This window comes from Gossypium hirsutum, chromosome D04 (genome assembly GCF_007990345.1).
Source record: "Gossypium hirsutum isolate 1008001.06 chromosome D04, Gossypium_hirsutum_v2.1, whole genome shotgun sequence".
In the NCBI taxonomy this organism is placed as follows: Eukaryota; Viridiplantae; Streptophyta; class Magnoliopsida; order Malvales; family Malvaceae; genus Gossypium; species Gossypium hirsutum.
In genome coordinates, this window is record NC_053440.1 from 1,095,947 (window position 1) to 1,221,540 (window position 125,594).

General features: G+C 32.5%; 14 protein-coding genes and 1 pseudogene across 21 annotated transcripts; 10 read left to right on the forward strand and 5 right to left on the reverse strand.

The window, feature by feature from the left end:
• Positions 1-3,727: 3,727 nt before the first annotated feature.
• LOC121216431 (secreted RxLR effector protein 161-like) lies at positions 3,728-4,189 on the reverse strand. The gene is made up of 2 exons (XM_041092107.1): positions 4,088-4,189; positions 3,728-4,018 (listed from the first exon to the last, which is right to left on the reverse strand). Exons 1-2 carry the CDS (start codon positions 4,187-4,189, stop codon positions 3,728-3,730), a joined length of 393 nt encoding a protein of 130 aa, XP_040948041.1.
• Positions 4,190-7,785: 3,596 nt separating this feature from the next.
• LOC121216432 (DNA-directed RNA polymerases I and III subunit RPAC2) lies at positions 7,786-10,083 on the forward strand. The gene is made up of 5 exons (XM_041092108.1): positions 7,786-7,806; positions 7,928-8,034; positions 8,137-8,213; positions 8,294-8,909; positions 9,844-10,083. The coding sequence occupies exons 1-4, from the start codon at positions 7,786-7,788 to the stop codon at positions 8,467-8,469; spliced, it is 381 nt and encodes a 126-aa protein (XP_040948042.1). The 3' UTR covers positions 8,470-8,909; positions 9,844-10,083.
• A 2,983-nt stretch (positions 10,084-13,066) lies between these two features.
• LOC121216211 (UMP-CMP kinase 3) lies at positions 13,067-15,104 on the forward strand. 3 transcript variants are annotated; one of them, XM_041091586.1, is made up of 8 exons: positions 13,067-13,191; positions 13,565-13,637; positions 13,733-13,784; positions 13,869-13,986; positions 14,101-14,257; positions 14,377-14,457; positions 14,559-14,666; positions 14,759-15,104. In XM_041091586.1, exons 2-8 carry the CDS (start codon positions 13,611-13,613, stop codon positions 14,879-14,881), a joined length of 666 nt encoding a protein of 221 aa, XP_040947520.1. In that variant the 5' UTR covers positions 13,067-13,191; positions 13,565-13,610; the 3' UTR covers positions 14,882-15,104. The 3 variants fall into 3 exon arrangements, with proteins under 3 accessions (XP_040947520.1, XP_040947518.1, XP_040947519.1); XM_041091585.1 differs by having other exon boundaries at positions 13,103-13,191; positions 13,588-13,637; XM_041091584.1 differs by lacking the exon at positions 13,565-13,637 and having other exon boundaries at positions 13,097-13,191.
• An 11,624-nt stretch (positions 15,105-26,728) lies between these two features.
• Positions 26,729-28,129, forward strand: LOC121216212 (zinc finger protein ZAT5). Its single transcript, XM_041091587.1, has one exon. It carries the CDS (start codon positions 27,011-27,013, stop codon positions 27,842-27,844), a length of 834 nt encoding a protein of 277 aa, XP_040947521.1. The 5' UTR covers positions 26,729-27,010; the 3' UTR covers positions 27,845-28,129.
• Positions 28,130-33,236: 5,107 nt separating this feature from the next.
• On the forward strand, positions 33,237-37,463 carry LOC121216213 (NAC domain containing protein 52). Its single transcript, XM_041091588.1, has 4 exons — positions 33,237-33,658; positions 34,242-34,519; positions 35,052-35,249; positions 36,617-37,463. Exons 1-4 carry the CDS (start codon positions 33,442-33,444, stop codon positions 37,253-37,255), a joined length of 1,332 nt encoding a protein of 443 aa, XP_040947522.1. The 5' UTR covers positions 33,237-33,441; the 3' UTR covers positions 37,256-37,463.
• Positions 37,464-37,679: 216 nt separating this feature from the next.
• On the reverse strand, positions 37,680-40,731 carry LOC107904292 (bZIP transcription factor 60). Its single transcript, XM_016830614.2, has 3 exons — positions 39,171-40,731; positions 38,813-39,036; positions 37,680-38,096 (listed from the first exon to the last, which is right to left on the reverse strand). The coding sequence occupies exons 1-3, from the start codon at positions 39,524-39,526 to the stop codon at positions 37,801-37,803; spliced, it is 876 nt and encodes a 291-aa protein (XP_016686103.2). The 5' UTR covers positions 39,527-40,731; the 3' UTR covers positions 37,680-37,800.
• A 4,347-nt stretch (positions 40,732-45,078) lies between these two features.
• Positions 45,079-50,214, reverse strand: LOC107943658 (malate dehydrogenase [NADP], chloroplastic). The gene is made up of 14 exons (XM_041091589.1): positions 49,823-50,214; positions 49,651-49,744; positions 48,962-49,048; positions 48,280-48,364; positions 47,811-47,992; positions 47,641-47,711; positions 47,036-47,126; positions 46,855-46,929; positions 46,671-46,772; positions 46,433-46,555; positions 45,906-45,974; positions 45,741-45,809; positions 45,452-45,505; positions 45,079-45,356 (listed from the first exon to the last, which is right to left on the reverse strand). The coding sequence occupies exons 1-14, from the start codon at positions 49,981-49,983 to the stop codon at positions 45,303-45,305; spliced, it is 1,317 nt and encodes a 438-aa protein (XP_040947523.1). The 5' UTR covers positions 49,984-50,214; the 3' UTR covers positions 45,079-45,302.
• Positions 50,215-55,827: 5,613 nt separating this feature from the next.
• Positions 55,828-58,031, forward strand: LOC107943659 (4-coumarate--CoA ligase-like 7). The gene is made up of 4 exons (XM_016877446.2): positions 55,828-57,333; positions 57,411-57,478; positions 57,561-57,663; positions 57,741-58,031. The coding sequence occupies exons 1-4, from the start codon at positions 55,924-55,926 to the stop codon at positions 57,864-57,866; spliced, it is 1,707 nt and encodes a 568-aa protein (XP_016732935.1). The 5' UTR covers positions 55,828-55,923; the 3' UTR covers positions 57,867-58,031.
• Positions 58,032-59,559: 1,528 nt separating this feature from the next.
• LOC107943661 (serine/threonine-protein kinase TIO) lies at positions 59,560-70,706 on the forward strand. The gene is made up of 23 exons (XM_041091590.1): positions 59,560-59,702; positions 59,991-60,125; positions 60,213-60,287; positions 60,401-60,493; positions 60,574-60,648; positions 60,758-60,850; positions 61,071-61,134; positions 61,259-61,343; positions 61,479-61,551; positions 61,710-61,778; positions 61,873-61,953; positions 62,156-62,237; positions 62,331-62,483; positions 64,065-64,203; positions 65,044-65,215; positions 65,595-65,696; positions 65,776-66,324; positions 66,449-67,594; positions 68,014-68,244; positions 68,769-68,912; positions 69,125-69,205; positions 69,314-69,502; positions 70,170-70,706. Exons 2-23 carry the CDS (start codon positions 60,036-60,038, stop codon positions 70,416-70,418), a joined length of 4,035 nt encoding a protein of 1,344 aa, XP_040947524.1. The 5' UTR covers positions 59,560-59,702; positions 59,991-60,035; the 3' UTR covers positions 70,419-70,706.
• A 2,012-nt stretch (positions 70,707-72,718) lies between these two features.
• LOC121216214 (oligosaccharyltransferase complex subunit OSTC) lies at positions 72,719-73,637 on the reverse strand. The gene has a single exon (XM_041091591.1). It carries the CDS (start codon positions 73,441-73,443, stop codon positions 72,916-72,918), a length of 528 nt encoding a protein of 175 aa, XP_040947525.1. The 5' UTR covers positions 73,444-73,637; the 3' UTR covers positions 72,719-72,915.
• Positions 73,638-75,139: 1,502 nt separating this feature from the next.
• On the forward strand, positions 75,140-78,248 carry LOC107943662 (pentatricopeptide repeat-containing protein At1g79540). The gene has a single exon (XM_016877449.2). It carries the CDS (start codon positions 75,364-75,366, stop codon positions 77,764-77,766), a length of 2,403 nt encoding a protein of 800 aa, XP_016732938.1. The 5' UTR covers positions 75,140-75,363; the 3' UTR covers positions 77,767-78,248.
• Positions 78,249-78,278: 30 nt separating this feature from the next.
• Positions 78,279-79,773, reverse strand: LOC107943660 (serine/threonine-protein kinase TIO-like; annotated as a pseudogene).
• A 4,786-nt stretch (positions 79,774-84,559) lies between these two features.
• Positions 84,560-85,353, forward strand: LOC107943657 (oligosaccharyltransferase complex subunit OSTC). The gene has a single exon (XM_041091592.1). It carries the CDS (start codon positions 84,629-84,631, stop codon positions 85,154-85,156), a length of 528 nt encoding a protein of 175 aa, XP_040947526.1. The 5' UTR covers positions 84,560-84,628; the 3' UTR covers positions 85,157-85,353.
• Positions 85,354-94,596: 9,243 nt separating this feature from the next.
• On the forward strand, positions 94,597-97,436 carry LOC107904301 (plant intracellular Ras-group-related LRR protein 6). Its single transcript, XM_016830623.2, has 2 exons — positions 94,597-94,986; positions 96,193-97,436. The coding sequence occupies exons 1-2, from the start codon at positions 94,792-94,794 to the stop codon at positions 97,039-97,041; spliced, it is 1,044 nt and encodes a 347-aa protein (XP_016686112.2). The 5' UTR covers positions 94,597-94,791; the 3' UTR covers positions 97,042-97,436.
• Positions 97,437-104,627: 7,191 nt separating this feature from the next.
• Positions 104,628-110,172, forward strand: LOC107931614 (choline monooxygenase, chloroplastic). Of its 6 annotated transcripts, none has more exons than XM_041091593.1 (10): positions 104,628-105,052; positions 105,143-105,188; positions 105,373-105,508; positions 105,983-106,057; positions 106,185-106,397; positions 106,687-106,782; positions 106,950-107,065; positions 107,151-107,244; positions 109,528-109,578; positions 109,664-110,172. In XM_041091593.1, exons 1-10 carry the CDS (start codon positions 104,794-104,796, stop codon positions 109,811-109,813), a joined length of 1,236 nt encoding a protein of 411 aa, XP_040947527.1. In that variant the 5' UTR covers positions 104,628-104,793; the 3' UTR covers positions 109,814-110,172. The 6 variants fall into 6 exon arrangements, with proteins under 6 accessions (XP_040947527.1, XP_016719040.2, XP_040947528.1 ...); XM_016863551.2 differs by having other exon boundaries at positions 104,695-105,052; positions 109,676-110,172; XM_041091594.1 differs by having other exon boundaries at positions 104,697-105,052; positions 105,373-105,436.
• Positions 110,173-125,594: the final 15,422 nt, after the last annotated feature.

A 125,594-nucleotide genomic window follows, 5' to 3' on the forward strand; every position in this document is an offset into this window, starting at 1 on the left:
TTCTAATAGATAATGCTATGAAGACATTGGATAAAAGAATTCCAATTATTTCGCTCATTGGACCATTGTCTAAGGTGAAATTTTGTAACACATTAAATATAATTGAGTGATTATAATTATGATTCTTTAAAACAACTTGTTTAATTCTACCTCTGTATTTTGCATAAGTTGTGGATTTAGTATCTATATTTTATTTTGGTTATTTTCAATACTGTGCTTTAAGAATTTGAAAATTTTAGTCCGGTAATTATAAAATTCATTAAGTTTTGTTATTTTCAAAATTTGATACGTCGAACATATTATCGCATGTATAATATTATCTCAGCTTGTTATTTTCATATATTACTCACTAAAAAAATCAATTAATGGATTTATGACTGTCATTTACATTAAGACTAAAATTTTGAAATTCAAAAAAATATATAGTAACTACAAATGATCCAATTGGAGAATATAGACAAACTATATAACTTTACGATTTATACAGGACTAATAGTATAATTTAACCAAACAAATTTAACTACTAACATTTGATCAGGACTAAAATTGATCAAGTTAAAGTACAAATACTAAATTCATAACGTCAATAAAGTACATGGACTGATAACAAAATTTAACCATTGTTTTTTGGAAGAATAATTTTATATGTTGATATGTCAGGTTTAGAATATAAATGCAAGATCTGCAGACGAGAAAAATGAATGCTCTTATTATAGGCCCTAGTTGTTGAAATTGACCTCTATCGTTAGTAATTCTGCTTACCTACTTCCAACTTAGACGATGCAGACTTAACACAAGCTTATTTAATTTTCTGCAATTTTCTCCAAATTAAAGCTTACTTAAAAAAGGAAAATTTTAATGCTCATAGCCTACACTTTGGACCTTTTTCTTTCGATTATTAATATTTGTGCCGTATATACGGGTGTGTCTTTGGAGTTCTTTTGGCCGGTTATTTGTGTATCTTTTACTTGATATTTTTACACTTTAATGTTAAGTTTTTTATTGGAGAGTTGTTCTTATTTGTAAGTGAGGTTTTTGGGTGAATGATCTGTACTGTAACAATTGGGTTCGTTGTTGGAGCTATAATTACTCTTGAATAAGAATCATTCACTTATCGAGGCTTTGCAGAGTAGGATTTGTTTCCAAACTACGTTAACAAATCCCGTGTGTTTATTTTTCTCATTACTTTGCTTCTTGCCTTGTTTACATTGTTCTGTCCACACCTCTATTCAAACATCTACCTGAACATTGAACTAGAGAGAGAGCAAACCGGAAATCTATAAGTTGATATCAAAGTTTGACTACAAATATACTATCGCATGTCCACCTTCGGTGATTAAAGCGTTAAATTCAAACAATGACAATGGTGTTCCTTTCAACAACCTAAAGGATGCGTTCAATCATATGTTGAAGAACATAGAAGGCGTTGTGTGAATTGAACGAGTCCTTGAGGGAATAAGTTATCATTCTCGAAGGAGGCAAAGAAATGCTTGAAATTGTGGTTAAAGAGAAAGTTGATGGGATTGTGGATCTCAAAAAGGCTAACAAGATGCTTAGTGAAACTATTAAAGAAAAGGCAAAGCTGTTTTGAAAGAAAATGAGCAAGAGTTAAATGATGCCAAAGCTATACTAAAAAAATTATGAAAGGAAAAGCGGTGATATCTTAGCTGTTGGGAGATTCGAACATGGTCGTAGTGAACTTGGTAAGAAACTTATGTCTCTTACAAATTTTGTAAAATCTAATGAGATGGTTGCTACTTCTTCCTTTAAGACAGATAAAAAGAATAAAAAAAACATTTGTTATAATTGTGGAAAGGTCGAACATATTAGATTTCGTTGTTACAAGCTAATGAAAGATCAAAGGTTGAGAAAGATAAGGCCAATTCAATCTAATGCTGTAACATTGAACAGAACATCACCTAGGGCAGCAACAAAGAAGGAAGGTAAACTTGTATGCTTTTATTATAGGAAAGAAGGGCACATCATACCTACTTCTTTAAGATGATGCGAGATTGAAAGAAGTTTATATCAATTGCAAAGCTTGTTCGGATGATGAATGGAACAAGAAAACCACAACAAAAGAAGATTTGGGTGAGAAAAGATTAGTCACAGTTGAGTTATAAAGATCAACAAGTTATTGATGCTCGTGTGAAGCATGAGGTGGCAACTCATGTTAATTATCTTGAAGATATTTCGAAGATCAAACAAACTCCATTTCATGAAAATGTATTTGTTCCACGAGTTACAACCCTTATTGTTGAAAATGTAGCACCTTATTCCCTTGAATAAATTTGAGGCAAACAAGTAAGGGGGCATAGAGTAAAGGGGAGTAAGTAATCAATATATGACCGACATGTGATGTAATAGATGATATGATATTTTTTTGTATTTTATATGTTCAATTACTTTTAGTTTTAATTAATTAATTAATTATTTTATTAATTAAAAATAATGAAATTCTTTTAATTTGGGTTTTTAAAATATTTTTTATTTTAATATTAATTCATTAAGCATAGCTCAATTCTTTTTTTTTTAACATGAATTTCCTCTAATACTAACAATATTTTTGTAGCATAACAAAAAAAACACTGTTATTGTTTTATGTAATTTATATAACATTTAATAAATTTAGGTGCCAAATTAAACCTAAAAAAAAGTTTAGGAACCAAATTGGACCCAAAAAAGTTTAGGTACCAAATTAGAAAAAAGTGTCAAATTCAAGTATCAAATTGGACCAAAAAAATATTTAAGTACCAAATTAAAAAAAAATTACCAAATTCAGGTATCAAATGTTATAAAGTATACATTTTATAATTAAATTTAAATATATGCTACATAAATATTAATATAAATGTGAATTTGGGTGAAAAATATTAAAAAAATATGTTTCATTTTTATGAGTAAAGATTACACCCTAACTACAAATTATGTATGTTAACATTATGTGAATATTTATTGAGATACATTCATTATTTAAAACCAAAAGACGATGATATATCATTTGAACTTTTCAAGCAAAAGCGAAAGTTTATCATTTAAAATATTATATTAAAGTATAACTAGAAATTTTATTACACTCGTATGTGTGGAAATAATATATTTTTTGTTTTGTCATCAATTTTAAATTGGTGTCGAGTTAATTTGTAATATAATCTCAATCAACGATGTTATTAATATATACGATTTATGGACGTAAGAAAGTGTGCATGATAAAATAAAAATGTATAAAAATATTAAAATAAAATTTTGGTTAACTGCTAAATTTAAAGCTATATTTTTATTGTTTTTGTATTCAGCATAATCAGTTGTGTGAACTCAAGAGCCTTTATATACAAACTCATGCAACGACTTATACCAGCCATGCAATAGCATGCACACGTAACAAACTTAACAACCGTAACCATCTAACTGCTCAATGGATTAACCTTCTAACTACTCAATACCAGAATTGAGACTCTCTTGAATACATTGGAACAACAAACACCCGAAGACCATTTCTGAGAGTATCAAACTGCTTTGGCGTAACTGGTTTGGTAAACACGTCTGCAAGCTGTCCAGTGGATGGCACAAAATTTACTTACAGCAGTCTAGCAAGCACCTTTTCTCTATCAATCTCGACGTTTTTTATTCGTGCGTGATGCGTAGGGTTAGCTGCCATGGTGACAGTAGAAGTGTTGTCACACCACAGAATTGCAACTTGAGACAGAGACAATCCAAGTTTAAGTAACTACTCGGAGACACAATTAGCCAAGCTTCTGTATTCTGCCTCGGAGGAAGATGAACGGGACACTACACTCTGCTTTTTAGGACACCATGCCATAGGATTGGGACCAAGGAACACACAATAGCCAGAGATTGAGCGACGATCCTCAATAGTAGAGGCCCAATCAGCATCGGAATAACAAACCAATGCAGGCTGGCCAGTGGTAAAATATAACCCATGACTCAGAGTACCATTAAGATTTCTCAGCACCCTCTTAACAGCCTTCCAATGGGAGTCTAATGGTGCATTCATGTACTGATTCAATTTGTTCACACAATAAGTACGATCAGGCCGAGTGATGCAAATATATTAAAGAGAACCCACCATACTACGGTAGAGATGACTATCTTCAAAGGGACTGCCATCCAAAGAAGATAACTTGGTTGAGCCAACCATTGGTGTAGGTGTAGCTGTTGCTCCTTGCATGCTAGTCTATTTGAGCAACTCAGTCACATATGTTTTGTTTGTGTGAGATATAATCCCTGTGACATACGACGAACTTCCATCCTAACAAAATAATGTAGAACACCAAGATCCTTTAATGAAGAAGTATTATGAAGTTGCTTGACCACTTCATCAATCTCAACCATGGAACTACTCGTTAGAACAATATCATCAACATTGGCCATAAGAAAAAGATGAGACTAACTCGAGGCTCGAATAAACAAAGAGGGGTCTGCTTTTGAGGGTGTGAACTGTAGCTTATCAACCAAAAAAGCACGAAGAGTATGAAACCACGCTCAAGGGGCTTGTCGAAGCCCATACAACACTTTGTTGAGTCGACACACAATCTGTTTCCATCAGAACCAGCTACTTCAAACCCAGGCGGTTGTGTCATATAGATCTCCCGTTCAACTTCTCATTCAAAAATGCATTATTTACATCAACCTGCTGCAGGGACCAACCTTTCATAGTAGCAAGAGCAAACACGGTCCTGATAGTGGTGGCGCGGACCACGGGGTTGAACGTTTCCACAAAGTCAAAACCAGCAGGTTGAGAAAAACCCTTCGCAACCAACCGTGCTTTATATCTGTCAACTGACTCATCAGGCTGCCATCGAGAGCATAACTCTTATATCGAGACAGGAAGAACAAAATACGACTATTGGAGTATACTGTCTCAAGACAAACAAGTATGTCTCCAGATAATTACACGATTGTCTTGAGACAGGGCTCCATTAAAGCAAATCTTAGTTTTGATGTTTTGTTGAGACAAATCTTTTGTCTCAAGGCAGAGTTTACTGTAGTATACCTTTAGCTTCGATGTTGGTTTGTCTCGAGATAAATAAATTTATATTTCGCGATAATACTTAAATTGTCTCGAGACAGTGTTTTTCCCGAACAATTTTACATTAGAAGTTCATGTGTCTCGAGACATATGGCCTTGTGTCTCGAGACAGTGTTGGAAAAACTTGAAAATAAGGCTCAAAATCATTTTAAAGAACTTGGAGTTACTCAAAAACTTTTGTAAAAAATTAAAGTCATTTAGAAACTTTATTTTTTTTTGAGTTTGTCACATTAGAAAATATATTTAAATGTGATCAAAATAATTAGTGCAAATTTGACTAAGGAAATTTAGAATTAAGTTTATTATATCAAAACACTTGAATCAAAGCTAACATTTATAATTATAAATAATTTGTTTAGAACTTTCTGATAAGCTGTAAAAGCAACATGTTTTAATATTATTTTTAATCCGTTTTTATATGATTAATTATGTAAATTAGTGAATTTGATGCTCCTAATCCTTTAAATTCTTGTTTCTATACTTAGGAGAGCATTTTGGAGCAAAAGGAGCGAAAAACGAGCTAAAATCGGATAAATAGAGCTGTTTCCAAGATCCACACAGCCTAAGCATTTCCACACGGGCTGGCCACACGCCCATGTGTCAGCTCGTGTCGATAGTGCACCCTGCTTCACAGATACGCGAAAAAAAATCTAATTTTTAGGCTTTCTGAGCATTCTAAAGTCTATAAATACCAATTAGAAGAATATCTTATGGGGCACTCAGAGAAGATTGAAGAAATCACTCGAAGAACACCATCGAAGCCAACTCAGAAGCGGATCTCCTTCAAGATTGAAGATCTCATTTTAACTTCTTTCGAAGTTTTATTGAATTTCTTTATGTCTTGTGGTTTTTCTGACTTTGAGATGTTTTTATTTCACATTATTAACTAAAATCCCTAGATACCTAGGGAAGATGAAACTTATGATAAATCTTATTATTTGATTTCTGATTTACATAATAAATACTTGATTCTTGTTCTCAATTACGTATGTTTATTTCGTGCTTTAATATTCTAGGGATATTAATTCATATTTAATGTGTTTATTTCAGTAGAGCAAAAGTCCTGTTTAAGAGTAGATCTAGCATAATTGAGTGTAGTTGCATGTAATCCTAGAAATAGAACAACATAAATCTACCGGATTAGAGTCAAATCTAACAGGGGAATCCATAGATCGAGTTAATACGACAATAGGGGTTTTAATTAGAAAGAGATTCCAATTAATCAACCTAGAGTCAGTTGTTTTTACTCTCGAAAGAGATATTAACATAATTTAGGGATTTTTACGGATCAAGACACAAGTGAATAAATAGTTTAATTCAGATTCAGAATAATAGGTGAAGTGTAGGTGGATTCTTTCATGGGTATTGTCTTTCTCTTTGGTTATCTTCGATTATTTCCTATTTCATTTTTTGTTGCGTTCTTAGTTAAATTAGATTAGTTAATTTAGATTAAAAACAATCATCCCAATTTATCGGCTAAGTAATAGAAAAACGGTACTTACGAGTACTTTTAGTCCTTGTGAATACGATATCCCTACTCACCATAGTTATACTATTGTTCGATAGGTGTGTTTGCCTTTGTCGTAAATATTAGTTAGTTTAGCGACCATCACTTTCGTATCATTATGTTTGTTATCATTATAAAGTCCATATTATTATGTTAAATAGGTGTGAGCAAAACTCGATTCGATTCGAAAAAATCAAATTTTGAGTTAATCAAATCGAGTTATTCGAGTTAATTAGAATAAGTAATTCGAGTTCAAGTCGAATTGAATTTTATAATTCGAATAATTCGAATAACAGATTGATATAAATACTACTTTGGTCCCAATCAATTTTGAAAATAAGCACATATTGTTCTCTCTCTCAACAAAAATTACAAAAAATAATTTTCAAAAATTCCAAATAATTTTAAATTCAAATTGTTTATAAAAATTCCAAAATTTATATTTTTTAAAAAAATTATAAAAGTTTAAAAGAATATAAAGAATATATAAAGAAAGTTAAAATTTTTAAAATTTCAAATCGAGTTAGGATGATAAAATAGGACTCGTCAACTCGATTAACTTGAAAATTTTTTCACTCGATTTGATCGAACACTCTCCCTTAATGTTAAATCTATAGTATTGAAAATGTTTTATTTTTTTAGATATAATTTGAATGGTTTAAGGTTTGTAAATGTTTTACAGTGTTTTTGTAATGAATTATTGTTTAGTAACTTGTAAAACTTGTGGGAGATAAGAAGGGTATCAACAACTTATAGATAGCACCAACATGACATTCACATGTAAGTCAAGTTTAATGTGTTACTAACAACATGTTTGGTTGGGTGTATTGGCATAGCCATTACACCCCTAATCGTGGGCCCCACTCAATACATTGTTTGGTTGGGTGTATTAGCCTAATACGGGTCTATTCCATTACTGATCTAATCCCCAAATTCCACCGATTTCCAATCCCTTCCTTGTGCTCAGTTTAGGTCTGGATTGAGTTTTGGTCCCTGTTTTACCCTCCTGATTCACGCTTCTGTCTTACCCAAAATCCACCGTATTCTGTTTCTTCCTTCTACCTTTCTTCTCCACTCTCCTCACCTTTCTGTCTTACCTTTCTATCTCCACCGATTCACGCTTTTACCTTTCTGTTTTACCTCTCTTTGGCGTTACAACTGGACTTTGAACACCAATCAGAAAGCAGCCTCCTTCTCACGTTTTCTGTTCCTCTCTATCGGTGAAACTATGTTCTGTCCATTGGAACCGGTAAGGAAGATACAACCTTATTTTTTATTTAAAAATATGTTTTCCCAATGATTATTGGATTAAATTTCATCCTTTTAATAGTTTTGTTTCTTGGTTTGGAAATCTAGAAATTGGATTAAAGGAAACAATAGAACACGGGTCTTTCACTGATAATAGTCCTGCCACTTTTTCTTTAACTGATGAAGATCATACCATAGCTAACGTTGTTAGATTCACTTTGAATCAAGAGTCAGTTCACTCACCTCTGTTTTTGGCTTTGATTCATGATGGGTTTTCTTTGTTTTAAGTGATTGTATTGAAAGTGGAAGCTATCATTTTTATGTTGTGCAGCCCAAGGGTTACATTCTGTGGCTACAGTATTCCTCATCCTTTAGAGGCTCGAGTTAATATTATAGTTCAAACCACTGGTAAACTCAATATAACACTCTTTTTCAAGTACTTTGGTTGGGTTCAAGTTCCTTTAGTTGTTCTATGTGAAAATTTGTAGGTGATCCAGCAAGAGAGGTATTGAAAGATGCATGTCAAAATCTAATGTTGATGTGTAGGCATGTGAGGTGCACTTTTGACAAGGCTGTTGAAGATTTTAAAGCAAGCAATGTTGTGAAGGCTATGAAAATTGATTCACAAGACAGTAGTGGTGATGATTCAGAAGAGAGTGAATGAAAATGATTTCCTACCATCTATCTTTCACATCTTAAGACTATCATGTGGTCATTAGCTCAATCTGAATTACTTCTTTTTGTTATCATATCAAAAGCTTTTCGTTTGATATCTCACTTATCATCAACTATTTTCATTGGATTTGCAAACTAGAGTTGCCTATGCAAGCTATTCGGTTTACCTTGCTTGCACAAACCTATTTATATTTAAGGAATGAGTTAGGGAGAATACAATAGCATGTTGTTAGCATCCACTATTTCAGGCTGTGGGGATTTTCTGTTTGGTTTCATCAAGTTCGAAGTTGTTTCTCCTGGCTTCGACAAATGTGGTATGGATCTCCAACAGCGCTTTTGAACTCTGATTATCTTCTTGGGAGCGTCCTCAGCCTGCTTGCTAGCCTGCATTAAGCATCGATAAACATCAACTCAACCATTTTGTAACAGGTAAATGCAGAAATCATATCTATTCCTTGAGTTATCAATTACAAATTCTGGGATTACTGTGCATATGCTCCACAATCAAATACAACAACAATACACAATATTCTTATGCACATTTCCGCACAAACTATAATATTTCATGTCTTCTACATTAAGATTGCCTCACGGTGGTTTGAACACTTCTAAAACCAAAACAGAATCACACAATCAACTAACCGAATGATTGAGTTTCGCTTTGCATTTGTTTTCCAGAACCTATAAAATCTTTCACTGCTTGCTAGAAACCTCTGAAGTTATTTGAAATGGTGTTTAACTTCATTGGGCTCATTGCTTCGGTTGTCTCTTCCGGTACCAAATCATTATACATTTGTTTCTTCCATTGACAGAGCTCCTAACTCAACAAAAAACCAGTAGTTTTCCAACCAGTATGGCACTGTCTACCAATATAAATATTTCCTCCTTAGTGATTATAGTGAGGGGCATATTTGTTGTCAATGTCCAGCTTTGATGCAACATGCTAATGTGGAAAATAAATAAAACAAAGAGGACATATGATAGGGCACTATGTGAAGATTGTTTTAAAAAGTATGATCTAGATGTAAGATATGTTTTTTTTAATAGCTGCCATATCTTCCTTTACTAACTCAACTTTGTTGTTTAAATCAGTTTATTGCCCAATTGTTCAATTAAGAAAAATAATGTGCTATGTTAGTGCTGAGGCAATGGGATGTCGTCCATATACTTTGGGTGGAATTGCAATAATAATTTTATTGCTGCTATAGTAGTTTGTATTGATGATCTTTTTCCAGTTTCATGTTGTCGCTGAATTGTTCTCAAGTCATAGTACCATTACTTGTGTAATAGTTACATAAGTCATATATTATTATCCTGACCACTGTTGTTCCAGTAAATTGATGTTCTATGTGGAATTTTGTAGGTATTGGACTGTTAGCTACCGATTTGCTCTAGACATAAATCGTTGGCAAGCTGAAGCTGTAGTTGCAATTCAAGAGGTTTGGTAACTTATCAAACCTTCTAAACTAAAGAAAATTGTAAGACATATATATGTTCTGTTTTTTTTTTTTTTGTTTACTCCATAGTAATGTTTGGAGAGTTATATTTTGCAAGTGGTGATGTAGTAAGTTGATTTTTATTGGTATATTTAATTTGAATTTGGGATCGAATTTCTTAAGTTGATGTAGTTCGAAAATTTTAATCGAATTTTTTAAAATTGGAACATTAGATATAATCAAGTAAAGAACTTGATTAAAAAACAAATATTCAATATATTAAAATTGGATCAGTAGATATAATACAATGAATAAATTGTAAGGTGATTAAAATTGAATGAATAAATTAGAAAAATTTTATTAAAAATAAAACTAATTAAATGTGTATATTTATATACACCGCATTAATTAAAAATATTTTTAATTAATTAAAATAAAAATATTATTTTAATAACATTACATATATATCGACTTTTGAACTATTGGCAACTACTTCAGTACAAAATAAAAAAGGTAATTAATAAGTATGCTCATTCATAATTTTTTCCCCACAGAATGAATGATGTTATTTGTAAACAAAAGCAGTCCTCAAAAATCTTCTCCCAAATTTTTTGTGCCATTAATATAAATATAAACCGGTTAATGTGGTATATTAATATATAAAAGGAAATGAGTATATAAATTCATATAAGAATATTGTCAACAAAATAGATATACTTAATACACTAAACCAAATCCTCATTCTTTATTTTATTTATTTTAAACTTAGGTTACCTTAATTAAACTAATTTTATATGTAATAATTAAATTATATGTAATAATTATTATTTTAAATTATACAAATTCATAAAATATAATTTATTAGTTATAATTATTTTAAATTTTATTAAATCATATATTTTAATTAAAATATATTTAATATTAATTATTTCAAATTTTCTTTTATAGTATCATATATTATGATTTGAGTAAATTCATATAAGACTATTAATTATTAAGAATTTTATTAAATTATATATTTTAATTATAATATATTTAATAATTATTATTTTAATTTATATTTTACAGTATCATATATTATGATTTGAGTAAATTCATATAAGAATATTAATTATTAAGAATTTTATTAAATTATATATTTTAATTAAAATATATTTAATAATAATTATGTTTAAATATGATTAAATTATTTATTATTGATATTAATAATCTTATTAAAATTTAAATAAAATAATTTACCAAAACAAATTTCTGCTAATTATTAAGAATTTTATTAAATTATATATTTTAATTAAAATATATTAAATAATAATTATGTTTAAATATGATTAAATTATTTATTTTTGATAATAAATAATCTTATTAAAATTTAAATAACAATAACAATAATCATTTACCAAAACAAATTTATGCTAAGGGTATTCTGGTCATTTTAGTTTTCTCCATTATGCTATTACACCTCTATTACATTCAACCAAACACAGTTTTACTATTACGCCTCTATTCCATTACATTCAACCAAACAGTTGATTTGCTATTACACATCTATTCCATTACACCTCTAATCCAATACAGCGAACCAAACGTGCCCTAAATGATGTAAATTTCTCACCCATAGATGTCGAGGTCATGCTCCATCAATTTAAATCTGTGTCTACAACAACAAAGTAAAATATTCTTAAAAAGAATCCCGAGAAGTAATAGTGGTGTCATTTTATTATTGTATATGATTGGACAACAACTTCTGCATACTAAGATAACTTGTCCCTCTAAAAATTCTAATTTTTAAAAATAAATTTTAAGCAGAATTATTTTAATACATAATAATTTTTTTAGGGTTAATATATAATTTGTCCCTTAAAGTACCTAAACTTATATTACATCACTGTATCTCTACACTAACGTACCCATTAGTAATCCAATGATGGTACGTAATAGCCTCTTGATATGACACATGGCGGACATAAATTAAAAAAATAGTATAATTTTTTACATCAAGAATGAACATGGTCATATGGTTGTTCAAATAAATTTGAATCTGGACTTCATTCTAGATGTATTTTTAGTAAGTTTAAATATTTTTATTTAAAAAATAATTTTTAGGTTATTTTTATTTTTATAAAATATAAAAATATATAAAAAGCTTATAATTTTTTTTTTGAAAAATATATAAATATTTAAAATATATAATATATAACTAAAAATTAAAATTTTATAAATTTATAAAAATATATAAAAATATAAAAGAACTAAAATGGTATCTACAATGAATCTGGACAAATGGCTGTCCAAGTGCATTTGAATTTGGACAACTTTCTATCTAAGTTTATTCTTGATGTAAAAACTTTTTTATATATATATTTTTATCAATTTATATATTTTAAAATTTTATATATTTTTTAATTTCAAAATAATAATAACCCCTGATATTTTATAAAAATATATATTAAAAAATACATTTAGAATGAATCTGGAGAACTAATTATCTAGGTTTATTATTGATGTGAAAAAATATATTTTTTTATTAATTTATATAAATTTAATAGTTTTTAAAAAATTTTAATTTATGTCTGTAATGTGTCATACTAAGAGATTGCTACGTGTCATTATAAAATTGGACAACAGTGCCACGTCAACATAAACTAATTGTGTTAGTACCTAGCTGATAAAATATAAGTTCAAGTATCAACTAAATACTTTTGGACGAGTTCAGAGGCAAAATACATATTAACTATTTTTTTACTATATTCAAATAAAAAAATGTAAAAGGACTTCTAATGTCTCTCTCTTTTAGTTATTAAGCCAATTGGTTGCCCTATTAATTTAACCATAACATTTACGTGTTTAGTTAATTTTACATAAATTTGATTGATATAATAACAAATTTAGTTATATATTGGAGTTTTTTATACAATTTTTTCAGATGATATTTTTTAGAATTAAGACCAAATTGACGAAATATATAAATATTGAAGGTTTAATTTATTATATAAATAAAAATTATGTATAATTGACGGAAAATATTAATTTTTGTGATTAATTTTTTTAACGGTTTCCTTTCAAAATTGACAGAAATTAAATTATTCTGATTTTTCTCGACCAACTAATTTGCTTAATATCAAAATTAAGAGCTACTGGAGAGGTGTTTTTACCATTAAAACCACCACTTTCCAACGGGACAAAATTCAAAAAAAAAAAACGGTCTGTTTAATATCATGTTCTCGTTCGATCAAATCATCCATTTCGCTTTGTTGTATTCTCCCCTTTTCTTTCAGGTAACCCTCTCTCTCCCTCTCTCGTTTCTTCGTGGTGATTTTAATGGCTTACAGACGTGGCTTCTGGCAATCTTACAATTCGAATTATTTAGTATTTTTTTTCTGGCTATTTAATCAAGATCGAGTTTCCTCTAGAATTCGCTATTTTAACTCTTTTTTTTTTTACGGTTTTAGTGCATCCTTCTCTGTTTTGAGCTTGTGTGGGGAAGCTTGAACAGACTATTACTTTTTGTAGTTTATTAGTAATGTTTTTTATGTGAATTCGTGGACCTTTTCATTTTCTTATGCTGTATTACCAACTAAATTATGTATTTGTATTTGCTTTTTTTTTTAAGACTTCAAAAGAGTGATTTGTTTGAGTATTATTATTTAGATTCATACTGTTTAAATGCGTAGGCTTTCAACTTAGTGTTTCACTAATGGGAACAGCCAATGATTCAAGCAAGGTAATTCGGGTTATGGAATTTAATTTGTTGGCCTATTTGTTTATAGAATCATTTTCTTTGATGACATTGAGTTGTAAGTAATTATCTAAATGCAGGACATCTCAGTTCGTTTGGCTGAGAAAAAACCAAAGGTGGTTTTTGTTTTAGGTAATAATTATTTTTTTCACTTTTTACCATTATTGTTTTTGAATTTACTTTTATCAGCCAATTAAATTTTTTTTTTCCAATAAGGTGGTCCGGGTAGTGGCAAAGGTACCCAATGTGAGAAAATTGTTCAAGATTTTGGTTACACTCATCTTAGTGCAGGAGATCTTCTCCGAGCTGAAAAAAACTCTGGTTCTGAAAATGGGTATGACAGACATATATATAAGATTATATTTTTATGAAATCTATGAATACATGCGTATCTACTAATTCATTGGCTTTGTGCTAATTGAACGCATTGTTGTCTTATGGTCTGCAGAATCATGATTCAGAACATGATGAATGAAGGAAAGATTGTTCCTTCCGAGGTAACAATTAAGCTTCTTCAAAAAGCAATGTTGGAAAGTGGTAATGACAAGTTCCTTATTGATGGGTTTCCTCGTAATGAAGAAAACCGAGCTGCATTTGAAGCTGTTGTAAGGCTTTGTTTATCTCATTTCTTTTATGCAGTCTTCTCAGCTTCATTCATTTAGATATTCCAACAAAAGCAGTGAGTTTAAACTTTAAAATGACTTCACTTACATGCTGAATGCAGACTAAAATTGAGCCAGAATTTGTCCTGTATTTTAATTGTTCTGAAAAAGAAATGGAGAGGCGAATTCTTAATAGAAACCAGGTTAGCTAATGTTCCCTCTAAAAGATATATATAGGTTTGAATCAGATGATTTCCTACCATTTTTTGTTCTTTAAACCATTTTTCGTTTTCTGGATAACAAGGGAAGAGAAGATGATAACATTGAAACAATAAGGAAGCGATTTAAGGTGTTTCTAGAGTCTAGTCTTCCTGTAATTGAGTACTATAAAGGAAAGGGCAAGGTTCGAGAGGTAAAATTCTGCTTCACTGAAATGGTTTTTTTTTGTTTTCTTAATAGTTTCCATGTTTACATACTACTCAAATGTTGTTGCTTTACCTTCAGATTGATGCTGCAAAGCCGGTTGAAGAGGTATTTGAAGAGGTTAAAGGTATTTTCAACCCCCCAGAAGTCCGAAAAGTTGTGGGGGGACGCGGGTGGGGACGCGGGTGTTGTGCTATTCTGTAGGTGCCCCTTTAGCTGGAAAACGAAACTAGTATTGAGATTTCAGTGCATTTATAGATATAATAATGTAAACTATTAGGTGTATGTATAATTATCTTGAGTAACTGTATTGACCGATTTGTGCTCTGCAATGAATTGCCACTGTATATTATGAAGTGTTGTACTCTTCTTTCATAAGAAACTTTTGCATAAGAATTATAATTATGATGGAAGCTTTTAGAAGTTATCTGACCCTTCTTTAATTATCCATTCCAGTCATAAGTACATTTATTAAGTAAATGCACTTATCATATGAAAAAAATGGATTATTATTTGACTGAAAATATGAATAGCATGGTAATTTCAAAAGTCATAAAAAGAGAAGCTCTGTTCATAGGCTCTCATTGCATGGCATCCCAAGTTTAAGTTGAAACTTCTGCTGAGATATCCAGTGCCACAAGAACTAATGAATTATCTGCTCTTTTGTGTAATTTAACCCACAACAGTCCACACTAAACTTTGAGGTTCATAAAAAAATTGTTAAAACCTGTAGGAATATTTTTTGTTTAATCAGATTAACTGTGCATGACTTGATAGCTTCCTTATAGGTGCTAAACTAGTAGTATGTTATATTTAAAGGGATTCCCAGTACCAAAAACTGCTTTTGCTTGTAGAATATAACCATCTGAGTTTGCTGTTAATTGATATATATATATGTGTGTGTGTGTGTGTGTGTATGTGGATTTTGCAGCTTACTGCCTAGATATTGCAACTCTGCCAGAGACAAAAGAGCAAATCATACTTAATTTTCTGGGGTTAGGATCCAATCCACTACTTTTGCCTCCATTAATATCTAATACATTAGTCATCACCATTCAAATGTGTATGCCTCATCCATTATATATGAATGTCAATTTGTGAACAGTGATTAGATATATACTAATGGACAAAAAAGTAATGGAGGGAAGCCAAACCCTCTTTTTTGGTTCTTATTCTTCATACATTAAGTTCCCATTCTAAACTGAGATTCTTATTCTTTGAGCTTCAACGTGCCACAGGGAATACTTTAGATGTAAGATTCTTTTGAGCTTCAACGTGCCATAGTGAGTACTTCAAAGCTCAGATTCTTATTCTTTTCTCATTAATCGTTATAAGCCGTGTAACCCCCTTACAAGGCATAAACAACGGCATCTACTTCTTGTCATAGCCCCACTATCTACTGCTTAATTATATTGTCTTGATGTGGGGCTAACCTTTGTTTTGATAATATATTCACAGTCTGTTACTTGAATTTGAGTGTGAATGTAGGACATCGCAATGTATCTATCATGGATATGTTGATAAATTTAAAATTTTCAATATATTTGTCATATCTCTATATCGATGTTCGTAACAACCAAGTTTTAAATGTTTGGAGCTAAATGGTAGGCATTAGCACCTCTCTTAGTATCCTGAATCGATTTACAACCTTTGGACATGCATGCGCTTATTCCGCCCATCTTGTGTTGTTAACATACATTTCCTTGGTAGGAATGAATTTCTGTAATGGAGCTAGTCGATGCGTTCATTGCAACTCCACCAGTCTTGGTGATTGCTGCTGTAGGTCGCAACAGAACATGTTGATCTTTTATTGGGGCAAATGCCTCGGGAGATATGTAAAAATTCACTAACTTGGACTCAGTCCCACTTGATGTCCCTATTGGTGCCTCTCCAATCATTTCTCGCCACATGGATTTTATTATTTTAAATATTTAACTGAGATTGACAACTTAAAACAAAATTGAGAACAAGATTATTTCTTTTCTCTTCACAAAAAAAAATCACTGCCTTAAAAACTTAGTCGGATGATTTTTTTGGGTTTCGTTGATTGGGTTAACTCAGTATTGACAGATTAGGAAATCATCTTCTCCTCCATCTGTTTGGAATTTTTCTTTCTTAATTTTCTAAGCTTTTGATTTTCTTTTGTAATCAAGCAGGTTGCATACCCAAATAATATGAGATTTTCCCTTAAAAATATATTTTTTAATTTAATTATTTAGGAGGATTTTAAACATGGTTGTTTGAACTAGATTGGACTGGCCGACTTGATTGGGATTCGATTGGGGTACCAGTCCAGAGAAAAGTTGAATTTATGAGTTTTGAACAAGTTTTAGTATAAGTGGTTTGCTTATATAGGTTGGCTTCTATGTTAGTAGGTTTCTGAGTGTATTTGAGGCTTGTTTGAGTGACTAGGGTATCGCTACTTCTGATGAAGTATCGATACACTAATACCATGTATTGGCATATGGCCTTGAGTATCAATAATCTCTTGATGTATCGATACCTTCCCTTCATTGTATTGGAACATTGAGTACTGGAGTTTACTGTTTTGAAATTTTAGTACTTGTATCGGTACATAGGTCTCAAATATTGATACACGACTCCTTGTTTGTATATTTTGGGCCTCATTTGTTGTTTGAAGACCCACTTGAGTTTGTTTTTTATTCAATGATGATCTATTAACTCTTATATTCACCGGTTTTATTGTTTAGCATGATTAAAACTAGAATTTTATGGACGCCAAGTTATATATTCGATTTGTTGTGTTGTTTCGACAATAAATGTAACATCTTATATCTGGTGTTCATTCGGGTTGGGTGTAAGGTGTTACAATTAGTTGGGGATGTTATTAGAAGTTATAATTTAATAGACATCACTAAATTCGATATAATTCACGTGTTTTTTAACTATTTATTGATAATGTCTTAGTCATGGGATCTTTAATCCTTAAGTCTGTACTTGTGGGTTGAATATCAACTTCTTGTTTATATAAATTGTAACACCTCATACTCGACCTGATCGTTGGGTCTGAACTACAGAATGTTACATTTGTTGTCGGAGCAATTACGACAAATTACAATACCATTTAACCATTTATGTATACTGTTAAGTGTGTTATACATTCACAATATGTTATATATTCATTTTCGTGTCTTATACGAGTTACAAAAGTTCTTTTGCTAACCAAACGTTGTATAAGGATCAAATTGTAAAGTTTGTAAACTATCTGGTTGACGCCACGACTTTGGGGGTTTCAGATCATAATGTAACTCACCGACTTTATCTCATCGTGACATTGAGAGTACATCATCGCTGTAATACATCGAAAATCTTTATAGTAAGATATTATCTTTGATATAATAAAATAAGAAAATAAAGCGTCAAAAAGGGGAAATTTTGGAGTTATGTCAACATTGGGTCGTAATTATGACATATTAGTTCAAGAAAGGATTAAATCGTAAAAGTGAGAAAAGTTTTGTTGCCCAAGAGTAAATACTCAAAAATTAAGGGGTTAAAGTGTAAATATGAAAAGTTGAAGGTCCAATGGTGTAAATATTTTAAGGGTGGAATGATCTAGAAACTAAGAAAAATGGATGGATTAGGACCAAATTGAAAAAGGTGAATAAGTTTGAGGGACTAAATCACAATTTTACCAAATTAAGTGATGACTCAAGATGGAATTTTAAAAGATCATGAAGGGCAAAATGGTCAATTAGAAGAGAGAGAAATCTAGAAGATAATGATGATGTTGGAGATATTTTAGATTAATTACATAAATAAATATTAGTTTATTAATATTTTGATTTGATTTTTAAATGATATGTTATTATTTTATTATTTTAATATTTAGTATATATATATATGTGGAAAGAAAGATGAGAAAAAAAAAACCCCACCATCTTTTCCATGCAATTCACGTTAGAAGAGAAGAGAAGAAAGAAAGTTTTACTTTCTTTACAATTTAGTCCTTCCACCAAAAATTCATCATTTTTATCTAGAAATCAAAAGAATTTCCATATCCGTCAAGAGAGAAAGATAACAAGGAGACTATGGGGAGCTAGAATATCAAGTTAGATTTAAGAAATAGAAGCTGGAGGAGAGAGAAAATCAAGTTAAAGATTGAAATCAATATGACAAGGTAAGTACATCAAGATTTTAATATATTTTTAAGTTTGATATTATTGAAAAAGCATGGAAATGATGTTAATGTAAAGTTTTTGTATATATGGTCCTATGTTCTTGATATGTTAGTGAAGAGAAAATAAGAGAAAGTGATGAGAAATAGTGTAGAGAAAGAAAATAAGGGTGTTATAAACATGGTAATAAACATCTTGCACAAAAATGGTTTTGGACAGTAACAGTGGGCTCACTTTGAAAAATCACCATAAATTATGAAAATCGAATTAGAGTATGAATAAAATATGGAATTAAAGCTTATTGAGTCTAGTTTCTCATAAAAGAAATGATGTAAGTAATGGAATTGTAAATTATGAGATATAATAAATTTTGTGAGACAAGGTTAGAATGAATTCCGGTTCCCCTGTTCTGACTTGGAAAAATCATTAAAAATTGTACAAAAATAGTTATGGGTTACAATTTATATTTTTAAAATACTTAATGAGTATATTTTCAATAGAAACAAATGGGGACATCATCCGAATTCTGAACAAAGAGATAATTATTTTTTTGTGAAGAAGGGTCGGAATTGTCAGACAGCAGAACAAAGGTGACTTTAAAGAATAAAATGTACTTATTGGCTGAACCAAAAATTCTGAAAATTTTATGGTAAGAAGGTATGTGAGTCTAGTTTCAGGTAAAATTAGCGGATCCTAATTTGGAGTTCTGTAGCTCAAGATAAAAATAATTTAGTGGATATGACTCAAATGGACAGCTTTGAATAAATTTACAAGTAAATTGTGAAATCATAGATAATGTTACTTATAAGCATGTATTATAAATTAAGGATGTGGAATGGAGAGGAGGAGGAGGAGGAAAATATATATATGAATATTCAGTTAGCATGGATAACTTGCACGTTTTAGACTCAGGGACTAAATTGAATAAAAGTAAAACTTTAAAGGTAAATTTGTAAAAATGTCAAAAAGTGACCAAATTGCATGAAATGAATTGTTTTATTATTTAAATTAGTAAATGGAATGAAATATTAATTTAGATCAAGATTGGGTGAAAATTTGAGAAAAATAGAAAACTTCCAAAATATCCCTGAATTTTGGTATTTCTGCAATTTAGTCTGGTAAGCTCGAATGAGTTATATTCTGTAATAATTTTAATTGAAGTGAATGCTATTTGGTAATGAAAATTATATATATGTGTGTATTATTATTGGAATTAAACTATTATTGGTAATATGTATAATTATTTGATACATTTAGCTGATTATCGGAAGCTAAATTGAGTTGGAAGCTTGTTGGAGATATATCACAGTATCCATTGGTTCTATCGGTAATTTTGGATGATTTGATTCTGGTTATAATGGCATGTATAAGTTAAATTGGTTAACGTTAGTTCATTAATGTATTGATTTTGATTGGTTATAAATATGAATGCTAGATAAAAATGAAATGTCTGAAAATTAATTAGTAAACTCCGATAATGCCTCGTACCCTATTTTGGTGTCGAATACGGGTAAGGGGTGTTACAATCGCGACATGACTCACTGCTTGTTCTCGTCACGACATTGAGAGTATGTCGTTGCGACGTGACTGACTGTTTCCAAAAAAACCATATGGTACTGTTGGATTTGGTGCCCTAAGTGTAGTATTTTTGTCTAAGTACACTTGTAATTTTTTCAAATAGATTGATTAATAAAATTATTCGTTAGATTAATACTTTGTATAATTGTCCTCATGTGGTTTTTGCACGCAAAGCAAAATGGAAGCAAATGTTGCTCACTGGTTGTCTAATGTTTAAACTAATATTAAGTGATATTACATGGTCGAATCATAATATGAAAATATAACTTATATTAGTAGACGAATCTAAGCATGTCCTTAGTCTAATAATAAATGAGCAAATCGATTGAAGAACTAATATGTCATCTATTAAGTCTAATTGGGAAGATGTTTTGGGTATCGAAGTGGATGACTCTCAAAAGATAGAGACATTAATGTGACTGACTGGATTAACAGTACATCGGACTGGACCTAAGGATAATTGATCCTAAATTTGTTTATTGATTTATTCACTTGTGACGTTCATAATGTGACATACATAAATCCTAAGTGGATGACGAACTATTTATGTAACACCCCCATACCCGACTCAATCGCCGAGTCAAGGCACTAGGATGTCACATTCGTTGCCGAAGCAACTACTAAAAATTTCAGATCAATTTATCATATTATTTAATTAATGTAGATCATTAACTCATTTTAGTAATAACTAAATTTACGACAAAACTAATTATGAGTTAAAAGAACTCATTAAAACATCCACAATTGATCAAGGACCAAATTGTAAAGTTTATATAAAAAAAATTAAACTCTCGTCGCGACGTTGGGGGTTCCACATCATGACATGGAGAACTTGTCGCCGTGTCGTCGTCTCCATTTTCATACAAGCTCCACGCTTTATTTTTATTTATTTTTAATTTATTTCATTACCTAAACCGTATTCAGATGTCATATCGCTACTTCATTTTACATATCATCCACTTACATCTATTTCTAATCTCAAGTCCTCATAAAACATTATATTCAATCAAAGTTTATAAAATTAACACAAATATTAAAGTTTTACAAATAAGATCATTAGAGGACTTGCACTTTCAAAAGTAGTTTACCCACTTTATGTATATTTTATATTTATTTTTAGATTATGCTAATCAATTTAATTATTCATAAAATTTAAACAAAGATTTAAGTATCACATCAATTCATAATTATTCACTTATTATTTTATCAATTCGTTTAAACATACTCACATGTATTAATCATTCCATCACTTACAACCATTTCGAAACATTTCAAATTCATCTAATATATATATTTCCTGCTTCTCCTCTCCATTCCACATCATTTATGTATATATTTATTAGAATCTTTAGCTTTTAGTATATAACATGCTTATATGTAACATTATCTATAATTTCACTATTTACTTATATGTTCATATCAAAGCTGTCCACTTGAGTCATAGTCACTAATTATTTATATCTTGAGTTACAAAATTCAAAATTAAGATCCGATTGATGTTTTTGAAACTAGACCCAAATATCGTTTTACCATAAAAATTTCAGAATTTATAATTTGGCCAATAATTACAGTAAATTCTTCAAATTTACTAAAAATTTATTATCTCTTAGCACAAGGTTCAGATGATGTTTTCGTTTGTTTCTCTTGAAAATAGACTCATTAAGAATTTAAAAATATAAATTTAAACCACTAATCATTTTTTTTACAATTTTTGATGATTTTCCAAAAATTAGGACAAGGGAACCCGAATCCACTCCGACCTTGTTTCACGAAAACTAATATATCTCAAAATATAAAACTTTGTTTCTTTCACTGTTTCTTCCATACGAGACTAGGCTCATTAAGATTTAATTCCATTTTAATTCAATCTCTAACTAAGTTTCTATAATTTTTTTGTGAATTTTCAAAGTTAAGTAATTGTTGTTGTCTAAACTGTTTTAATGAAATGATTTTCCTTTCCGTGGTTCTTTGCCCCATCTTTCATTCAATCACACATATTTGTCGTACTTTTGATTACTATACAATTTAATCACTTATGTTTATGTATAGATTACATATTCATTTCTTAATCTTAGTATCTTTCACCATACAAATCACATTCTCTCTTACCAATTTAGTGTTTTAAGTCTCTAATCTTCATCAAATACTTTCTATTTCTAATATTAAGATTACATACATGTTTCATACATCTCACTCAAAACATCTTTAACTCGATCTATTGGAATACAAGTAGGTTTAGTATAAAACTTACCTCATTTGTCAAGAATTTCTTCCTTTCTTCTTCATTTCCATGCATTTCTCATCTTCACCACTTTCCTTCCTTTTTCCTCTCATTTTCTCCACTTTCATCTACTATTTTCTTGCTTCTAAATTGATGAACATATTCTCTATAATCTTTACTTCATCTTCTCTCTTTAATATCTAAGGAAAATTTCAAAAATTTTGGGTAAAAAGATAGGTTTTCATGGCAAAGGACTAAATTATATAAAGAAAAGAAAACTCCCTTTCTCACCCTTTCACTCATGTTGGAAGAATGATAAATTTCCTTCATCCTTCCTTTCTTTTCATACTATCATTTTCTAAATAAAATAATAATAAATATCTAAGTAAAATATTAATAAAATAATATTTAACTAATTAATTAATTAAAAATATCACCAAAATATCATCAACATATCATTACATTCTAGAAATCTTCCTCTTGCTAATTGACCATTTTGCCATTTATGGTCTTTCAAAATTACATCATTGAATCATCACTTAATTTGGTAAAATTGTGATTTAGTCCCTTACAATTCTTCATCTATTCAATTTGTTCCTACATGTCAATTCCATATCATAATAAATTGGGTTATTTTCACTTTTGGTCCTTCAACTTTCTTATTTTTACACTTCGATCTCCTAAATTTTGAATATTTACACTTGAGCCAAAAAGTTTTCACATATTTATGATTTAGTCCTTACTTTAAATCAATATACTAAAACCTACTTCTTAATTATTATTTTTTTAATAAAGTAAAAAATTTAGGCTTGTTTTTTAGGCTCAACCCGAACCAAAAAATGAGCATAAAATTTTGCCCAATCTCGGTCTGGATAAAAATGCTAAAACCCGAGCTCAACCCGGTTTGCCCGTATTAAATTTTTTATATAAAGAAATTTAAAAATATAATACATCAAATACACTAAAAATATTAAAATAAATGTTCCCTGACAAATGGTAAAAAATTAAAGAAAATATATACTTAAATAACACTAAGATAAGTGCAACTTAGCAAACAAATACATCTAAAATAGTAGCAAAATTAATAATAAAACAAGAATTATACAATATCCAAAAAATAACAACAAAATAGCAGCAATATAAGAGCGAAATTATAGCAAAACAACCAAAAAAATAGTGGCAAAACAGTAAAAAAATAGTAACTTTTTTTTTTTGCAAATTTGAATTGGGCCCGGGCAAAAAAAAAGCTTACTCGAGACCTGACCCGTATTTAGGCCCGTCCTTTTAAAAAATTATAAAACGTAATACAATAAAATAAAATAAAATCATATACTAGTAATTTCATTAAAATAATACATTTTATGATTTAAGCGAATAATATATTTTTCTAGCAAATTTTTTTAAAGAAATTATTTTTCATTCAATCTACTCATATGTTATGAACTACAAAAACATAAAAAATTATAAAAAAAAAGTGGGTTCTACGAGCATTCTGTGATGCAAAATCTTTAATAATAACATCAACATCAATATTTTCTAAAAAAATTCTTCTCAATTGATAAAATTGCTAGGCCATTCAATCGTTCTTGTGACATTGGTGACCTCAATATTCATTTCTCTTATAGGCCCATTTTCAACTAAAATGTCTCCTGTTTTGTTATCAAGATTAACCCAATTTCGAGGGTCATAAATATCCAAAGAAAGAATTGTTTGTTCTTCATCAATGCCAAAATCAGGAGTAATTGTTTGTTCTTCATAAAGACCAAGATTTTCAACATTGGATACATTTGGCACATAATTAGGCTCATTTGGATCATTAATTTCATCATTCTCATTGACATCAAAAATGAAATTAAGAATGAAAATATTACAAGAAATGAGGGAGAATTATACCGAAAACAATGGTAGATCCGGCAGACTACAGATGGGAGGCTCCCAATCTCTCAAATATAAAGTAAAAATTAATAACTTCAATCAATCGATGCTAATGATTGATGAATAATGCATTACTCAAATCAAATTTGGCCCTATTTAATTTGTAGAAAGTTTCTCTCGTTGCCATGGTTATGGGAAAATAAAGAAGATTGAATACTAGTAGCAGTTGATTTTTTTGGGGAAAATTGAAATTATTTTTTAACTTTAACGGTAGGAGTTGAAATTTGGGAATTAGAGAAGATTTGTAGAAGCTAAGGAGTTGAAGATGAAGTATTTACGGCTAAGAATTGAAAACTCTAGACATTTAATTAGTTTACTTTAATTTAAAGATTTTTTTCCCATATTAAAAGTTGAATAAATAATTTTTGGGTCTCTTTTAGCCTTAGGCCCTAGGCCCTAGGCGGCTGTACTTCAAAACAACCTCTAGGATTGGCTTTCCCCGTATTGAAAACGGACATTATTTTTTATCCAAGTTCATTTTTTAGGCCTATATTTTTACCCAAACTCTCTTAATTTTCGGGTGGACCTGACCCGACTCATGGGCGGAGCATACTTATATTATGGAACGGAGCATTGGATGGGGAAAAAATATGCTTAAATAACACTAAGATAAGTGCAACTTAGCAAACAGATATTTGTAAAATAGTAGCAAAATTAATAATAAAACAAGAATTATGCAATATCCAAACAATAACAACAAATTAGTAGCAATATAATAGCGAAATTATAGCAAAACAACAAAAAAACAGTGGCAAAACAGTAAAAAAAATAATAGATTTTTTTTTGCAAATTTGAATTGGGCCCGGGCAAAAAAAGCTTATTCGAGACCTGACCTGAATGACATTTTTGGACCCTAGGCGAAACAATAAATCGGGTCCTTTTAAAAAATTATAAAACGTAATACAATAAAATAAAATAAAATCATATACTAGTAATTTCATAAAAATAATATATTTTATGATATTAAGTGAATAATATATTTTTCTAACAATTTTTAAAAAAAATATATGTTTCATTCAATCTACTCTTATGTCATCAACTAATAAAAAAAAGTGGGTTCTACGAGCATTTTGAGATGCAAAATCATTAATGATAACATCAACATCAATATTTTCCAAACAAAATTTCTCGATTGATAAAATTTCCAGACCATTCAATCGTTCTTGTGACATTGACGACCTCAAGATTCATTTCTCTTATTGGCCCCTTTTCAACTAAAATGTCTCTTATTCTGTTATCAAGATTAGCCCAATTTCTAGGATCATAAATATCCAAAGAAAGAATTGTTTGATCTTCATCAATGCCAAAATCAAGAGTAATTGTTTGTTCTTCATTAAGACCAAGGTTTTCAATATTTGATACATTTGGCGCATCATTAGGCTCATTTGGATCATTAATTTCATTATTCTCATTGACATCAAAAAATGAAATTAAGAATGAAAAGATTACAAGAAAGGAGGGAGAATTATACCTAAAACAATGGTAGATTCGGCAAACCGCGGATGGGAGGCTCCCAATTCAAATATAAAGTAAAAATTAATGACTTCAATTGATTGATGCTAATGACCAATGAATAATGTATTACTCAAATCAAATTTGGCCCTATTTAATTTGTAGAAAGTTTCTCCCGTTGCCATGGTTATGGGAAAATAAAGAAGGTTGAATGCTAGTAACGATTGATTTTTTTGGGGAAAATTGAAATTATTTTTTATCTTTAACGATAGGAGTTGAAATTTGAGAATTAGAGAAGGTTTGTAGAAGACAAGGAATTGAAGATGAAGTATTTACGGCTAAGAATTGAAAACTCTAGACATTTAATTAGTTTACTTTAATTTAAAGATTTTTTTCCCATATTAAAAGCTAAATAAATAAGTTTTTTGGGCCTCTTTTAGCCTTGGACCCTAGGCGGCTACACTTCAAAAACAACTCCTAGGACCGACTTTGCCCGTATTGAAAACGGGCCTTATTTTTTAGGCCTATATTTTTATCTGAACTCTCTTAATTTGAGGGTGGACCTAACCCGGCTCATGGACGGAGCATGCTTATGTCGTGGAACGGAGCATTGGATGGGGGAAATAATTGTCGTAGTTGTTGTTTGCCTTGCCCTACTCCAATATTTTTATATATTTATTGTTGTTGTTGATTTGCATTTCGTGAAGTGCGTTGGCAAAGTGTGAGAAAGAGAGTGTGAAACGGACTTTACGTTAACAACCTTCCCAACTGTTTTACTCTCCATCTCTTCTAATTTTGCCTCTTTTCAGTTACGATTTTGGTCTGTTTTTGGACTTCTTTTTCTCTTCTTTTTCTTCCCTATAAATATTATTTTATACAAAAGAAATCTTGTAAGCTTGAGGAACATCTTGCCCTTACTATTTTACTCTTTACTGTTCCATTGCCTCCTCTCTTTTCTTTCTTTTTTATCATTGCATTCACTTATATATCTTTCTCAAGTCTTTGGCTCCAATGGATGTTGTTGCGATGGGGTCTAGACATAATACCAATGTTGTAAAAGGGAAGCGAACGAAGCGGTCGAGGCCTCAATCACCCATCCCTTTTGCCATTCTATGCAACAATGGAGGTGAAGTACTTGATGGGATTGGGAATAGTTCTTCTTCCTCTTCTTTCGAATATCAAGATAGCACCACCGAGGAAGAAGAAGATATGGCCAACTGTTTGATCCTCTTGGCGCAAGGCAAATCCAGAGAATCCCCGAAAGACATGCTGGTTTACAAGAAATTCGCTAGTAGAAAGTTCTTGGAAACGCCTTCTAATGGGACAGGCAAGGTCGGGTACTATGTTTACGAGTGCAAAACATGTAATAGAACATTCCCTTCATTCCAAGCCCTTGGTGGTCATAGGGCTAGCCATAAGAAACCCAAGGCTACACTGTCTGAGGTTGCCATGGTTGAAGCAGCATATGAAGAACAAGGTCCTAATTATAACAATAATAATAACAGTAAGGTTAAGGTTAAGGTTCATGAATGCTCCATTTGTGGGGCTGAGTTCACCTCTGGACAAGCCTTGGGAGGGCATATGAGAAGGCATAGAGGGTCAATAGGTAATCAAGTTAATGTTCTTACAACCAACACAACATTGTCTTTGACAGTTCCAATGGCATTGGAATCTGAGAAACCTAAGAAACCACCAAATGTCTTGTCTTTAAGCTTGGATCTCAATCTTCCTGCCCCGGAAGACGATCACCGGGAATCCGAATTCACCTTTGCTTCCAACCAGCAGCAGCAACAACAACCCCCTCTTGTCTTCTCAGCCTCCACTTTGGTGGATTGCCATTACTAAACAAGGTTAAACCTTTTTTTTTCCCTTTTATTTTCTCATATTTATTCAACATTTATAAGATTCTTTTCATTCTTTTCTTTTTCCTTACATCGATCAAATGTTAATCATATGGAACTTGAAATCTTTGATGAAAAGCAATGAATATTAATACGCGTTATATTAAAAGGTATATCTGAATTGTTCATGTCAAGTTTCATGATAGCCATCTTTTTCTTCTCTTTGGGTAGAAGATGTGAGTTTGAGTACGTTGAAATACATCATTCTCCTATTTATGAGTTAAAAAGAGATTATGAGTAATTTTAGATGTCACTTAACCCACAAATCTTACAATACACCTCTAAATTTTGGGTTGTTGGATTCAATCTTTTTGCAGTTACCATATCAGCTCATTGATCCTTAATTAATCTTAGCGAGTTGTTTAGTTTCAGAATTTATTAAGTCAGTTACTAAAGATGCAATCAATTTGTCTAACTTATTTCTTCAAAAAAAAAAATCTAACTTACAAGTGGACATAGCCCATGACGGGTTGGGTTTGGGTTGGGTCGGTGCAATATTTCATGTCCATTTTTAGGCTCGAGCCTGACCTAAAAAATAGCCTTAAAATTCTACTCAAGCTCGGTTCAGATTAAAAAGGTTAAATTCGAGCTCGACTCAGCCACCCGATTTTTTTTAGATTATTTTTATATATAATTTTTTTAAATATAATACATCAAATACACTAAAATTAATTAAATGTTTCTCAATAAATTGAAAGTACATTAAAATATTCTTTATACTTAACTAACATTAAGATAGTTGCAACTTAACAAACAAATACCTCTAAAATAGTAGCAAAATTAACAATAAAACAAGAGTAATATTCAAATAATAGTAACAAAATAGTATCAATATAATGATAAAATGATAGTAAAACAACTTATTTGGGCAAAAAGAAATCTTACTCGAAGCTTGGCCCATTTGAAAAATGAACTTTATTTTTTGTTAAAACTCATTTTTCAGGCCTATATTTTTGTCCAAACCCTCTCATATTTTGGGCGAACATTCAGGTTTGGACGGTAACCTAACTCATTATATTAATTTAAGCTATAAATAATAAATATCCTTCTTATATTAATTTAAGCTTTGTTTAACATTGCTGTAAAAAAAAAGTTCACCTTTAAATTGGTTTTTAAGTCCAATTAAAAAAACAGGATTGAAATAGTTTTCACTTTTGGAAAAGTAGTTTTGAGGATATACAATTCACTTTGAATTGAAAAAAATTAAATTTATATATTTTGTAATATTTATATTGTGTATATAATTATTTTTTTTTCAAAGTTTATATCAAATATAATAATGTATTATGTATTTGAATTTGTAAGGGTTATGTTTGTATGTGATTTTAATATTTAAAATATAATTTACTTATTCAAATTAAATTTTCGGATTAAATCACATTTTTTTTATTTTGAACTTGATAATTGTTTTCGAATTGGGGCTTGAACTTTTTTTTGTCCAACTTAGGCCCTGAACTGAGTAATTGTTCCTACATTGGGGCTTAAACATTTTTTTTGTCCAAGTTAATCCTTGAAAATTTAAAATTTTGGCCCCAATGTGTGAACAATTGCCAAGTTTAAGAAGTAACTTGGACAAAAAAAAAGTTCAAGCCCCAATGTGGGAACAGTTGCCTAGTCCAAGTCCTAATGTGTGAACAATTGCCAATTTTAGGACTTAACTTGGACCAAACAAAGTTCAGACCATGATGTGGAAAAAGTTGTCAAGTTCAAGTCTTAAATAATGATTTAGCCCTAAATTTACAAACAATTTTGTTATAACCCACACTTGGTTCCTATGCCACCCATACATGAGCATTCCACGCCATTATGGAAAGAACATCATTGCAACATCACTAAGGAATCATGACATCGGATCCAATCTCATTAATGCTTCCACAGTTGAAGGCTCACCAACCTCGAAGATGGTCACATCAAACCCATACCCTAACTTGGGTCTGAATTGGACTTTACCGAAGAGGCAATCATACATTAAAGGACCCATTCTAAGTCTCCTTCGCCTATAGATACCCCATATTCTAGGAGACAAGGGGCACACAAGATAAGAGACATAGTAAACACTCTGCTAAAACACCTCTCTAACAAAAACAAACTATCGTCCTCTAATGGCTCTCCACACCATCTATGGTATGAAACCACCATTGTAGTTTCCTCTAAAACATTATATAACTTTATTGTTATAACTATTGGCTCCATATATGGGGAATTGGACGAGAAGCTATGGCTCAACTGGTTCAGAATATCCTAGAAGTACAAGTTAACAAGGTCAACTATGAGTAGGGTGATCACTACTATCAAAACCAATATGAGTAAGGAGATAATTCATATGGTTAAGGAGGTTACTACCAATATATATGGTTATGATCAAAGCCAATATTATTAGCAATAGCCAGAATCAAAACATCAATGTTATGTTGGTTATAACCAATATGGCCAATCAGGTCGCCAAGGAAATTATAACCAACTACCTCAGTCAGATCATGTAGAAGGAAACCATCAACCGCAATATGAAGAGATCGTACGATAAAATGCTTGAATCATTTGTAAGTTCATGGTGGAAAGAGACTGTTTAGAAATGGTGAATGTAGCACCGGGACACGAGGATTTGACTTCATCAGTAGCCAAGTGAAGGGACCACTTCATAAAAGTAAGAGGGAGAGATATGGGGATAGTCCACAAAGAATACGCATAGCACCAACGGGCTCCCCTCTCCTGCAACAAATGAGGTGTTAAGGAGAGAAATGGACCTATTGAAGGTATCGACGAAGCTAGAAGAAGTTTTGTCAATCCAATATGCAAATAAGTTGCTAACTAGCTCATCTTTCTTTCAAACCGCTGAAGGAGACATACAATGGGACAGAAGATCCAAGGGATCATTTGCATTAATATAACAGTTACATGAGGATTACGGAAGCCTTTGACACCTCAAATGCAAGTTGTTTTCCCTAACGTGCCAAAAGCACACCAGAAGTTGGTACTTAGCGTTCTCAACGAAGTTTATAAGAACTTCTAACGAAACTTGTAGAGGCACACATTTTTTTTTCTTTTAATTTTCCAATTCTAATAAAAAAATTTTAAATAATCTCACCAAAGAAACTTACATCATTCCAATGCAACCAACAAACAAAAATAAAATAGCAATTGAAATCAAAGAAAATTACATCTCTCTTTTAAAAAATTGGAGGACAAATAAAATTTTTGTTTAACTATTTGAAAACTGAAATGTATACAAAATTGTAAATTCCAAAAATAAAGAAGAAAAAAAACTTTTTCATTGAAAGTGAATATAAAAGAGGCATTTGTTTTTAAATTTCAAAACTTTAATTTTCAAAATTTTAAAAACAATTACAGAAAAAACCATAAATGTACACAGAATGCTAATAAACAAATCCTATTAACAATATGGTAAAATATTCAAAACTTGAAAATAATTTTTAATTGGTATTTTAAATAATTTTTTAAATAAAAAAATTAAGTTATCGCTAAAAATCAATTTATCAAAAAGTTGGTCATGACTCTATTGTAGATCTGATCATGGGTTAGGTCATCTGTCCATGCTCGAATGCCCGCCAGAAAAGTGAGAGAGTTTAGGTAAAAATATAGGCCCGAAAAATAGGCTTGGACAAAAAATAATGCTTGTTTTCTGAACGGGTCAAGCCTCGGGTGAATTTTTTGGCCCAGGTTCGACCCAGCCCGAATCGCATGCCTATATTTTTTTTGTATTCTCAATTTGTTGGGAAACATTTATTTTAATATTTTTAGTGTATTTGATGTATGATATTTTTAAATTTGTTTTTATATAAAAATAATAATTTTAAAAAAATTATTACGGTCAAGTCGAGTCAGACTCGAGTTTAACACTTTTAATGAGTCGGGTTTGGATAAATTTTAAACCTATTTTTCGAGTTGGACCAAACCCAAATCTAAAAAGTAGACCTAAAATTCTACAACGACCCGATCCATAATCAAGTCTATGTTGAACAAAAAAAATTAGTGTCAACCATGGAATAATAAATTAAAATATAAATGATATAATTAAAATTAGTGTGGTAATTCAACGGGATAAATTAAGGAAAAATTAGTCCCAATCACCGAAAAATACCCTAAAAATGAATAAATTATAATTTTACCCCGAATAATACCCAATCACTTTTTTTTTATGACCTTTCACCTTTTTATGCCACATTATAACATATTTTATATGAATTAGCACACACAATGTAGGTTAATTTAGGGTGACTTTGGATGGACAGTACATTTACCTTCAATAAAGTTAAAAATAACGGTAGCGATGAAATTAATTATTGTAATTATGAGGTAAAGATTCCATCGCATTAGAACCACCGCCCATTCGAAGGGGCTTTAGAAATCAAAAAGCATTAACTCCTTTAAGAACCATTAACTAAACTACTAAGTTGTCTTTTCCTTTGTTTGTACCTTCTCTTGATCACCCTTGTGGCTTCATAAAGATAAATTTAAGGTAGGTATCCAATTGAGTCGAGTAAAATGACCGATTCCAAACGGAAGTACATAAATTTGAGATCATATATAATTAAAAATTTGTTCAAAGCAAAATAAGATTTTTGTATAATAAACTTAATCTGTAAATTTACTATTTAAAACAACATATTTACCATTTACAGAAAATTTTGAAAAAAAATTAATAAATAATTTTATTTTTAAAAATTATTATGATTTTTTTTATAAATTTTTAAGTGGGACACAAATTGTTATTTAAATTATTTAATTTTTTAAGATCAACTCAACTGAACTAAAAAAAAAGTTAATTTATTTATTCAAATTAATTTAACAAAAAATTTAATAATTCAATTCAATTAACTCAAAATTTAAAATATAATTTTTTAATCGAATCAAGTTTTAATCATCCCTCGTACATACATGCAAGCTTTTTCAAAATAAAATGAATTTTTCAGTGGGAGAATTTTGGTATTAGCCCTGTGTTATGCGTAAATTACTTAAAAAGTTCACCTATTCAAATTTATTCAATTTTAGTCCTTATGTTTTTTAAAATTTTGTTATTAGTCTTGAATTATGCAGAAATTATGAATTTAGTCCTTACATTTTTTGAAATTTAAAATTTCGATTCTAATCAAATAGCGGTCGTTAAATTCATTAACTAAAATGGTTGTAATTTTTTTAAGTATTATGTAAAATCAGCAACCTAATATGATATTACACATTTGATAATATTTTTGCTGCATAAAATTTCAAATTTAAAAAAAATAGAGGACCGAAGAGAAAATTTCACCTTTTTAAAGTCTGTTTCAGTTTTTACCGCAAAACGATAAATAATAAATAGAGCAGTAAATAATAATAAAAAATAATAACAAATTTATCATTTTACTCGTCTCTGCTAAACCCCAAAATGTTGTTTTGAAATTTCTTGCCATCGAAGGTACCTTCTTTCTTCACCATCAATTAAAACCTTTTTTTTTCTTCTTTTTCGATTAATTTATCCATCAACTCTCCCATTTCCTCCCACGAAAATCCTCTATTTTGCATTTTCCCCAAAAAATTATCGGCATGCGTGGTGAAAACTCTTTAGCTATAGTGACAGCACCATCTGCGGCGGCGGAGACGGGAGGTTCAGCGACGGCCTTAGCACCTGGGTTTCGATTCCACCCAACAGATGAAGAGTTGGTTAGCTATTACTTGAAAAGAAAAGTTACAAACAAGCCTGTCAGATTTAACGCTATTGCAGAAGTTGATATTTACAAGCACGAGCCTTGGGACCTTTCAGGTTTTTTTTGGGGGTTTATTTCTTTATTTATTATTTTGTTTGTTTGTTTGTTTAAATAGATTGCAGAAATTTTCTGGAATTTTTGAGGTTTTTTTTGAAGTTTTATTTTTGGTAAAGCTGGGTTTTAAAAGGGTTTCGTTTTTTGGAAGATTTCTTAGTTGAAAATTTTAGAATATAGTGAAACGATTGGGTTTTATTTGCATGTTTGAACATATATATCCATTGGGTAATTCCAGTATCGTTCAAAATTGATTTTAAAAAAATGATTTTGAAAGATTATCTGTTTCAAAATTTAAGAATCTACAACAATAGTGAATTTTCTTGCAGTATCTTTTGAAAGATTAAGTGTAGTAGTTACATGCAGTATCTTTTGCTCTCGCATCACCATCTTCTAAGAAATGAGATTCATGGATATTAAGTTTTCTTGTTCCTCTATGCTATGTAGTCTTTGTGGATTTCTGTTTCTTTTTACTGTTCTTTTTCTCCTCTCATTTCTAATATCTCTCTTATACTGTTTTGCTGGTGGATTTTAGTTCATTTTAAGCTAAGGTACTAAAGTTTCTGTTTGGTGATTTATTTTTAGACAAGTCAAGATTGAAAACCAGAGACCAGGAGTGGTATTTTTTTAGTTTATTGGACAAGAAGTATGGGAATGGAGGAAGAATGAATAGGGCCACAAACCAAGGGTATTGGAAGGCCACGGGGAAGGACCGAGAGGTCCGCCACAATGATCAGCTTATGGGGATGAAAAAGACACTAGTATTCCATAATGGGAGAGCTCCAGATGGGTTGCGAACCAATTGGGTTATGCACGAGTATCGACTTGTTGAAGAAGAATTAGAAAGAATTGGGACATTGCAGGTCTGAGACCATTTAATTTGATCTTGATCTGGATGGTGATCTGTTATCTATGGTTGCGACTTTTGATGCGTTGGTTTATATTAAAATTTTGGATGACATGAAAATATAGAATTTTAGCGTGAAGTGCTTTAAGTATTTTATGCCTAACGAAGAACTACATACTTGAAACACATTTTTCCGTATGGAAAACATATGACATTTGAGGTAGGATGAGATGAATGGTTTGTATATCGGCTGCTTTGGTTTCATCACAATCTGGTTGCTGAGAAAATTTAGGAAATGAATAGTAAATGTGATTCTGGTTGTCATGTATTATGATTTTTATTTGATACAGTAAATAATGTATGTGCACCTTGCTTGAGGTAGGTAGAATTCAAACCTATTCTTTAGATGTGTTAGTATTTTGAAACCTTTAGAAGTCTCACAATTTTCTCTTAATCAAGCTTTACTATTGTATAATTATTGAAACTAATCTTATAAGAATTGTTTCTTTTCCTTTCTATTCTTTTTTCCTCTCCTCTTGGTGTTGAAGGGGTATGTGCTATGTAGAGTATTTCATAAGAATAACATTGGACCACCCAATGGAAACCGATATGCCCCTTTCATTGAGGCAGAATGGGATGATGGTTCAGCAGCTTTAGTTCCAGGAATAGATATTGGGGATGATGGTGTAGCTTCTGAGAAGGCACTGGTTGAAAGCAATGGTGTTCAAAGAAGTGGTTTTGAGCAGGTTAGTCTTTATTTTTTCTTGCTACTACTTTTTCATAATATTGAACTTCAATGCAGGCGCTCATAATTTTCACTGCGATTAACTTCTCTGTAGTTTCTTGCTTGGATGTTCAAGTTGAACTTTAAATTATCAATATAACAGTTTCACTAACATATTCCGTGTGTTCACTGAATTGGATGATATTATGCTTGACTATTCCGTTAGATAAAAGATTCCATGCCTAAGAATTGTCCCATTTATCCTTTTGTCTTGAAAAATTCTTCTACGGTGCTGAATAATATTGTGAGATAGCCTGCTAAGGTCTCACCTACAAGGATACTTTTGTAAAAGCAACTTTAATAATAAACCACAAATTAACATCACTTAACATCTTCAAATTATAGGTTTTATTAGCTTTACTGACAAGCTCATGGAGCGTAAAGTTGTCAAAATTTTGCATCCTTTGCTAGCTAATACAATTTTCTTGTGTTTCAAGAGTAGTAAGTTTTTGGGATTGGCTGTGCTTAAATACTTTTGGTGGATTTTGCTCTCTCATGTTGTTAGAATTGATACCAAATTGATATCATGAGCATTTAGCTCTCAAACTTACGAGGGAATTGGAGTCCACTTAGACCAACTCTGTAAAACTATTTAAGTCAAGGATGTCTATGCTGTTTTACTTTATTATCAAGGTAATGGAATTTTGATTATTTTGAGTAAATTTACAACCAGACTATAGTCTAAAGCTATTCAAGTAGTTTGGTCCCAAATAGCTGGTAAATTTTAACTGTCATGTGCGGTAATCTTGGCATGTTTTTTCACTTTAGAAAGAATCATGTGCGTGCCGTGATGCTGCTGCCTTTTTTCCTGTGCAGAGTGGTGGACACGTAGATAAGACATACTGAACTTCCTAGAGTAATAGAATGATGCTGTGAAGCATCTTGGGAATGAACTATATGATTGGGGTTGTTTAAACCAAACTGATTTTATTCCACATCCCTTCATGTGTCTTGTAGCAGTTTTTCTTTTGTCATTTTCCTTATGTTTGAATAAATAGATAAATGTTGTTTGCTTGTGAATATAGTTTTATTTTCATGGAAGGAGCACACTTCATATTTCAGTTTTGGAAATGGACATAAAATCATCTTTACATCTTATATGCATTAAGATGAAGTTTCATTTGCAATGAAATGTAAAGTTCAAACGCTAGTGGTTCAATTGTCACAGATAGACACTGTATTTGTTTTGTTGCTGTCTCTACCTAAGGCTCCTTCCATCTATATGTTGGATTATAGTAATACAGTTTTATTAATCGATTGTCATGTGCCCTGTCTAATTCTCGAGCCTTGATTGAAGAATTGCTTCTGAAATTTCTTTTACTCTGGCAGGAGATTCAAAATGCAGATGAGGAAGCTCCAGCTAATGATAAAGTTCGGAGGGAGTTACTGAATGAGAGAACATATGACTGTCCTCCATTACCTCCGGGCAAGATTGAGAGACTAGATAATGGCCCTCCTCTATGCTTGGTTAATAGAGAAGCACCCTTGCCTCTAATCCATTACAAGAGAAGACGCCAGAATGATTCAGGACCTAGCCATGCAAATATTTCCGAGAACTCAACAAGAACAACTCAGGATCATTGTTCATCTACAACAACAGCAGGGACAACCACAGCATCACCATCATCGGATACAACAACAGCAGTTTCTGCACTGTTGGAATTTTCTTTAATGGAATCTATAGAACCCAAAAAGAAGAAGCCTCATGTTCCTCCACCAATATATGAAACTGCTAACCTAGATTCAATGGTGCCTCCTGGCTGCATGAAACTTATCACTGACTTGCAGAATGAAATCCGCAAGATTTCTGCAGAGAGGGAGACGTTGAAGCTTGAAATGATGAGTGCTCAAGCTATGATTAACATTCTCCAGTCAAAAGTAGATTTTCTTAGCAAGGAAAATGAGGATCTAAAGAGAAACAACCGTGAACTCAGGGGTGGTTCAGTTGGCTCATGCAGCCATCCTTAGGAGGCCAACCCCAAAGAGGAACTTAAGTACTGGTACTTTTATCTGTTTTTCTTACTGTTCTCCAATGACATTGTATTAGCATTTGGTTTGTTGTTGAACAGTGTTGTAGCTTTGCTGCTTATTTATGCCTTGTTCATCTAGTTGATGTTATAATTCGAAATGTAGGAAATTTTCCTTCTCAACTAATAGAGATGGATGATTCCCTTGATTTTTAGTGATTTCATCTATTTTTGCTAATTAGATTCTATAAAAGTTGGTATATTACATTAAGAATTTTTGAGATGTTCACAAAACAGTGTTCAAACATAAGAATGAATATAATGCCACAAATATGTTAAAGACAGCATACATTCTAGCTTCTTAATCATAAGCAGGTTGAGACTTCAGGGTCCAGCCTAACATTCCATTAGAGACAATGAACAAGTAGGAAACTGCAACAATTAATAACTTAAAATTTGCAAACAAACCAACATAATACAAGTGTTTAACGCAAAAACAAAGAAATTATGAGTGCTTATCTTCTGAGGAGACTACAGCCTACGGGGTCAAGAAACAAAATGTGAACCACCACCACTAGTCATTTTGTATGATAATGAAACCCGTTCATCATCCCCTAACCTAAAATGGAATTGGAATTCCAGAAACATAAAATCTTTCATCTTTGTCTTTGATGCCTTGCATCTCCTAGTCTTCGCAAAAGACTGTCCCACCAAGTTACTATGAGCCACTCTTTCGGGACCTCTTTTTTCCTCGTTTTCCAGAAGAGACTTGGGCAACCTTGGCAGGGTGAACAGGCACATGATGCCCAGGAACCAAAGCAGGGAACCCAACAGCAGGGATTCTGCATAGCAACAAAAGATAAAACCATCATTATAACCAACCATTACAATAACCAAAAAGATAAAAAAAGCATTGAGCTTCTTCGAGGCCAGCAAGCAAATTAAGCCGGGCAAGATAACTAAAGCCATCCTGCTGAAATCTCCACTTATCCATTAACTTTGTTGTGGAAAGGGTAAAGATTCTTAAAGCTAACAACAAAACAAATTGTGTACATTTCTCATTCACTATGCTAGTACTCCTTTTCATTTCGTTCATTGGTTTGTAACAAACACAATTGTATTGAACCACATCTACACTTAGACAAAGAAACAAGATGAACCCTTATCAAGCAGCGGCTGACACAAGCAAGGATCAACATTTCCAAACACCATTATGATTCGAACTAGAACTAAAAGTCGAAAAAGATACATGGAGAAGCCGTAAACCAGCACTTATTCGGCAAAAGAGAATACTGTTTTTCGTTAATTTCACCTTGTTGATTTGTAATACAGACATTATGTGTACTGAAACAAATCTATACTAAAGAAAAACCCTAATCAAGCTTCAGCTGATGCAGGCACGGATGAAACATTTCGAAACCTGATTATGAGTTCAAACTAGAAGAACTAAAAGTCGATCGCAATCAGAAAGATAGTAACAAAACACTAATTTCTTCTGATTGTAGTATAAAATATAAGACAATGCAATGAATTAAGAGTTTATGGAATCGTATCGTACCCAACAAGAGCACAGCAGACTCCTGCTTGGCCGAGGAAGCATCAAATGCACAACGCTGGTTCAAAGTAAAACGAAGAGCTTGATTCTCCGCAATGGACCATTGAAGCAAACAGTTCAGTCTCCTACATTCCCCTTCTAAATACCTACTCTTCATCTCCAGATCCTTAACATACATCTTCTTCCTCTCCCTTGATCTCACAGCTGCATCTCTATTTCTCAATTTCCTAAAAAATTATCAGATCAATCAGTTGCCCTAAAACCGCAATAGTATCTTAGGAAATGCCAGAAACCATATCAAGATATTCAGAATAGAAAAGGGGAAAAAGAAAAAGAGACACTGGGAATTGCCCATTTATACCTTCTCTGTTTCTTATCAATGGGATCATCATTATCAACGTTGAAAAGGGTCTGGTTTTGTTTGTCAAAAGCAGTATCATCGATGACCTCATCGCCGCAGCCACTAGGAGATGAATCAACCAATAAATCCGCCAAAAACTCATTGGGGATAGGTTGAGTCTCAACCTTGTCATCAAAACGATCGTCCTCCATTAAAAGCTTCTCGATCTCACCAATGGAGGATGTCCAAATCGGTTTTTCATCGGGAGAGTGGGTGGAGATTGGTGGAGTTACCGATTCTGATTCATTTTGTAAGATATTTCCAAGATTGGGACAGTCAAACTCAAACAACAGGCTTTCCCAATTGGTTTCCTCCATGATTACCCAAAGAATAAGGCAAACAAAGTTGCAATTTTATCAAATATTTACAAGCAGAGGAAGAAGAAAAGAGAAATCATGTACAATTTACAAAGGTGCTTGAATTTTATTCGAATTGAATGAATTAAAAGAGAAAACTCAGGCAGGCAGGCAGGCAGGCTTCCAAGAAATTCTGTTTCCTTGGATACTAAGGGACGTCTAATTACATCCACTTTTTAACTTATTTATTGATTTATTATGGGGGTTTTTTACAAAAATAATATAAAAAATAAAAAATTATCAAAATGTTATAACTTTTTTTATTTACCAAAATATGTTTTTTTTATTTACCAAAATATATAAAAAAACAAAAAAAAATAGAAAAAAAAATCTGGACTGATTTGATTACTCCCTGGTGGAGGGAACACTGTTGGCGGCACCAAACAAGGGAACCCTGTTGGCGACACCAAACAAGGGTTCCCTGTTGGCTGCACCCCGTTTTTAGTATTTTTTTATTTTGGTAAATAAAAAAATATATATAATATTTTGGTATTTTTTTAATATTTTATTATTTTTGTAATGCTTTATTATGGGTTTTATAAAAAAATAATATAAAAAAATAAAAAATTACCAAAATATTATAACTTTTTTTATTTATCAAAATATATATAAATTTTTTTATTTACCAAAATATATCAAAAAAATAAAAAACAAAAAAAGAGAAAAAAACACACTAAATTTATAAATTAATTTTACATTAAATACACTAAATAATACGAGTAAATGGCAGGGATAATGATTTTTTTACACTAAATTAATTTTAAAAACACACTAAATTAATAAATTTAAAACATTATGTAAAATTATAAAATTAGAAATGAAGATATTTTTAAAGTAATAAAATGCGGAGAAAAAAATACGAACAAATGGCCGAAGTAAGAGTTTTTTACTAACTTTTTTTTCAACTTGCAGGCATCGCAATGGCTTCATTGATTAGCAGCAAAAGCCACATATTTGATCGGTTAATAACGCGGTATGAGTTATTATTTATTAATCACGGGTTCTATTTATTTAAAAAGGATAGACGTACAAAGAAATAATGTTATCGTAAAATTTTTTCTGTAATTTAACACTATCAGGACTCGTACCGAGTTTTAAGGGGCCGTGTGAGTGTTTTGAAGAATACTCCGCATTTTATTACTTTAAAAATATCTTCATTTCTAATTTTATAATTTTACATAATGTTTTAAATTTATTAATTTAGTGTGTTTTTAAAATTAATTTAGTGTAAAAAACTATTATCCCTGCCATTTACTCGTATTATTTAGTGTATTTAGTGTAAAATTAATTTATAATTTTAGTGTGTGTTTTTTCGGTTTTTTTTTTGATATATTTTGGTAAATAAATTTTTTTATATATTTTGGTAAATAAAAAAAAGTTATAATATTTTGGTAATTTTTTATTTTTTATTGAGTTTTATAAAAAATAAAAAAATACCAAAATATTATATATATTTTTTATTTACCAAAATAAAAAAAATACTAAAAACGGGTGGTGCCGCCAACAGGGAACCCTTGTTTGGTGCCGCCAACAGTGTTCCCTCCACCAGGGAGTAGTCAAATCAGTCCAGTTTTTTTTCTGGTTTTTTTTTGTTTTTTGTTTTTTTATATATTTTGGTAAATAAAAAAATTATATATATTTTGGTAAATAAAAAAAAGTTATAACATTTTGGTAATTTTTTATTTTTTATATTATTTTTGTAAAAAACCCTTTATTATGCATTTTATAGAATAAAGTTTATATTTGAGGATATTTGTGTCTTTTTATAAAATCCGTGCTTACAATATATGATTAAGCAAACCTGATCATGGGTGAGGTTATTCTTCCAGGCCCACCCGAAAATTAGAAGTGTTTGAATAAAAATATAAGCTAAAAAAATGAGTTTGGACAAAAAATAAAACTTGTTTTCTAAATGAATTCGGTAGGATTTTTTTTGTCTAAGCGCAGCCCGAATCAGCTGTTTATGTGTTATTTTGCTACCATTTTGTTATTATGGTAGTATAGGTGAAATTATTGTTTATAATACTTTAATCTTTATTTGATGAAATTATTGAAATAAAACATTATTACCAAGAAATTTTAAATAAACAAATTTTTTAAGTTTTTTATTTGCAAATATTAACGTTGTGGAAATTTATAAATATTAATAATGTATCAGTATAATTGTATAATTGTAAATTATATTCTTAGAGGTAATTATGTCATGTTCTTAGTATGTAAATTAGTTATAATTATATCACACTCTGAATAAATTTTTCAAGTAGTATATTTCAATTAATATAAAGTTGCATAAGAAATCATTTTACACAAGTAAATTAAAAATAAATTAAGACTACATAAATATTCAAGGATGAATGGGCTCGATTGAAAATTTCTTGCGTTAACGTTAATTTTTGTAAATTCACGATGGAGTTTTTTTTTTTTTTTGAGACTTACTTTGGACTTAGGAGGTGAAAGTGAAAATGGGAGAATAGAGGTTACTGATATATTGGCACCCCTATTAAGTTTGAGAGCATGTGGCAAAAGAAGTAATTTTTTAGCAAACCAGGTTAGATATGTTATTCCACGTATGTTATTCCCAATTAGCTGTTAAAAAAAATTGTTCATCCCAACATTTTTTGTTTTGGAGGTTTTAGTCTAACAAGCTATTGCAAATCTCCATTTATCAAACACTACGATTAGAGGATTTGACAACCTAACCTTTCATTTGTGCCCAAATCAACTAAAAATACCTAAAACTCTGTTTACCAAACACCCCCTTTAATATTCATCAAAATATTAATGTTTTTCTTTTTTTTTTTTAATATTACTTTGACAGGTATGGGTGTCGAGGTTTGTAAGATTATTATCTTTCATAAAATCCATGCTTACAATATATGAATAAGTAATCTTGATCATGAATTAGGCTACTCGTCCAGGCTTATTCAAAAATTGAGAGTATTAGGGCAAAAATATAGGTATAAAAAATGGGCTTAGACAAAAAAAATAATGCCCATTTTATAAATGGATCGAGCTTTTAGCAGGATTTTTTGGCCTGAGCTGGGCCCAGCCTGAATCAACTGTTTCAGTGTTGTTTTGCTACCATTTCATTATTATATTACTTTTATTTTATTATCATTGTTTGGATATTGTATAACTATTATTTTATTGTTAATTTAGCTACTATTTTAGAGGCATTTGCTTACTAAGTTGTAACTATTTTAGTATTATTTAAGTATAAAGACTTTTTTAATGTATTTTCGATTTGACGGGAAATATTTATTTTAATGTTTGTAGTGTATTTGATGTATTAATTTTTTAAAATTTGTTTATATATAAAAAAATTTAATATGGGTGGGTTGGGTCGAGCTCAGGTTTACCATTTTTTTTTAATATGAGTCAAACTCAAGTAAAAATTTAGACCTATTTTTCAGGCTGGGTTGAGCGTAAACCTGAAAAACTGACCTACTTTTTTTAATCGACCCAACCCATGATCAAACCTATTCGTAAGCTTTTAACCTTTCATAAAATCCGTGCTTACAATATAAGAATAAGTATCAAAGTACGATTAAAAATGGGTTAGGCTCCCAACCATTCAAATCAATGTCTTTGACATAAGTAAAAGTTTTCCTTTCGTTTAGTAAAATGGGGATGGAAAGCGTGAGCATTAGGGGTGACTAATGGGTTAGAGATAAGGCTTTACAACTACCATTGTCTAATAGAGGGGTTTTGTCTCATGATGCTAGTGCGAGTAGTGTTTATGTTGGAAGGAGGAAGAGGAGGAAAAAATTTTAAAGACAGATTTTTGTGAATGAAGAAAGAAAAATTTTAGAGAGAGGAATTTTGAAACTCATTTTTACAATGGATTTCTTACTCTTCTTCTTTTTTGCTTGGAATTTAGCTACAACATACTCTATTTAAATAGTGCTCCAGTCTTATCTAGAAATCTTATCTAGATCTACGACTCTATCCTTATCCATATATATATATAAGATAAACTACATACACACCAAATAAGGATAGAGTTGTAGATGTAGATAAGATTTCTAGATAAGGCTTGAGCAATATTTTATGTTGTAACTAAATTCCAAGTAAAAAATTTTCATAGTAAAAAAGAATTTCAAAATTCCTCGTAATATTTAGAGTTGAACCCTTCTTCACTTTGTTGACACTTTGGAGAGAACTTTGTAAAATCTCTTGAGCTTCTTTTGTCGTGGTAGCATTAGTTGCTTTTACAAACATAGATTCATCCAAACATTGACGGATAAGGGTGAGAACTTGTTGATTTTTCTTCCTTCTCATGTTGTGACAATGATGCCTAATTTTGGGAGCTTCATAACCATTTTGAATGATCTTCCAAACATCTTGTGAGCCAAGTAGAGCAAACATACTCCACCTATTTATACTGCTCAAGTCTTATTTAAATCTACAACTCTATCATTATTCATATCTATAAGATAAGATAAGATTACACCAACCCATAACACGTGAACACATGTAACATAATCATTATCCATATTTATAAGATAAGATAAGATCATACTAACCAATAACATGTGAACACATGTAACAGTTTGATGAGGTAAACACAAAAACAGTGTTGTGAACCACGTTATTACCTAGTGAGTTGCCAGATGCATCGATTTGAGGGTATGCATCAACATGGATTCAGTCAACCAAGAATGTTTACTCTTGGCTTTTACTGAGGTATGTTGCCTATGGATCACACAATTTTCTTTGGTGCACTATTTGAAAGATGTGTTTGGACTATGAGATATTGCCTACTACTGCTAGAATTGCAATGACCCTTTTGTACAATGGTCCGAATTGTAAGAGGTGTGGTGCAACATGAGAAACAATTCTCCACGCAATTAAGGATTTTCCTTTGTCCCGAGTATTGCTGCGTTTGGGGGTTCTCAATAGGGTACTACTAGTGGGTGACAACGACCATTACACTTACATGATATATTCGAATAATCATTATAATTAGTTGATCTTATTAAATTGAATATAATTGAAATATTGACAAAGAGTTCGTGTTTAATGTTAGACGAGAAATAACCTAATAAATATGAAGTACTAGAGTAATTATTGTGGAATACTTTCTTAGACTAACATATCATATAAAATATTTTTATTTTAATTTCTGTTACTTGTTTAGAGAATTATTTTCTCGAGTATTATTGATAATTTTTTATAATAATTAATATATTTTAAAATTTTAGCCGATTGAGTCTTAGCTTAGTTGGCATTGATATTATTGTTAGTATAAAAGGACGTGAGTTTTAGTACGCTGAAGCATATTATTCTCCTATTTAAGGGTTGGAGAGAGGTTATAAACATATATGCTACATTAACAAAATTAATAGATGTTAATTTTTTCCTCTATTTTAGATGATTTAACAAACAACCCCTATGTATATATATATATATGGGTTAATAAAGAGCCGGGAGGATATAGAACAAAGATGATGAAAGACAAAAGGAACCAAGATACTGGGCAATCAAGCAAATAGAAGATCAAAGGTACATCATACAGAATAGTACTTTCATTTACTTAATTTTCAGTCCAAAATCTCAACCAAATGGGAAAACATTGGATGTTATTTGTTATTATCTTAATTTACCACCTGCAATCCCTACTCATACACTCAAACAATTTAGTATACATATATGGTCATTTTCATTTTTATTCTTTTTTTTGCCCAAAGGCTGATTTTGAGGGACAAATAATTGGAAGAAAAAGCTGAACCTCATTTTACATTTCTCCAGGAAGCATTGTATCCTCAGGTAGATCACAGAAACCAATACCCTGTAAACACCAACCACCCGATTTTAAATCATTGATATGCTAACCATTTCATCAATCAAAATGAACTATGTCGACTGATGTTATCAGAAATTTACCTCCCCTGTAAGGTGAGCCACACATCTCTTCTCCGCTAGCAATTCCGCTTCCGACTGCAAATCAGTTGGTGTAAGAATGTCAGAAAATCAGCCGAGGGTGTAGACAAGTAGTGTCCTTATTTCATAATGTCAAACAAGAGTTTTTGGTTTGCACTTTTAGGTCCACAAAATTTGTAATCAAAACAAAAGGCATATTGAGCCCAAAGCTTAGCTTGGGCAGACCCTGGAACCCTTCCCTTATCTCCGAGCTACAGTCTCCTTTGTACCAAAAGGACACAGGCATATATACCTTTTTAATTCGCTTGAGCAGATAGTCATCGAAGATCACGTCCTTTACAAGTTCATAATCACCATCTCCCTACAAGATGACATTTAAAAGACTGCCTTAAATCCGATAACAGTGAACAAAAAGGATTTCAGGAAAGATTAAAAAAACAATTCTTTGATTTCATACTTTTGATCGGCATGGCATGCTGAAGACAATATCCTCCACTATACCATATGGATTGCCATTGGTATAAACCTACATTTGGATTGTAAAAAGTGAGATCGCAAATGCAAATGGAACATCTAAAACTCAAGGTGAAATAATGTTCAAAGTTAGCTAACTGCTATGGTATTTTTATGCTAGCCATGGTATGCTTTTTGATAAGGAAAATCATATAGAGAAGCTCAATCAAACACCTCGAAAGAAACTAATGGCTCAGATCAAAATTTTCTCACTGCATGTGTGTACATGTGTTAGGAATTATATGTAAATGTGCATTTCAATGTGTTTTGCAGTATTTTCTCCTTCACGTTGGGTATTAGACTCAATATGGTAAGGGTTAAAGGAAACGGATCTCGAATATACAACTAGTTTCAAAAGATTATCTCTTCATGGGAAGTTGGACAATAAATTACTTCTCTGTAAAGGTAAAGATGGTTTCATAAAGGCAAAAATATACATGTGATAAACGCATTTTATGCATATGAACTTACTCCAGAAGAAAACCAATCACCCTTGGGTGTCGGAGTTATTAGAGACCTGATGGCATCAACGATAGACACAGCAGTAGATGCGGCTGAAGATCTTCCCCATTTCTTAATTAAAACACCGCCTCTCTGCAAATCAATTTTTCACATGATAACCAATCAAATTAAGGTGCAAATAGTTCATTAAATACTTGTTCAACATGCTATTTCGGGAATTTAGTAATAATTTTTCCCCATATTTTACCTTTTGGACCTTTTCAGTAAACTCCTCTTCTAACCATTTGTGATCCTTGATGACCTCTTTGACAGGTAGGCCCTTGATTCTAGCATTTAGGAAGTCTGGAACCTAGTCAAGATCAAATGCGGACTATCTTATGTCAACATCTTCAAAACCTAGTTCATGCATTTTCCAAAACAACGTTTACTACCTGAGTTGTTGAGTGATTTCCCCAGATGGTCATGTTTGACACTTGATCGTAGAAGACACCTGCTTTTAGGGCAAGCTGCAGAAGCAACTGCTTTTAGTAAAACTGAACATTTTATTATTATATTTGCAGGTGAAAATTACTAACTACTACAGAAAAAGGTATTAATCGAGCAAGCATATACCTGGCATTTCGCTCTATTTTCATCCAACATAGTCAATGCATGGAAATTCTTTGCAGGTATATTTGGAGCATTTTTCATACAAATTAAGGCACTGCATCAGAAAGAAAATAATGAATTAGTTGTATTAAAGGAGCCTAAACTAGTTAGGAAACAAGCATGATAAATTTATATTACTTAGACTCAAGTGTATGAGTGCTGAACACTTGTATGTTCAAAATTTTCAAGATTTCCATGTAGATGAAAAGCTCCGGGAGGATCATGTCACCATAAATATGTCCAGATATGCCACAGACATGAGTGTCAGACTTAGTTTCTTCAAGAAAAATAAAAAGTCGGATCAACATAGCAATTAACAACAAAAAGATGATGTGTATAATTTTAATAATGACAACAGCAACTACAACTATGTTGATCCAACTCTTCATTTTGCTTGAAGTACTCGTGTCCAATACATAATTCGACATGGGCGTGGAATATGACCTTTCAAGGATCCTCCAAATACATGGAAAAACTCAAAAAAATAAACATGTGCTGCACACATACTAGTATCCGACACTTGCACCAAAATCTAAGTAGCATAGAGCTACGATGGCAAGGATCCTTACTTGGTATTGCAGGGATTGCCCACTACTATCACCTTGACATTAGGAGACGCAGAAGCATTGAGAGCTTTTCCCTACAATGTTAGAACCAAGATCATGATAGCAGCTTGATTTTAACATGTCATAAGTCAAACACACAGAAATACATATAAGGGACTAAAAAATGAAAACACCTGCTCAGCAAATATCTGCCCATTGATGTCCAACAAATCAGCTCGTTCCATTCCAGGCCCTCGTGGCTTTGCCCCAATCAGAAGAGCCCATTCAGCATCTTGGAACACTTCATATGGATTTATTCCAATACTAACCTCTCTTAATAAAGGAAACAAGGAATCTTCAAGTTCCATGGCCACTCCTACATGCATTTGGACATTAATTTGAAAAGAGTTGCAGCATAATCCAAAAAATAGCATATATATCTTCCTTAAAAAGAGTTTTGACACTTTTCTCCAAATTAGGAGGTTACTTCAAGTCTTCAGTTTTCAACAATCTATGTTCCAACAATATCTTGGATGCGTATAGAGTTTATTGTCCTAGATACACATGCTTCTCTTTCTCAAGAAAAAGGAAACAATTTTCTTTTTCTGGAAATTACATCTAATTAGCTCAATATTTGTCATAAGAATAACTGAAGAACCATACCTTCGAGAGCCTGTATTGACCTTTCCGATCCCAATAGTTTCAGAGCGACAGGCTGATTTGGTCCAAAGACTTCACCAGATGCAATCTGGAAAAAGCAAAACAACTCAGCAACTAAGTTACAACCGAAAAAAATGTCCCTGAAACATGAATGCAGTACTGTAGTTTAACTCCTGTAAAGAAAAGATAGTTTCACTATAAAAGACACATTTTAAGCAACATGCTATCAGCCTATTGGGCATCAAAATCAATAATTATTATCAAAGCATCTTTCTGACACAGTGGAAAGCAATGAGAAAGGTGGAAATTGACGGAACAGAAAATTATCACTATAATTACAATTGAATAACGCACTAAAAACGGTAACTATAATGTCATTCGCTGTTAAGATTCCATTATCTGCACTTCCTATTAAAGGAAAATACAATCCACCCATACAGCCAGATTGAACCAAGCCTGCATATGGTAAGTTCATATTACCTCATATGCTACTCAACTTCACTGATGCATACAGTCTTTCATTCGTAAGAACCTTTTATTTAGTATAGTCAGATAGAAGGGCATTTAGCTTATTAACGGGTTAAGCAACCATGTATGATGATAAAGTCAGAGAAAAGACACAAATATACAATTAAGAGATTCACTGAACATAGATGGGATTTAAACTTGTATCAAAGTTACTTACTTTGAAAAGAAGATGGTTAGATATCATCCCAGCAGCACCAGAAACAGCTATATTAATTAGTTTCTTCCATGATTTTGTCTCCTCTTCCTGTCAACAATTAAAACAATGATAGACTGATACCACTATGATTTAAATAGTTAAAAAAATGTGCAACCATAAAAGATGACAAATTGTGAATAGTAGAAAAAATAAGGTGACTGAACATTGGACTGCAAAACTAAAGAGCAAGTAACCTTACTGATATGATTGATTCAACCACTAATCTTTTTCATTACAACCGGTTATTAGAACCTAGTTCCAAAATTATTGAGGTTATTAAGTATAGAAGCAGTGAAGATGATATATATATATGAAACTGTTTACTAAGTCTTTGTTCAAGTTTTACCTTTTCCCAACTTACTTTCATTTGTTTGCCTCAAATATTGGTATAAAGAAAAATTATAATTAATAAACATATGATTAAAATTCTACATGCAAGGAAAAATTATGCAATATCTTGATTTTATTTTTCCACATTTTTTTCCTTTTTTCCTTCTAATATACACTTTTTTTCTTAATAAAGCAGCAAAAAGCAAACACCAAAACTACTTAATACTATTGAACTGACATAATTTTCAGTGGTGATAGCACCAAGTTTGGATATAAAACATATTATTATAATAATAATAAAATAAAAGACAAAAACATACAGCTTGGAGATCATAAGTGAGGCAGAAGACACCATAGCATTCACTCTTCCCCTTGAGATCCTGAGCTTGTACAGGTATTGGCGTTTGAACTTGACTGAGAAGCAAAAACAAGCAAAACCCATCAAATTTATAAAGCAAGAAAAGGCATAAAAAGAGTTGAAATAAAGCTTACTCTGATGCAACAGAGCATGAGATGGTAGGATTCCTGGTTGTGGGTAGGGGTCGAAAGGAACGACGAAAATGATGAGAGAAACGAGAAGAAGATGAAGATGAGAGCGAGAGCTGTGAAGAGTGATTTTTGGTACAGGAAGTCGATAACTCTGCCACCGCCATTTACAGCAGAGACTTTCTTTGGTTCAGTATAATTCAAGAGAAACGTTGGCAAAGAGAAAAAGGCAGAGAGAGCCAGTGGCATAGGAGGGAGAGAAGGGGAATAGAGGGGGGTGAATGGATGGATTTGAAATGTTAGTATGAGGCCATGCCATTGACACTTGTCATCAAAAGTCATCTAGAAATCTCAACTCCTAATCTATCTTTTCTGTTGGATTTTTGGTATTCCCTGTTAGGGTCAGCCATTCAAGTCAAATTGAATAAAAGTCGAGTTGATAGAATTTTATTTTATTATTTTAATTTAATTTAATTATTTTTAATAAAATAAAATAAAATTTAAATCGAATTAAATAGAATTAAATTAAACTTATGAAATTAATATTTTGTAATTAATTTTATATTAGAGTAAATAAATTTGAAAATATATATATTTAAAAACTTTTTCAAACCAAAATAAGAAAAAAAAATATATACTGTGATAAACTCGAATCATTAATTAATTTATTTAGCTCTCAAAATTATTATTTAGAATATTTTTAAAATTTTAAATTTCTTTATATATTTTTTAGAATATATTTTTTTAATTTTTTAATAAATTTTTAAAAAATATAAATTTGTAATTTTTATAAATATTTTGAAATTTTTTTATAATTTTTGCTGAGAGAGAGATTAATTTGCTTATTCACGAAATTGAAAGGGAGTAAAGAGGTATTTACACTAATTTGTTATTCGAATTATTCGAGTTATTCAAATTGTAAAATTCAACTAAATTCAAGTTGACTCGAAAAATCGAATAACTCGATTCGATTAACTCGAAATTTGATTTTTTATTTTATTTTTTTGAATCGAACCGAGTTTTACTTACCTCTAAGCTAGACATTCTATACTTGCAAACCGGGACCATGCCTCTCTTTCTTTTTATATCCAATAGATGTGTGAAAATTTTTATTTAATAAATATACTTATAGAAAATCATATAAAAAAGTTATATTTTAATTGAAATGATAAAATTAGATGTGTTAAATACACCATTGTAAAATACTTGTTACTTTATATATAAAAGGTTAAACTATACAAATGATCACTCAACTATAAAAAATTTAAAATTTTAATATAAAGAAAAAACAATAAATTTAGAATTTCAGTAACAGGATAAACAAGTACAATTTGTCAATTTTTGTGTATTATTTTAGTCTGTATTATTTTTTCACTTTAATCTTTAATTTTTTTTACCCCAAACAATATTTTAAAAAAATATTTTTTGAGTGATGAAAATGAAAGCAACTAAAAGCTGACTAACCAAAATGAAAGTGTAACCAAAATTAGGTGACCAAATTGCAAAATTTTGTCTTGCTCACTATAGGATCTGATCATATCTACTCTTTTTAAGACAATACTTAGACAACACACTCAAACCCACGTCCTCTTGCATTGACAACAATGACAGTACCAATCGAACTAAGACGCAATCGACTGCTATTATATTATTAACAATTGCATAGAATACACAATTTTTTTTAATTAAAAAAACCTTAATTTAGTGAAAATGAATACAAAATATTCCAGCAGCCAAAATCCAAAAGAATAATGGGATGTATTTGAAATTTGGGGGGCATTTATTCTCTTCCATGATGTATGATGTTAGGGGCTTTTTTTGAGAGTATTAGGATTCTTAAAGTTGTGAGAAAATATCAATGTGAAGATAAGAAATGAGTGGGTAAGAAAACATACCAACATCCTTGTTTGATGCAAAACTCCAAACCCTTTGAAATTTATATGTCAAAATCCCCCCTATTCCACCAACACAAGAAACTTGCATTTGTCAATGGGCCTTCACCATCACTTTTGTTTTCTTACTTCTTATTTTCTCTCTCTCCAGAACATTCGAACGAACCAAGTGAAATTTTTTTGAATTAGTTGAGTTGACGAGTCTTATTTCATTATCCTAACTCAATTTAAAATTCTTTTGAATCGAGTCGAATCGAGTTAAATTGATCGAGTTAAATTAAAATATTATTACAGTATAACTAATTTTATGTTAAAGCACGTATATTTAAAACATTTTTCAAAGCAAAATAAGAAATTTAAAAATAAGTTAAACGCACCGCACCTAATCACTCATCCAAACCCACCCTTAAGCAAACTCGTAAATTATAAGTTTAAGTAAGATCCATAGCGTTTTAGAATGTTTCATGAATTGGTCAATGATGATTAGTTAAACAAAGCCCAAGTTTTCAATTAATGAATGGCTTGGGTCAATAGTGCAGGTATTAGTTACCGGCTAGTGTACATAGGTTGCTACAAAAGCACCCGCTTGTGGCTAATCAAGCTATTCATTTGCCCCAACAAACCTTTGCTAGCCTTAGCCTTCACTATCCTATACACCAACACGCCCAACTTTAGTCCCCCTAATCCTTAGTAACCCACTTTTGGCTTTCGGTTCCCAACATAAAAATGCCCACTCTACCTCGTCACTAGAGTAAAGTCGCATCGATGTCGGGTATACAATTAATTTTTGGGTTTAGAATAGGTTCAATTTTTTTAAGATTAGGATCAAGTCTAGGCACGATGATAGAGTATCAGATCGAAGTTGGACGAGCAAAAATTTGACCCACCCCACCCTTTTGTCGTCACTAGCGACACACCCTTTTGGGAATTCTAGAGTTGTCGTCCATCATGTATCAAATGGGTATATTAGGCTCATTTATGTATTAAGTACAATTATATGTGTTATCTAGTCTTTAAACTATCCCTTATAATTTATCCAACCCAATAACTAGTTTCCTATTCTCAAAATATTTTTATTTAATTAATTAAAATAAATTTAATTAATTCACCCATTATTATTAAATGTAATTATTAATTTAGTGTAAATATATTTTATATTTACTTTCTTATATAATTTCAATTTGTACATTATTTAATAGTTTTATGTATTATTTCGAATTTTTTATTTTTATTATTTTTAAAACCTTATTTTATTCTCTCAATTAATTTTCACTAATCCTCATTTAGTTAACATATAAAATTGTGTATAACACATGACATTAAAAATTAATATATATATAAAGATTTTAAGGTAGTGATTCCATATATTAATTTATATATAAGAGTGTATGTATTTATTAAAAACTTAGTATATATAAAGATTTTAAGGAAATCATTTAACATGTTAATTTATATATAAGGGTGTGTAGAGGTGTCTATGGGTCGGGTCGAGCTGGCTCTAAGTATGATATGAACTTGAAATTTCGCTCAAACTCGTTCATATTTGTAAAAGACTAATCCAAGTCCATTTTAAGCCCGCCAATATTAATTTTTTTAAAATATTTTATTTTAATATTTAATAATTTTATATATTTTTTATTTATTAAAAAAATTTATATAGTCATCTTAACATTATTTTAATGTTTATATTAGAGTAGTTTTATATATTTAATACATGTTTATTTTTTTAATATGTTCTAAATTACATCGGCCCGGGCTTGAGCCCGACCTATATTTTAAACGAACCTATTTTTTTTGTCTAGACTCATTCTTTGAGTCTAATAGTTTAACTCAATCTCTCTCAAATTTCGAATTAGCCTTCAGATCTGAACAAATAACTTAACCCATAAACAGATGTGTATATATATTAGTTTATGTACAGATATGGGTGAGAATGAGTGGCGAATAAGTACAATAGATTTGTGGAATATATAAGGGATTGTGTATGCAAATGGCACGCAGGGGCTGATTCAAATCTTTTCGAATGGGCGGCAGATGAGAAATTTAATACTAGTAGGTCATCAAAGTGTGCATTGGAAAGGGACATCCATGTCTTATTACCAGACATATAAATCATGCTTTCCAATATATATATCTCATTATTTGTCCCCTTTCCACGACCGGCCACTTAAGCTTTTAAGTACAAACACATTTATATACACCACGCTCACATATATGAAAGTACTTCTGTATGCAATTGTAGTATAATGAGTTTTTGGTCTTCCAATTTTGTAAAAAAAGTGATTTAATTCATTTGTTTTTTTCGTCTTTTTTAGTTCTTAAACTCGTATTTTTTTGTCAAATTACTCCCAAATAGATGAAAAAAATTGACTTTGCTGATGTGGTATGCACGTGGATTGCTATGTGGATGATATGTCATTATTTAATTAATTTTAAATATTTTATAATGTTTAAAATAATTTTAACGATTTTTATTTTTATTTTTCATGACAAAAATATTCACTTCGACAACCCTTACACATTCCACATTTTTCGCGCAAATATCTTTCAAAATGCTTAGAGCTCCTTTTCGATTAACCACATTCTCAATTATAATCTTCCTGACCGTGTCTTGGTGTACGTGCACTGGGGCTACGAATCAACACAAATACAAACAATAATCTAACGGTGTATTGCAAGTGTGACAGATCAGTTGTAATATTTATAATGTTACAATTCAACACTTAAGTATTCCAATGATTGAACCCAAGAGAATTCGGGGATAAAGTGATTCCTAAGCGATAAGCGTGCAAATAAGAAATCTAGCTAACTACTAGCTAAACACTATATTACGTCAATTCATAATCAATGGTAAATTACACTAATCGACTATTTAACACTAAGAATGACTAAATTGTAAAATAGTCAAAATTAAGTAATTAATAATCCAATAGAAAAAAGCAATTGGTTGACTTCCATGTTGCTGATTAGACTTTGGATTAGAGATCTAAAAGGCTTAAAGTTCTAATTGACTCAATTTTACCTCTCGGTCATCATTTTACCAAATTAGACGATTTAATTCGATCGAATTAATCGAAATTTATATATATATTTTGTTAAAACAAGTATAAAGCATATCAAAATAAATAAATTGATAATGTTCATTTGACCGAATTATTCAAATTAACCGAATTAAAACTACATATAACTTGTATTAGTGATTATTAAATTTGGTTAATTACCTGATTTCATACCGAATTAATCGATAACCGAACTTTCAAAAAATCATTAACCAACATCCAACTGAATTAGATCGATTCGATTGGTTAATTCGGTTTTAACTGAAATTTGAACATCCCTACTTAGAACTGCCCATAGTCCCTCGTCAACTCATAAATAGGAGGATAATGCGCTTCAGCGCACTCGAACCCATGTTCTCCTACTTGACAACAATGCCTAAACTAATTAAACTAAAACTCAATCGAAGTCAAACTAAAAAACTTAAATGTTTATATTCCCAATCAAAATTGCATAATGGGGTGGGTAAACTACAAAAATAGTCACTTTTATTTGCTTCAGAATACATTTTAGTTACTTATGTTTGAAATGTTACTTTTTAGCCACTTACGTTGTCGTTTTGTTAAGAAGTGGTTATTCTACCATTAAGCTCCGTTACCTCCCTAACGGTGACCCTACGTGGCAGTCCAAATGAGTTTTAAATGCCAACTTGGATGTCCTACATGACAGTCCAAATTAAATTTATTTAATTAAAATTCTATTATCATCCCAACAAAAGGACATCTAAGCTGGCATTTAAAACCCATTTCGACTGCCACGAAGGACTGTCGTTAGGGAGGTAACGGAGTTTAACAATAAAGTGACCACTTCGTAACAAAACGATAACATAAGTGACTAAAACGTAATATTTTAAACATAAATAATTAAAATGTAATTTGAAACAAATAGAAGTAAATATTTTTATAATCTGATTTTACTTATATTTTGATTTAAGTAAAATCATATAATAATAATTTGATAATTGAAAATATGAAGGAGATTCGAATATACTATATTTTTCCTTTAATTCAGATGTATCCAATAAGGAAAGATATATAATTAACCTCGGACTTGTCGACGGCCAGTATTGGACGGTAGGGAGTAGACCTGCTTAAAACCAAATTAACTAGACCAAGCTTATCCTACTCCTTTTACTTTAGCTTACCGAATAAAAAAACTATGTCAGTTCAAGTGTCCAGGGCCGTCCCCCTCAAGGAACAATCCGGCGATGCTCGGCCTCCGGTCAACCGAAGTGGCTTCGATTTGCGTACCGGAATTTATAGTTCGGTATTTCAACTTACCGACCATCTCAAAGTTCCCACTGATCCTGACCTTGGGATCGCTTCCTTTGTGCTATCTCAGTTTCCTCATCCTCATGTTGCTGAATCAAAACTTGCACTCATTGATTCAGCCACAAATCAGCACCTCACGTACGCTCAACTTCATCGGTCAATCAGATCGCTTGCCGGCGGTCTTTATCACCTCGGAGTCCGCAAAGGCGATGTCGTGTTCCTTTTGTCCCCTAACTCACTCTTGTACCCAACGATATGTCTTGCAGTATTCTCAATTGGTGCAATCCTCTCAACTGCCAATCCAATCAATACGTCTTCGGAGATAGCTAAACAAGTGCTCGACTCCGGTGCTAAGCTCGTTATCTCAGCCCCGGAGGAGTTACATAAATTCGAACGAATTCAGGTTCCTACAGTGGTCACATCTCGGCAATCAAAAGAGGGTAATTCGTTATCTATAGAAGAATTAATCGAATGCGGGGATACACATGAAGTACATGAAATTAAGATTAAACAGTCGGATACGGCGGCGGTATTATACTCTTCGGGTACTACCGGAACAAGCAAGGGCGTTATATTAACGCATTCAAATTTAATAACAACGGCAAGACTTGTAAGATGGTATGCAGAAGAAACTTCGTCTGTAAACGATGTGTTTTTGGGGTTCATACCCTTTTTTCACATATACGGCCTCGTATTTTTCGGGTACGGGCTATCTTGTTGCGGTATCACGACGGTGTTGATGCAAAGATTTGATTTCCAGGAAATGTTGAAGGCAATTCAGGTTCATAAAGTTAATAACATCGCGGCCGTACCCCCGGTGGTGCTTGGTTTAGTGAAAAACTGCAAAAGCAATGATAGCTTGTCAAGCGTGAGAAGGATTGGGTCAGGAGCTGCACCGTTAAGCAAGGAATTGATTGAAGCATTCAGGGCTCAGTTTCCATGGGTGGAGCTGAGGCAAGGATACGGGCTAACCGAGAGCTGCGGTGCTGCGACGGTGTTCGTGTCGGACGAAATGGCGAAAGCTCATCCAGGGTCATGTGGGTCGCTGCTGCCAACTTTTAGTGCGAAGGTGGTGGATATGGAAACAGGCTTGGCTTTGCCACCCTACAAAGAAGGAGAGCTATGGTTAAAAGGGCCTACAATCATGAAAGGGTACTTAGGAAATGAGGAAGCAACGGCTGCAACTTTAGACAAAGATGGGTGGCTTAAAACTGGGGATCTTGGTTATTTTGATGAGGATGGGTTGCTTTACATTGTTGATAGGGTAAAGGAGCTTATCAAGCACAATGGGTATCAGGTAACATTAATGCCTTTTGCTATATATCCGGTAATTTTCAAGTACAACAAAGTTACCATTGATATCGATTGTTGCAGGTTGCACCAGCAGAACTGGAGGCACTGCTTTTAAGCCACCCCAACATCCTGGATGCAGCAGTTATACCGTGGGTGCCTATTCCTATGGAGGTGTAGTTGCATAGGTACGTAATGTGTAGTATTGTTTGACAAATGTGTTTGATTTTGCAGGGTTGAAGATGAAGAGTCAGGGCAGATACCAATGGCGTATGTGGTAAAAGCAGTTGATTCTGAGCTCACTCATGAACAAGTCATTCAATTTGTAGCTGCCCAGGTTCGTACTTACTTTAGAATATCTAAGTTTTTGAACATTTCAATTCAGTCCATCAATTTTAATAAAAATTGTGGCAGGTGGCTCCTTACAAGAAAGTGAGGAGAGTGGAATTTATAGATGTAATCCCAAAGTCAGCAGCTGGCAAAATCCTGAGGAAGCAGCTGATTTTACAAACCCAACGCCCTATTCTCTCCAAGTTGTAACTTTTATATGTTCTACTAATTCATGCCTTGTGAGAGAATAATTGAATAATTTCATTATCGAACAATTTTTTCATTTTGAGTTGGGTTTTTATATGTTTTCTAAGAAATTATAGAGCATTTTATCTTTGTGAAATAATCCTACTTTTAGGGTGTACTTTTTTTAGTTTGATTTTCAATTACGTCCACGATTCAATTTGTTTTAGCTAGATTGACATGCTAGAGGACGTGTGTCCAAGTGAGTTGAAGCGTATTATCCTCCTATTTAAGAGTTGGTGAGGGATTATTTAAGTATTGTATAAAAAAAATACTTTATGATAAGAACCTATAATAAGATTAATGTTAAAAAAAATCAAAATATACCCAAATCCACATTTACTGAAACATATTCATAAATTATATAGTTTTTAATTAATTTAAAATTTAAATAAATTTATTAAAATTTAAAATTATTAAAAATATATATAAAAATAATTCTATAACATTTATTTATTAAATTAAGGCCTAAGAGACACAAAGACACTTAATAAAAAATTTTAAAAAAATCAAAGCAACCCTTGAAAAAAAGTGCAAACTGTTGAATTCTTAATGATGGTACAATGATCATTTTAGCCCTTTTTTTTTGAATCATTTTAGGCCTCAACCTTTAATTTTTAGTTAAATTGTTTATTTTTGGACGAAAAATTGTCTGAACAGTTTAAAATATTAACGATATTGATGTGGCCACTACCGTGACAATCCACATATAATTCATAAAAAAAAAAATTTACGAGTCCAGTTTACGAAAATGGGGTCTCGAAACTACACTTTTCAGCACCACTGACTTTCGAATCGTTACAAAATGTATGTCCAAAATGAATTTGGGCAAATAAACATTTAGGTTATTTTGTATTTGTTTATTTATAATAATTCTGGACGTGATTTTTTTATAATTATATATATTTTATAATTTCAATATAAATTATCAATTTATTTATATTTTTAATTTTTGACTAGATGAATTTGGATGCACATATATATATCTAAGTTCATTCTAAACATGATTTTTTAATAATTTTATATGCTTTTTTTTTCTATTTTCAAGAAAATAATAATTTTAAAATACCATTTTTATTTTTATTTTGAAATTTGGAATTTTTTAGAACTTCAAGGTTTTTAAGAATTTTTTTATATTTTAAAGTTTTTTAAGTTTTTTTTGCGCTTTTTATGTATGTCTGTTTTTTTTTTTACATATGGTTTGAGATATTTTTTATTAAAAATTTAGAACTACTTATAATTTCTTCCAACTTTTAATTAGAAGGATAAACGTGCTTCAGAGTGCTCAAAATCACGTTTTCTTGCACTAGCAACAATGCCAATACCAATCGAACTAAGGATTAATCGGTTGAATCAATTTTTAAAAAATAGAAATGTTAGATAAAACTAAATAGACAAAATAAAAGTATATGGCCCAAAGTAACAAAAAGAAAATCTTGAAGTACTAAACTAAAAAGTTGTATATAATATAGGACCAAAATATGTATTAAACCTTATTCCAAAGGGGATGATTTTTTATTTTTAAAATTAAATTATATATTGATTTTCTTTTATAATTTTGATTGATTGATTTATTTTTAGTAGAATTATTAAATTCCAAATGAAGCCTTAAAAATTCAAATGATAATAAATAAATAAATAAATAATTGTATTTGAAAAGTTAGCAGCGGGAATCTTTTTTCTCTTGTTCACCTGTTGTTTTTTCAAAAATTTCTCCCTCTCTCTCTCTCTCAAAAAAGAAAAGAAAAAAAAAAAACTCTCAAACTTTCTCCAGATTTGCTTTGTTCGCTGATTCAAACTGAAGTAGTTTCCCCCTCTCTCTTTCACCATTTGCTTTTCCTTATTTCATTTTACTAATTTTTTTTGTTCTCTCCGTTGCAACTTTTGATCGCCGATTGAATGCAAGAAAAACAAAAAGAAGCCGTTTTGAATTTTTCTTTCCCTTTCTCAGCTCTCAAACAGTGCTACATTTTGAAACTTTTTAGTAGATTTAGGGTTTATGTTGTCTGTTCATCTTGAAATTCGAAAATAATTCTAATTCCAAGTAGATTTTTCGATTTTAATTACTTATTTTTTTTCGTTGTTGTTTAGATTGAATAGAAACAACAGATAAGTAAAAATCGTGGAATTAAAAGGATGGGAATTGAAGAATACCATGTGATAGAGCTAGTAGGTGAAGGCTCTTTTGGTAAAGTGTATAAAGGAAGGCGAAAATACACTGGCCAGGTAATTTTTAAATTTTCTCTTTACTTTTTATTAATTTTTTTTATCTTTTTTTTGTTTGTAATTTTGTTGCATATTTTTCACTATCAGACTGTAGCAATGAAGTTTATAATGAAGCATGGAAAAACTGAGAAGGACATTCATAATTTAAGACAGGAAATTGAGGTATTCCCTAATGCTTTTTCTAGTAAGATTTATCAATGCTTTTGCTGTTTGATCTGCTTCTTTGTTTTTTTTTTGTTCTTGTAATTTGTGATTTAGCCTCTTACGCATTGCAGATTCTGCGAAAGTTGAAGCATGAAAATATCATTGAAATGATTGATTCATTCGAGAGCCAACAAGAATTCTGTGTTGTTACTGAATTTGCGCAAGTAATGATCTCCTTTCTATATATGACAGCCATAACTTATTGATTTGGACAAATAGTAATGTGGAATTTCTTGGTATGTAGGGTGATCTATTTCAGATTCTAGAGGATGATAAGTGCCTTCCTGAGGAGCAAGTTCAAGCAATTGCAAAGCAATTGGTACTTTCAACTTAAAAATGTTAAGATCAAATGGAGTTGTTTGATTTTTGGCTTCAAGCTCATTGGTTTGCTGAACATGAGATTTTCCTTTTTGGATGTTATCATGTAGGTGAGGGCATTGCACTACTTGCATTCCAACCGGATCATCCATCGTGACATGAAGCCACAAAACATTCTCATTGGTGCTGGCTCTGTTGTTAAGGTTGGTTGGTTAGTTGATATGCAAGTGCTCTGTTGTGATTTAACAATTCGTCTTTGAAGAGTAGTCATATTCTGATTTTTTGAGTTTGGAGTTGATATAATTTTTAACCATCAGGCAAATTGTATGCCTTTCATATTCTTGTTGCACTCTAGGATTAGGCCTACTTTAAGTTTTCTTCGTTCTTTTCTTTGTAACTTATGCAGTCTTTCAATTATTGCAGCTTTGTGATTTTGGGTTTGCACGTGCAATGTCCACTAATACTGTTGTTTTACGATCCATAAAAGGTTTGCCTGATATTATTATCTACATGCCCTTTTAACTTTCTTCCTACTCAACCAATTTAGAGAGTATTCTGTGGATTTCCTTTATTTATGCTTTCTCAGTAATGCTTTTACAAATGGTTTTCAGGCACCCCATTGTACATGGCCCCAGAGCTTGTGCGAGAACAGCCCTACAACCACACTGTTGACCTGTGGTCTCTTGGAGTCATATTGTATGCGCTTCTTTTTTCCTTCTAATTTTATAGTGGTGATCTTTTAATTGGTTTTTTGCTAGATGAATCAGATTTTGCCATCATGTCCGCTATCTGTTGTTTACATTGAATTGAACCCAACTGTAAATTTGGCAGGTATGAATTATTCGTTGGGCAACCTCCCTTTTATACGAATTCAGTATACGCACTCATCCGGCACATAGTTAAGGTACATAATATGATAAGTCCTTTTTTTTTTCAAATCCTCATTCAGAACATTATTAAGGCACAGTTACTGAAAATATTTTTTGTAAAGTATGATTCTGTCTTACCAAACTTTAAAATGTGGTATGCCAAGGAAACACTAATTTACCTGCAATATTTCAGGATCCAGTCAAATACCCAGACGAAATGAGTGCAAGTTTCAAAAGCTTTCTGAAGGGATTGCTTAACAAGGTTTTCTTTTTGATGAAAAATTTATATGTTTCTTGGCGTTAACTTTGCTTTCAAAGTGAAATCTTGATTTTGTTTTTAATATAATTTGAAACAGGTACCTCAAAATCGGTTGACATGGCCCGCACTTCTTGAACATCCATTTGTTAAAGAAACATTGGATGAAGTAGAGGCCAGGGTAATGCATCTGATGTCTGCAAATTTTTTTTTCCTTTTGTTAAACAAATTAGACTCTTTGTTTAGTTACTCTAAAGCAGCAAGAGTGCATGCTGCTTGCAAGGCCAATTGTGTTTTTATCTTGTATATAAGAGAAACTTGTTCGTTTTTTTCTTTTTTAAATTCAAAGAACATTGAAGTTTAATTTTAGTGAAACATTCTAGGAGGTGCGCGCTACAACTGCTACAGCCAGGCAATCTGATTTTGCATTGAGGAGTGAGGAAAACTGTATCCAGACACCAAATGGTATATCATCCCTTTTGACAGCATTGCATTCAATTCTTATTTGTGGTATATTGGTTCTACCTTTTTTAACCATCATTAACTACTATGTCGCAGGTAAAGAAAATTCTCCTGCTGCTTCAGAGCCTTGTAATGTTCCAAGCCCTCAGAGTGATGCTAAAAAATATAGTCCTAATACAGTCCAGGGAAATTCTGCACTGCATGACGAGTTTCCTGGATTTTCAAATCCCAATGATGTTAAACAGACAGGTAGACAATGTTATGATGTTTCAGTTCCTATAGTGCATTAGTGAATCAAAATAAGGGATAGTAAAAGAAGTTCACAAGAATCAGAAAAGTTTGGGTGGGTTGTGGAGAAATGGGAGAACCAGGAAGAAAGATCAGGGAGGGTCAGTAGGGAAGAATCTCAAGACAATATGCCAAGATTTCAAGAATTGATCTTCTAAAATATACTAGAAACCAAGGTAAAAGAGCTACATAAAGCTAAAACCTAAATCCAATATAGATGGAAATCACCAAAAATAACCATAATTCCCTAATAATTGGACAATATGCAAAAAAGCTAGTTAAATAATATATAGACAATATAGTAAAATCTTAAATCTTCGATAAAAAAAATATTAAACCATAATATATAACAAATTACAAAATCTAACCTTAAGTTCAAGCCACTCCTCTCCATGGTGCATTGGTTAGTGGAACATGCAAATTAACTTTCTCACTGTCTATAATTTTGGAAATGAAATTCATAAAGTAAGTTTAAGCCATGTCTCCCTGTGTAATATTTGTTTATATATCTTTGAGCTTATCATTTTTTCTTTTTGCAAAATTCACAGAATTTGCCTATGTTTTTGGGTTACTTGTGTATTGTTAGCTTTGTTTGACATAATTTGGAAACCAGGTAGACCCGTTTTTGAAATTCATTGAATTTCCTAAAGTAGTTTGAATCTGGCTCTGTACTATTTATATATTGTTTTAAGGCGATCAAATTTTGTTTCTTTTTTCCTTCATTTTGCAAGGTTTTCAATTGTTAAGTTTTAGCCACTTTTAAAAACTGGTACATCTAGCTTTAACTTGTGATATTTGACAACATGAAAGAAATAAATTAGTGATAATTTTTCTCTGGTGCTTTTTTTTTTTGTTATTGTTCTTCTCTATGTTGTTATTTTTTCATGTAAATATCGGTTTCTTTTAGTTAAATAGGTTAGATATTCTAGTGGAAGCTGTAAACAAGAAACCTTTTTAATATGGGGTTAAAGCCTTTATGATGAAGTTCTTGTTTCACTCAGAAAATAGTAGTCTTAACCTACTGTTGTTATAGCCAATCTTATTGTCTCTAGTGTTAGTATCCTTCAGCTTAGTATCTCTTTGGCTATTGATTTTGCTCTATACATCTCATTGTTCTGGCATATTAAGTTTCAATTACATTTAGCCCTTGGTACATCTAGCTTCAATTTGTGATATTTTGACAACTTGAAAGAAATAACTTGGTGACCATTTTTCTCTGACGCTCCGTTTGCTGTTTTGTTTGTTGTTCTTCTGCATGTTGTCATTTTTTTTCATGTAAACGTAAGCTTCCTTTTGTTAAGTGGGTTACATATTGTAATGATAGCTGTAAACAACAAACCTTTTCAATATGGTTCAAAGCCTTTACAAAGAAGTAACAGATGCTTTATAGAGAAATTTGCCCTTGTTTCACTCAGGAAATTGTAGCATCTTAACCTACTATCCACTCTTCTTGACTCCACTTTTAGTGTTCTTTAGCATATTATCTCTTTAGCAATTGTAGCATCATTGTTCTGGCATATTATGAGTTATATATCTCTCCAGGTAACTTGGCATTAGACAGATTAGAAAACAACTCTCGCACAGTTAATGGGGCACAAATTATTGGTCAGGATAATGAAGCCTTAGCACTTATTTTGCTTCCAATAAAAAAATGGTCAGAAGGATCACAAAATGCTTGCAGGTAATTCGTAACCTTGAGTTTATGGATTATCTTCATTTAGCAATTTGTATTTAACTTGATTCCCTGTTGTTTGTATTAGTAGCTAAGTAATCATGGCTTTCCTTTTTTTCCTCTCTATTTTCTGTTTCTTGTACGGAGCAAACCATACTCAAAGTCAGTTGGCAATTTAGTTTTAGGTTGCGTGTCAAGATTATGATCAATTTCCATTGCAAGACAATATTTTGGCTTAATATGAATGCGAAATCGCTAAGGGTTTATGATAAATCTAAAAAGTTACTCTCATTTTGTGGGTGTTCTATGATTAATTTAATTTAGATTCATATATTGGTTGTTTTCAAGACCTTTAGTAGGAAACATTTTAGGAACTAGTTTCTTTCATTTGATGGGTGCTGGGTGTTCTTTTCTTTTCTTTGCAATGGTCTCTGCCATGATCTGGATACTAAACCTTATCTTTATGTATACATGCTAAGCAGAAAAACTGAACCTGGAAAGGGGGGAAAATGGGTGATAATTTCTTAGTGAAACATTAGCAATCAGCATAACAAAGAAAGTGAAAATAATTCTACTTGGTAAAAGAAATACTTAGTATTTCCAAGCATTAAGGTTAAACGTATCTTTCAAATTCTCGTTTCCCCCAATTTCTGATTGCTTATTGTAATCCTTACCAAATTGGGTAGATAAACACTTGATCCTAGGAAGAAATGTTGGCTACAGTGTTGTTCTCCCATTTGGTCTTTTTGTTTTTGTCATTCCACTCAATGTACATTTCCTTGAACTGAATACCATATGTCCATTGATTATTTGTTAAAGCCGGTTCTCATTTTATACTGGCTTTTACAGGGATCAAGATATTCTCCATTCAAGTCAGTCTTTGAGAATTCTTTCTAATTTAGTTGCAGCTGGTGCTCTCCAGTCTGGCGGAATACTGGATGAAATAATGTGTGAACTTCTTAATTTCACTGCCATTTTAGTTGGTTTGAAATCATCTGACGTTAATGAGTTAGTAGCAAAGGTATATGACTAATTCTATCTAGAAATTTCTATTCCCTATTTCCACTACCTTTCATGTACCATACTGATGTAGGCTTGTGTTTCATGCATAAAATGGGACATCTTCATGCTTTGATTTTGAAAATGGCTGTTCATTTTCTTTGTAAACTATAATCATGACGCTTCCTGTGTTTTCTTTTCCTTCTAAACGCAGCCATATTTTTTTGTTTTCTTTTCTGTCAAGTGAAAGGAATTTTCTTTATGTTTTTCTTAAAACAAATGACTATATCATAAAAAGTTATTTAAGAGATATCTAAACATTGATCACAAAATTGTTTACAAAGTCAAATACACTTTTCTGTTGTTATATCTGGCTGAAACATTTCTGGTTGCTGCTGCAGAGTTTTTCTGTTACTAAAATCCTGTTGGCAGAAAATAATGGAAGTGATGCTGCCACTTCCTATTTCAAACACTGGGTTGTCATAGTTGAAATTTTCTCACAGGTATAGTTTTCTATGGTTTATATTGGTCTCTTCCAACATTTCAGACACCTTTGTAAGCTCCCTCATTTTATGAATATAGGTTGTAAGCCACATTGAAGATGCCTCTGGGAGAGTTTTCTCCGAGTCTTGTGCGTGCATCACAACTATATTAGTTAGAGTGTCTCAGGGTCTTCGTGCATGTTCTTCGACTCAGGCTCCTAAGGGAATCGCCTCTCCCTCTGTGATTAATGAATCATTGAAACAGATTTTGGACCATGCTGTTACGTCCCGTTTAGTGGACCATCTATGTTTATGTTTAGCAACTTCAGGTGCAAGTCTCAGTTCTGGATCCACAAATATGCTGCTTGCTGCTTGTGAAGCATGTAGGGCTATCTGGTCATTGATGGATGCTCATGAAATCTTTTTCGTGAAGGAAAATCCCAGTTTGTTTCCCTTGGATGCTTTGCGGAGTCACTCTTTGGCTCGACTTGACATCAGAGATCATGCCCGTGGTTGGCTGGCTGGAACAGAAGCAGCGAAAGTCGTTGATGCAGTAACTAGGGCTTTTGTCAGATCAAAATCTGTGCAGTTTGCTATAGTCAATTGCCTTCATCAACGTGTAGAGCCAGCATTATCTGCTGCTATTCATGTACTTCTTCCTCTAACTGAAAATGCTTCTGTACTGAGGAGCAGCTGAATGCTTAACATTTATTTTATATTGTTTAACCAGTGTAGCATAATATATTAATATATTTCTTTCTTAGCTTTTTCAGATTTTGTCAAGATGTTGCCTACACAATGGCATTATTCCAACTGTTCTTTGTGGCCTTCCCAATTCCCTACCTGTTACTACTATTGTTAGCGGTGGAGCCGACGGTACCATTGTTTCAGAGCTATTCTCTATATTATCTTTATGTTCATCGTTGAACAAAGATGCACAATCAGATATGAAGTGTAAAATAAGCAATCCTCCTGCCTTGACTCTGCATACATGTCTTCTCCTTGCTACAATTGCTCAGTGTTTAAAATCTACTGGAAGAAATTCTGCAATATTTATGCTTACAACCTCCCCAAAGAAGCAGCTCTCTCGACTTACTATACTTGCTCAGCACGTTTCTTCTAAAGATACAACTATAACCTCATTACAACCTCATTCTGCATCAGCTATGCTGGCTTTTGCTTCCATTCTATCACTTGAAGGTGGACTGTCTGTTGAGTCTGCCATATCTGAAATTGCAGTGCCCTTGATTCCTCCAACTAGCACACTTTGTGATCACCTTAAAATTTCCTCAGACTGTGAAAATGATGTTGGCCCTAAGAACACCAAAGCTGTTCTCTCATATTGGCATGGTTTTAGGGATGGATGTGTAGGCTTGTTAGAAGCCAAACTGAAATGGGGAGGACCATTGGCTGTACAGCAGTTGATTGCAAGTGGTATCCCGTTACTTCTTATTAATTTTTTGGCCAGCAACCATTCAATCGCTTCACGTCAAGAAGTTGATATCCCAAATGATGGAGTTGGCCTATCCCCTATAGGAGTTGTATGGGCAGTTTCATCGATATGTTTCTGCCTTTCAGGTGGAGTACTAACCTTTCGGCAAACCTTGCTCAGCAGTGAGAACATGAAGCTCGTATGTAGTTTGATATCTGATGTTCATCTCAAGCTTGTCAGGTCCTGGGTTGGGCCCGGTGGAGGGAAAGATGGAATCAGAGATACAATAAATACAGTAATTGATTTCTTAGTGTTTCCTTTTGTTGCTGTACAAAATGCTCCTGGTTTGCCAGCTGCTACTGCTTCAGTAAATAGTGGGTTCATTCTCAACATGGGTTCAGCCGCTGAGAGAGTATGCAAGGAAGATAAGGAGATGGTGAAAGCAATTGTGGAAGATATGGGGAAATATATTAAAATCCTCGTGGAGGTTAGATCCTGTTTATTTATTTCTTTATAGGACATAGGTTGGAGTAGGATGGCTGCTGCCCTGCCTGCTTTCTTGTGGGGTTATCATGAGCAAATGTGCCATTCAATAAGCTTTTTTCTCCCTAGTTGAATGGTGCTTGGCTAATTGATGCAGCTTATAACTTGTACGTGGCCCTTCAATGCACAAGACTGTACACGCTTTAAATAAGTGACTCAGTTATTTTCTAGAGATAATTTCTTTTTTCTTTAATGGCTTTGTCCCCTCAGCCCAGAATAAATGGTCATTGAAAAGCACATGTTTGAGGAGATTTTCTGCTTTCCCAGTCTTAGTTTGATGTGAATGATGTTTACAGTACTAATATGGCCTCAAGTTATTGAGACCCTGTACTTTCCTCATTTAGTATCTTCTGAACTTCTCAGGTGGGAGTGCCTGGCATAGTTCTTCGTTGTTTGGATCAATTAGAGTCAAAGGATCTCGGAAGAACTGTTGCCTTTCTTGCCAAAATGGTAGGACATCGACCACTTGCAGTCCAACTTGTAGGGAAAGGGTTGTTGGATCCAAATAGAATGAGAAGGTTGCTTGATTCAAGTCCAAGAGATGCCACACTTGACACTTTGATGATTGTTTCTGATTTAGCTCGTATGGATAAGGTCAGGTTATGTTTTTATTAAACAATTCCCGCTGCATCATTAGATACAAATTCTGACTCTTAGGTCCTTTCCATGGTTAAATTTAGCTTTCTAGAGCAGAATGCTGAGGGACACATTTTCCCAAATTTGAATGATTGGCTCTTCTAGCAACTTAACATGAAAACTTTCTTCCTATTCGAGCAGTTTTATGAAGGTGATATTTTAATTTTTTCCGACAATTGAGCCATTTGTCGGTGTGGTTGAGTTGTTACTCTTTCAACTCCTTAATGTGATCCATCAATTCCTGAAATAATTTAATTGACCCCTTCCCCATTTGTACCATATTTTTGTTTGATTCATATGAACTTCTAGGATATACAAATGATTGTCTTCCATGAACCAGGTTATATACTCTGAAGTTCACTTAAAAAGAAACATAAATGTAAATTTGCTGGTATTTATATACTCTTTAAAGGGAGATGAATCATGAATGTGTAACAGAAGCTTGTGCTCTGACTAAAATTTTGGATAATGTGGTTATGCAGGGTTTCTATGAATTCATCAATGGGGCTTTGATTTTAGACACTTTACGGGACTTTCTCTCTCATGAAGATCCCAATGTTCGAGCCAAAGCATGCAATGCTCTAGGCAACATGTGTCGGCATAGTGCATACTTCTATGAGTCACTGGTAAGTACCAGACAACACATAGCTTTGTGGCCGTGGTAAACTGTAAGAACGATTATTCTATAATGTTTGTTAGCATTTTAAAATTCATTACGTAGGAATTTGGGAATTGTTGGAGATATTGTGATTATTTCATTATTATTGGTCATCGAATGAAAAATTATATTGCAGGCTTTTAGTTGTCTGATTCTTAACTAACCAATTCATTTATGTAGGCAAGACATCACATCATTGGGCTCCTTATTGATCGATGTGCTGATCCAGACAGACGGACAAGGAAATTTGCATGTTTTGCAGTACGATATGTTCTTAACCATTATGAAATTTAACAGCAGCATGTTATAAGCTTGTGGCTATGGTATATACGCATATAACTTAAAGCCGACTATTAATTGTTTTCGCAGATTGGAAATGCTGCCTACCATAATGATATGTTGTACGAAGAATTGAGGAGATCAATACCTCAACTAGCAAAGCTGCTGGTTTCAGCAGAAGAAGACAAGACTAAAGCAAATGCTGCAGGTGCACTGAGTAATCTTGTGCGCAACTCTAACAAGCTCTGCGAAGAAATCATCTCCAAGGGGGCCATACAGGTATGATGCCTTGATCTCTAGTCTCGCTTATTCGTGAATATTTGACAACAATAAATCTAACAAGGTAGAGAAGAAGTACAGAACTTTTATATGGTCTCTAGTAAGCTCTTTAAGCACCAAGAAGTAGACTTATTTGCTTAGTTATTCTAGATTTGTTTAAGGGCTAGGTTACTTGTGGAAGCTCTAAAGCTCATTCAAAATTAGGAAAGCTTGGATAAAAATATTAAGTTTGAATCCACCTTGGACTGTTTGATAATTTTTAATATATTATTCAATTTTATATATATGTAATTTATATCATAAAATTAAGTTTATAATAATATATAATCAATTAAATAATATGTTAACTTGTTTATGTTTACATTTTTAATAGAAGAAAAAAATGATTAAATCTTAAATTAAACAATAACGTATTTTTTAAAAATATATAAAAAAATGAGTTGGCTTAAAATGGAGACGAGTTAATCATATATAAATATGGGTGGGCTTAGGTCAAATTTAAAGATTTATATTTTAGATCAGGTCAAATTTAAATAAATATAAAATATACTAATACCATAAATATAAGCCTGGCTCCAGAACACATTTAGGTTATTTCTTTCCATCAAATCCATCATATTGGTCAAGAGTACACGAACATTGACTCCTGCTTTGTTTTTTTTGACAGGCATTACTAAAATTGGTAGCTGATTGTTCAGCAGTTGCTTTAAATCCAAGCAAAAAGGATGCAGTTAATGAGTCACCATTAAAGATAGCTCTTTTCTCACTGGGAAAGATGTGCGCATATCCAAATTGCCGACAGTTCCTTCGTTCATCGGAGTTGTTCCCGGTGATAGGACGGCTTCGGCAATCCCCGGAATCAAGCATTGTAAAGCTTGCAGTAGCTATTGTGAGCAAAGTTACGGATGCATCATGACTGGTGAAGGTAAAATGTTGATGTTTTACTTAATGGTCAGTTCTTTTGACCTTACCAACTTGATTTCCACTGAAGTCATCAGCTGTAGTTCCTTGGTCAGTAATGTTTGAGCCTTTAAAAAACCCAAAGAAAATAGCAAATGCTTCTGAATCTTGTGATGCAAGAAATATTCAGAGGTATACACTGTGAAGCATCTGTATTTATATGCCAGTATTATAGTTTGTAGTATTTGATTTTGTTCAATCTGCTATATGTGATATATATATTATATGATTAGTATTTTTAGTATTTTATCTATTCCCGAGTTTTTATCTTCATAAGCAAAATTTAAATTGGAGAGATTCACTTAATCGGTGTAAAATTAAATTGTTTTTTTTATATATATATTTTTATAATTTTTTTGTACAATTGATATTTTAAGAATTTAACCATCATATTTCATGCTCTATTTATAGATGTTGACATAAATTTTTAAAAAAATAATTATTTATTTTACATAAAAAATTTCAATTGTTAAATATATATTAATATAGATTATTTTAGATTGATAAGTATAAATATAATATTTTTTTAAATCGATTGGATATTTTGATAAAAAGTTAAGAAAGGGTGTAAGTGGATATTTTTTTGATAAGTATACCTCTGAATATTTTTTGATAAGGACAAATATCAAATTCAAAGATAGTAATCCTTTTGATAAGTTGAAAAACTAAGCACAAAAATATTAGGTATTGAACTTAAGTGATAAAACTTATTTGATATAATACTTAAAATTAAGTATGAGATATAATTAGATTGTTTGAAAAAAAATAAAACTTAAATCATGAAAAATTTTAAATAAAATTTTATTCTTATTTTTAAAACGAAGTTTTAAAAGTTAAAAGGATAATACAATGTTTAAAATAAAAAATAATAAAATAAATTGAAAATATTCTCCAATGTAACTCTTTTATCTAATTAAACTTCTGATGCAGTTACGTGAGTTCTCAGTGCCATACGTCCTTTCCCATCGGCCAAAATAGATTGAACCAAAAATCTAAAAAATTTCATATTCGATTAAAAAAATAGAAAAAAAATTCAAATTGAGTTATTCGAATTATTCGAGTCAATTTAAATAACTCAATTTAAATTTCGAGTTCGTGACTTAAATAATTCGAATAATAAATTAATATAAATATCCTTTTAGTTCCTAAAAACTTTGAAAATAAACAAATTAGACTCTCTCAACAAAAAATATAAAAAGAACTCAACATAATTTTCAAAAATTCAGAATTTATATTTTTAGAAAATTATAAAAATTCTAAAAAATACATAAAAAAATTTAAAACTTTTCTAAAATAATAATTTTAAGACCTAATTAATAATTCAAATTTATCGTATTCAAGTACATTATTTATTTTTATTATTTTTCTTTAAAAAAAATTCAAATATATATAGTTTCAAATTTATGTGCTCTAATATAAAATTAATTAATCTTAACAATATTTTTATTTGACATAACTCGAATAATTTCACTTGATTCGACTCGACTTGAATTTCAGTTCACTTGACTCGATCGAACGCTCACCCCTACCCGTCTCTCCCTTTCACTTACGTCTCAATTGTGTGCTTTCTCTTTCTCTTTCTATGCTAGCAGTAATAATCCGATAGAACAATATTTTGATATGATAGAATCGGCTAAACTTTTTATTTAAACAATCACACTTTTAACACATTCACATTATTAAACAGAAAAGAGCATTGTCAAAGAAACTGCAACAACTGCACTTCCATAATGCACTCATAAGTGCCAAATAAGAGTAACTAATCAAATTCATCATTTCTTGGTTTTGATTCGGTTTTAGAATATGCAGAGACTAAGATATGGGGCTACAGACTTGCCTTCAGGAAACTCGATACGCGAAAATGGAATCAGGGAGAAGACAAGCTAAATTGAAAAACAATAGCATCTCAAGCTACCATTCAGAATTATGATTTTATCAACTTTATCTAAATGCTTCTCTAATCTGAAATTCTACTAGCTAGGTCAAGTGTTCAAAGCTTAAAATAAAATCCACCAATGTAAGGTGGCCTAAAGCATAAACTAGAAGTTGAATATGAGCATATACTGCAGGCAAAAGCAGCCACCAGAAATACCCAAGTTGAATATGAACACATACTGAATCCCTTCCCTTAATTTCTAGGTTAACATGGCGAGTTTGCTTTGGGAAACCTATTTGCCTTGATTGATCGTACTCGCAGTAATCATAAACTGAAGAACAGTGGTGATTTAAGAATGTAAAAATCAATCAACAGACGCATTATGTTCAACTTGTTAATCCATTAATCGAATCGAATTACCATCAAAAGCTTCAAATCTCAAATCCGTAAATCAATGGCAAATGAAAACTTTAAACCACCAGATTCAGGTTCTTCAATAAAGAAGACCCAAAGAAAGCAAAGGAAAATTGCTCAACTAAAGTGAAGACTATAAGTAAAAGCTAAGGAATTATTATCTTCACCTGAGATAACCAGGGATCTTGATGCGAATAAAGAGCGTAGTCATGACATAGGCAATAACAACGGAGGAGATTCCTGCAATGGCGTAGGAAACCTTGACACTCCTTGCCCTGTTTTTATCAAGGGCAAGATCCAAGAGGACAATCCCAATGCCACCAAGCACAAACATAAACCCAGAGGAGAGTCCTTCTATGATGTACTGACCATTGACTCGGCCTGGAAGGAAAACAACAGGTCGGACGGCGCCAGTGGCAGGGTCTTGGGTAGAGCCAATGCCAGGGGGCTCCACGATGACGTCGTAGACGAAGCCGGAGACCACCATGAAGTAAGTGAGGAGGACGAGAGAAAAGACGGTCATGGCGGAAGGAAGGGAGACGGAGGGGATCTTGAGGCGGAGGCGCGGAGGGCGAAGGAAAGAGTAGGGGACGACTTTCAAGACGTGGAATACTGGGTCCATTGAGAATTGAGAGGATGCGTCAGCTGCGGCGACAGCGCCGGCGGATTGGGTATCTGCTTTCGGAGCCATTCCTGTTTTTTCAGTCCTTTCCTATCTGTGCTCTTACTTAGGGGTTTGATGATATTTGGAATGATACAATCCAAAAAATGAAAAAAAAAAAAAACATTTTCAAGTTAATTTAAATTAAAATTGGGTAGTCAATTGAGTCATAGCTCAATTGATATCTACATTTTTTTTCAATACAGGAGGATGTGAGTTTGAGTGCATTGTTTAAAAAAGAGCAAATATAATCAAAATATATAATGATAGAAAAAGTGAAAACGTGTCTTATACGACGCATTTTCAGCCACGTCAGTTGAAAACGCGTCTATCTTATAGGACGCGTTTTCACTAAAAGTAACAATTTAACTCATTTGGTCAAATGGTTAAATGTTAGATAATTGCGATTTCATTTTGAATATCAGGTTTAATTCTTCCTATAAGCTTTTTATTACATACTTCAAGTTTTTTTAATTAATGTTTATAATTAGTAAATATATTGTTTCCAATATTTTTATTTTAATTCATATTTTTAATTAATAATTTTTTATTTATAAAATTAAATAATTATTGCAAATATCATTATTTTTAGTAAATATAATTTTTATATGTTAATATTTATTTTTCAATCCATATTAAAAATCACTATACCCGTAATATAGGTGGAGAAAATAAATATTTGACATATAAATATTATATATAAAGAAAAATATATTAAAAAAATTAGTTGATGTTTTAAAAAAATTAAATATTTATTATTTGATTTTATAAATAAAATAATTATTAATTAAAAATAAAAACCTTGAAAACAATATATTTATTAATTATAAACATTAATTAAAAAAGCTTTAAACAACCTGAAATAAAAAATACATATTAAAATATTTATTAAATGATTTGAACCTAAAACTCTAGATTTACAATTATCTAACCATCTAACCAAAATAGATAATGTGTTAAAAATATTAAAATAAAATAAAAATAAAAATGTGAGTAGAAAATGAATCGAATCCGGGACTCAAGGACAAAAGCACTAATATTTAACCAGAGCTGAGTTATCAATTTTTAATGAAAGCAGGTCCAACAGAGACGTGATTTCAATGAAGACACCCCTGCAAGATGCGTTTTTTCTTTCTCTCTTCAAAAATGACATATACTGGTAAATTAAAAAAATGCCTAATTTATTAAATTTTATAGAAAAACGGCTTATTTCTTTAATTTACCCATTAAGCATAGTAGTAAATTTACATTTAATTTATAAATTTAGTGGTAAACTTTTTTTTAAAAAATTATAATATATTTTATTAATACATACAACTAATATGTGAATGGCGCGAGTAAAAAAATTAGTATATTTAATATTACAAGGTATGCACTCTATAATTATGACAAGCGGTGCAATTATTTTTTATGTAATTTATTTATACATATTTAAAAAAATTAAATTTAAATAAAATAAAAAATTATCTATATTATCCATAATTAATTTTTAAGTTAATTTTATGTTCAAATAAATATTTAATTAGATAAAAAAATTAAAAATTAGATAATAGAAATTAAAATAACATTTTTAATTTAATTTTTATTTTTTGAATTTTAATAATTTATTTATTTTTTATATTTTAAAAATTGTTTTTTATTTTATTTTTATTTTAAAAGTTTTAAAATAATTTAAAAGAAAATACCTATGATTCTCCTCTGCCATTTTCGTGTTTAAAAACAAACGGAGGGTAGTGATGAATTTATGTAACAGATGCCAATCTCAGGGACCAATTTGATGAAAAGAAAAGTACAGAGGCCAACTTGGGAAAAGTGGTGAAGTTGAGGACCAATCTATTCCAATAATTCCAACTCCAACCTATTGAAGAGTCACCACCGTCGAAGTGTGCATCACTGGCAAAATCTTCTTCTCCGCCGCGGCCTATAGACCCTTGATCTTGTTGTTCGGTAATGAAACTGCCATCTCTCTTTGTCCGCCCAATCACTCACTTTTCTTCCAAGACATCCAAATCTCATTCTCTCAGTTTCACTCCCTCTTTCTCGCTCCAAGATTTCTCTGTTTCCAATGAAATCCACTCCATTCTGCGTACTGTTAACCCCATGGAACCCGCATTGGAACCTCTGCTTCCTTTCCTTTCTCCGGATATTGTCACTTCCATTATCAAAGACCAACCAAACCCTCAATTGGGTTTCCGTTTCTTCATTTGGGCAACACAGAGAGAGCGTCTACGCAGCTCTGCATCCGAAAAACTCGTCCTCGACATGCTTCTCCGCAAGGACAATGCCTTCGATATGTTCTGGCAAACTCTTGAGGAAGTCAAGAAATGCGGGGTTGTAATCGTGCCCAACATCTTTAAGATCTTGATTTCGGGGTATTCGAAGATGGGTCTCGAGGAAAAAGCCGTGGAGTGTTTTGGGAAGATGAAAGATTTTGATTGCAAGCCTGATTTATTTACTTTTAATGCTATAATATATGTTATGATTAGTAAGAAGGTCCTTTTGTTAGCTTTAGCGGTTTACAATCAGATGTTGAAGTCTAATTATAAGCCTAATAGAGCTACTTTTAGTATTTTGCTGAATGGTCTGTGTAAAAATGGGAAAACTGAGGATGCGCTTAAGATGTTTGATGAAATGACTCTGAGGGGTATAGAGCCAAATAGGTGTATATATACCATAATCATTTCGGGTTTGTGTCGAGCAGATAGGGCTGATGATGCTTGTAGGCTGTTAGGTAGGATGAAAGATAGTGGGTGCTCCCCTGATTTTGTTGCTTATAATGCTTTGCTTAATGGGTTTTGTGAGTTGGGTCGGCTTGATGAAGCTTTCGCACTTTTGCAGTCTTTTCAAAAAGACGGATTTGTACTTGGATTACGTGGATATAGTAGTTTTATTAACAGTTTGTTTAAAGCTAGGAGATATGAGGAAGCCCATGAATGGTATACAAAGATGTTTGAGGAGAATGTTGAGCCTGATGTTGTTTTATATGCCATAATGCTCCAGGGATTATCAAAAGCAGGCAAAGTTGACAATGCGATGAAGTTGCTGACTGAGATGACTGAAAGAGGTTTAGTTCCCGATACCTACTGTTATAATGCTGTGATTAAAGGGTTTTGTGATATTGGTCTTTTGGATCAAGCACGGGCTCTTCAGCTTGAGATTTCAAGCCATGATTGCTTTCCTAATACCTGCACTTACACAATTCTAATTAGTGGTATGTGCAGGAATGGATTGGTTGGGGAGGCTCAGCAAATTTTTGATGAGATGGAAAAGCTTGGATGTTATCCCTCAGTTCATACATTTAATTCTCTTATTCATGGATTTTCTAAGGCCGGTCAGCTTGACAAAGCAAACCTTTTGTTTTACAAAATGGAAATAGGGAGAAATCCCTCATTGTTTCTTCGGCTTTCTCATGGATCCTCTCGAGTTCTTGACAGTTCAAGCCTACAAACTATGGTCGAGCAACTTTATGAGTCTGGAAGGGTTCTTAAGGCATTCAAGATTCTTATGCAACTAGCTGACGGTGGGAATGTACCCAACATCTTTACTTACAACATATTGATCCATGGATTTTGCAATGCTGGCAACATTAATGGTGCTTTCAAGCTCTTCAAGGAGATGCAACTCAAGGGGCTATCTCCTGACAGTGTGACCTATGGAACTCTTATTAATGGTTTGCAGAAGGCTGGAAGAGAAGAGGATGCCTTTAGAATCTTTGATCAAATGGAAAAGAATGGGTGTAAACCCAGTGTGGCAGTTTATAGATCACTAATGACTTGGTCTTGTCGAAGAGGAAAGGTTTCATTAGCTTTTAATCTTTGGTTGAGTTATCTGAGCAGCCGTCCTGGTCGGGAAGATGCAGTTATGAAAGAATTTGAAAAATATTTTGTTGAGGGTGAAGTAGAAAAGGCAATTCTGGGTTTGCTCAATCTGGACTTCAAATTAAATAATTTTAGTTTAGCACCCTATACAATTTTCCTTATTGGGTTCTGTCAAGCAGGAAGAGTTGAAGAAGCTTTAAAGATATTTTCTATTCTAGACGAAAAGAATGTTGTTGTCTCCCCTCCTAGTTGTGTAAAGCTGATAGTTGCTCTATGCAAAGAAAGAAATTTGGATCAGGCAGCTGACATGTTCCTATATACTCTAGAGAAGGGTTTCAAGTTAATGCCTCGAGTTTGCAATTATTTGCTTAGGTCTCTTCTTCGCTCTAGAGATAAAAGGATGTATGCTTTTGATCTTTTGAGTAAAATGAATTCGCAGAGATATGATTTGGATGCGTACCTTCATAAAACTACAAAATCTCTTTTATATATGCATCGACATGCACGGGAAATGAAAAGTCTGGCACCTGGATGAATTTTCAACTAATGTGACGTGAAGGTTGTGTAATATATATCTTTTGGCTACTGCAGAGGCTTTTGACTCAACTTACTCAGGATTAATGTGGTTGATTCCTATTTTTGGATCAATACTTCATTTCATTGAAATTGGTTAAGAGGCTTTTAGTTCAGAGTAATGATCTTCAAGCCTGAATTTCACCAATATTCTGTTTGCACGATTTCATCATGTAATCCTAGTATAACAAGGACCAAGGAGAGGCTATCACATTTATTCTTTTCATCACTCTTTTCCTGTTGTATACTCTTTGTTTTCAATACTTGGCATTCAATTTTCAGTGGACTGATTCAAGAATAACAAGAATTGAGTTTTTGGAAAATGGATGACATTGAGCTTTTGTATGCATCCTTGTGACTGTACACTGAATTAGTTTGTAAATTTATTATGTCAGAAAAGAATGAAAAGTGAATAAAACTGCTTCATCATTGAGTTAATTGCCATAATCTTTCTTTGTAAATGTTCTCTTTACTTCATAATTGTGCTGCAGGGATCAGTGTTGTTAAACCTATTGGGGATAGGCCAACTCCATCATTTGGGCTATCAACTCCTTGACGTGAAGCGATTGAATGGCTGCTGGCCAAAAAATAATAAGTAACGGGATACCACTTGCAATCAACTGCTGTACAGCCAATGGTCCTCCCCATTTCAGTTTGGATTCTAACAAGCCTACGCATCCATCCCTAAAACCATGCCAATATGAGAGAACAGCTTTGATGTTCTTAGGGCCAACATCATTTTCAGAGTCTTGAGGAAATTTTAAGGTGATCACAAAGTGTGCTAGTTGGAGGAATCAAGGGCACTGCAATTTCAGATATGGCAGACTCAACAGACAGTCCACCTTCAAGTGATAGAATGGAAGCAAGAGCCAGCATAGCTGATGCAGAATGAGGTTATAGTTGTATCTTTAGAAGAAACAAGCTGAGCAAGTATAGTAACTCGAGAGACTGCTTCTTTGGGGAGGTTGTAAGCATAAATATTGCAGAATTTCTTCCAGTAGATTTTAAACACTGCGCAATTGTAGCAAGGAGAAGACATGTATGCAGAGCCAAGGCAGGAGGATTACTTATTTTACACTTCATTTCTGATTGTGCATCTTTGTTCAACGATGAACATAAAGATAATATAGAGAATAGCTCTGAAACAATGGTACCGTGGGCTCCACCGCTAACAATAGTAGTAACAGGTAGGGAATTGGCAAGGCCGCAAAGAACAGTTGAAATAGTGCCATTGTGTAGTCAACATCTCGACAAAATCTGAAAAAGCTACATTGGTTAACCAATATAAAATAAATGTTAAGCATTCAGCTGCTGCTTAGTACAGAAGCATTTTCAGTTAGAGGAAGAAGTACATGAATAGCAGCAGATAATGCTGGCTCTACACGTTCATGAAGGCAATTGACTATAGCAAACTGAACAGATTTTGATCTGACAAAAGCCCTAGTTACTGCATCAACGACTTTCGCTGCTTCTGTTTCAGCCAGCCAACCACGGGCATGATCTCTGATGTCAAGTCGAGCCAAAGAGTGACTCCGCAAAGCATCCAGGGGAAACAAACTAGGATTTTCCTTCACGAAAAAGATTTTATGAGCATCCATCAATGACCAGATAGCCCTACATGCTTCACAAGCAGCAAGCAGCATATTTGTGGATCCAAATCTGAGACTTGCACCTGAAGTTGCTAAACATAAACATAGATGGTCCACTAAACGGGACGTAACAGCATGGTCCAAAATCTGTTTCAATGATTCATTAATCACAGAGGGAGAGGCGATTCCCTTAGGAGCCTGAGTCGAAGAACATGCTCAAAGACCCTGAGACACTCTTAACTAATATAGTTGTGATGCACGCACAAGACACACAGAAAACTCTCCCAGAGGCATCTTCAATGTGGCTTACAACCTATATTCATAAAATGAGGGAGCTTACAAAGGCGTCTGAAATGTTGGAAGAGACCAATATAAACCATAGAAAACTATACCTGTGAGAAAATTTCAACTAAGACAACCCAGTGTTTGAAATAGGAAGTGGCAGCATCACTTCCGTTATTTTCTGCCAACAGGATTTTAGTAACAGAAAAACTCTGCAGAAGCAACCAGAAATGTTTCAGCCAGATATAACAACAGAAAAGTGTAGTTGACTTTGTAAACAATTTAGTGATCAATGTTTAGATATCTCTTAAATAACTTTTTATGATATAGTCATTTGTTTTCAGAAAAACATAGAGAAAATTCCATTCACTTGACAGAAAAGAAAACAAAAAAATATGGCTGCATTTAGAAGGAAAAAGAAAACAAAGGAAGCGTCATAATTATAGTTTACAAAGAAAATGAACAGCCATTTTCAAAATCAAAGCATGAAGATGTCCCATTTTATGCATGAAACACAAGCGTACGTCAGTATGGGACATGAAAGGTAGTGGAAATAGGGAACATAAATTTCTAGATAGAATTAGTCATATACCTTTGCTACTAACTCATTAACATCAGATGATTTCAAACCAACTAAAATGGCAGTGAAATTAAGAAGTTCACACATTATTTCATCCAATATTCCGCCAGACTGGAGAGCACCAGCTGCAACTAAATTAGAAAGGATTCTCAAAGACTGACTTGAATGGACGATATCTTGATCCCTGTAAAAGTCACTATAAAATGAGAACCGACTTTAACAAATAATCAATGGACATATGGTATTCAGTTCAAGGAAATGTACATTGAGTGGAATGACAAAAACAAAAAGACCAAATGGGAGAGCAACATTGTAGCCAACATTTCTTCCTAGGATCAAGTGTTTATCTACCCAATTTGGTAAGAATTACAATAAGCAATCAGCAATTGGGGGAAACGGGAATTTGAAAGATATGTTTAACCTTAATGCTTGGAAATACTAAGTATTCCTTTTACCAAGCAGAATTACTTTCGCTTTCTTTGTTATGCTGATTGCTAATGTTTCACTAAGAAAGTATCACCCGTTTTCCCCCCTTTCCAGGTTCAGTATCCAGATCATGGCAGAGACCATTGCAAAGAAAAGAAAAGAACACCCAGCACCAATCAAACGGAAAGAAACTAGTTCCTAAAAATGTTTCCTACTAAAGGTCTTGAAAACAACCACAAAATGAGAAAATAGAGAGGAATGGTCCTGCAAGCATTTCAAGACCCACAAAATGAGAGTAACAAAATGAGAAAATAGAGAGGAATGCTACATACAAGAAACAGAAAATAGAGAGGAAAAAAAAGGAAAGCCATGATTACTTAGCTACTAATACAAACAACAGGGAATCAAGTTAAATACAAAATGCTAAATGAAGATAATCCATAAACTCTAGGTTACAAATTACCTGCAAGCATTTTGTGATCCTTCTGACCATTTTTTTATTGGAATCAAAATAAGTGCCAAGGCTTCATTTTCTTGACCAATAATTTGTGCCCCATTAACTGCGCGAGAGTTGTTTTCTAATCTGTCTAATGCCAAGTTACCTGGAGAGATATATAACTCATAATATGCCAGAACAATGAAATGTATGGAGAAAAATCAATTGCTAAAGAGATAATATGCTAAAGAACACTAAAAGTAGAGACAAGAAGAGTGGATAGTAGGTTAAGTGCTACTATTTCCTGAGTGAAACGAGGGCAAATTTCTCTATAGAGCATCTGTTACTTCATCATAAAGGCTTTGACCCATATTGAAAAGGTTTGTTGTTTACAGCTATGATTACAACATGTAACCCACTTAACAAAAGGAAGCTTACATTTACATGAAAAAAAATGACAACATGCAGAAGAACAACAAACAAAACAGCAAATGGAGCATCAGAGAAAAATTGTTGAAGTTGGCCTGCATGCAGATAAGAAGCAGAGAAGCTGTCCGAGCCATGCAGTTGCAACTGAAGCTCATGCTACTGTTTCATTTTATCACTTTCAAATTGATGTTTTGTAACTTAGTTAAATTAGGACTAAGTTGTTAACGTACTTGATGTAATTAGGTGATGTTTGAGCTGATAAATCAGCTTTACCAAGTGTGCAAGTTATGTTTATCAAGTTTCCATGTTACTTAGTGGAGTTAGGTTGATGATTAGGTAATGTTCGTCTCATATTGACCAGCTGAATGCTTGGTATATGTAATGGCATTATGCCACAATTAATTGTAATGAAACCTTTCAGAATTTTCTTCTTCATTTTGATCCTTGCTTAAGCTTTCTGTTCAAATTTCTTTGGTCGATTTTTGCTAGTTTGCTCAGCAAGACATCGAGCCTTCAAGCTCAAGTTTCAGTCAACTTCGTTCATTTTTGTTTTCTAGTTCCAACAAAAATGGTCACCAAGTTATTTCTTTCACGTTGTCGAAGTATCACAAATTGAAGCTAGATGTACCAATGGCTAAATGTAATTGAAACTTAATATGCCATAACAATGAGATGTATAGAGCAAAATCAATAGCCAAAGAGATAATAAGCTGAAGGATACTAACACTAGAGACAATAAGATTGGCTATAACAACAGTAGGTTAAGATTTGCATGTTCCACTAACCAATGCACCATGAAGAGGAGTGGCTTGAGCTTAAGGTTAGATTTTGCAATTTGTTATATATTATGGTTTAATATATTTTTTATCGAAGATTTAAGATTTTACTATTTAGTCAATATATTATTTAACTAGCTTTTTGCATACTGTCCAAGTATTAGGGAATTATGGTTATTTTTGGTGATTTCCATCTATATTGGATTTAGGTTTTAGCTTTATGTAGCTCTTTTACCTTGGCTTCTAGTATATTTTAGATGATCAATTCTTGAAATCTTGGCATATTGACTTGAGACTCTTCCCTACTGACCCTCCCTGATCTTTCCCCCTGGTTCTCCCATTTCTCCACAACCCACCCGAACTTTTCTGTTTCTTGCAAACTTCTTTTACCATCCCTTATTTTGATTCACTAATGCACTATAGGAACTGAAACATCATAACATTGCCTACCTGTCTGTTTAACATCATTTGGATTTGAAAATCCAGGAAACTCGTCATGCAGTGCATGCAGTGCAGAATTTCCCTGGACTGTATTAGGACTATATTTTTTAGCATCACTCTGAGGCTTGGAACATTACAAGGCTCTGAAGCAGCAGGAGAATTTTCTTTGCCTGCGACATAGTAGTTAATGATGGTTAAAAAAGGTAGAACCAATATATCACAAATAAGAATCGAATGCAATGCTGTCAAAAGGGATGATATACCATTTGGTGTCTGGATACTGTTTTCATCACTCCTCAATGCAAAATCAGATTGCCTGGCTGTAGCAGTTGTAGCACGCACCTCCTAGAATGTTTCACTCTTCAAAAATGAACTCTTATATACAAGGTAAAAACACAATTGGCCTTGCAAGCGGCATGCACTCTTGCTGCTTTAGAGTAAGTAAACAAAGAGCCTAATTCGTTTAACAAAAGGAAAAAAAAAAATTGCAGACATCATGCATTACCCTGGCCTCTACTTCATCCAATGTTTCTTTAACAAATGGATGTTCAAGAATAATTCATACCTTAACTATGTGCTGGATGAGTGCATGTACTGAATTCGTATAAAAGGGAGGTTGCCCAACAAATGATTCGTACCTGCCAAATTTATGGTTGGGTTCAACTCAATTTAAACAACAGATAGAGGACATGAAGGCAAAATCTGATTCTTCTAGCAAAAAACGAATTAAAGGATGATTACTATAAAATTAGAAGGAAAAAGAAAGTGCATACAATACGACTCCAAGAGACCACAGGTCAACAGTGTGGTTGTAGGGCTGTTCTCGCACAAGCTCTGGGGCCATGTACAATGGGGTGCCTGAAAACCATTTGTAAAAGCATACTGAGAATAAATAAAGGAAATCCACATAATACAATGGGGGGTCATGTGCAAATGTATTAAGGATGGAAATGTGGTTTTTATCATTTTATACGTAGGCATTCTATTTATTGAAAATGATGTACGCTAATAACTTTATCACAAGATTCATATGTTGACAAGATATTGAAACATTTTACGATGATCGATTCAAAGGAATTAGACCCTAAAGATTTTGGTACAAGTACCTCTAGCTCTACAAGTGCATTTAATGGTCATAGTAATGACTCCAACGGTTTAATTTGATTTCTATCAACACCAAATGACTATTAACTCATGAGGGTATAAATAGAGCACAAGAACAATCAGAACAATAGAAGAAACAAGGTTACAAAGATTAAGAGAAAAATCTCGTCTTTTCTCTTTGTTATTCACATTCCAAGGTTCAAATTAGTGGATCGGGAAATCCTTATTTGTGATAAGCTAACAATGATCATAAACATAATTTTTTGGCATAATGACTTATTTGGCTCTCAAATTTTACTAAAAAAGTAATTTTAGTCTTGCATTAAAGTTTGTCTCTTTTAGCCATGTCAGTATTTTTTAAAAAATTAATTTTTATAATTTTTCAAATTTTTTATATTTAAAAATAAATTAATTGCTAACATAGCATCCACGTGTATGCGTGCCAATAAAGTTAACGATTTAACTTTTCAATCTATTTTAGGGTGATTTGAAAAATAATGTAAGTTTAAAGGCTAAAAGAGATGAAAATTTAAATAAAGGGTTAAAATGAATTTTTTTAAAGTTAGAGGGCCAATAAATCATTATGCCTAATGTTTTTAAAGTTTGTGACTAAAACATAAACTCACTCAAATATAAGGGATGGATTTTGTAGTTTAGCCATAAATATATGAAGAAACAAAGCTCCTTAATCGGACATAGTAAGAGCATAGTGATCAAAACACAGATAGGAAAGGACTGAAAAAAAAAAAAAAAAAGCAGAAATGGCTCCGAAAGCAGATACCCAATCTGCCGGCGCTGTCGCCGCAGCTGACGCATCCTCTCAATTCTCAATGGACCCACTATTCCACACCTTGAAAGTCGTCCCCTACTCCTTCCTTCGCCCTCCGCGCCTCCGCCTCAAGATCCCCTCCGTCTCCCTTCCTTCCGCCATGACCGTCTTTTCTCTCGTCCTCCTCACTTACTTCATGGTGGTCTCTGGCTTCGTCTACGACGTCATCGTGGAGCCCCCTGGCATTGGCTCTACCCAAGACCCTGCCACTGGCGCCGTCCGACCTGTTGTTTTCCTTCCAGGCCGAGTCAATGGTCAGTATATCATAGAAGGACTCTCCTCTGGGTTTATGTTTGTGCTTGGTGGCATTGGGATTGTCCTCTTGGATCTTGCCCTTGATAAAAACAGGGCAAGGAGTGTCAAGGTTTCCTACGCCATTGCAGGAATCTCCTCCGTTGTTATTGCCTATGTCATGACTACGCTCTTTGTTCGCATCAAGATCCCTGGTTATCTCAGATGAAGATAATAATTCCTTAGCTATTACTTATAGTCTTCACTTTAGTTGAACAATTTTGCTTTGCTTTCTTTGTGTCTTCTTTATTGAAGAACCTGGATCTGGTGGTTTAAAATTTTCACTTGCCATTGATTTACGGATTTGAGATTTGAAGCTTTTGATGGTAATTCGATTCGATTAATGGATTAACAAGTTGAACATAATGCATCTGTTGATTGATTTTTATATTCTTAAATCACCACTGTTCTTCAGTTTATGATTTCTTCGAATAGGATCAATCAAGGCAACTAGGTTTTCCAAAACAAACTCGCCATGTTAGCCTAGAAATTAAGGGAAGGAATTCAGTGTTTATTAGGGAAAAGCGAGAGGCATTTGTGCGTGATGATGATCTTCAACTTGGGTATTTCTGATGGCTGCTTTTGTCTACAGTATATGCTCATATTCAACTTCCTTACATTGGTGGATTTTATTTTAAACTTTTAACACTTGACCTAGCTAGTAGAATTTCAGTTTAAAGTGGATTTAGAGAAGCATTTAGACTTGTTCTAGTTCTGAGGGCAAAGTTGATAAAATCATAATTCTGAATGGTAGCTTGATGCTATTGTTTTTCAATTTAGTTTGTATTCTCCCTGTTTCCATTACTGCGTATTGAGTTTCCTGAAGGCAAGTCTCTAGCTCCATATCTTAGTTTTTGCTTATTCTAATCTCAGTTTATTAATTTTATGGTGCTAAAACTGAATCAAAACGAATAAATGATGAATTTGATTAGTTTCTCTTATTTGGCACTTTTCCTGATCGCTTGCGGATATTGTGAGTGCATTATGGAAGTGCAGTTATTTTAACTCATGCTGTTTTGTTGAAAATGTTGTCTTGCCTCATGGTTTTCTATGACTTGTTTTCTCTTTTATGTTTAATAATATGAAATGTGTTAAAGTGTGATTATTTGAATAAAATGTTTAGCTGATTCTATCATATTAAATAATGTTCTATTGGATTAGAACTGCTAGCATAGAAAGAGAAAGGGCTACGAAGTTTTTCCTGCACTAGAAAGCAGACAATTGAAAGGTAAGTGAAAGGGGGATGGGGGGCTCTTTAGTTTTTTGGTTCAATCTGTTGCAGCTGATGGGAAAGGTTGTAGGGCACTGAGAACGCGCATAACTGCTTCAGAACTGAACTCTCTTGCCAACTAGGGTCCGCTGATGATTGTATGCACCTCTTCGAACATTGTAGCTGCCCTTCGAACATTTGACTAGTTTCTTTCTATCCCGATTTCCTTGTGCCTTAAATCAAACACATTAGTAAATACTTGCATCACGTTTGATTCACTGGCATGGAATAGATAAGGAATGTAATCGGTGGGAATAGAATAGAAGAGTAATAGGTATCGTTTGGTTTATTGAATAGAATAGATAAGCAATAGCATTACATTGTTTGGTTGACAAAATTTATGTTGATGAATATACAAGGCATAGGTATACAATTACTATTTTACCTTGGATTAAAAATTATTAATTATTGAAATTATATTTATTTTTAATCTTTTGCGTAGTATTTAATTTATTAAAATTATGTTATTTGAAAATTATGAAAAAAATTCATTATCTTGATTTCTTTCGAGCCTATTCTCTCTTTAACTCATTGCTTCCCTCTCAAACACATCTCAACATTCATCTTCATTTCATTTTCTATTTTTGCTGGTGCTGCTGCCTTTGGCTGCTGATTAACTGTTGTTCTTCAGCTTCTAATTTTCGCCAGCAATTGATTTTTATGTCCTTTTACGGATTTTTCACTTAATTCTTTTCTAAATCAATGCCTAAATGCCTAGATTTAAACCTAAAGTCCTGGACAACAATCTCAATAAGCCCTCCTCTGGTTGCCCTAAACTCTGCTTTTTAAGTATGTTGTTGCTCACCCTTTGTTCTTCATCCTCACTAATTTTGAAACCCAAAAGCTCTATGAAACTATCATAATCTAGAGAGAGAAGTCTTCTCTCTCCTTTTCTTTTTTGTTCTTGTGTTCTGTTGGTTGCTATTGTTGTTTCCTTAATGTTTTCTGTCTCAACATGCTGTCTTCGCTCCGACATAGATGAATGGAACTGTTATTGTTAGATTTGCAAAGGCTGAAGACACCTAAGTGAATTAATAGCTGTGTGATGGGAGATCAGTCAAAATATAGGTGGTCATTTAGGCTGATCTTTAAGGGCATTTTGGAGAGAGAATTTTTGTTTGTTCTTGGTTGGGTAGGAAGGAGTAGCCATTTTGATGGGAAGACTCAGAATAGTTTTCATAGGGAATTGGGGTTGAATAGTTTTTATAGGCCATGGCATTGTTGATTAAAGCAGAGGTCTTGAGTTCTTAAGTACTCAAGTTCGAGTTTCACTAATTGTAATTGTGATGTACGAATCACGAGTTCTAATATATGTATATGCCATGGATGATGGATGAGTCAAGGGATTATAATTTCTTGAATCTACTTATAAAATTGAAAATTAATCATTAAACTTTTAAAACTAATTGAAAGCATAATTTCATCTTGCAAGTTTTGGATTTGATTGAATTTTATAATAGTACGCCACTATACCATCATACATGAAATGAAACTTACCGTATCCCATTTATATTCTGAGTATAAAAATTGAACTTCATTAGAAAAGGTAAAATTTACTGCTAAGACAGTATTTCAGTTTCTGTTAAGGTATTAAGAAATACTTTGCTGCAGGGATCTTATGGTGTGGGGGTTGCAGAGTGAGGGGCGATAGAGATGGGGGTAGTGAGTGTTGCGTGGTGATGAGAATTAGGAGTGAATGTTTAACCGAATCGAGTGAAAAAATTTCATGTTAATCGAGTTCACGAGTTATATTTTATTATTTTAACTCAATTTGAAAATTTTTCGAATCGAGTTGAGTTGAATAGAATCGAGCGAAATTGTTTGAGTTAAATTAAAAAAATTAAACATGTCAAATAAAAATATTGTTACAGAATAACTAGTTTCATGTTAGAGCATATAAATTTGAAACCATATATATTTGAAAAAAATTTCAAAGCAAAATAATAGAAAAAATAAGATACTTGAGTATGATAAATTTAAATCTTTAATTAGCTCCTAAAATTATTATTTTAGAAAAAATTTTAAATTTTAACTTTTAAAATATATTTTTTATAATTTTTTTAAAATAAAAATTTTGAAATTTTTATAAATATTTTGAATTTTGAAAATTATTGAGTTTTTGAATATTTTTGTAATTTTTGTTGAGAGAGACCAATTTGTTTATTTTCAAAATTGACAGAGACTAAAAATGTATTTACACCAATCTATTATTTGAATTATTCGAATTGTAAAATTCAACTAGACTCGAACTCGAATAACTCAATTCGATTAATTCGAATTTTTTTTCGATTTTTTCAAATTGAATCGAGTTTTTCTCACCCGAATGAGGCTTGCTGAATCTTTTATTACAAATAAACAAAAAAGAGTGTTTTGGACTAATTATAGAGAAGTCCCTAGCTAATCAAAAGTAAAAAAAATGTCATGTCAGTAATTTGTTAATGGATTAACGGAATTTTTAATAGGAGTGACCAATTTAAATGATTATTTTAATCAGAGTAACTAAATTGATAAAAAAAATTAGAGTGATCGAAATAAGAATGACTTTATTTTAAAATGACTTGATATAATTTATCCTTAATTTTTTTATAAATATATTTGTTACATAATTGTTTTCATTCGTCATTTGTTTTGCTTTGAATTTTAATTTCTAAATTTAAATGTTATTTTAATGATTATTTACAAATTATTCTATATTTTATTTTCGGGTGGATTTTAAATATATGTATGCTACCTGTTCTTATAATCTCGAAAATTTTTTTCCACTTTACTTTTTAATATTTAGTGCATATATTTTATTTTTAGTATTTAACATGATTATAAATTTTTACTCTTGAGTTGATTTTTTGTGATATGTATACGAACAGGTTGAAAATATAAAAACTAAAATTATTTTTTATATTCTTTTAATTTTTTAAGTTTGTTATGGTACTCACCATTACCGACCCACTACTCGGTTACCTGATTGGATCCTGACTTGTAGCCTACGTGTTGTACCTTGAGTTTGTACATGAGATGTTCGCGTCCTTTCATGAGCTCCTATGATGTGGGTTCGGCCTACCATACAAGTGAACCTACACATAGAAAACATGTCTTAATCCTAGAGTAGGGTACATGTCGGAATGCATGGAGACCTACCTATGACATCACGTCCATAAACAGTAACTATATCATATAAATAGAGAATTTAACCCTTTTGAAGAAGACAGACACAAAAACACTCAACAACTTGGTGCGGTGAGCATTGACAGACTTTCAATCTTCGTATAATAAAAAAACCAAGATGACTCACCCTAATGAGAATTTCCCCAATAGCTTCCTATCAAACCAAGTAGAAGGTTTTGGCACTGGCAATTAGCCCCGTGCAATGGACCTTTTTGCTGGTTGGTTTGCTGACCAACCCGAAAATCTGGGCAACTCAGGTTAGGCAAGTGCTTCCAATTTTTTCGATCTTAATACTCCTTTTGGTCAAGGACCGTCTTTTCCCACTGATTAGGGGGCATCGTCGCAGTAACTATTTGGTTTACAAGAGTAGCTGAGGTTGATGAAGGAAAAATGACTCAACAAAGCACCTGGTTTGAACAACATCAATTGTTTCAGTAGGAGCTACTAAGGTAGAATGAAGAATTAAGAAGACATATATAGTTCGACCAATCTGATCTTTAGGACCATGTCATGCCTTTCCAAGAGGAGGTTGTGGGAGCACATGTAAAACCATGGCAGAATGAGATGGATGTTTTGCGTAGAGATGCGTGAGCATTGCACACTAATGTACATGACATGGACTGGTTTTGTTGTTCTAACAACCCTTTGTCTCCAAAAGTGGCGACTGTGAGCATATCAACCTAGTTTAAAGTGTCGAAAGAGATGTTCAAATGTAAAAGAGATCCTCGGGCACATCTCATGAAGTATAATGATTACATGAATGTGTTAGGGGCTTCTGATGCAGCAAAATGTAAAGCTTTCTTGACGACTCTTAGGGGAAGCGCGAAAGATTGATATTTGTCTTTACCATAGGGCCCTATTCAAAGCTTATCGTAGTTGGGTCATATGTTTTTTACAAGATTTTGAGCCTATAGGATAATAATGAGCACTCCTATGGGTTTGATGTCATTGAAACAGAAGGATGGAGAATCTTTGCAAGATTATGTCAAACAGTTCCATGCAGCCATGTTGAACACAAAGAACTTGGAAGACTAGTGGGTTATTGATGCCTTCATTATGGGAGTCCAAAATGAGCACGTGAAATATTCGTTTACTGATAATAAGCCACAAAGTTTGGCAGATTTGTATGAAATGGCGCATAAGTTCACTGAGGTAGAGGAAATTAAAAGAGTAACTCGTAACACTTTTCAGAGGGATGACAGTCAATTTAGGGGTCACTAGGGTGCACACAGCCAACAAGGTCCTCCTTCTTAGAGTCTATATGTACAAGGTAGGGGACAACAGAGGAATATTCACAGAATGAATTGCCAAGGGCATTCTAGAGGCCTCAAGGCGAGCACACAAGAAGGTATGTTCCCCATGAAAAATTTGAAACTTACACTCCTTTAAATGCTTCGCGTACCTACATTCTTAATTAGGTTAGGAGTTTGGGCATATTGTCAAGCCCTTCACCTATGCGACGCAGTTAGTCAAAAACCAACTCGAGAGACATGTAGTTTTCACAATGACAAGAGGCATAAGACCGAGGATTGTTTCTCTTTGAAAGATGCTATAGAGGAGGTTGTTAGAAATGGCGAGCTAAAAGATTTTGTGTCTCATGATGCCTCACCATCAGTTCAGAGTTCGCAGAGTGCTGATAAAGTAAAAAGAAGGTTAGAAGCACAATACATGTGATAACTAATACATATGAAGAGTGGGTGACCTCTAAACTTTATGTTTTTTTAAGTATGTTATTGCAGCCTATTGTTTTAAGTTTTCAAGTATGGTTAAAAAAACCCCTTCAATTAAAGCTTATTGTTTCAAGTTTTTAACTTCATATTGCTGCTGCCTGTTTCCATTTTCTTCCCGGCCATACTTAAAACCCTAAATTTAGAACCCTAGTTCTTTAAGTTGCTCCAATTTATGGAAAGCTATTGCAACATTAACATCAATATCAGCAGTGGCAGAGCTAGGGGGCTGACAAGGGCCCGATTAAATGGTAACATTGACTCGACTTGATCTAACGCTCACCTTTTAACATGACACTTGGTATTTTTTAAAATTAATTTATATTACTAATTAATTTATTTTATTTTTATATTATATATAGTGTATTTGACTGAGTTGGTGTCACAAGTTAACTCGATACCAACTTGATCAAGAAAATTACTTAAAAGCTCTTTTTAAATAAAAAATTGAATATTAATATAATGGTGTTTTTGTCTTTAATTATTTTTATACGAAAAGAGTAAATAAGGCCATGTTTGTTTCACTGAAAATGGTTTCCGGAAAATGATTTCTGGAAAATGACTTATTTTTCTGGAAAAGCTAATATTTTCTGGTGTTTGGATGAATCTGTGTAAAATATTTTTTGTTGTTTGGCAAATTACCTGAAAATATTTCATAAAAGTTATTTTCAACTAAACAAACATGCATTTGAGATTTTATTATCTTTTCATTGTTTAATTGAGTTTATTTCATAAAGCTTATTTATATTTTAATTAATCATGTTTTAGTTTTAATTAATCTTAATTTGCTTAATTAAGCTTAATTGTTAATTTCATACATTAGGGAATATAATTTTATAGATATAAATTTATGTTTAATTAAGTTGGAAGTAGTAAATATTTATTTTGAATATTATTTGAATGAGTAAGTTGAAAAATGATTTAATTTGATAAAAATCGAAGTAAGGACCAAATTGTAAAATTTTTAAATTTTAAAATTATAAGGATTTGAGTTGTGAAATCTGAAACAATAATGTAGTAACTAAATTATATGATTATGAAATATGAAATTTTGGAAAGTTGAGCATAAAATAGTAAAGTTTGAAAATATAGGGGTTAAATTGTAAAGATTCCAGAACTTGAGTTTTAGGACTAATTTACATTATTTTAGAATTTAAAATTTTGAAAAATAGAATATGAAAGTTTAACTGTTCAAAAATCAAGGACTAATTTTTAGAAATTTTGACAATTTTAGTTGGAGGGACTAAATTATAAAATCTGGAAATTTCAAAAAAAATGATTGTTTTGCAAAACTGTACAAGACGAGGTTTAGGACTGAACTGTAAAATAAAAAACTCTATTTTTGAGGAATTAAGTTGTAGACTAGTAAAAATTTAGATTTTAAGGACTAAATCGTAAAAAATATAGAATTAAAATATAAAGGACTTTTTTCTTCGATAGTGAAGAGAGCTTCCCCTTTGTTGTTCTAAAAGTTTCTTTGACAGTGAAGACAGTGAACAAAATCTTATCAGTTTGGAAAATGTCTTACAGAAAACCATTTGGTAAGATATTTTCCTTAAAAATGTCTTTATTTTACCCTTTTTTTGGAGAATGATTTCCTTTGATAATTCATTTTTCACCAAACAAACTTTGTAAAATATTAAAACAATGAAATGTTTTAAGAAAAATATTTTACATGCAAACAAACGGACCCTAAAACAACTAAAGAATGTTTAATTATAAATATTTTATCATTTTACTTATAATTTAATTATTAATTATTTTTTAATAAATATAATTTTAATATTATGTTTTTTTTCCATTCATATTGTATCGTTAGTGTAATAAAATTTAATTTTTTATAATATAAGTTTTCATCTCTTCTAAATAAAAATATATCTTAAAAAATATTTAAATACGCCTAAATATTTACATGTATAATATAAAATTTTAATGTATTTATAAATTATAATATATATAAAACTACGAATTTAGAAAAAATGAATTGACCAATTTAACCTTCGTTATTCATATATTATTGAATTTTTCATTTTAAATATTTTTATCATTTATAAAATTTATCAAGTTTATAAATAATAATTTTAATTATATTAGAATATTTTGGTAAATAAATTTAGTTAATAAGAATATTTATCATACTTATAAATTAGAAATCTGGATATATTTAAAAAATTTAAAATGTATGGGAAATTATCTCGTCAATAGAATTTTCAGATTATTTAAACGATATTAGTAAAATTTATCAAGTTTATAAATAATACAATTTTATTGTATAACTTAAAGCATGTATGTCTGTGTTTGAAAAGCTATAAGGTAATTGGACTTGATCGTAATTGTTTGTATTTACCCATATAATTACCCTCGGTTTTAAACCCTATGATTGTGTGCTCTGATGACCCTTATTTTAGTAGAACTTGCTAATTATAATGGTTATCCGAGTGTGTTTGACATAGATAATTACAAGCCATTGCACTTAAATATGTGATTTTTCCAACATGCAATTTTATAAAATATTATTAGGGCGAGATTTGAACTTAAGACATTATGATCTCTAAAGCTTCAACATAAACTATTTTAACCGAAGCTTCATTTGATTTTCATATAATTTTAATAAGTATATGTTTTTACATAATTTTTTCACTCACATTATAAATATGTCATAATCTATTATTTTCTAAGTAAATATATTGAGGAAAGGATGAATTTAAAATAGGATAATGTCAAGTGTCCTTTTTAATTATTTTATAATTTTACTATGAAATAATATTTGGTACGCTTCTAGTAGAGTTGTTAGACTCTGTAAGTAAGGTCTGAGGGTTGATAAGTGTTCTATAATAGTATAGTACAATATTGAATTTCTTTAAAAAAAAAACAAGAAACATGACAAATTTTTAAAGCTAAGTGGGGAATAACAAAAGCATATCGTCAATGTACCAAATACTAACCTTTTTTATTATATCTTTAAAAATATAGAATAAAATTAATACACTGTCAATGAAGTTTTTAAACTCTACAAATAAAGTTGAGTTAACAAGTACCCTATAGCCATTGGCGAAGCCAGAGGGCTGGCAAGGGCCCTAATCCCCTCTAAAATACAAAATTTTTTATTTATAACTTTTAATTTATAAAATTTTAAATTAGTAAGGATCAAATTATACTTTGACTCCCTTATAAAAATATAGACTATTAAAATAATAAAATTATATTTTAATTATCGTAAAAATATACCATTTAAATCCAAACCCCCAAAAAAAAATTTCTACCTCCTCAACTTCCATATAGTAAAATATTAAAAGAAAACCATGATGAAAATAAGAAAGGAAATGAGAAGAGCGCGATTGGCGGGCAGGCGAAGAGGGTTGACTTTATACAGTGAGTGAGATGGCCACGCAACGCATCTATATCTCCATAACCCTAATCCAACGGCGCTTTCTCCTGTCTCTTTCTTCACCAACGTCACCTCTCCTTCTAATTTCTACTCCGTACCTTTCCCTTGTACTTTTATATACATATTTGTATACAACAAAGCAAATAACCATTTTCATCAAAACCAAAACCAAAACCCAAATTCGCTTTCGCTCTATTCTCTCTTCTTTGGTTTTGGATGATGTTCATACACTTTTTTCTTTTCTGTGAATTAAAATAATGTGCGAACAGCAGCAGCAAGTGACGTTCATGGAGATGAGTAAAAACAAAGGCGATCATCGAAGCAGGAGAAGATGTATGGAGGAAGGAAGGGTTAGGGTTGATATGAGTGGCATGTCACTGGATTCCTTTCCATTTCTTTCTCTAAACTTGGCTACTATCTCCAACTTAGACCTCTCCAATAATAATCTTGAGGTATGTATATTCCTTCCTTCCTATCTATCCATCTTCTTTTCTTTTCATTTCTTTATTTTATATCCAATATTTTTCTTTTCATACAATAAAAACTTATTGTGTAATGAACAACCATGGTATTCGTGTCTCTGAATTCATTTTTGATTAAATTTTTTCCCGGAAAATATCCAGTGGCCTCTTATTATTTTCATAAACAGCTTAAAACATAATGGTTCAATAAAATAATTTTGATGCTTTTTTGCTAAAAAGTTCTCAAATATTCGGAAAATGGAAAATAAAAAAAATTAAGTAAATTCATCGAATAATCTCCATAAAAAATTTATATATATGTTTATTTAAAAAAAATTGACTATTGACATTTCCAACGAGGGTAGAGTGTTTGGTCAAAAGGAAAAATAAAAAAGCTGAACTACCGTATTGATCTTAAACCCACTGTTTCTTTTTTATGGATAATCGTATAAAATGATGGGGGCATGAATATAACGAATCGAATACTACAAGGACTGTTTGTGAAATTGTTATCCAACAATATTTATTATTATTATTTCGAATAATCTTATTAAAAGTTCGATCATGTCTGTTTTTCTTTACATAGTACCAAGACCTAGAATTACTCATACCATTTCTCTAACCCATAAATAGAACTCGAAAGAACAATTTTAACACATACTTAAGATGGTGAAAGGATTTTAACAAATATTAAATACGTATATTTCTTTAGTTTAAAACTATTCGGTATAAGTAAATCTAATCATGAGTCGAATTTTGGGTAAGAAAATTTTTGTCTGGAGGTTATGATATAATATAGTATGTACTCTGGTGTACGTTTTCTTTTTTGTTCAATCGTAATCTGGCGTACGTTATGAACGTTGCTGGTTTTGGTTTTATTATATTTTTAATGTTGATAATTTTGTATCAATATTCAAATCCTCAACAGTGTCAGCTTTGCATTGATTTTTATTCACCAGCTTTATAGCAATTAGTTGAATTAGTTAATTAAATTGACCGATTTATTTAAAAAACAATGGGAATGACGCAAGTGTTTGAGCTGTACGAAATTGTGGGATTTGAAAGTACAGCCTGAAATAATTAATTAATTAATTATTTTTTTAATAATCTCATTACCCTCCTCTTTGAAGTCTTAATTTTAAGGTTTAGCCACTTTTAAGGTTTGAAGGGAATTAAGTAATGTAAATTATTTGGCAGAGCATACCAGAATCGTTGACCGCCAGGTTACTGAACGTGGTGGCCTTGGATGTGCGCTCCAATCAGCTTAAGTTTCTACCAAACTCCATTGGTTGTCTGTCTAAGCTCAAGATTCTCAACGTCTCCAGCAATGTTCTCCGTACTCTCCCTAAAACGATTGAGAACTGCAAGTCCTTGGAAGAATTGAATGCTAACTTCAACCAGCTTACCGTGCTGCCAGACACTATTGGATTTGAGCTCATCAACCTCAAGAAACTGTCAGTCAACGCAAACAAGTTGGGTTTCCTGCCTCAATCCATCTCTCACCTCACATCCCTACGAGTTTTGGATGCACGCCTTAATTGCCTCAGGTTTCTTCCCGAGGACATGGAGAACTTGATCAACCTAGAGGTTCTCAACGTAAGCCAAAACTTTCAGTGCCTTGAAAACTTACCCTATTCCCTCGGCCTTCTCGTTTCCCTTGTGGAATTGGACGTCAGTTACAACAAAATAACAAGTTTGCCTGATTCCATTGGCTGCTTGAAGAAGCTCCAGAAGCTTTGCGTGGAAGGAAACCCCCTGCTTTCACCACCCATGGAGGTGTTTGAGCAGAGCTTGCAGGCGGTTAAGGAGTACCTGTCTGAGAAAATGAAAGCCGGGCAAAGCCCCCCAAAGAAACAATCATGGGTGGGGAAGTTGGTGAAGTGTGGGACCTTCAATGGCAAAATAGGTGGCCGGCCGCGGGGGGAGAGAGAGGGGTTCATCATGATATCCGAATATAGGTCCATCGAGGGTCTCGCTTCGCCTCGCTACATGGGGTTGTTGTCACCTCGCCGACTCTTCTCGCCTCGTAAGTACTTGACCAAATGAGGAAATTTTGAAAACCAACTTTGGTTTCTTTCTACTTCTTAGCATATATGTTTGCTTTGCTGTTTTAAGTGAATTTTAGTATAGAGTAATGTCTGTATATGCATGAATGTGATGGTAAATGATGAACCGCACGTATGTCTCATGTATGTGGGTTGAAGTTTAGCTTGCTTGACTTTGAGTGCTCTCTTGGTCTGTACATAAATGTGTAATGTCTTGTTTGCAAAATATTTGTTATGTGCCTAATACGTTTACTTAATCCAATATTTTTGTTTAAATTTACATTTTGGTTATCGTTATTTCAATTCTAATAATTAAATCACAAGCGTTATCGATTGGTAACAATTTGATCACTTTTTGTAACAGCCGTTAAGTGCACTTGCATCTCACTGCGAGTGAAAGTCATGCCCCTATTGTCAAGCTTCTTCTCCTTTATAGATATATTTTTTTATTTATTTGTAATGTTTTTTTTTATTTTATACAATTAAAGGGTTAGTACTCGCACGCGCAATGTTTGATATTTAATTATAAATTTATATTTACTATTTTAATTATTTTTGGATTATTATTTGGTATACCGTGTATTTTTTAAAATTAAATATAACTTAAAACATGTGTTAAATTTTAACCTCTCATAGAATTAAAAATTTTCATCGTCAATACATCAAATAATTAATCATTACTTTTCAATTAAAATGTTTAACCATTCGTGTTAATGGTATACTTTAGATTCATTTCAATCCTCGTAAAATTTACAATTATAAAATTAATATTATATGATAACAAAAATTAATTAATTAATTATTTATTTTTAACTTAAAAGTTCTAATTTAAGAAATTTATTCTAAAAAATCAAATGTGAGCACAAAAAATTAATATAGAATTTTTTATAATCCTTTGCTCATAAATATAAAAAAAGAATAGTAAATGTCTGATTGGTATTCTATTAATATATTTTCACATATTACAATCTTGTTTAATGTAATGTGTATTTTTTATATAAATTTTGATATGCTAATTATTTATATTATATAAATTTTCACATGTTGGCAACGTCGAAGGCAGAAATTCTTTTTAGGGGGTCGAAATTAAATTTTAATTTTTACAATAGTAAAAATACAATTTCACCATTTGAATAGTCTATATCTTTATAATTTTTAAAGAATTAAATCAAAAATTTATCATTTTTAAAGGATATTCAAACACAATTTTACCTTTAAAGGATTAATATGTACTTATGTCAATCAAATACAAAATAAATTCACTCAAATTACCATAAAACTAAAACACAAAGTTAAACTCAAATCACTGTAAAAACAAACAAATTAAACTCACAAACTAAAGATTTTATTTTTTTCATTCATTATTTTCAATGCACCACCAACATTTTCTCTAATGAAGGGTATCAAGCCTTCTAAGTTTTCAATATATCATTCTTCTTAAAATTTGAACCCATCATTCTCAAATTATCAACACAAAAAGAATTATGCTTTGAAAGATAAAAAATAATAAAAATAGTAATTAGTTAGTTAATTAGTTAGTTAGTTAGATTAAGAAGAAAATTTAATCAAGGCAATGTTACAATTCTAAAAAAAAAAAGAAAAAAGAAAGAAAGAAGTGGTCACCCAAATAATATAAAATCAAACAACACTGTATATACAAAAATTTTCAATATAGCTCCTATAAAAAATAAAAGCCAAAAAATGTAACTTCCAAAAAAAATTAAAATATAATAAAGAAAATTAATAACAATAAAAGCATTTTAAATATATCAAAAGAATTAAAACATTATAAGAAACAATTAATAAATAATAAAATAATATTTTAAAAAATTCATTAAAATAAAACGCAATAATAAATTTTAAAAATAACATAATAAAAATATTTATTATAATTACCAAATTTTGAACACACATTTATAATAATAATCTAATCTATTTTTTTATTTTAATATCGTACATATTTTATATATTATTATGATTCATTAGTTCTAAACCATATATTTCATTAATTATTGTATATTATTTTTTAAACACACATCTGTATTTTAAATCTATAATTTCCATAAATATTATGCATGTGATAGGATTTCTAGTATACATTAAATCTTTTACTATAGGGTGTTAGAATCGTAAAATTCTTATACAAAACTTTATAAATCATAAACCAAAATCTGTCTGTTGGAAAATTTAGACATTACATATATAATAAGAGTAATTACATGTTATTATTTACTATCATAATAGGTTAGCCCAAATGAAAAGTGATCTAATTTGGTTATGGTTTATTGGGGGGTCTTTTACAAAAATAATACAAAAAAATAAAACAATACCAAAATAATATAATTTTTTTATTTACCAAAATAATACAAAAAAAACAGTTGAAAAAAAAAACAAACCTGAAAGAAGAGCCTGCCACATGCGGCACCTTTGGTGCCTGTGGCAGAGGCGGCACCAATTGTTCGTATTTTGGCCATTTGTTCGTATTTTTTTCCCGGATTTTATTACTTTTAAAAAATATACTATTTTCTAATTTTTTATTTTACATTATTTTAGTACATTATGTTTGAAATGTAGTAATTTAGTGTTTTTTAAATAAATTTAAAAAAATCCTTATTTCGGCCCTTTATTCGTATTTTTTTCCGAATTTTTTTACTTTCAATAAAAATATATTATTTTCGTATTTTATTATTTTATATTATTTTAGTACGTTATGTTTGAAATGTATTAATTTACTGTGTTTTTTAAATAAATTTAAAAAAAACCTTTATTTCGGCCCTTTGTTCGTATTTTTTTCCCGAAATTTATTACTTTCAATAAAAAAACACACTAAATTAATACATTTCAAACATAATGTACTAAAATAATGTAAAATAAAAAAAAATTAGAAAATAATATATTTTTTAAAAGTAATAAAATCCGGGAAAAAATACGAATAAAGGGCCAAAATACAAACAATTGGTGCCGCCTCTGCCACAGGCACCAATGGTGCCGCCTGTGGCAGACCCTTCTTTCAGGTTTTTTTTTAACTGTTTTTTTTGTATTATTTTGGTAAAAAAATTATATTATTTTTTTATTTTTTTGTTATTATTGTAAAAGACCCGTTTATTGGGCTTTAATTTTTAAATAAAGTATGAGTCAAATATGTGTAGATACTCTAGTAACTAATTTCTAATTGATGATGTGCTGATTAGAAATTAAGACTAATGTGCCAAAGTTATATATATTGGGGTTATGGTCCCCAAATTACATACAAGGTAACTTTTTTAATATCACATCTTTAGAAAAGAGAAAGCCACCTTCATTAGATTACTTGTGTGCTAATTTGGAAGATAATAGATTTCAAGAAATCGATGAATTCAGGTACGCTTCCGCATCTAATTTTGTTCTTAATTTATTCTTGAGGATTTGACATAACAAATCCTGGTTTACAATTCTAATTTTATATTAGATATTATTTACGGTTATAACACTATCATGTCAAATCAATAAGAATAAATCAAGAAAAAGACTAAATGTGGAAGCGTACCTGAATCCATCGGTTTCTTAAAATCTTTAGGTCTTATGGTTTTGACCTTCCAAATTAGCACACAAGTAATTTTGAGAATGTGGCTCTCTCTTTTCTAAATATGGATATTAGAAAAGTTACGTATGTATAATTTGGAGACCATTACCCTAATATATAACTTTTACACATTAACCCTAATTTCTAATCAACCCATCATCAATTAGAAATTAGTTATTAGAATATCTACACATATTTGGCTCATACTTTTAATTTAGACTAATCTTTTTACGATAGTAAACAATAACATGTAATTACTATTATTATACATGTGATGGTCGTATTTCTCCAACAGTTTTGAAATTTTTAATAAAATTATTTGAAACAATATTCTTGAATTTGACAATAAAAGAATTACAAGAAAAATAAAAATGGATTCACGAACATGGAAGCATAAGGCTGGCTTGACCAAGAAACAACATTGGTATGCATTAATTGCTGCATGATTGATTCCATGGCGAAATAAATAATTAAAAGTGAATAATTGATAATTCATTAATTGCATGGTTGACGTTATCAACTGCTTAGAATTAATTTATGTGGTTACTATGAAATTAATCGCATGCTATTGACTTTGGTGTATGAAAGTAGGTGAAGTTAAAAAGGAAGAAAATGCCAATTCGATAATGTACGTTGTTGGGGATTGACCCGTATAAATAACGAATAAAAAAAGTAGAGATGAATAAATGTAAAAATTTTACGTGAAAAACTACTCTGAAGAGGATAAAAATCACAAGCAAAAAAGACTTTACTTAATGAGAAAATAAATGAAGAGTACAAGATGCAGAAAATAACCTAAATGAGCAAAACCCAAAACTTGAATACAAAGCTATCTCAAAAACTCTCTGCAAAACTTTTCATCAAATCTCACGAAGAGATATTATGTCAACTCTCTAAATAGGGTTACAAAGACCCTTTAAATAAGCTAATACTAAAGTCCTAATATGACTAAAATATTCCTAGACTAATCGAAGTTTAATTAGGAAAAGATAGCAGAGTTTAATTGGGAGAAGAAACTCGGTTGAGTAGGTCGTGACGTCATGTTCGGCTCACCGGGATGCCATGCATCGTGTCATTAGGACGACGGATTCTTCTCGTCGGGATGTCGGTACTGTGTCGTTGTGACGTTGGCTCTTCCTCGTCATGATGCCGCCGTCTGTTTCTTTCAAAATGCGAGGTACACTCCACAGTGTTTTACCAAAATAAAATATTGGAGAGGAGGAAAGCTTAGTAGCTTGTATTGTATTGAGATTGAGGAACAACCTCAAACCTCCTAATTCTTCCATAATAGTAAATTAACTACAGTTCAACTAACCTTACCAAGTGAATATTCTTGAAAACAGCTTCCACAGTTCAATTCCTCGGCAACCTTACGGACTAGAAGAACTTGACTCAAATCAATGGCCTCAACTACACGGGCCATTTAAACTTGATCATTAACTCTCTTGATGAATCCAACCATTCACTCAATTGGTTATCCCAATTTGTTCTTCGATGGACCGAATATGACAATTACAGATCGCATTGGTTCACCAACTATATTCCATTTAACATTGAATAGAGGGGCACCCTTTCTCGATTTGATGCTAAAATGATGTTGTAAGACAACTGAGTCTATCCCCTAAATCAGATAATTTACGAATATCAATGTGAAAAATATTAAGTGTTAATATTCAAAATCTCACAATTCAAACACTGAATTTTTATTAAAAAAAAAAGCAAATAGCAATGGTGGTGGCTGTACCATGCGGCCCCGTTTCTATTCCAACAATATATATATACAATTAACGGGAATAAATTATGTTAGGATGATTTTAAAATATATAGTTTTTAGATAGCAATAATAAAATGTCACATTATCAATTTTAAAAAGGTTTAATATACTATTTGGTACTTAAATTTAATATTTTTTCTTAATTTGGTACCTAAACTTTTTTTGGTCCAATTTGATACCCAAACTTGACACTTTTTCTTAATTTGGTACCTAAACTTGATACTTTTTCTTAAGTTGGTACTTAAGCTTTTTTGGGATCCAATTTGATACCTGAACTTAACTCTTTTTCCTAACTTGGTACCTAATCTTTTTTTTTGTTTGATTTGGTACTTGTGAAACGTTTTACAAATTACTCCATTATACTAACAATGTTATTTTTTTATGAAGTAGCAAAAATAATCAATGTATTATTGATATGTGATAGATGTTATGATATTTTTTTTATTTTATATGTTCAATTACTTTTAGTTTTAATTAATTAGTTAATATTTTATTTATTGAAAATAATGAATTCGTTTTAATTTGGGGTTTTAAAAAATATTTAATATTAATTCATTAAGCATAGCTCAATCCTATTTTTTTAAACATGAGTTTCCTCTAATACAGACAATATTTTTGTAGCATAACAAAAATAATTTTAACACCGTTAGTGTGTTGCGTAATTTGTATAACATTTAATAAATTTAGGTACCAAATTAAACCTAAAAAAAGCTTAGGTACCAAATTAGGAAAAAATGTCAAGTTTAGATTCTAAATTAGGCCCAAAAAAGTTTAGGTACCCAATTAGGAAAAAGTATCAAGTTCAAGTACTAAATGTTATATTAAGCCTTTTTAAAAATATAAAAATCTTATTATACATTCATCCATATTTAATATCTTCTCTAACTTAATTTAACTTTAATTAAATTACTTAAAAAATTAAAAATTCTAATAAATAATTGCAATTTTTAAATCATTTTAACTTTTTTAAATTTAATCATCTTTTATTTTTGCTTTCAAATCGTGTTTTATTTTTATGTAGTAATTTTTTTAATTTTTTAATTTCTAGGTAGGTATTATTTATTTATTTTTTTAATTTTTAATCAAATTTCAGAATTTGATAAAACCACAAATGGTGGTTATAATTTTTCAAAGTTTTATTTTTTTACAAGTGTTTTTTTTCTATATTTTCAATGGCTTATTTTATTTTATTTTATTTTTTCAATTTGTGCTTATGATTTTTATCAGTTTTTAATTTTTAATTATTGATTTAAGCATTTTTCAAATTTTATATTTTCTTTAAAATTTTAATTATTTTAATTAAAGTGAAATTAAATTAAATATGATATCGTATGTGATTGAGTATAGAATAATATTTGTATCTCTTTGAAAATTGATAATGTAACAACCTAAAAATTATATATTTTAAGATCATCCTAATATAAGTTATTCCCAAAATTCTTTTGAAACATAGATGAGTGGTGGGTATGTTTTGCAATGATCAATGGTATTCTCGAATCTATTATAAAACATGAATTTTCTAGCATAAAACTTATCGGTAAAAAAAATTCCTTGTTCGATCTCACGACAAAATAGAGACAGGAGGGGAAATTAAAAAAAAAACAATATTCTTTTTAAGATAAAACGGTGAAATTGAATATCAATTTATAGTGAAAGTTGGTTAAATTAACTAAAAATATCGATTTAAAAAAGTAATTGAGTGATTAGGTCGGTTTCTGGCATATTTACCAAAATTTACCGATTTCTGACGTATTGATTAAAAAAGTTGCAATTATTTTAACGTTGTTTAAGTATAAAAACTTTTTTGTAATGTATTTTCCATTTGTTAGGAAAATTTATCTTGATATTTTTAGTGTATTTGATGTATTATATTTTTATATTTATTTTTATCTAAAAAAATTAATACAGCCAAACCCATGATCATGTTTAGCTTCAATCCTTTAAACTCTTTTGTTTTTTTTTAACTTGTATACTTTATCTTCTTTGCCATTAACAATAAAATCTTCAGGTTGAACAATTTCATTATAAGTTTTACTCATTCTAGAACTACTCATAGCCATTCTCTAACCCATAATGGAGAATAATACACTTTATTACAGTTAAACCTATATCCTGCTGCATTAACAATAATATTTATGTTAATTGAACTATGAACCAATCGGTATTGATAATTAGACTGACAAATAGGAATAATGTAACTATGATATAGAATTAATTTCCTAAAATGCTTGTTTAAATTACATTAGTATTTAGTATATGATGATTTTGATTATTCAACTTACATATATGCTTTACATGTGGCTGCCGGCTTTTAATTATTTTTATGCACAGTAATGGTACTAGTGAGACACGGCAATTGGAAACAGTGTTAAGAAGTAGGAATATCCGCAACTCAGTGAGTCAGAGTGGAAACAGAGATGACACTGCTACTGAAACCCATTACTCGGCTATCTCTCTTCCAAACCCATTTCCAGATTAATAATAATAATAATCCAAGAGCAAGAGCAACCTCAGTATCATGTAGTTGGAGTCACGGAGCTCACAAAATAGTGCGTGAATTTGATCCCAAAATCCCCATAGAGAAAGCCATCACTCCCCCCTCCTCCTGGTATACTGATCCCTCCTTTTATGCTTTTGAACTCGATCGTGTGTTCTACAGGGGTTGGCAGGCTGTTGGTTAGTATATTCACACCTTGTTGCATAATATTCCAAGATTCTTTACTTATATGGTTGAATTTTGATTCTGTTTTTTTTTTCATCTTTCAGGGTATACTGAACAGATACAAGAACCCCGTGATTTCTTCAGCGGCAGGTACCACTCATTTATCTAATTTTGTAATAATATACCCACTGAAACCATAATTGGGCTAAGATAACGTTGAAATAATACTGCTACTATCTTGTGGTCCTTGGGAAATTTAAGGGTAGAGCAAATGAAATATGATCAATTTTTTTTCACGTGTAAGAAGGATTGAAGTTTTCTTGTGTTCATGCAGACTGGGAAATGTAGAGTTTGTGGTATGCAGGGAGGATAATGGCAAAATAGCTGCTTTTCACAATGTTTGTAGACATCATGCCTCTCTTCTTGTGTCTGGAAGTGGGAAAACGTCTTGTTTTACATGCCCTTACCATGTAAATCTGTTTGTCTCTTTTGTGATTGACTTAATCAACATCCTGATTTTTCCATGTTTTTGACCTTAAATTGTTTTAGCTTCTTTTATTTCTGTCTCGATGTGAAACTTCATCCTAATCTGCAATTGGGACCTTATGCTGTTCCCCTCAAATTTCCCTTTTCCACTTTATGTTATTTTTGTTGACTATTGTTCAAGTTGCTTTTATCAACAGATGGTACTTTACACATCCAAATATTCCAAAGTGGAAAATCCTCACAAATTAATTTGTGGCAAAATAACGATTCCTCTCTTGAATAAACAACAATTCCTTTTTTATAAGTGACATCTTTGCACCATTTGTGCTGTTCCGATATTCCAATTATGACTTGAAAATCGCAGTAGTTTGATTAAACTCTTCTTTACTTACCATTTACTACTAAGATGCCAACCAGTTTATGCACTAGATATAATCCAAATCCAATATTTTCTGCAGGGGTGGACATATGGTTTAAATGGAGAACTTCGTAAAGCGACTAGAATTTCAGGAATAGAGGACTTCTCCATAAATGTATTCCGTCGAGTACTTTAACATAATTGTTTGCCTTTTTGTTAATACAACAGCAATCTTTCTTTTTCTTGTGTGATAATTTCCTATTAAATTAATAACTCTGGATATTTGTTGCGATTGATGATAGGATTTTGGACTTGTACCTATAAAAGTTGCTACTTGGGGACCATTTGTTCTTCTTAATATGGACAATGAGATTTTACAAAAGGACAATATTGATACTGACAACGTTGCAAGTGAATGGCTTGGTAGCTCCTCTGAATTATTTAGCCTTAATGGAGTTGATACCACACTAACTTATGTTTGTCGACGTGAGTACATCATTGAATGTAACTGGAAGGTGCGTCTCTGTGGTTCATGGCAGCTCCTTCAATTTAATTTCTTGCTCTTAGCTTTTTATGATAATACCTAAATGATATATGGAGTTTCCTTGTAGCTTTAATGATGCTGTCTGTGTGCTTTGTCTTCTGATAAAGCATTAATTATTATTATCACTAGCACTAACGACATTATGTTGTCTTGAATATTAAATTTCATATTCTCCATGTTAATGATTATATGATTGTTGTCCAAAGCTTGCTGAACATACATGGAGATGGCTAGTTGTATTTTGTTTCTTTTACTTACAGGTATTCTGCGACAACTACTTGGATGGTGGTTACCATGTGCCATTTGCACACAAAGGCCTTGCATCTGGTCTTTCACTTGATTCATATACCACCTCAGTATGCTTCGGTCTGACCTTTCTGCTAGTTATATTTAAGATTAAAATGCTATTTGTTTGGCTTGTAATGTAATACGGACTTGCTTAAACATGTCATGTTTGATGTTTCTGATTTACTCTTTTCTTATATTGCATCACAGTGTAACAGTGATAATTGTTTATGAATAGATATTTGAAAAGGTTAGCATCCAAAGTGCTGAAGGTGGCTCTAAAGAGAAGGAAGATGATCGGCTTGGATCAAAAGCTTTTTATGCTTTCATTTATCCAAATTTCATGATTAACAGGTCTTTATGTCTGTTCACATTTTATCACTTGCCTTTTGTCTTTCCACTCATTCCAGTAATATATATTTTTCTATTGATCTTGTAGGTATGGACCTTGGATGGACACCAATCTGGCAATCCCATTGGGACCAAGGAAATGCCTGGTAGTGTTCGACTATTTTCTTGAAGCTTCTTTTAAGGTAATTTTATTTATTATATGATATTATATGCTCATTGTAGTTTTAGAATATCAAACACGTGAAAACATAGTATTCACAATGCATAGTAGTAAGCAAGTGAATAATTTTATTTTGTACCTATAAGCTAGATACTTTGAGCAAGGTAAAGTATGACACTTGCAACGATTAAAGAAAGGATAAATACATCATGTAAAAAGAGGATAAATGTTGTTTACGGCATGTTTTTGGATTCTACCCGTGTTGTTAGTCAAATACATAAGACAAACGTGAACTGACATGTTTAGTTACTAGGCTTGAATAGCAATGCCTTCTTTTTTATGCTTTCACTTGTAATATACAAGACAGAGGAATAGCGACGACAAGATGCAGCAGGTCTGGATTTTCTCTATGTCGGTTCTTGTAAGGACAGTAGATGGAAGAAGAGAATGTTGTTTATATTCATCTTAAAGGACTCTGCTTCTTCCATCTACTGTTCCATGTATAAACACTAGTAAACTTCCAGACTTTGAAACCACCCATAAAGCCTTGTCTATCACACAGTCTGCAGGTGACAATTCTCTCTACATATAGTTGGCACGTTAGCTTGCTAGAAATAAGTTCTTCTAGGATATGCATGAACACAAGCAGCTCATATGGACTCAGAACTGAAAAAAAAGAGAAAGGGTCCATAAGTGTTTTAGGATATAAGCAATCACTGTCAGGTTTTTAAACTGGATGAGCTGTAAATGGCCTGCATAGAATAGTTGCCTCTTAGATGCCCAGCTATTTCCTTTTATTAATTTGTGGATTAAGCATCACTGACAATGTGAGCAGTGAGCCTACCAGAAATTAGAGGAACTCCTGCATGCTTACAGGCAACTACCAGGTTGAAAGCATATAACCTGTTGCATCTCCTGAAGAATACAGGATTCACACAGGCAGCAAAAATTTCAGACTTGGCACTGGATCAATTTTCCTAGTTGAAGACTTGAGATTTGAGGTTGGTAACTTTTAGAAAGACAGAAGCCCTTCCACCCCAAGTTGTTCTATCAAAAGCAAGGTTGGGTACTTCTAATTATCTATGGGAGATAACTGGTGGAAACCTGTCTGTTTTTGAGACATGAATGTTGGTTGTAGTCTTCCGAGGGTAGACGAAGGATGACATATTTCCTGATGTTGTTATTTGTTCAGGAATGAAAGGAAGGATACTGTAATACTGAGTAAAACAATCATCTAATGCATGCACCATATTATCCCGGATAAAGAAAATAGTAGCCTTTTGATTACAGATACTGAGTGTCACTCTGCAACCATGTCTATGTGCTTCTCTATGCACAATATGTACTTGGAGAATGATGATTGCATCAACCATTGTTCACCTGCCCTCAGTCGCAGATGCATATACATAATTGTCTCTTTTCCCTGTATCAAATATTTGACTTCGTTTTGTCGAAAAAAAAAGTCTGATTTTGTATTGGTGAAAAGATAATTAAGCGTTTGTTTAAAATGTGAAAGATTCTGCATGTAAAGCTGCGAATTATGAAAATATTTTGTTTAAAAGACTGTTTAGATCACGGCTTTGATCTTATCCTGCATAAAGAAACCATTCAGCTTCTTTTCATTAGATTGACAGTATATAATCTTCGTGGGCTCAATAACTTAAGTGTTGCTAATAATATAGATTATAGAAACTAAAACTAACATTTATAAATAAGGCACCTTGAGAATTGTTCTAATTCCAAATTGAACTTTCTTGAAACTATCTAGTGTTGTTGGTTATCACTGAATGGTTTAGGTGAAAAGCTCCTTCAACTTTTGGATGGCAAATATTAAATGCAAAGAATATGTCTATGTAAAGAGTAATGAAGGCATATATATACCGCAAAATCTTTTACTGTACCTCTATGTCTTGAGCTCTGAATTCTGCACATATACTAGATACATGCTTCTATTTTTGTGTAAGTTTTAGAGTATACAAGGTTAATGATAGGTAATGTTGTTTTAGAGGAGACTTATGCTTGGTTTCATATGCATTAGCCTCTCAAATGTTGTGTTTATGTATGTTGGGCAGTTCAAAGTGCATGCGTGTGTGGGATGCTGACATTAACCAGGGTTTGAAAGTTCCTCTTACATAATATTGATGTTTTCTACTTGTTATCCATAGTTGCAGTCTGTAGAATTCAACCATTTTTCTATTTTATTATAGAGAAGATTTTCTGTGCGGCATGTATTCTGTAACTCATTTCGTTTTTCATGTATTGGTAATATGGTTCCTATTTAACCGAGCACTTGTTTTGGCCTTAGGATGACAAAGCTTTCATTGAGAGAAGTCTAGCGGATAGTGAAAAAGTTCAGGTACTAGCAAATAATCTCTGGATTTTTTTGTATGCTCAAAATTTACTGTTATCTTGCAACCTCCAAAACCTGTTTAATAACCAAGGAAAATACGCAGATGGAAGACATTAGACTGTGTGAAGGTGTTCAAAAGGGTATTGAATCACCTGCATATAGTACTGGAAGGTATGCGCCAAATGTTGAGAAGGCCATGCATCATTTCCATTGTCTGCTTTATGATAATCTCATAAACTAATTCACCTTGTATGGGAAAAACATTTGAGAATTTTCTTCTGTTTGCCGAATGCTTTTCTAAACTGCTGCTTAGCATTTATCAAATAAGGAAAGAGTGAGAAAGGAGTACGGGTAGTCCTTGGTATTCATGTATATGAGGGGGAGGAGGCAAGGGAGAATAGGGGGAAAGATGAGAGGGTTTTGGGGAGATAGTGAACACATTTGGGGAGTGAAGTCTTGATGGATAGGAGGGAGAGGAACACTTCTGGCATGGTAGCTAGAATGGAATAGAGTTATGATTGAAAATCTATTCCATGGGTATGGTATAAATTTGTAACATAATATAAACATATAATAATTATTTAGTTGGGTGGAATGCAATGGAATGAGCAAATTGTAATAATAGCTTTACACAAAAAATTTAGCCTTTCATTTAAATTTTTATCTTTTTGGCTCTTAAATTTGTATTGTTTGTCAAATCATCTCAAAAGAGATGAAAAAGTTAATCACGTCAACAAAGTTAGACGTTAATTTCTCCATTTATTTTGGGGGTATTTTGACAAACAGTGAAAGTTTAACAGCTAAAAGAAAGGAAAAATTAAATGAATGTTAAAATGATTTTTTTTTTGTAAAGTTGATGGGTAAAATAAGTTATATGCAAGAGGGGGCAGGTGAGTAAGAAGCAAGAGATTAGCAATTAACCATTCTTAACAGCAGGTATGCTATGCCAAAACATAGGCCTTTTCTCTCCTTTTGGCCATCATCAAGGCACTGCCTTTTAGCTGTTAAAATTCTTTAATCACTGAACTCCTTCTTCAAACTCATCTGAACCTAATAGTATCTTCTATCAGGTTTAATTTCTGATGTGCAGGATCCATAAGTATGGCAAGCACAGAGCATACTCTTAAACTTATGAGAGATTTTCTTCCATAGAAATCCTATTTTCAAGTAAGAAGAGATGAGAGGGATTTAGAAAGCCATAGATTTTAAAACTCGTTTGGGTTTTATTTCAAAGGTTACTCTTATTTTACAACTGACTCTTCTCCATTCTTATATAGAGGAGAATTAAGATAAGCAGATAAGAAGGAATCTGCTTTTTCAGACACAAAGGACATGACTCATACATAAAGGACATAAGCAGATAAGGAGGAATCTGCTTTTACATGACTCATACATAAAGGACATAAGCAGATAAGGAGGAATCTGCTTTTACATTAACCTATCTATTATTGATACATCTGTATCCGTATCATAGTCTGTATCAATATCAGAGGTGATGTTGAGTTCTTCCACTTTCTGTCTTTTCTTTTCACGGGCTCTGTAACACCTAAGCTCCAGCTTTTCAATCATTCTTTCCAGGTCATCTGGTGGTATCACATCATCATTATTGCTTCTGGAAAGTGGATCTTGTGAAATACTTGGTCCTTCTTCATCCTTCCAGACATGCGTGTCTTGAATTATCTGGCTGCAATGCATAGGATAATCTTGAGACCATTCTTTTGGATCTGGTATGTTGGACCAATACTCATTCAGGGCTTCTTTCAGCTGGTTTTGATAGGATGTCGGTGGATTCCTTTGAACATCCCATGGTGCTTCTTAGAAAAGAAAAGATTTTCTAAGAAGGGCAAATCCACAAGATGCTACATCTGCAACAAAAAAGGTCACTTTGCAAAAGATTGTCCAAAGAACAAGAAAGGAGCAAAGATGATCAGACAGATCCAACAAAGATCAGGAGTCAAGATAACAGATGAAGATGACATAGAGTCCTTATTCTCTATTGATGATGAGCCTAATGATCAATCAATATGTGCTATTCAAATCTTTGTATCCAGTGATTCAGAAGACTCAGAATTCTCTTTATCAGAATCATCATTGATGATACAGCCTCAGAAAAATTGCTGTTCTCTCTCTATTCTTTCTCAAGAAGCATCCGTGGAAGCCACAGCGCCTCACATTCCAGTTTCTATCTGTACAAGTAAATACAGTAAACCTGTTACTGTAATTGCTTTTATTGACACTAGAGCGGCAGAATCCATCATGAATCCAGAAATTTTGCCAAGAGAACATTGGGAGCCCCATACCAGATATTTCAGCTCAGCATCAAGAAAAGTCTTTTCAATAGACTTAAGAAGTAAGCCCATCAAGATCCAATTTTTCCCAACATGTTCCATTATCACTACAGTCTTGGGATCAAAACTTCCGGGAAAAGATCTTATTGTTGGTTTTGATTTATATCTTAAAGCCAAACAATTAAGAATTCTTCCAGATGGAATAAGGTATAAACAAATGTTTAAACCTTATGTTCCAATTCCCAGATTATTTACTATTGATGCTGACAAGATCCAAGAAGTTGTTGAAGAATTAAAGCAAAGAACGTGTGCAGAATCTCATTCAGATTTCCTAAAGAAATGCAATCATCCTTTATGGAAAAATTCAACATTCTTCATCAAACTTCCCTTCAAAAAGAATGAAGATATCAATCCTACAAAAGCCAGTCACATCGGGATGAATCCAGACCATCTCAAATTAGCTGAACAAGAATGCCAACAGCTACAGACAGAAGGATTGATAGAAGCTTCAGATTCACAATAGGCATGTGAAGCGTTCTATGTCAACAAAAATTCCATAATTCAGAAAAATTCAGAAAAATCTCCTACGTAGTAGATAACCTAGGAGATTCCATAATTCCCCCCTCTTGGTATCAGAGCCAGAAAAAGTTCAGATTTTCTTTCATCAGAAAGACTACGATCAAGTAAGATGAGAGTTTGGAATTATGGAATCTCCTAGGTTATCTACTACAAAAGCCCCACTTTCATTACCAGAATCCCCTTTCCGTTCTCATTCTACTAGAAAAATCTCCTCCCTCTATGAAGTTGAATATTTCACAGAGGAAGAAAAAATCCAGGCTACTAATCTTCCTTTAGTAAACCCATACTCCGTTTACCAAAAACCCTATTTTTCTCCTGTAAAAAGTATAAAGTCCCTTATAATTACCAGAAGAAGAAATGTTAAAGAATATGTCCAGTCCTCTAAATTTGACAAACATCTTATCTATGGAGGCCAAGAAGAACAATGTCACTTTAGAGATCCCCTCTCATTTTCCACAAGAATGGAGTCAACATGGATATTCTCATATCCATTTTGGAGCAGTCCGATTGGCGTTAAATTATCACGGAACTTCATGGAAACCGGTAGTATCCAAAATTGCTTTGTTAGATTCCAAATACAAACGCTACATGATGCTTGTATTGGAACGGTAGAAGCAACTTTAAGCTCGAGAATGGGCATGGTAACTCTGTTCCCCAACTTTACCATGTCCCTGCAAGATTCCAATTTGCTTGATGCTCTCAAGGTCCAGATCCAGATTATTGGAGCAGAAATGGTTGAATCGGCGGTAACTGCAACCCTGCACTATCAAATAGTGTATAGGGTCCAAGATCATGCCTTTAAGCTGACAAATCAAAGATCTGAAGATTCTCTTTTGATCTCTGTAAACACAAAAGAAGAGCCCCATTGTATTCATGTGCCTAAACAGATACCTAAACAAGAGCTTTTAAAACTTTTACCAGAAAAATGGGTGACCAACTATGAGCAGATCCATCAACATAGCCAGCCGATTAAATCCACCAGAAGTCAAATCACAACAAAAGCTGATGGGACTAGTGAAATCCGATTTGATCACAGTCACCTAAAACAGCTTTCAACACCTCCTGTCTTTACTACTCAGATGATGTTCCAGCCATAATCTACAGAAGTAGTACCAGGACCAGAGGCAAAGTTAATCCAGAGTTTTCAACCAGAAGGAAAGCCTTTGTATTATTTCAAAGATCCTTCAGGACATTGTCCGTGGGGTATCAACTGTTCATGTGAAGGGTGCAGAAATGATGTTTTTGAAGAACTTGATGAAGACATCAAACGCACCAGGAAGAAAAAATCCAGCAAAAAATCAACACAATCAGATTTTTATGAGAGATGGATAAATGGAGATCCAGATATCGGCCCCTTAGGAGAAGATAACGGCAAATTCATATATCTTGTGGACTATTCTGCAGAAAAGCCACAATCTCCTAAGATCCAAGATCTACCACAAAATTCCTCTCCATCATCTTCTCCAAAAACAGACCCTGACCAGAAATGGCTAGCTAAGCCCTTGAAGCAGCCATGTTACAAAAAAATAATAAATGGGTCCAGAAAAATGATCAGTTCATGACTTGTAACCAGGAACACAAGTTGAAGATTCCAACTCCTGTTCAATCAATTCCACAAGTTCAGATGTACGCAGCGACTTCCTCTTATGATCAAGATTTTCCGCCGCTTGAAGAATTCACAAAAAATGAACATCTCCATGCGCCTAAAATCTCTTCAAAACTCCAAGTTGATGTAGAAGGAAGGCAAGTTAAAATTGCAGCAGCAGAAGCCACTTTAAATTGGCAGAAAGAAAATGCTGTAGCCCAGAATGCTGCAATTAAGAAGATTGATCATAAAGTGAGTCAGATTGATAATAAGGTTTCAAAGATCGAAAGAACAACAGATGAAAACTCTGAGATGATCAAAAACCTTATTAAGATCTTCCAGAAAATACTCAAAGAAGTTGCTCATGAGCCAGCTGCCCCATGACAAGATTTCTTTTCCCATATTGCTCAAAGAGAAAAAGAAATCCAAAACCTCAAAGAACAGATAAAATATCTGAAAGAAAATGGGAAGCTGCCACTACCACAACCAGCCAGAAACGGAATTGAGCTTTTCCCGTCAGTCAGACAGACAGAAGGTCCTCGACATTTTGGTACTCAATCACTTATCTTTCCCCCGCCTGAGCCAAAGAAAAAAGCTACAATTAGTGAATTATTGCAGCAGATCAAAGCTCAGAAAGCAAAAGAAAAGAAAGAAGCTGAAGAAGAAAAAAGAAAGAAAGAAAAGGCTCGAGGTAAGAGACCAGTAGAAAAGCCATATGATGATGAAGAAAGCCAATCCTCTTCACCACCAACATCTCCGCCATCAAAACAGATATCTAAGTCTTTGATGATGCAAAATAACACATGTCCTACTAATCCTTTATCAAGAATTTTAAGGGATTATAGCCATGATATTTTGCCAAAGATATTTGTTGCTCAAAAGGAATCAGAAATTACCCCAGTTCCAGATTTTGAACCTGTCCCAAATGAAGAAGATTCAGTATCCTTCTCAGGAACTGATGAATCAGAATCTATTGAAACACAATCCAATCCTTTTTCGCAAGAGGAAATTGATGACAATCAATCAGATCTGCCAGAAGTAATGGCCACTCCAGGAGTAAAAGTAGAAGAACCATCAGATGAAGATATAACTGAAGCAGAACTATCAAATGTCAGAACAACTCTACATGTCTCTACAACAAAGATGGTCTTCACTTTAGATGATATCAAAATGGCCAGCGAGATTACAAGAATTCCACTCATGGCTTGATACCAGGAAGGTTACAGAAGAGAGTCATTACAACATCCTGTCTGAATTTGTTTCAAAATTCACAGGGATGTTAAAAGATTGGTGGAATTCAGTTACTCAAGCAGATCAATTGCAGTTTCTGGTATTAACAGACTTCTCACAGAGGATTATCCATAGTTACTTTATAGGTAATCCTGAAGATCTGTTAACTTTGAAGAGAAGGGAGTCTTTCAAAAGAAAATGCTGCTCTTATCAGAAGAAAGATTTATCAAAACATTTTTATGTTATGATGAAGCTTTTTTATGCTCTTGGATCAGAACCAAGCCTGAAGCAAGCAGTTGTTGCATCCCTTCCAGATCCTATTCAAGTCGCAATTAATCAGAATCTTTATAGGCAAAACAAAAATATCCTCAATCTAACTATGGGAGAAATTCAGCAAGAGACTTTTATTGCTCTTGAAGATATCTGCAACAGAAGAAAAGTCTTTGAAGATTATCTCCATGGAGACAAGAGGATAGACAAAGCCTGCACTGATTCACATTTGAAGATTAAATGCGGCAAAGAGGATAAATCATGTTATTGTCCAACAAAGAAAAAGAAGCACTTCAAAAAAGAAGAAAGAGCCAGAAGGATGAAACCTAAGAAGAAATTCAGATGGAGATATCTCAAGAAAAAAAAGATTTTCTAAGAAGGGCAAATCCACAAGATGCTACATCTGCAACAAAAAAGGTCACTTTGCAAAAGATTGTCCAAAGAACAAGAAAAGAGCAAAGATGATCAGACAGATCCAACAAAGATCAGGAGTCAAGATAACAGATGAAGATGACATAGAGTCCTTATTCTCTATTGATGATGAGCCTAATGATCAATCAATATGTGCTATTCAAAGCTTTGTATCCAGTGATTCAGAAGACTCAGAATTCTCTTTATCAGAATCATCATTGATGATACAGCCTCAGAAAAATTGCTGTTCTCTCTCTATTCTTTCTCAAGAAGCATCCATGGAAGCCACAGCGCCTCACGTTCCAGTTTCTATCTGTACAAGTAAATACAGTAAACCTGTTACTGTAATTGCTTTTATTGACACTGGAGCGGCAGAATCCATCATGAATCCAGAAATTTTGCCAAGAGAACATTGGGAGCCCCATACCAGATATTTCAGCATCAGGAAAAGTCTTTTCAACAGACTTAAGAAGTAAGCCCATCAAGATCCAGTTTTTCCCAACATGTTCCATTATCACTACAGTCTTGGGATCAAAACTTTCGGGAAAAGATCTTATTGCTGGTTTTGATTTATATCTTAAAGCCAAACAATTAAGAATTCTTCCAGATGGAATAAGGTATAAACAAATGTTTAAACCTTATGTTCCAATTCCCAGATTATTTACTATTGATGCTGACAAGATTCAAGAAGTTGTTGAAGAATTAAAGCAAAGAACGTGTGCAGAATCTCATTCAGATTTCCTGAAGAAATGCAATCATCCTTTATGGAAAAATTCAACATTCTCCATCAAACTTCCCTTCAAAAAGAATGAAGATATCAATCCTACAAAAGCCAATCACATCGGGATGAATCCAGACCATCTCAAATTAGCTGAACAAGAATGCCAACAGCTACAGACAGAAGGATTGATAGAAGTTTCAGATTCACAATAGGCATGTGAAGCGTTCTATGTCAACAAAAGATCTGAGCAAGCTCGTGGAAAACTTAGACTGGTAATCAATTATCAGCCTCTCAATCATTTTCTCCAAGATAACAAATTTCCTTTACCCAACAGAAATTGCCTATTCTCTAGTCTTGCGAAAGCCCAGGTGTTTTCAAAGTTTGATCTTAAAGCAGGATTTTGGCAATTGGGTATAGAACCTGAAGACAGGCCCAAGACAGGTTTCTGTATACCAAACAAACATTTCCAATGGACTGTGATGCCCTTTGGACTCAAAACAGCCCCTTCAAAGTTTCAAAAAGCCATGATCAGAATTTTCCAACCTATCATGGATCAGGCTCTAATTTACATTGATGACATCCTCATCTACAGCTCTAATGAATAGGATCATGCACTTCTCCTCAACAAATTCAAGCAGATTATTCTTGATTTTGGAATAATGCTTTCTGAAAGGAATATGCAAATCAATAAGCAAGAGATAGAATTTCTCGGGATGATCAACAAAAATGGAAGGTACCAGTCATGTCCAAATATTGCAGAAGAACTGAAGAAATTTCCTGATACAAATCTCTCTCATTAGCAAGTTCCACAATTTCTTGGGATTGTTAATTATCTTAGGGATTTTGTTCCCAAGATAGCCAAATTAACAAATCCTCTGAGAAAAATGCTCAAAAAAGATCCACCTCCTTGGAAATCCAAACAGACAAAAGCTATTCAGCAGATCAAGGAGAAAACAAGCCATTTACCACCATTACAGATCCCATCTGCAGAGAAAAGAATTTTGCAAACTGATGCAAGTGACAGGTATTGGGGAGCCATTCTCTTTTAAGAAAAACATGGAAAGAGACAACTATGTGGATATAAAAGTGGAAGATTCACAGATGCAGAAATCCATTATCACTCCACTTTCAAGGAAATCCTTGCTGTGAAATACGGAATTACTAAATTCCAATTTCATCTGACAGGATATCTTTTTCTTGTTGAAATGGACATGTCATCCTTTCCAAAGATGTTAAAGTTTAAATAGAAAGAAGTTCCTCATTCCCAGCTTCTCAGGTGGGCGGAATGGTTTTCCAGATTCTATTTTGATGTTATTCACATTAAAGGGAAAGACAATGTTCTTGCAGATACTCTCACCAGGTTACCCGAAACCACTGAAAAACCCACTCAAATCCAAACCTCAAATCCTATTGAAGTTTTCATGTTTCAACCATCTCCTTCCTCAAAAGGAAAAAGAAACAAATCCAACAACCACATTCACCTTTTCCCTTCCCTGTAAACCAAATTCCCATCCAGACCACCCTCCGGAAGTCTTAAGTCTAATCCTAGAGAAAAAATTCCATAAAGAAGCCATGAACATGATGTTATCATATCAATTAGATGTCTTTAGGAATTTTGGAGGATTATTTCTTAAACCTTTAGGACTTCATCCTGATTACCCATTTATAAACCCTATCAAGCTCTAATTTGGTGAGTTTCCTGAAGAATTGAAATGGATGTTTTGGTATTTAACTCATCTCTTTCACATAGGGATAGAGTTCTTTATGCCTGACCTCCAACATTTCTTAACCATGGCTGTCCGCAATGAAGAAACTCCTTAGATGAAAAACCTAGCCACATTTTTAAAATGGTTCTATCCTTTAGAATATTGGGTAGGTATGCTCATGTTTGAATTCTACAAAAATACCCGTGTCCAATGGATAGTAATCATCTTCTATAAACCTCAATACTTCATGCAAAATAGATCAGCGACACAGTTAGCCTCTCTTCCTAGTTCCTGGATCCATAATACATATTTTGAAGAGGTTTATGAGAATCTTTTTGATCTCAAGAAAATTCAGAAATATTTGTGCCAGATTAATAAGATAATTCCCTCGGACATATGGCCTTCAGGAGAAGCATCATGGGATGTTCAAAGGAATCCACCGACATCCTATCAAAACCAGCTGAAAGAAGCCCTGAATGAGTATTGGTCCAACATACCAGATCCAAAAGAATGGTCTCAAGATTATCCTATTCATTGCAGCCAGATAATTCAAGACACGCATGTTTGGAAGGATGAAGAAGGACCAAGTATTTCACAAGATCCACTTTTCGGAAGCAATAATGATGATGTGATACCACCAGATGACCTGGAAAGAATGATTGAAAAGCTGGAGCTTAGGTGTTACAGAGCCCGTGAAAAGAAAAGACAGAATGTGGAAGAACTCAACATCACCTCTAATATTGATACAGACTATGATACGTATACAGATGTATCAATAATAGATAGGTTAATGTAAAAGCAGATTCCTCCTTATCTGCTTATGTCATTTATGTATGAGTCATGTAAAAGCAGATTCCTCCTTATCTGCTTATGTCCTTTATGTATGAGTCATGTCCTTTGTGTCTGAAAAAGCAGATTCCTTCTTATCTGCTTATCTTAATTCTCCTCTATATAAGAATGGAGAAGAGTCAGTTGTAAAAAAAGAGTAACATTTGAAATAAAACCCAGACGAGTTTTAAAATCTATGGCTTTCTAAATCCCTCTCATCTCTTCTTACCTGAAAATAGGATTTCTATGGAAGAAAATCTCTCATAAGTTTAAGAGTATGCTCTGTGCTTGCCATACTTATGAGTCCTGCACATCAGAAATTACACATGATAGAAGATAGTATTAGGTTCAGATGAGTTTGAAGAAGGAGTTCAGTGATTAAAGAATTTTAATAGCCTAAAAGCAGTGCCTTGTTAATATGAGAAAAGCTGGAGCTTAGGTGTTACAGAGCCCGTGAAAAGAAAAGACAGAAAGTGGAAGAACTCAACATCACCTCTGATATTGATACAGACTATGATACGGATACAGATGTATCAATAATAGATAGGTTAATGTAAAAGCAGATTCCTCCTTATCTGCTTATGTCCTTTATGTATGAGTCATGTAAAAGTAGATTCCTCCTTATCTGCTTATGTCCTTTATGTATGAGTCATGTCATTTGTGTCTGAAAAAGCAGATTCCTTCTTATCTGCTTATCTTAATTCTCCTCTATATAAGAATGGAGAAGAGTCAGTTGTAAAATAAGAGTAACCTTTGAAATAAAACCCAGACGAGTTTTAAAATCTATGGCTTTCTAAATCCCTCTCATCTCTTCCTACTTGAAAATAGGATTTCTATGGAAGAAATCTATCATAAGTTTAAGAGTATGCTCTGTGCTTGCCATACTTATGGATCCTGCACATCAAAAATTAAACCTGATAGAAGATACTATTAGGTTCAGATGAGTTTGAAGAAGGAGTTCAGTGATTAAAGAATTTTAACAGCTAAAAGGCAGTGCATTGTTGATGGCCAAAAGAAGAGAAAAGGCCTGTGTTTTGGCATAGCATACCTGCTGTTAAGAATCGTTAATTGCTGATCTCTTGCTTCTTACTCACCTGCCCCCTCTTGGTATCAGAGCCAGAAAAAGTTCAGATTTTCTTTCATCAGAAAGACTACGATCAAGTAAGATGAGAGTTTGGAATTATGGAATCTCCTAGGTTATCTACTACAAAAGCCTCACTTTCATTACCAGAATCCCCTTTCCTTTCTCATGCTGCTAGAAAAATATCCTCCCTCTATGAAGTTGAATATTTCACAGAGGAAGAAAAAATCCAGGCTACTAATCTTCCTTTAATAAACCCATACTCCGCTTACCAAAAAACCTCTTTTTCTCCTGTAAAAAGTATAAAGTCCCTTATAACTACCAGAAGAATAAATGTTAAAGAATTTATCCAGTCCTCTAAATTTGACAAACATCTTATCTATGGAGGCCAAGAAGAACAATTTGTCACTTTAGAGATCCCCTCTCACTTTCCACAAGAATGGAGTCAACATGGATATTCTCATATCCATTTTGGAGCAGTCCGATTGGCGTTAAATTATCACGGAACTTCATGGAAACCGGTAGTATCCAGAATTACTTTGTTAGATTCCAGATACAAACGCTACCAGGATGCCTGTATTGGAACGGTAGAAGCAACTTTAAGCTCGGGAATGGGCATGGTAACTCTGTTCCCCAACTTTACCATGTCCCTGTAAGATTCCAATTTGCTTGATGCTCTCAAGGTCCAGATCCAGATTATTGGAGCAGAAATGGTTGAATCGGCGGTAACTGCAACCCTGCTCTATCAAATAGTGTATAGGGTCCAAGATCATGCCTTCAAGCTGGCAAGTCAAGGATCTGAAGATTCTTTTTTGATCTCTGTAAACACAAAAGAAGTGCCCCATTGTATTCATGTGCCTAAACAGATACCTAAACAAGAGCTTTTAAAGCTTTTACCAGAAAAATGGGTGACCAACTACGAGCAGATCCACCAACATAGCCAGCCGATTAAATCCACCAGAAGTCAAATTACAACAAAAGCTGATGGGACTAGTGAAATCCGATTTGATCACAGTCACCTAAAACAGCTTTCAACACCTCCTGTCTTTACTACTCAGATGATGTTCCAGCCATTATCTACAGAAGAAGTAGTACCTAGACCAGAGGCAAAGTTAATCCAGAGTTTTCAACCAGATGGGAAGCCTTTGTATTATTTCAAAGATCCTTCAGGACATTGTCCGTGGGATATCAACTGTTCATGTGAAGGGTACAGAAATGATGTTTTTGAAGAACTTGATGAAGACATCAAACGCACCAAGAAGAAAAAATCCAGCAAAAAATCAACACAATCAGATTTTTATGAGAGATGGATAAATGGAGATCCAGATATCGGCCCCTTAGGAGAAGATAACGTCAAATTCGTATATCTTGTGGACTATTCTGCAGGAAAGCCACAATCTCCTAAGATCTAAGATCTACCACAAAATTTCTCTCAATCATCTTCTCCCAAAACAGACCCTGGCAAGAAATGGCTAGCTAAGCCCTTGAAGCAGCCATGTTACAAAAAAATCAATAAATGGGTCCAGAAAAATGATCAGTTCATGACTTGTAACCAAGAACACAAGTTGAAGATTCCAACTCCTGTTCAATCAATTCTACAAGTTCAGATGTACGCAGCGACTTCCTCTTATGATCAAGATTTTCCGTCGCTTGAAGAATTCACAAAAAATGAACATCTCCATGCGCCCAAAATCTCTTCGAAACTCCAAGTTGATGCAGAAGGAAGGCAAGTTAAAATTGCAGCAGCAGAAGCCACTTTAAATTGGCAGACAGAAAATGCTGTAGCCTAGAATGCTGCAATTAAGAAGATTGATCATAAAGTGAGTCAGATTGATAATAAGGTTTCAAAGATCGAAAGAACAATAGATGAAAACTCTGAGATGATCAAAAACCTTATTAAGATCTTCCAGAAAATACTCAAAGAAGTTGCTCATGAGCCAGCTGCCCCATGACAAGATTTCTTTTCCCATATTGCTCAAAGAGAAAAAGAAATCCAAAACCTCAAAGAACAGATAAAATTTCTGAAAGAAAATGGGAAGCTGCCACCACCACAACCAGCCAGAAACGGAATTGAGCTTTTCCCGTCAGTCAGACAGACAGAAGGTCCTCGACATTTTTGTACTCAATCACTTATCTTTCCCCCGCCTGAGCCAAAGAAAAAAGCTACAATTAGTGAATTATTGCAGCAGATCAAAGCTCAAAAAGCAAAAGAAAAGAAAGAAGCTGAAGAAGAAAAAAGAAAGAAAGAAAAGGCTCGAGGTAAGAGACCAGTAGAAAAGCCAGATGATGATAATGAAGAAAGTCAATTCTCTTCACCACCAGCATCTCCGCCATCAAAACAGATATCTAAGTCTTTGATGATGCAAAATAACACATGTCCTACTAATCCTTTATCAAGAATTTTAAGGGATTATAGCCATGATATTTTGCCAAAGATATCTATTGCTCAAAAGGAATCAGAAATGACCCCAGTTCCAGATTTTGAACCTGTCCCAAATGAAGAAGATTCAGTATCCTTCTCAGGAACTGATGAATCAGAATCTATTGAAACACAATCCAATCCTTTTTCGCAAAATGAAATTGATGACAATCAATCAGATCTGCCAGAAGTACTGGCCACTCCAGGAGTAAAAGTAGAAGAACAATCAGATGAAGATATGACTGAAGCAGAACCATCAAATGTCAGAACAACTCCACATGTCTCTACAACAAAGATGGTCTTCACTTTAGATGATATCAAAATGGCCAGCGAGATTACAAGAATTCCACTCATGGCTTGATACCAGGAAGGTTACAGAAGAGAGTCATTACAACATCCTGTCTGAATTTGTTTCAAGATTCACAGGAATGTTAAAAGATTGGTGGAATTCAATTACTCAAGCAGATCAATTGCAGTTTCTGGTATTAACAGACTTCTCACAGAACATAAGGATTATCCATAGTTACTTTATAGGTAATCCTGAAGATCTGTTAACTTTGAAGAGAAGGGAGTTTTTCAAAAGAAAATGCTGCTCTTATCAGAAGAAAGATTTATCAAAACATTTTTATGTTATGATGAAGCTTTTTTATGCTCTTGGATCAGAACCAAGCCTGAAGCAAGCAGTTGTTGCATCCCTTCCAGATCCTATTCAAGCCGCAATTAATCAGAATCTTTATAGGCAAAACAAAAATATCCTCAATCTAACTATGGGAAAAATTCAGCAAGAGACTTTTATTACTCTTGAAGATATCTGCAACAGAAGAAAAGTCTTTAAAGATTATCTCCATGGAGACAAGAGGATAGACAAAGCCTGCACTGATTCACATTTGAAGATTAAATGCGGCAAAGAGGGTAAATCATGTTATTGTCCAACAAAGAAAAAGAAGCACTTCAAAAAAGAAGAAAGAGCCAGAAGGATGAGACCTAAGAAGAAATTCAGATGGAGATATCTCAAGAAAAAAAAAAGATTTTCTAAGAAGGGCAAATCCACCAGATGCTACATCTGCAACAAAAAAGGTCACTTTGCAAAAGATTATCCAAAGAACAAGAAAGGAGCAAAGATGATCAGACAGATCCAACAAAGATCAAGAGTCAAGATAACAGATGAAGATGACATAAAGTCTTTATTCTCTATTGATGATGAGCCTAATGATCAATCAATATGTGCTATTCAAAGCTTTGTATCCAGTGATTCAGAAGACTCAGAATTCTCTTTATCAGAATCATCATTGATGATACAGCCTCAGAAAAATTGTTGTTCTCTCTCTAATCTTTCTCAAGAAGCATCCATGGAAGCCACAACCCCTCACATTCCAGTTTCTATCTATACAAGTCAATACAGTAAACCTGTTACTTTAATTGCTTTTATTGACACTGGAGTGGCAGAATCCATCATGAATCTAGAAATTTGCCAAGAGAACATTGGGAGCCCCATACCAGATATTTCAGCTCAGCATCAGGAAAAGTCTTTTCAACAGACTTAAGAAGTAAGCCCATCAAGATCCAGTTTTTCCCAACATGTTCCATTATCACTACAGTCTTGGGATCAAAACTTCTGGGAAAAGATCTTATTGTCGGTTTTGATTTATATCTTAAAGCCAAACAATTAAGAATTCTTCCAGATGGAATAAGGTATAAACAAATGTTTAAACCTTATGTTCCAATTCCCAGATTATTTACTATTGATGCTGACAAGATCCAAGAAGTTGTTGAAGAATTAAAGCAAAGAACATGTGCAGAATCTCATTCAGATTTCCTAAAGAAATGCAATCATCCTTTATGGAAAAATTCAACATTCTTCATCAAACTTCCCTTCAAAAAGAATGAAGATATCAATCCTACAAAAGCCAGTCATATGGGGATGAATCCAGACCATCTCTAATTAGCTGAACAAGAATGCCAACAGCTACAGACAAAAGGATTGATAGAAGCTTCAGATTCACAATGGGCATGTGAAGCGTTCTATGTCAACAAAAGATCTAAGCAAGCTCGTGGAAAACTTAGACTGGTAATCAATTATCAGCCTCTCAATCATTTTCTCCAAGATGATAAATTTCCTTTACCCAAAAGAAATTGCCTATTCTCTAGTCTTGCGAAAGCCTAGGTGTTTTCAAAGTTTGATCTTAAAGCAGGATTTTGGCAATTGGGTATAGAACCTGAAGACAGGCCCAAGACAGGTTTCTGTATACCAAACAAACATTTTCAATGGACTGTGATGCCCTTTGGACTCAAAACAGCCCCTTCAAAGTTTCAAAAAGCCATGATCAGAATTTTCCAACCTATCATGGATCAGGCCATAATTTACATTGATGACATCCTCCTCCACAGCCCTGATGAACAGGATCATGCACTTCTTCTCAACAAATTCAAGCAAATTATTCTTGATTTTGGAATAATGCTTTCTGAAAGGAAGATGCAAATCAATAAGCAAGAGATAGAATTTCTTGGGATGATCATAAAAAATGGAAGGTACCAGCCATGTCCAAATATTGCAGAAGAACTGAAGAAATTTCCTGATACAAATCTCTCTCATAAGCAAGTTCAACAATTTCTTGGGATAGTTAATTATCTTAGGGATTTTGTTCCCAAGATAGCCAAATTAACAAATCCTTTGAGAAAAATGCTCAAAAAAGATCCACCTCTTTGGAAATCCAAACAGACAAAAGCTGTTCAGCAGATCAAGGAGAAAACGAGCCATTTACCACCATTACAGATCCCATCTGCAGAGAAAAGAATTTTGCCAACTGATGCAGGTGACAAGTATTGGGGAGCCATTCTCTTTGAAGAAAAACATGGAAAGAGACAACTGTGTGGATATAAAAGTGGAAGATTCATAGATGCAGA

Coding starts and splice junctions, on each gene's coding strand:
- LOC107943661 (XM_041091590.1), top strand. CDS start 60,036: ATGGGAATTGAAGAATACCATGTGATAGAGCTAGTAGGTGAAGGCTCT. Junction 62,238..62,330: donor CTGTATCCAGACACCAAATG/GTATATCATCCC, acceptor ACTATGTCGCAG/GTAAAGAAAATTCTCCTGCT. Junction 66,325..66,448: donor CATTATCTGCTGCTATTCAT/GTACTTCTTCCT, acceptor TAGCTTTTTCAG/ATTTTGTCAAGATGTTGCCT.
- LOC107943657 (XM_041091592.1), top strand. CDS start 84,629: ATGGCTCCGAAAGCAGATACCCAATCTGCCGGCGCTGTCGCCGCAGCT.
- LOC107943659 (XM_016877446.2), top strand. CDS start 55,924: ATGTCAGTTCAAGTGTCCAGGGCCGTCCCCCTCAAGGAACAATCCGGC. Junction 57,334..57,410: donor TCAAGCACAATGGGTATCAG/GTAACATTAATG, acceptor CGATTGTTGCAG/GTTGCACCAGCAGAACTGGA. Junction 57,479..57,560: donor CTGGATGCAGCAGTTATACC/GTGGGTGCCTAT, acceptor TTGATTTTGCAG/GGTTGAAGATGAAGAGTCAG.
- LOC107943662 (XM_016877449.2), top strand. CDS start 75,364: ATGAAACTGCCATCTCTCTTTGTCCGCCCAATCACTCACTTTTCTTCC.
- LOC107904301 (XM_016830623.2), top strand. CDS start 94,792: ATGTGCGAACAGCAGCAGCAAGTGACGTTCATGGAGATGAGTAAAAAC. Junction 94,987..96,192: donor TCTCCAATAATAATCTTGAG/GTATGTATATTC, acceptor ATTATTTGGCAG/AGCATACCAGAATCGTTGAC.
- LOC121216213 (XM_041091588.1), top strand. CDS start 33,442: ATGCGTGGTGAAAACTCTTTAGCTATAGTGACAGCACCATCTGCGGCG. Junction 33,659..34,241: donor CGAGCCTTGGGACCTTTCAG/GTTTTTTTTGGG, acceptor ATTTATTTTTAG/ACAAGTCAAGATTGAAAACC. Junction 35,250..36,616: donor AAAGAAGTGGTTTTGAGCAG/GTTAGTCTTTAT, acceptor TTACTCTGGCAG/GAGATTCAAAATGCAGATGA.
- LOC107904292 (XM_016830614.2), bottom strand. CDS start 39,526: ATGGAGGAAACCAATTGGGAAAGCCTGTTGTTTGAGTTTGACTGTCCC. Junction 39,037..39,170: donor ATTGATAAGAAACAGAGAAG/GTATAAATGGGC, acceptor ATAATTTTTTAG/GAAATTGAGAAATAGAGATG. Junction 38,097..38,812: donor GTCTGCTGTGCTCTTGTTGG/GTACGATACGAT, acceptor GTTGCTATGCAG/AATCCCTGCTGTTGGGTTCC.
- LOC121216431 (XM_041092107.1), bottom strand. CDS start 4,189: ATGCAAGGAGCAACAGCTACACCTACACCAATGGTTGGCTCAACCAAG. Junction 4,019..4,087: donor GTCATCTCTACCGTAGTATG/GTGGGTTCTCTT, acceptor AAATTGAATCAG/TACATGAATGCACCATTAGA.
- LOC121216211 (XM_041091584.1), top strand. CDS start 13,132: ATGTTCTCGTTCGATCAAATCATCCATTTCGCTTTGTTGTATTCTCCC. Junction 14,258..14,376: donor GAGCTGCATTTGAAGCTGTT/GTAAGGCTTTGT, acceptor TGCTGAATGCAG/ACTAAAATTGAGCCAGAATT. Junction 14,458..14,558: donor GAATTCTTAATAGAAACCAG/GTTAGCTAATGT, acceptor CTGGATAACAAG/GGAAGAGAAGATGATAACAT.
- LOC121216212 (XM_041091587.1), top strand. CDS start 27,011: ATGGATGTTGTTGCGATGGGGTCTAGACATAATACCAATGTTGTAAAA.
- LOC121216214 (XM_041091591.1), bottom strand. CDS start 73,443: ATGGCTCCGAAAGCAGATACCCAATCCGCCGGCGCTGTCGCCGCAGCT.
- LOC107943658 (XM_041091589.1), bottom strand. CDS start 49,983: ATGGCGGTGGCAGAGTTATCGACTTCCTGTACCAAAAATCACTCTTCA. Junction 48,365..48,961: donor CTAACCATCTTCTTTTCAAA/GTAAGTAACTTT, acceptor TGCTTTTTCCAG/ATTGCATCTGGTGAAGTCTT. Junction 45,357..45,451: donor TGGCTCACCTTACAGGGGAG/GTAAATTTCTGA, acceptor TGGTGTTTACAG/GGTATTGGTTTCTGTGATCT.
- LOC121216432 (XM_041092108.1), top strand. CDS start 7,786: ATGTTCTGTCCATTGGAACCG. Junction 7,807..7,927: donor TGTTCTGTCCATTGGAACCG/GTAAGGAAGATA, acceptor ATTGGATTAAAG/GAAACAATAGAACACGGGTC. Junction 8,035..8,136: donor AGATTCACTTTGAATCAAGA/GTCAGTTCACTC, acceptor TATGTTGTGCAG/CCCAAGGGTTACATTCTGTG.
- LOC107931614 (XM_041091593.1), top strand. CDS start 104,794: ATGACACTGCTACTGAAACCCATTACTCGGCTATCTCTCTTCCAAACC. Junction 105,509..105,982: donor GTTTTACATGCCCTTACCAT/GTAAATCTGTTT, acceptor TATTTTCTGCAG/GGGTGGACATATGGTTTAAA. Junction 109,579..109,663: donor CGGATAGTGAAAAAGTTCAG/GTACTAGCAAAT, acceptor TTAATAACCAAG/GAAAATACGCAGATGGAAGA.